The sequence below is a fragment of the Ictalurus punctatus genome, chromosome 8 (assembly GCF_001660625.3).
Source record: "Ictalurus punctatus breed USDA103 chromosome 8, Coco_2.0, whole genome shotgun sequence".
Lineage (NCBI taxonomy): Eukaryota > Metazoa > Chordata > Actinopteri > Siluriformes > Ictaluridae > Ictalurus > Ictalurus punctatus.
The window spans coordinates 21,627,260-21,771,438 of NC_030423.2; the positions used below are offsets into that span (position 1 = coordinate 21,627,260).

The 144,179-nt window shown below is 38.0% G+C and overlaps 6 protein-coding genes across 9 annotated transcripts in view; 5 read left to right on the plus strand and 1 right to left on the minus strand.

Moving 5' to 3' along the window:
- Window positions 1-14,471: 14,471 nt before the first annotated feature.
- On the plus strand, window positions 14,472-96,427 carry galnt18a (UDP-N-acetyl-alpha-D-galactosamine:polypeptide N-acetylgalactosaminyltransferase 18a). The gene is made up of 11 exons (XM_017473507.3): window positions 14,472-14,917; window positions 52,765-52,960; window positions 56,676-56,842; window positions 65,827-66,010; window positions 67,515-67,712; window positions 69,840-69,954; window positions 79,375-79,560; window positions 80,100-80,237; window positions 81,296-81,391; window positions 90,123-90,287; window positions 95,849-96,427. Exons 1-11 carry the CDS (start codon window positions 14,704-14,706, stop codon window positions 95,993-95,995), a joined length of 1,806 nt encoding a protein of 601 aa, XP_017328996.1. The 5' UTR covers window positions 14,472-14,703; the 3' UTR covers window positions 95,996-96,427.
- Window positions 96,428-103,725: 7,298 nt separating this feature from the next.
- Window positions 103,726-106,038, plus strand: zgc:162634 (Trm112 family protein). Its single transcript, XM_017473363.3, has 2 exons — window positions 103,726-104,041; window positions 105,605-106,038. The coding sequence occupies exons 1-2, from the start codon at window positions 103,848-103,850 to the stop codon at window positions 105,744-105,746; spliced, it is 336 nt and encodes a 111-aa protein (XP_017328852.1). The 5' UTR covers window positions 103,726-103,847; the 3' UTR covers window positions 105,747-106,038.
- On the plus strand, window positions 105,785-106,038 carry LOC128633495 (phosphatidylinositol N-acetylglucosaminyltransferase subunit Y-like). The gene has a single exon (XM_053682347.1). The coding sequence runs from the start codon at window positions 105,785-105,787 to the stop codon at window positions 105,998-106,000; it is 216 nt and encodes a 71-aa protein (XP_053538322.1). The 3' UTR covers window positions 106,001-106,038.
- On the minus strand, window positions 106,003-111,934 carry si:ch211-176l24.4 (serine/arginine repetitive matrix protein 1). Its single transcript, XM_017473563.3, has 2 exons — window positions 111,887-111,934; window positions 106,003-108,776 (listed from the first exon to the last, which is right to left on the minus strand). The coding sequence occupies exons 1-2, from the start codon at window positions 111,932-111,934 to the stop codon at window positions 107,226-107,228; spliced, it is 1,599 nt and encodes a 532-aa protein (XP_017329052.2). The 3' UTR covers window positions 106,003-107,225.
- An 18,659-nt stretch (window positions 111,935-130,593) lies between these two features.
- On the plus strand, window positions 130,594-133,253 carry pth1a (parathyroid hormone 1a). Its single transcript, XM_047157289.2, has 3 exons — window positions 130,594-130,731; window positions 130,900-131,010; window positions 132,570-133,253. The coding sequence occupies exons 1-3, from the start codon at window positions 130,631-130,633 to the stop codon at window positions 132,793-132,795; spliced, it is 438 nt and encodes a 145-aa protein (XP_047013245.1). The 5' UTR covers window positions 130,594-130,630; the 3' UTR covers window positions 132,796-133,253.
- Window positions 133,254-133,948: 695 nt separating this feature from the next.
- The window catches only part of btbd10a (BTB (POZ) domain containing 10a), a 28,237-nt gene continuing 18,006 nt past the window's right edge, over window positions 133,949-144,179 (plus strand). The window contains exons 1-2 of one of the 4 annotated variants that reach the window (XM_053682033.1): window positions 133,949-134,144; window positions 136,031-136,186. In XM_053682033.1, coding sequence (XP_053538008.1) covers window positions 136,086-136,186 — 101 coding nt within the window. In that variant the 5' untranslated portion in view covers window positions 133,949-134,144; window positions 136,031-136,085. Of the gene's footprint in view, window positions 134,145-134,213; window positions 134,382-136,030; window positions 136,187-141,822; window positions 142,051-144,179 lie in introns of those variants that run through there. The other 3 variants (XM_017474470.3, XM_053682034.1, XM_053682032.1) reach the window with 3 other exon arrangements.

Sequence of the window (144,179 nt, forward strand, 5' to 3'; positions counted from 1 at the left end):
GGGTCATGCTATTATAGGAAAATGGAGCTACTGCCCTGAAGTTGCATAACAAATAGAGTTAAGTCTGTTAATGGCTGTGGCTGCATGTGTTTTATATTTCATATGCTTTGATTGAATTCCGCCTTGCTAATAAGTCACTTTGGATAAAAGCATCTGCCAAATAAATGCATTTAATAATATAACGTAATAACATACATTTGTACTGTTTTCCCATGTGCTACATCAGACACTCATTTATTTAATGAAACCTGCCAGGGCAACTGAGCGCAGATGTGGAAAGTTTGGCTCAACTTACGCCTCGTCACGAAAAAAAATGGGTTCCCTCTTTCTCTCCTGGTTATCGTCAGAGCTTTTATTCATTTTTTTTTTTTTGCTGCTCAAAACATCCAATGTTCTTCTCTCAGACATTTGTCTCTTTTTTTTCCAGTCCATCACCAGCTATTACGTCTCAAACCTGAACAAGGCTCACCAATCATATGCTTCAGATGCATTTCTATACAGTAAGATACTCTCACCATCCACTTTATTAGGAACACATATACACCTGCTCATTAGTGCAATTATCCAATCAATCAATCATGTGGCAGCAGAGAAACGCAAAAAAACATGCAGATACAGCTCAAGAGCTTCAGGTAATGTTCACATCAAACATGGAACGTGGCATGGAGAAAAAATGTGATGTCGGTGACTATGACTATGGCGTTGTTGTTGGTGCCAGAGAGACTGGTGTTAGTATTTCAGAAACTGCTAGTCTCTTGGGATTTTTACATGCTAGCATGTACGAAGTATGGTGAGGGAAATAAAAACATCCAATGAGTGGCAGTTCTTCAGGTGTGGGTTGATGAGAGAATGGAGAGGGGAATATCCAGACTGGATTCAGCTGACAGGAAGGCTACGGTAAGTGAAATAACCACTCTTTTACAAACGTAGTGAGCAGAAAAGCATCGCAAAACTCACAACCTGCCTAGATTTCCTTGATTCTGATAAAACTAGCAATCCCCAACTGCACTATAAACCCTCTAATCCAGAGATAACTTGAAGATTTATTGAGATTTATTGAAGTGTTAACAACAGCCCTTCAGGAAAGAATTTCATCACTGAATACGTTGCTGAGGGTTTCATCCCACGAAACCCTTAATGCTAGCAATAGCTCCCTCAGCTCTAAGATTAAAGACATTGAGACATTGCTAACAGATGCTGTTAGTTAGATGCTGCTAGTTATAAAAAACAACAACATTTTTTCATGTTAAGCTTCCTTCTTATAAATGCATTTGACTGGTAATGCTTCTGGGGTTGGAGGTAAACCTTCCCTGGTATAAAGTCACTTTCTCAAGAAGGCAGTCTCTTTCTGTTCTCCACACCATGTCTTAGATAAGAAAAGTACTCTCTCTCTCTCTCTCACTCTCTTTCTCTGTGCCACATTTAATGTTTCTGTAATAAAACATTCAAGCGCACAACTAAAGTCAGAGTTTTACTCAGTGCATCAGAGAGCATCTCCAATAAAGCCCTCTCAAAATAGTTCAGTTCTACTATAAGGCCTCCAGCCAGCTTTGGGGTAGCATTTACATTCAGATAAACACACACACACACACGCAAACCACACACACACACCCCCACACACCCACATACTGTATGTACACCCACACAAACTCAGGGATAATGCTATAAACAAGATGATGAATGATCATGACTAAGATCAACCTGAAGCAGCATGGGGAACTGAATGCAGGAGCTTGGCAGTCATGCACAATGCCAATCGCAAATGCTGCTGAATTTTCGATCAGGCAGTCACAGGCTTTTAAAGCTCACGCTAAGCGTTTCTAAAAAGCTCTCATTTAAGACGCCGAAAGGCTAAAAGACTAGATCTGTTTAATGCATCATTTCAAATGGCTTTTCAAGCACGGTTCTGGCATTTAAGTGTGAATAATGAGAACACACATTACATCTTGCAAATCATCTTTTGTCCTTTAAGGATTATTACACTCCAGCTTTTGCACAGTCAGAACATGGCCTTTGTGTTGTTGCGTACACACACACACACACACACATTACAATGTATCTGCATAAATATGACCTAAAACATCATCAGATTTTCACACACGTCCTAAAAGTAGATAAAGAGAAACGAAACAAACGAGACAAAAATATTATACTTGGTAACTTATTAGTGAGGGAACTGATCCAATATTACACATCTGTGAGTGGCAGAAGTATGTGAACCTCTAGGATTAGCAGTTAATTTGAAGGTGAAATTAGAGTCAGCTGATTTCAATCAATAGGAAAACAATCACAAAAACACTGCATTCCAGTATAAGAACCTTATCCCATCAGTGAAACATGGTGGTGGTAGTATCATGGTTAGGGCCTGTTTTGCGGCATCTGGGCCAGGGCGGCTTTCCATCATTGATGGATCAATGAGATCTAAAGGAAAATGTAAGGACATCTATCCGTGAACTGAATATTAAGAGAAAGTCTGTCATGCAGCAAGACAACAACCCTAAGCACACAAGACGTTCTACCAAAAAATGGTAAAAGAAGAATAAAGTTAATGTTTAGGAATGCCCAAGTCAAAGTCCTGACATTAATCCAATAGAAATGTTGTGGAAGGACCTGAAGCAAGCAGTTAATTGAGGAAACACACCAACATCTCAGAGTTGAAGCTGTTCTGTGCTGAAGAATGGGCTCTAATTCCTCCAAGTCGATGTGCAGGACTGATCAACACTTACTGGAAATGTTTAGTTACAGTTATTGCTGCACAACGGGGTCACACCAGGTTTTCACAAAGTTTGATCAATTAATTAACAATAAAAACAAAAATATATGCACACAAGTTTTCAGACCAATTAAACAGTACATTGTTGTGATTACACCAAAGTTGACTTGGGTTTAATAATCTAAGCCTGGCACACAAGGCTTTAGAGATGTTCTCCCTTTCTTTTCTGTCAGGTTGGAATGGGAGCATTTCTGTAAGAAGGGTTACGTACAGTATGTAACTATGTTTCTGTGTTGGGTCACTCAGGTAGAAGAGAAAAGCCAGAGGACGAGGCTACCAACATGGGGTCACAGTCATCTTTGCTATGGAGCAAACAGAAAAACTCCACTAGCTCCAAAGGAAACTTCCCTGGTGGACGTCTATTTTGAGGTCTCTTGAGCAATGTTCAGTCACGATCAAGTCCTGACTCCTTGGCTGTGTTTAGGGACATTTAATCTGGTCCTGAGCACACTTAAGTACGTTTTACTAAAGAATGTTCTGGTACTTTGGTCCACTGATTCTCTCAGTCATTGCTGGTGAAAAACATCCCCGAAGCATGATGCTACCACCACCAGGTTTAGATCACAGAAAATGGAGATTCAGCTTTAATATACTGGGCTGAGACCGAGGCCGAGCCTAACTTTTCTGAAGTAAAATTCAAGCATTTTTAAACACTTTCAAGGTAGATAATCAAACTATTTACAAATTAACAGAGATTACAATAAAAGATACATCACCAGGCTTTGGTTAAAAAAAAAAAAGTATTTTGTTGTTTTGGGAGCAAGAAAGGTCCTGTTTGAAGAAATTACATTCACCATAAAAAGATTTGAAACAAACAAACACTTTTCATGTTAAATTGACTGTTCACAGTAAGTTCAGTAACATAATGTTCACTGAAAAAACATATGTTTGTTATATATTGCTTTCATCATTTAAAATACAAAAAAGAAAGACTGTTGGCTGAATATCTGTGTAAAGAAATTCAGTTTTCTATGCAACTCACATCTCTAAAATAATTAATGTAACATTATTATGCAAGATTTCTGATGCAAAAGGCTTTTTTTTTTTTTTTTTTTTGCAGCCTACTGATCCAGTGAGAACGATAAAGAAGAGTTTATGATGAATAAAGCAGCAGGGATTTCTTGTGTGCTCATTAAGGTGTAATCTGCTAAGAAAATGAGGCGTTATGTTAATAAGATGGTGTGGTTCATTCCATTAACGTGATAAAGTAAGATTATGTGTAGGAAACGATTAATTTCTATTCCTCAGTTACGGTTATTGGATTCTCATCTTTCTGAAATTACATTCTGGATTGTTGCTCTCTTGCTGTGTTATTCCAAATATGCTGCTTTTCTGTTTTCAATCAACATCTCTCCTAACATGAACTGAATGAAATGACTTGCATGAATCGAGAATGTAGCTGTTCACCTGGAGCTTTACAATATTAATATAAAAGGAATCAGGTTGTTGTTTTTTAGCCTAAGCACAAAATCATGAACATAAATTCTCAAACCTATTATAAAGAGAGAAAATGGTAAAACACCATATACCATAGCAATGCTGTATTATGGCATCTGATCGGTCAGAAAGTGTGAAGGTGTTGATTCATTTTCTATAACAGCAGCTCTGACAGTAATGCAGCTGCAAATTACAGGTTTATATTATTGCTCCCGTTGCTATAGTAACAATGTTATCATTTCTATAGTCAGCCCATTCACAGGTTCTTGTATGGTGGACGCTTTGCATAATCTAAAGCTAATAAAAAGCTTGCTGTTATTTAATACATAAAATGTCTCATCATTGATATGGTGAAGATTTCTATACAAAATGTTTATTGAAAATTATGGAAGGAGTCTCCAGTTTCAGTGCTTTGTAACTCACAGTACTGATGAGGTTGCGTTTTCCATTTTTTTCTGTAATATGACATCTTCAAGAGAGAGAGAAAAGAGAGGCTGATGAGGAAACAACTGTTTATATCAGTGATAAGAGGAACTTGTTTCATGGACATTCTACAACATTAAATATAAGTATAGATGGATAAAAAGTATTATTTGTGGTTCTCAAATTTGCTTTGAGAACAAACTTCTTTAATGCCTGACTCGAGTTAGGACACTAAAGAGACCTTTCTACTGACTCTGAAATACACAGGAGAAAGATGCCTGCGGTTCCTGCTCACCTGCATGAACATGCCATAGGCCTGCTGCAGGGAGGCATGAGGACTGCAGATGTGTCCAGAACAATAAACTGCAATGTCTGTAATGTAAGACGCCTGAGACAGTGCTACAGGGAGACAGGAAGGACAGCTGATCGTGCTTGCAATGGAAAATTACATGTAACCATGTGTGTCCCCCAGACATAATGGAGAACTTGCAAATGTCTTGGTGGAAGAGTGGAGTAACATCTCACAGCAAGAACTGACAAATCTGGTGCAGTCCATGAGGATGAGATGCACTGTAGTACTTAAAGCAGCTGGAATCCACCAGATACTGACTGTTACTTTTAATATTGACCCCCCCCCCCCCCCCCCCCCCCCCCCCCCCCCCTTGTTCAGGTGACTCATTGTTCCATTTCTGTTCATCAAATGTCTGTGAAACTTGTTCAGTGTATATCACAGTTGTTGAATGTTTTCATGTTAATACAAATACAATTTACACACGTTAAGAAATTTGCTGGAAATAACAGCAGTTGAATGTGAGAGGACGTTTCTTTTTTTGCTGAGTATATTTTGTAAAGGACATTTCTTCTCCAGTAAAAGGGCAGTTATAGACTGAGGCCTGTCCTAAAGCGACATGGTAAAAGAGAGCCTGTCTCCTCAAATGGCAATCTAATCAGACTGTTCAGATGAGCGTGAAAAGCAGACTCTATGCCTTTTAATAGGTTCTGGGGGAATAAGCGTCAGTTTGGGATAATCCTCCGCAGTTCAGCTGTCTGAACTCAGCAAACACACAGCATGTGCATGTGAGATTATGGTAATTTTTTTTAAAAAAATGTGAATATTTTTGTATTTTGTCACAATGGGTATTAGAGCGAGATGCTTTTGTGATCAGCTTTTTATTGGATTGCAACAGACAACGTCATCCAAAATGTGTACGATGTGTGCATTAGAAATAAGCAGATTACAGAAAAGGCACACAAAATTATTAAAGGGAAAACACAAAGCTATTAAGTCGATGTACCAGGACATGCTGGTATTGTAGCTGGTTTAGCTTTATTAACAATAGCACTAGTCAATTGCAGAAACAGTTTTAATTATAGAATAATAACCACCACTATTGTAACATTAGCAACTGATTAATGTAGAGCTGTGCAGCAGGACTGGGATCCCGCAGGACACAATGAAAAAGACAGCATAGGGAGCAATTTTTACTTTTATGTGTGCGAGTCTGGGCAATCAGTTATGAAGCTTGCAGAACGAAAAAGGAAAATTCGTTGTTTCTGTAAGCTCATGTATGCAGAAGAGGGTAGTTAGCACTTTCCTCTGAGTGTGTTCAGCATGTGCTAGCCTTCCTGATTTATAGCTGTCATGTAACAGGGCCAGCTAGCTAGGTGGGACCTGCCAAATGACCAAACTGTTAAAAAAAATAAGTTGTTCCAAAGTGGCGTAGTGTGAGAAGGTTCCCTGTGTTTCGAAAACTGTCTTGTCTTCCAGAGAAGGAAAGGGGGGGTCTAAGGAGGACTATTGACAAGCCATGTGACCTAATCTGCGATTGAGAACAATAATAATAATAATAATAATAATAATAATAATAATAATAATAATTTGGGATTTTTCTCCCCTTTACAGTGGGACAAGGGGATGCGACAAGGACCGGAGTTACTCCAGTGAGCAGATATTATATTAATATCTATATTTTATACAAATATCCATATCTGTATTCAGATTTAAGCCTGAAGTGGGTGTGGCCTAAACCAGCAGTTTTTTGTAATTAAATATGAACCCTAGCAGTCTACACCCAGAAACATTGAAAAGTAAGTAACTGGTCACGACTAGTGAGTGCAGGACTGTTTTTTAACGCTACTCATGTAATTGCTCATATTTTTTGTACCTGCCCATGACATTCTATAACAAATTAATATGTATTTCCCAAAAAATTTGAACAAACTAGTAGCCTTATTTACTACCGAGACCCTGACCAGGCAGTTCCTGAGAGTGAATGAATGAACATGTAAATGCAGCATGCAGCACTACACTTTCATGTTAATGAAAGTCTTCATATCTATTGACTGACTACTGGCCTGCATAGTAGTCAGTACAGTCTGTACATTTTTTGTACAAATATCCTGTGAGCCTTTCTGAAAAGAAAAAAAAAAAAAAACAGAATAGTGTGCCTCATATGTGCCACGTTATCTGTCTCTGTATGTGTTTAGAACATCCTATTACAGAGTAACTGGAAATATTAGCTAAAATCCTGCACAGTTTTCATCTGCATTTGGTTCAAAACATATACATTTATAAGTCATTAATTCATTCATTTTCAGTAAGTGATTTATCATGGTCAGGTTCGAGTTACATCCGCAACCTTGGGCATGAAGCGGGACTCCACTTTGGATGGGAAGCCAGTCCATCGCAAAGCACAGTGCACACACATTCGCACACTCGTTCACACCTAGGAGTGATTTACAGTAACCAATCAGCCTACCTGCATGTTTGCAGGAGGTGGGAGGATACCGGAGAACATGGAGGAAACCAACACGGACCCAGAGACCATGTGAACGTCCACAAATCCCCCATATAAATAAGGAAATTAAATGTTTTGAAAAAAGTTTGATCAATCCTTTCTGTAACTGGATGTATATTGCTTACAGTGTATTGTATGGCATCATTTTATTAATCACCATTTACTTAACACAGCATAACATTTGATTAAAGTTCAAAGTAATGGGTGGAAAATCTTATTGTAGGATCTCAGAAGTAATAAAGGTAAATTGTGATAGTTCCATAACGACATATCAAACAGACCTAGTAACTGATTGCCCTCTTGGCTTGTTTAGTTACACACCAGGTTAGGTGAATTCACTTTACATTAAACCTAATCAAATTAATGCATTGTGTTTTGTCTAAGCAATCTGACTGAGTAGATTTCCGTGAGGACGTGTGTGTGAGAGAATGCCTCTAGGTATTGATATTCCAGACGCTGCCTCTACTACAGTGTTGAGATATCCTCAAGCTTACAGTATAAATTACAGCCCAATAATATCGCTCTGTGGCGAGGAGGGGGCTGTTTAGAGCACACGCACTGCTCGCTCATTGATCTTATGAACTGCTGAGACGCAGGCACCATGCTTAAGTACTAAGCCATATTTCTCCACAAATCAGTGTATGGGAAACACAGCACTTACAGAGATCAATGGACTACATGTGGCTCTCGTTCAGTCCATGTGGCTTACACAAACCTACGTAAATGAATGAAACAATATGGATATGACTCTACAACTCTGGTGTGTCTCTTTCTTCTGCAAAGCTCCTTTCTCTTTAGACACTATATGATATAACACATTTATTTATTTTTCTGCACATACTGTACCTTGCCTTGTTTCCAAGCCATGTTCAGTCAACAACTTAAGTCCAAAAGCTACATTATTATTTACACAGGGAAAGTTACACGTATTCGGAGGCTTGTTATGTGCATGATTAGGTCAATTTCCTGGGTGGCCCATTTGGATTCTTAAAATGACCTGCATGTAGTAAATTACAATGAGGTTGCCAGATTTTCCTTGAATAGAAGCACCTGAGACAGGGGTTTTCATTAGCACCTAGATCACTGCATTTAAACACAAGCCTTTAAGCCTGAAAAAATGTGTCATTTTTTGTGGAAATGTGGACTGAAGAACGAAATAGTGTTTTTTTTTTTCACCTTCGTGCTACTGCTAAAGGAAAAAAATCACTGTAATGCACACCTTCCTGTGGCTTATTGCTTTATTAGCTACCAAGGTTTTCGACATCTTTAGACAAACTGAATGTTTTTACAAAAATGTTTCCAAAACTAGATAGCTAGGTGATATTAAAAAGTAAACATTTCCAAAAGAAAACGTAAAAAGTAAAACATTTGCATGTTGTTTTGGTAAAATATAGGGTTGTGACGGTGAGGAAATTTTCCCACCGGTTAATCGACGTGTGATAACACCGGTAATACTGGTATACCAAGGGGAGGGGGGCTGTTATTGGAGTTCCCTCTTTACCCCCTCACTTTTAAATCGCTTATGAATGCTTGTGCGGCCGTGCGCATTTTACTTACGCTTAGCGGCAATTGGGGGCAGCAATTGCTTAGATGTCATTCATTATAATTCTTAAGGAAAAACACAACAACGACAAAACAGTACAGTGACAAACTCGCTTATATTAAACATAGAACTTTTGAAACCAAATCGTCCGCCATCGTCTTGTCAGTCAGCTCGCTTCACTCATCACGTGCTAAATGAAATCTGATCTGTGCTGCGACTCGGATTCATTTGGCTCATGCTGAATTGAGCAGATGCGTTCAGTTTTTAATTGTAGCGTTCTCTAACTGAACTAAATCATTTTTATTAATACAATAAAGCAAAATGATAGTGGGGGCGGTGCCGCAGTGGGCAAGTGATGTAATCGGTGTGCGGTCCGAACACTGTGTAACACCGACTATCGCAGCAAGCCTAGTAAAATATATTTATAGTTATAGCTATACCATATTTTATACAGTTTTCAGAATTCACAGCAACTTCCGATGGGTTTTCCCAAACTGTTACACTTACATGTTCTCTTATCTTTCAAATTTGAAGAAAAGCATCTGCAAAATGACTAAACGTAAATGTACATCGCTCATGCCTTCCTCCAGAAGAATGTTCCAGCACCCCAGTTCCCTGCTCTCCTGATCACTGGCCCCGCCCATCATTACCTGCGCCAATTTTATCTGCAAACAATGACTGAATATAACGTGCTTCCATTGGACCTTTGTGTACGGTTCTGAGCCTGTGTTTCTCACTGTTTGTTTTCGTGTTTGGATTTCTCTTATTTGGATTGGCGTTGTTTCCTGTGTGTTTTGCATGCTCACTCCCTGGTTTTGACCTTGCTGCATTTGTTCTGAATTATTTATTTATTTGTTTGATTGTGGACTGTCAGACTGTTTGTTAAACTCTTTGCAGCTTCTCAGCATCCACAATCTGTCTCACAATATCAGATATTCAAACTGTGGGCTGGAAAAAAGAACTGTTGTGAGGGAATACGCTGAATGAAGCTGAACTCATAAACATATCTAGATGTATACATGTATATAAAATAGGCCTCTACACTATGTTCTTTGTGTGTCCGCCAATCTGTGAGTAGCTGCTACATGACACCTTCATGACAACTGACAAAATGTTACATAAACATTTCTAAAGGCGTATTCCAACAAGCATCAACTGTCAAAATGATAGCTTTATTCAATTTTGACATCAAGCTGACATAAGATTGTGTTATGTTACTTTCCAGTCTGACTTGCTGTATATAAATACCACAGCGCTGTTGAAATCTTGGTAAGAAAGTGCAGATTGATTTTCTATAACAGCAGCTCTGACGGTAGTGCAGCTGCAAATTGCAGGTTTATATTAATGCGCTTGTTCTGATACAGTACGTTATTGTTACTATACAGAAAACAGCTCATTCATGGGGACCTGCACGGCAGACACGCCACATAAACGGCTTCGTACAAACGCCTTTGTAGCTCACTGCTCTTCTGGTATTCATAGTACTGAGAAAGTCTCTGTTTCAAATGTAGCACAGTATTGAAAATAGTCACACTTATTCAGTCGCTTTAAATTTGACTTCAAAGGCTATTACAGCACTTTGCTATTTTTCCCCATTTAGAAGCAATCATTCATGGCCTCCTCGTAGGAACTGCTACAACTCTCAGTAGTAAATTATTGGCTCCAAATCCCCACTGAGAAAATCTTCCCCCCTTTAATATTTCAGTGCTTCACATTCATATTTCATGATTTCAGCTGTTCCCTCCCACATGTCCTTTGTCAGTGAGGATCCTGCGCTGCCCAGCAGCAAGTTTATTAGACAATTACAGCAGCAAAGACAAAGATCAAAGCTGCAGCAGAATTGAGAAAGTTCTCTCTGGAGTGTCTCTGTTAGCCTAGCGTGAACCTCTCGTCTGAATGGGTCATGAGTCAGGCTGTGGGATCTGGAGATGTCTCATAGTATTAAATCAATGCGACGGGCTCCTTCACTACTCATCTACAAGTTTATACCATAAGTCTTAGCTTAGCTGTGGAATACTGGTATGTGCAAAAGTTTTGAACTGCAGCGTAAACACACTCAGTGGAAAGCGCTCTTAGCCCTTTACCACATACACGAGCTCACACACACATGAACTGAGTACTTATGTTTTTCACTCATGCATATACCTTATGAATAAAACACATATTATTTTGCTTTGCATTCATATATATTTAAAACAATTTCTTGACACATTTCACTGCCTTTAATTGGCATTATACTTGACACACAATAATGATTTTTTGGCAAACTTTAGTTCACTAGAAAACCTTTCTGGATATCTCTTACAAATAGCACATACAACAAACTCATTTGCATATAATTACCGACCCCTACTCTGCACATAATGTAATTAATGAAATTATTCTTCATAAATCACTTACCATATGCCAATATTTCCCAATGTATGCACATCCCAAGAAGAGTGCATTATTTTGGATCTTTTTCGGGTGTATTTTCCTTTTGTAAAAGTACCAAAATTTCTCAAATTGTGTATGTTAAGATATTAATAGCACAATGTTTTGCATTTTTCTTTCTGAATGTGATTTATATATTCACTAATGACTAAAGACCCAATATTTTCTTATTTCTCCCTTTACATCTGCTTGTAACCTCTTGCGTACCTGTTATACATGTTGTAACTCCGCCTTTATAACTGCCTCTAACCTCTTGCATACTTGTTATACATGTTGTAACTCTGCCTTTATAACTGCCTGCAACCTCTTGCGTACCTGTTATACATGTTGTAACTCTGCCTCTAACTGCCTCTGACCTCTTGCGTTCCTGTTATACATGTTGTAACTCTGCCTTTATAACTGCCTCTAACCTCTTGCGTACCTGTTATACATGTTGGAACTCTGCCTCTAACTGCCTCTAACCTCTTGAGTACCTATTATACATGTTGGAACTCTGCCTCTATAACTACCTCTAACCTCTTGCGTACCTGTTATACATGTTGGAACTCTGCCTCTATAACTACCTCTAAGCTCTTGCGTACCTGTTATACATGTTGGAACTCTGCCAGATGTCATCCACCTCTTTCTTTCTTGAAGACTGAGATGATAATAAAAAAAACTCACCAAAAAATTCTAGATAACTTGTAAAGCACAGGTAATTGTCTCTTTTCCCACAGGTATCGGGGGGATGCAAACTTTTGCACACCATGTCCAAATGTACTTCTGTGTCCAAGAGTTCACTTTATTGCACAAATCATGCCGGATCTTGATACCAATCAACTATAAAGCAGTCAAAAACTGAAATAGCTTGATTTTGGAACATGCAGTACTGGAGAAAAACATGTTTCTGAGTAAATCATCACAACAAGTACAAAGCTTTTCAGGAAAAATGTCTAAAACTAAATGAATTCCTCGATCGTTTTCATAAATATTTATCAATTCGTACATGCATGTATTGTACATAACAAATTTTCATAACATAAAAAACAAAAGGACCCATAAAAGCAAATATTTGCCTATCGTTTGGCATCTGCAGATGAGCTGCATTAATTGGGAGTGGACTCACGTCACTGTGCTGGATTCTGATGACTAGCATCAGCGATAAGATCCACATTTAGATCTGACTCAGACCTCCTGCTGAGCTCAAAGAACAAGGCAAAAAAAGATGTTGCTTTGAGGGTACCACCCCAGTGACGAGTGATGGTTTGGTACCTGAGAGTGTAGGGAGTAAGGCACAATTCTGAATTCAGCGATAGCGTGTTATTTATGTTACGAGTTCTGCTATAAGATTTACTTCAACACAGATCTGCAATTTATAAAATAACACATAGTAAATAGAAAATAGTAAGTACTTTCGAGTGGAAACACATTTTGTAGGTAAACAACATACCAGTACTATCCCTACTATTATGTAATGCTTTTTGTTTTGTTTTGAGATTTAATTCACGTCAAAGGATATTGTTTATTCATAAATGCTATTTAATGAGTAGCCTACACTTCATATTCAAACGATCAATTATTGACAAATGATCAATTATTGCTTCAAGGTAGCTACTTGTCAACTGTTATCTTTTGCAAAAAAAGACGTTACACAGTAAATTACAGCTTTTCCTGCCATTACGCAGTCCCTCCAGGATTTCACAGTTTTGCGATTGCAGAAATGAACGCAAAATCAAGCAAACTCTGCAATATTCGATGGAACATTTCTTTCCGCGGATTTTCAACAGATTTTCCGCAGATTTGTGACGGACGCACAAATCACAACGCACATTCAGCCAAAGCTGGTTCGATTTTTGGTGCGTCGAACATGAGTACAGCTAAAAGGTCTCGTTTAACAACAAACATCACTTCCAATGACCGTGCAAAACAATTTCATGCAACTGCAATTTCACCAATACAAGTATCCGTCCATTCATCATTCCTATACCGCTTATATTTTTCAAGGTCACGGGGAACCTGGAGCCTATCCCAGGGAGAATCGGCCACAAGGAAGGGTACACCCTGGACAGGGTGCCAGTCCATCGCAGGGCACAATCACACACCCATTCATACTCTATGTACACTTTAGACATGCCTACCTTTGGACTGTGGGAGGAAACCGGAGTACCCGGAGGAAACCCCCGCAGCACGGGGAGAACATGCAAACTCCACATACACAGGGCCATGGGAATCGAACCCCCGACAGTGGAGGTGTGAGGCGCACGTGCTAACCACTACGCCACCGTGCACCCCAATACAAGTATATTTCGAAAAGCATTTTTGGCTGCAACAATCACCAAAAAATTCCTTTACAGACTGAATAGGACAACTGTAACGAATGTTTTTGGACACACTGTGAAAATAATGAACTATTTAAACAAGTATGTGACCTTGATGAAGTTGGGAGACGTTAATATCTACCGTAGTGGAAAAAGGCTGGCGATATCACGAGTCTCGAAAGCATTTCTAAAATACACAATGTACCACAGCAAGAAAACTCCAGCAAAACATTAGTGCTGTATTGTACAGAATTGTATGTACTACAAAAAGAAATAAATAATAATAGGGAAGTGGTAGCTCAGTGGTTAAGGCATTGGTTGTGAGTTCAAATCCCACCACTGCCAAGCTGCCACTGTTGAGCCCTTGAACAAGGCCCTTAACCCTCAACTGCTCAGATGTATAAATGAGATGAATGTAAATCGCTCTGGATAAGGGCGTCTGACAAGCGCCATAAATGTAAAATGATCATTTATCACCAAAAAGTGAGGAAAAATTAAACATTTGTAAAAATGTTAATAAGATTACGAGCACTGTGCTCACAAAAAAACAACAAACAGGTGCTTTGACAGGGTGTAATTAAAATATATATATATGATATCAACAATATCTCAGAAAAACTTATCATGACGTAATTGATCACGATGTCCATGTTATGTTGTCATATCGCCCAGCACTAATGAGAAGTTTGCTATGTAAACTTCCATCAAACGCAACCGGAAGGTCTTCGGGTGTCAGCAGCTTCTGAGTGAGTGAGTGAGAGAGAGAGAGAGAGAGAGAGAGAGAGAGTTTATAAAGCACGCGCAGGACTAAAACACATTCATGCATACCGGAGCAGCCGCGATGTCTCGAGACAGAATTCCACCGGTATCTTCTGTTGTTCACATGCTCGCGTGAAGAAGGGATTCTTCACGTGTGTTTTTTCCCCAAGACTCCCGTCCAACACACACAGACACACACACACACCTGCGCGCGCTTGTGCGGGTAGGGATGTGGCGACGATGGCATGCGCGAGGAGGATGAAAACTTTGGCGTCGACGTGCGTGATCCTGAGCGGCATGACCAACATCGCGTGCCTGCTGTACGTCGGCTGGATCACCAATTTCGTGAACGAGAAAGATCCGGAGAGAAAGTTGGAGGAGGATAAAGGAGAGACGCTGCGCATCATCGAGAGACTGGAGCGGCTGGAGAACGTGGTCAACTCACACCTCCAAGGTACAAACCTCACGCGCCGTTACATTATTTCATTTCCCATAAAAGAAACTTTGAATCTCATTGGGGGGGGAACCCTCCTAAATCTGATCTACTCTGATCTACTTACTTTACGTCTGATCCACTACTTCATACACCTGATTCATCTAAAGCACAGTGACTTCATTAAGTGTAAACACACACACACACACACACACACACACAGTACAATAGTCTTAGGCATATGCAAAAAATGCTGTACAGCAAAGATGCCTTCAAACATAATGAAATGATATGTTTGTACATTTAAAAAAAATATTATAAGGACCAGTAAACAGAAATAAATGAAAATAAATGAAACAAAGTCGATATTTGGTGTAACAACCATTTATCCATGCATCCATCCATCCATGCATCCATCCATCTTCTATACTGCTTTATCGTTTTCAGGGTCACAGGGAAACCTGGAGCCTATCCCAGGGAGCATCCGGCACAAGGCAGGGTACACCCTGGACAGGGTGCCAATCCATACGATCATTTATTTGCTTTAAAAAATGTAAATAGTAGTGTCCGGGACATTTAGTGCAGTATTATAAGGAAATGAGTTGTAAGGTTTATTGAGCATCTTGCAGAACCAGTCACCGTTCTTTTGGAGACTTTAACTGTCACACTCACGTCTTATTTTTGCAGCGAAACCCAGCAGCCTTCATTACGTTTTTTTGTCTGAAAAGTGTCTCTTACGTAATACGCTGCTTTCTTTACTGACATACAAACATTTTTCTGTAACATTTCATTTTGTGCTGGAAAACTAATGTTTGGAAATCTAAGGTTTTTTTGTACTGACTCGATAACGTAGAAGTCATAAAATAAAAAATCTGTAACAAAGTCTGTGCTAAAAAAAATAGAGTGCCTAAGACTTTTGCACAGTACTGTATATCTAGAAACTTTATGTACTACACTCAGCTTTCACTATATCTGTCACATGGTGGCTGTGGGTCAGGTGGTACAGCGGGTTGTCCACTAATCGTAGGGTTGGCGGTTCAATTCTCGGCCCACATGAGTCCACATGCTGGAGTGTCCTTGGGCAAGACGATGAACCCCAAGTTGCTTCCGATGGCAAGTTAGTGCCTTGCATGGCAGCTCTGCTCACACACCATTGGTGTATGAGTGTGTATGGGTGAATGAGACACAGTGAATGGGTGAATGAGTCATTGGACACTGGAGTGACTTTGGAGTTATCCACTTCCATAAGTGGAACCCAAGCCCCTCCGCCTCGAGGTTGTACGTCCTGAAATGCTTTTCTGCTCAGCACGATTGTAAAGAGTGTTTGTTTGAGTTAGCCTTTCTGTCAGCGCTAAACATTCTCCTCTGACCTCTCTTATGAACAAGGCATTTCCGCTCAAAGACCTGAATGTCTTTTGTTTTTCGCATCGTTCATCACTCAAAACTATCATTCCATGGTCACGGCACTGAGCTCAAATTTTCCCCTCATGCCGATGTTTGATGTGAGCACTGACACTCTTGACCTGTAGCATGATTTTATGCAATGTGCTGTCAGCACATGACTGACTGATTAGCTAACTGCATGAGTGACCAGGTGTACAGGTGTTCCTTATAAAGTGAGATTCTAATCACATCTTGTAGGAATGCATGGATCTGAATAATCTACATATAAACGCAAGTGCTGGGACACATTTTAGCCTAATATTATACAGCTATAAATACATCAGTTGAGTTACATGGTAATTAACTTTCAGACTGAAACGTACTTATCTTATCAAATAGCCGTGTTCATGTGCCCTTTCTTATTTGTCAGAGCACTCGTTTTAGCTCATTAACAAACCTGTACCGGTGTCTTTAAGTGACAGATGAAGTTAAACGGATTCATCTGTTCTTGTTTTCTTTTTCATTTCCATGTCTTTGTATCCAAAGGAAACAGCAGACACGTCCATCCTAGTGGAACAAACTCATTATCTGTTTGGCATCCGGAGCAATCCTTTGTGTTCATCTGAAGTCTGTCTTCGAGGAAATTACATTTTTTATATTAACCAAATTTCTGGAATAACAATTACAATGACAGAAACATGTTTTTGCTGCATATTTTTTCTTATCAGAGTTATTTTTTTATTTTTGACATGACATGACAAAATCTTTTATACTGAAAGTCTTTTATTTTCAGTAAAAGTGTTAACAGGTATTAACAGGAGGCAGAGCAAGCAAAAGTGGGCAGTGCAGATGTTTTATTTCTACCACAGTGCTGTTAAATTCTCAATTCTGATTGGTCAGAAGGTGTTGATTCGTTTTCTAGAACAGCGGCTCTGTCAAAGCATGGGTTTATTTTAATACGCAAGTTCTATTATGTTATCGTTTCTATAGTAACAACTTATACAGGGACTTAAATGGCGAATGCTCCACATAAACAGATTTTTTAAAATGTGTACTTGATAATTATGGTAGTATCGGCACTTTGTAAAAGTCAGTAAGTTTATAGATGCTGGAAAGTTTTCCAGAGCAGGGGAGTTTACGATTACCCGTTTCTGACGTTTTTTTTAACATAAGTGAGAAGAGGAACTGTCACGATCCACAATGTGAAATATAACTGTAAATGGATCGAAAGTATGACTCGTCGTTCTTGAATAAATAAAAAAATGGTCAACTCATTACATGTCATTACATCAGCTTATCATTGATTATTTTCCGATAACAGCATGACAGCAGAGTGTTTTATTCCTTACATAAATGAGAAGTGAAATGGTGACTATTAAACATTATCCATGATCAAATGGTTGGTTTTGGAGATGTTCTGTAAGTATCTGTGAAGTTTACGTGATACTGTCGCACTAGCCATCAGTGTTGGGTATGTTACTTCAAAGTCATTAGTAACTAATTACTAATTACATCATCAACATTGTGTTTGAATGACTGTCTAATTACTCTGTCTGAAAAGTAATCGCATTACACATTACTAATTACTTCTTAGAATCCGTATCAACCTTGACCACATGGACAATAGAAATGAAACTTTTTTTTAAGTCTTCAAATTTGAGTCAAACATGGAATAGGTTGACCTATTAAGCATAGCTTTATTAAACCATTGTTTAATACAAAAATGTAAACAAATCATATAATCTGGCTTAACAATAACAGCTACTACTTCGAAGGGAAGCCTAGTGTTTTTTTCCTCAGGACATAATTTACAGTAATGGGAATATTTCCATTTAGCAAAGCAGCCACTCGTTTCTGCTGACACATTTGAACTCGTGTGACTTCACAACCACTTGGCACGAACTCGTGTGCACATGTGCTAGCCCACTGCTAACGGATTTAGCTGAGCTGAGTTAAATTAGAAAACAAATTGTATCTTTACATGATAAATTTAGTTTTTAAATTCAATCTTGTTTTATACAGAATTGCTGAAAGTCTATACTGTATGTAATGCAAGTACATCAAAAGAAACTGTAATTAAATGACTTAAAAATGAAAATAATTCTTTACTTTACCTTGACTTAGTAAATGCGTTACACCCAACGCTGCTAGCCACATGCTACTAGTGCAAAGGTGACTCACGTCCAGTTTAGTATATTTATCATTTGAACAATATGTCAAGACATTGAAATGCTTATGTTGAAGCTCAGGTTCATTTACATGCTTACATACCGAATATCATAAGGCGCAGAATATGCAACACACACACCTCATTTAAACAAAAGTGTTTAAAATAAAATAAAATGAATACACTGTGGTGCAGCAGGTAGCACTGCCACCTCACAGTTTCTGGGTAACCACTTCGATCCAAAGCTTGGGTTACTTCCTGCATGGAGTTTCACATGTTGTCCTTGTGTTCGTGTGGGTTCCTCCAGGTTTCTTCCGGTTTCCTCCCACCTCCTAAAAACATGCCAGTGGCTGGATTGAGTGTGTGGCTCAGTATCCACCACAACCTTGAATAAAAGATAAAGCACTTATTCAACAGACAAATGAAAGAATGTGAAACAAATACGATAAAATACGACATGCAGTATAATGACAACAAAGCGAAGTGTAGATTTACTGCTGATGTGAACCCGAGTCTCCATTTCTGCCTGTAGGAACGTGCTGCGCTCAGAGAAAAGTGGGATAACGTAATGTAGTTAAAGCATGAAAATATGTAGTGATAAGTGAGTCATTTGGTAGAAGGCGTTTGCAAATATAGTGATATTGCTGGATTTACATCTTTCCTTGTATTGCATTTGTAATTTGTTCCACAAAAGGTTTAAAAACGATGCTGTTTTGGTTTTGTCTTGTAGAATGAATGATGTTCTGCCACAGGCTGTACATCCATCGTGTGGCTGAATATTCCGGCTTTTACTAAAGCTCATAGCACACACACACACACACACACACACACAAACACACATGCACTCAGGCTCATCTCTATAAAAGTGTAACTCCGAAGTGCAGTTTCCAGACAGCAGAAGAGTGACTCTTATCCCCCAGAACGTATTAAAAGTCACAGAGTCTGGTTTTCATGCTCATCTTAACCGGCTGATTAGATCGTGTTTGGAGGAGACAGGAGCTCTCAGTACACTTCTGCTGTAGGACGAAGCGGTTTAGCGAAAGAGACGGAGTGAAGCACGTTAACAGCTACATCGTTCCTGCCTTTGCTCTCTCTCTCTTTCTCTTGCAGTGAGACACAGCCTCGTTAGTATGAGTCAGTAGCAGTGGATGGAGGAACAAGGTGCTAACACCAACTTGTTTGCTGAAGCTCATCAGTGTCAGAGACTCATCAGTGTTGTTGTTTTTTTAATTAGGAAGTTTTGGAAAGGGGTAAGGAAGAAAATGATAGGACTGCTAGAGGGGAAGAGATTAGGGTGTGACTGATATGGACATTTTGTCACACATATGGAAATCAACCAAAATAATGTTATATAAATGAGAAATACTGTAAAAGAGACAACAATAGATTTAAATTCAAGATAAGAATGATTTAATCTATCTATCTATATATTTAATCATTGATTCATTTCCTATAATAGTGAAAAAGTGTTTTCTTTCTCTTACATGACATCAGCAATGTAGCAAAGATTGCAATTTTTTATTTATTAAAGAATGACACGTCATGTTTTTCATCTGTTTACAGTTACGTCTATTGTTGTGGATTGGCCACAGCTGCCGTTATCACTTACGTTATAGCAACTAAACAGTCCTTCCCTCACCAGGCTCTCTCTTTACTATCATTTGGCATTAATAAGGCAAAGGATTTCTGCTCAGGGGTCAATAAAGTACATCTGTCTATCTAGCAAGCTAGCTTGGGTGAGGATTGTGCTTAAAAATTAAAAAATTACATCACCATTAGACTCCATTTTCAGTTCAATATTTTGCATGTTTAATTTAAATTCATTACTCTAAACAGCATAAACATTTGTTTTTGTCCCCCACAATTTCCATATATCTGATTTTCAAACTTTACTGTGAAGAAAATAAAATTATACTCATAAACAATGCCCTCTTGCTTTATTGCTATGATTTCTGCCAATATCTATAATTTGGTACGATGTTTATATCAGTTGTGCTCCAGTAAAATCAGTTATAGTCAGAGTCCTGATCTCAATATTTACAGCATGCATAAAGCAAAAGTTGTAAGTAATCCGACCAATTAATACCGAAAAATACACATACGTTCGCTGTCCACTTTATTAGGAACACCTACACTTGCATACAATTATCCAATCAGTCAGTTATGTGGTATTGCAACATTGTCTAAGACTCAATATCATAATGTTTTTGTCAACAATCAATAAATTCATGATCCAAGAATGTGTAACAGAAATATCCGAGTGAAAGATGCTGGAAACTCAATCCTCCTGTGTTCATTCACAGCTGCACAAATGCCAGAGTTTTTTTTTGTTTTTTTTTTACCAGAGTCAAGCAAGATGTCTTGAGAAAATAATCGCTACAGAATCATCCACAAAAACCTCCCTGAAGACCGTTGTTTGCAATTTTTGCTCCGACAAAGATGAATAAATCTGTATTTTGGAAAACAGGACAAAACCATCCCATGCAGCCCACCTCGTGCATTCCTTCTGCAAACGCTTTAATGACTGAACAGAATCAGACACAGTATACGAGTAAATATACCTATTATAGTGACACATTATGGCTGAATCACCTAAACACATGTGCTCAGGCATCTATCCATCCATTTTCTGTACCGCTTATCCATCACAGGGTCACACAGGGAGTCTGGAGCCTTTCCATGGGAACTCCGGGCATGAGGCGGGGGACAGCCTGGACAGGGTGCCAACCCACCGCAGGGCACAATCACATACACGCATTCACACACTAAGGATTTGGAATTTGGAAATGCCAATCACCTTACAACATATGTTGTTTGGACTGGGGGAAGAAACTGGTATGCGAAGAGGAAACCCCCAAAGCTCAGGGAGAACATTCCAACTCCACACGCACAGGCCGGAGATGGGCATCGAACCCCCAACCCTGGAGGTCTGACGCAAACATGCTAACCACTAAGCTGCGCTCAGGCATAAAGTAGGATACTTTATGACAGCTATTAGCTAAAATAACTGGAATGTCTTCAGAAAAACACCACTGTATCAGCCTGCTTTGTTTGAAATTTTAAAAGAAACCGACCTGAATTCTCGATTCTGATTGGTCAGAAGGTCCTGATTGATTTTCTATAACAGCAGCTCTGACAGTAGCGCAGCTAGAACTCACAGGTTTATATTAACGCTCGTTCTAATACATTATCGTTTCTATAGTAACAACTCATTTACAGGGACTCATATAGTGGACGCTCCACATAAACGAACATGTGTAATCACTGTTTTGGTCACATTTTCTGTAATGTTTATTTAACTTTTATGGAAGAAGTCTCCAGTGTCAGCAATTTATAACCATCATACGTAAAGCTGTAAGTTTATTTTCAAAGGTTATTTATTTTGTCTTATTAACTTATTATTAACAGGAACTAATTGGTTTCTCAGACATTCCACAACATTAAATAATAATACTTATAGCACTTACAAATAAAAAGTACATTGTGTTCTTTAAAATTTTTTAAAAATGTGTTAATTGCAGTGGTATAAGAGGAATAAAACACTTCAGGAAGTGCTGTTATAGGAAAATAATCAACTTCAGGGTGGTATCAGTGACTCTGCTTCATCAACACCCCTTCGCTAATTATTTTCCTTTGACAACATGCCCCCAAGTATTTTATTTCCTTTAACAACATGCCCCCAAGTATTTTATTATGTAGTCTGTTTGAGATGCCTTCAGGCAAAAAAAATGATGCATCATTTATGCTGAGGTTTTCATGTTTTAAATACTGCTGCTGAATCAGATGGCAGTAAATAAACATGTTTTAAAAAATATGGTCATACGTCTGGTTACCCCCCAGAATGGTGCCTATGCCTCAAAGCTAACATTCCTTTGTTTTCAGTTAAAATTTGTTTGCAAATTGGGTTGCATCGTGTTGCATCATAGTGTATTGAATATTTTGCTGTTTTAAACGTAGCTTAAATGTTCATTGGATTATTGATTACATGTCAGGTTGTGGTCTCAGGCGGAAAGAGCCTTAATGAATACATTAACAACAACAGCAACTACGCAAAGTTGGGTAGTTTGTTAGGGCAGTTTGTCCTTGAGCTTTTTCTTTGGTAACTGTATCAGTTCTACAGATTGTTCAATGTGAAATCTCTTGTCTGGCTGCTCCGAGGCTTAAATTGATTTCAAGCCGAAATATCAGCTTCCGCACGTCATCGTCATCATCAATGTCGTTGTCCAGGACTACAATAACCAAATTAGGTTAATGTTAATTTAGCTCTCTGACTCTCCAGTGCAGAGAGCACACGATGGAGTGGGATTGCTGAGCAGAACCACTTGTATGTCTTTCTCAACAGCGCTCCATACTGTATGTATGGTCTCGTATGCTCACAGGTCTGCGGTTCTTCCCTCAAGGACCGAGGCTGGCGCTCATTTTTCATCTCTACGCACCTGCTCCATGTAATCAGTTGCTGCAAAAAATATGGGCTGCCTATTCATGCTGTGCCAAGCGACCATCTAGCGCTTTCATTTATTACCACAGTATCTGCACAGCTGAGCAGATTTCTCAGAACGTTGCCCTTATTAGAATTTCCTGTGAAAATTGTAATCGCGGAAGTTTTTCAGGCATGCCCATTTGCACTTCGTCTCCACCTGCACTGTATATACCATACATTACGCAATTGACTTTTGTCACATAGTCACGCCTCAAATTAAACACTAAGTACTCTTGCTCAGTACGTTAGTCTTTCATTAGTAATTAAACCTCAGCACTCCCTGGTGGCTCCGCCCCTTCTGCTACTGTATAAGTACAGCACGCTGCTTCTGTTGAGTGTGAAAAGTGTCCAGTATTCCACAATTCATTTTTCGTTCTCTGTAGCATATCATGCATGCGTTAATAACACACTACATCTTGCTGAATTTCCCAAGGTAAACATTCTACTCATACTAAAAGTCAGTGACAGAGCTAGTGCTAGAAAAGCAGCTTGAAACAAGACAGAGTTTCCACAGTGCTTTTGTTTTCACACAAGGCATCTGATCAAAGTAGCATTATATTGCAAAGTGGTAAATTCCTCACTAAAGCTTTAGCTAATATTAAGAAGCTACTTATGGAAATATGTCGACAGAAATTTTAAGCTACCTAAAGTAGAAAAAAATCCTGAACTTTGAAAACTATCCACTTGTTGTATTTGGGCAATGATTAGGCAGAAATTTGAGACTAGACATGGCATCATGGGAAGTGTGTGCAAAAGTTTAACAGGTGCTCTTATTGACAGAAAATTAACAAGATAAGCTGAATCCCATCCAAGCATACAGCTGAGTTGTTGAAGGTTAAGGATCTTGCTCGATGGATCAACAGTGGTTCTCTGGCCTGCCTCTGGTGTAGTTACCTGTTTTTGTCAGGTTCTGTTGATCTTATTTCCCCTATCACATGTGATTAGCTTTGGACCATCCGGGATGTGTCTTCCACCACATTGGAACCTGTCTTGTCCATTTAACGGAGGTCCGAACTCATTTAAAAATTCCAATTAATCAGTGTCTAATGAACCATTGAGCCGGCGAGACTCCAAGCGAAATTGGATCACATCCAGAAGACACAGTGCTGATATTCATTAAGTCTACAGCGTGCACTCGGTTGTCTCAGTTGGGGTTGTCTATCTGGCTCATGTCTGATCTCCAGAGAGGAAAGATCAGTATGTAATCAGACTGGAGCTCTAATAATCCTTTCCCTTGTGACCACTAATGAAAGGGATGGGTTTGGGTTTAAGCAGCAAAGATCATGTGATGCTTCACAGTCCAATCTGATGCAGGCTATAGAGCAGAGGAGAGCTTTATGTCTGGAATATATTACTATTTTGGGACGGCCCAAATGGAAAAATCGGTGGAGATGTGGGCCAAAGCCAGAATCCTTCTTGAATGAAAGGTAGGAGTGGGCGGTATGCCAAAAAAATATATCATACCAGTATCATATGGCGAACACAATAAATAGGTTTTCTAACAAAGTGACAGCAAAACAGTATTGCATTTAAAAATCCTGAAAAACATCCAAAAAAAAGTCCACTGATAATTTTACTTTTAATTCTAAATGATTTAATATTGAACAAGTACATTTTAACATTTCAAAACCATTTTCAGCAAGTCAAAACATGAAAAACTTTATAACGAAAAGTCACAATATCCACAAAACCATAGCAGTTGTGACATGATTTATCATGATATTGATATGACATCATCATATTGCCCAGCCCTTACTCTGTAAGTTCTATAAGAAAGGAATAAAACACTTGGAGATGTGTTGTTATAGGAAAATAATCAACGATGGGCTGGAGTGATGAAGCAGATGATTAAATGACATTTTAAAATGTATTAAAGAACAGCACATTATCCTGTAAAATCCATTTATAGTTCCATTTAACATTGACTCTGGGGACTACTACAGCACATTTTTAAATGTGTGTTGTTGTTTTTTATTCATCTTAGCTTATGTGGTGAATTAGCCGTTACTATAGAAACAGTAATGTAATAGAACAAGTGCGGCGATAGGAACCTGTGAAATTAAGGAAAAAGAACAGCATTAAGCCTCTCCAGGTGTGGAGATTTCTTTTCGAACGTGCCGTATGTGTTAATGGCACACAAGTGTGTTCAGGGAGAAAATTGCAGTGCGTTTGGGCCGAAGCTATCTCTTTACACTCATACAGCTGAATATTACCCACAATTTCACTGGAAGATAATGGTGTTTTCATTGACACACACGTTCCTCCTGAAGACTTTAATGAGGTCGCCTAAAAAGAAACTCGATGGCGTAGTTTTGTCCCGTTCCTCATTCTCCTAATCCTAACACTGACTCAAGCAGAGGTATTGATCAGTATAATTACTTCTTAGCAGCAGGAGTGTGTGTAATGGAGTGAACGTCAATACTAGGCTCGAGTGCCTGCAACTGATAACCTTGTAGTGTTCGTGTTTGACTTTGACTCATTGTTGCGTCTCTGTGTGCGGATGATTGGTCCGACTGAAAAAAATATTATTCTTATTATTAATCATAATGCTGTATGTAATATAAAAAACGAAACATTGCGCCAATTAAATTAATATTGATATTATTATTACTGATGTAGATTGGTGTAATCGGCCTTATGATAGATGTTTTGGAGCGTTCGCTGTCTGAATAATGTCCTTTAGAGAAATGTGTACTACAGAGTTGTTGAATTCTTGAATCTGATTGGTCAGAAGGTGTTGATTCAGTTTCGATAACAGAAACTCTGACAGTAGTTCCGGCTGTAAGGTTAATCACAGGCTTATATAACGCGCTCATTTCTAGGATAACGACTTGCACAGGGTCTTGTATGATGGATGCTCCACACAAATGGATTAATCGTTGATGTGGTGAAGAGGTTGAAGGTTTATATAGCATTTTTGTGTACCTGTTAGCCGACACACTGCAGTGGTCAAGCTGGATTACATGAAGATTTAGCACACATCATGCTTAGGAGGTGCTTGTTTACTGTTTAGTCATCATTTCTGTTGCTTTCAACTCTCTGTGAACTTTACCTTTTGTGGAGTTTTATGGGTGTGGATAAATAAAATCAGCTGTGTCAATCATGTGCTTGATCATTTATTTACGGCTGATTGGTGTTTATCAACATACTATCACGAAACTCCTCAGAGGACGGCGTTTTGGTCTGTACTATGGGCTTAACCCATGGCCGTACTGTGACATTCTTTGTTTTTACTTCCATATGCTTGTCATCTCTGTTATATGATAAGTTCATAATTAGTTTGTCTACTTAAGCCTTCATGTTTCTCTGTCTCATTGTCTCATTGTCAAGTCTCGTTCATGTTTATGTACATCTCTGAGCCTTTTTCCCTACCTTCCTAATTTCCGTGTATTCTTGTTTTCCTTTTCTTAATTACTTCCTGGTTTGACCCTCACCTATTTCTCTCTTATCGCATGCGAATTATCCCTTTTTGATAATTATGATAATTTAGCTGCCTAGCAGTTATTTGAACCCCACTACAGACTGTAACGTTGAACTTTTAGTTCGGTTTGGGCATGAAATCATTTACATACAACTTTACTGAGGCCCGTTGAGAGACACCAGGCAATCTCGCTAATTGTGTCATCTAAAGAAAAAAAATACCCACGGTTTAATTAACTGACTGATAAGCTGACCTAGCACTCATCTGAGTCAACTTTTAATATAAGATTCAGTCCTTGATAGAAGAATTGTCTCTGATTAAGACGCCATTTCCATGGATTTCCATGGATGACTCTCAGTATGCAGTGCACATGAAATAAAAATAAATATCACAAAAAAAATTTTCCCTGGTTCAGCAGTAGTGTGGACAGTTCCTATGATTAATGGTCCCATGGTACGGCTTATATATTTAAGATGGCATTAATGACATTCAGTTTTTGTAGCAGTGCTGCAGTATTTAATACAGCTTCTGGCTAGAGTGCATATCACAAAAGTAAACTCTTTAAGTTCAAGGTCACAACGGTTAACTATGATAACTATGCCTCTGGTTTTAGAAAAACCTGTGCATGGGTACGTCTCTCTCCAATCAGCGAATAATTCCAGAGATAATTTTGACGTCTAAGTACCGTAATTTTCTCCGCAGTACATATAATGCCTCTAGTACATATACAGTCTTTAAATAGAGGAAAAAATGGGTAAAAGAGAAACCTAAATGGTTTCTCTCAAATCATCAGAATTGTGTGACAGCAGTAACCTTTTCATCAAGCTTTAACAAAGAGCATTCATGTCATCGTGATTTCCCTGAGTGGCTTTAACTAAGTATCACCACTGACTCATACAGTATGTTTAGTTATTCATTCGCTTATTCACTTATTTATCGCTTTCAGGTTTCATAAATGACAGCAAAGCATGAAAAGTCAGATTTTATTGTTATCTCTTTCATATGCTCTTTTCAAGCAGGACAAATATGATGAATCACATCACATCCATCCAGCCATCTTCTATACCACTTCATCCTTTTCAGGGTCACAGGGAACCTATCGGCCATCAGGCACAACGCGGGGTACACCCTGGACAGGGTGCCAATCCATCACAGGACACAATCACATACACAAACTACAGACACTTTTGACCTGCCAATCAGCCTACCATGCATGTCTTTGGGGAGGAAACCGGAGTACCCAGAGGAGAACATGCAACATAGCAGGGGGAGAACATGCAAACTCTGCACACACAGGGCCACAGTGGGAATCGAACCCCCGAACCTGGAGCTGTGAGGTGAACGTGCTAACCACTAAGCCACCATGCACCCACATTATGGGACACTGAACGTTCAAAGCAACACCACAGCTCAATACAAACAATAAAAAAAACCCCAACTCATTAGACACCAGAATAATAATAGGCATAGATAAACCTACATTTTTTACTATTAACAATTCAGATTCTGTGAATTTGCAAATGAAAACACTCTTAAACCCTAGTCTCAGCAATCCGATACTGATTGCACACGTTTCTGGCCACAAGCTTCTGAATCATGAATGGTCCATATGATTGGTTGTCTGTGCATCCATGTGCACACATATTAGCTATTTGTGGTTCACGAATGAGTTGGTTCTTGATACGAGGTGAATGTTAAGAGAATTTTTGTTTGAGATGTGTTTTTTTGTCTGTTTTTTTTTACACAGTAGATGTAGACAAAACTCTTGCTGCGCGATGTCATTAAAATGCAATTAAAATGTTACTCTTGCGTGAGGTAATTAAAATGCTCGAATCCAGTGTGAATGGTGAAAGGTGTGTTTGACTTTCAGCTATGTGAATGAAACAAGTCAACTCATAATATTGTAAACCCAATATTGTCTGGGAAAAAAAAAACATTGTCTGGCTTTGCTGAGTGAAATGATAACACACTGACAGACCGTTACCTGTAAAATGGATAGCACAAAAAAAGCTAAACCCAGTTGTTCCATATTAAAGACCATTCCTTTTATTCCTCAGCACGACTCAGGAAGGAGGCGTGGCCTAATTTTTGAAGCGATTCAGATGATAACTTAGCTCCAGTGCGAAAAAGTAAAGAAACAAACTCGGACTCTAGACACCAGATATAACTTAGCTGACTTAGGTTGATTAGCTGCATAAAATGATGTACATTTTAGAGTTATATTGCTTTCAAAGTAAAAGTGTTTGTAATCAATTCACAGGACATATGGCACGGGCATAATAAGAAGTTATTCTCTCTTTGGTTTTTACACTTTTTCCCCCCTACCAGCCTGACAGAGCGCCAGCGTTGTTTTCATGACCATTAGTTTGCAGCCTGAGAACCCAAAACTTGTAAATCCTCTTGCTGGTTATGTAGTTAAGCTTCTTGTTCTGCTGGCGTGTTTGTGACGGTTTGGCATCCTCTCAGGTGGGTTGAGGGAGGGGCATTTATTAGCATAGTACATAAAGAGCTAAACGGGATCACAGATGGTGGCATTTTAACACACCGCCTCTGCAGTGTGGAGTGTCATACCATGAAGAGTTGGAAAGAGAGAGAGAGGGAGACAGAGGGTGAGATCTAAACACTGAGAGACAGGAACACAAACACAAGCAAGCAGTGAAAAAAAAGCCTGTTTGATATCACTGTGGCAGAATTGACATCTCTGCTTTAAGAAAATATTAATAGATTTCACCAAAACAACATGGAAATGTTCTTTATTTAGGTTAGTTTTTAACCTTGACTTGGCGTCTGTCTACAACGTTCATTTAAAACAAGTTTAACAAACAAAGCACAAAATGCAGTCTGTCTGCCTAAAGACATTTTAAACCTATGCGAACTAAGGGTGTTTAGACATTTGTTCCCAATATCTGAGTCCTCACCCAGGAATGATTCTGGGTACTCTTGGGGGTGAGGCTCATAGGTTTACTTTCACATCGAAGAATTCCTTTTGATCCATGGATTGATTGCGCAATTCCGTATGTCAGTTTTGTGTACGCAGGTTTGCAAAATGTTAGGAACTAGGTTCATCTGTTTTTCTGTTTTTCATTATTTTCCTTTGGTACCAACCAATGACTGTGTATATGGGCGGACGTCATAACAGGATTCAAAAGTGAAGTCTAAATGTCTCTGAGGCCCTCTTGTGACTGGCAGCAGTATAATATTTAACCCCGCCCATTCCCATTTGAGTGAAAGGGACAGATGGCAATCTTCCATTTTTCAATTCAGTTCAATTCAATTCAATGGATATTGTCTCAAAGCAGCTTTACAGAAACATATAAACACAGGATACAGATTTTAAGTGTGTGAATTAATCCCTATTGAGCAAGCCAGTGGCGACGGTGGTGAGGAAAAACCCCCTAAAATGAAATGAGGAAGAAACCTTGAGAGGAACCAGATTCAGAAGGGAACCCGTCCTCATCTGGGTAACAACGGATAGTGTGAAAATAAAGGAAGGTTCATTATGGTTTTTACATGAAGTCTTTGTTGAACTAGTCCACTGTTCACTAAAGGTAAAACTGAGTTCACCGAGTGCAAAACTACATGTGGTAATTTCAGTCCCAAGGCCATAGTAGCAACCTTAGTCCAGTAACCACAGCGAGAATGTCCATATCGAATTGAAGTCCAAAACTATTACCATGGTACTTCAAGTGGATCAGAAAGGGTCAGGATCACTGGCATCTCCATAAAATCATGTGTGGCTCGACAGAAGGAGAGAGGGAAAGGGAGGTAAAGAGAGGGAGAGATTGTTAGGTATGCTTACTATCCCGTAACGGATAAGACTGTGTACTTTGCGTAAAAGAAAATCTATTCATGGTACGCTTGAGTAAACAAATATGTTTTCAGCCTGGACTTAAACACTGAGACTGTCTGAGTCCCGAACATTAATTGGAAGGCTGTTCCATAACTGTGGGGGTTTGTAAGAGAAAGGTCTTCCAACGATTTTACATCATCCTCAGCATTAAATTAAATAGGGGTCAGTTCTAGCTCAGTGGACTACTGATCAGAAGGTCATGAGTTCAAATCCCAGCTCTGCCAAGCTGCCACTGTTGGGCCCTTGAGCAAGGATTTAACCCTCATATGCTCAGTTGTATAAATGAGATAAATGTAAGTCGCTCTGGACAAGGGGGTCTGCCAAATGCCATAAATGTAAATAAATGTTAATTATTCAGTGAGCCATCGTGCCGTACTCAGAATGGGATAAAATCATTCATCATCATAGGATCATTCAGAAGAACTTTATATAGATTTGCATTGATGCCCCTTTCTAAGAGGACAAGTGGAGCCAAACTATGGCAGAAAAAAAATTAAATTCCCCGCACAGCATAACAGAGCCAACAGATTTTCCTTTAGGTCTTCTCGTGATTGCAGTGAGCTGTTTTCCTGAAATGAGGCTTGAACCGTACTGAACTGCAATGATCAGATATTCTCTGGGATTATCCACTGGAATAATTAGAGGCACTGGAGTGTATCTCCTGATTCATTGAGCAGAGAGGTCCTTTGAGGCATGAGAAACCTAGTTATTTAGATGTCATGCTAGAAATCCATTGTGTCCACATACTTTTGGCATTATAGTGTAACTGTGATTTTATCTCCTGAAACTACTTAATGCCTCTTACTGCATCCGCACACACACACACACACAAACACACAATGACACAGAGAGTAGTGTGCCTACAAACCATATGGTCAAAACAATTAAATATCAATTATAGAGTGTAATGCTTCTGCACTATGCTGTTTCAAAGGGAAAAGCACTCTGGGACATGCTCTTAATGGAAAAGAATCCACGGAAATAATCCATGGAAAGTAACTTCCCACCAGGCCACATCATATCACTCCATCTTTGATTGATTGTTTTATTCCCTAAATACAGTATAATACCATGAATCATCATCATGCATATACAATGTCCTCAGGGATGTGATGGTCCAGAAATTAGCCTCAGCTTGTTTTTCCTCTTGTATAAATCATTAATCTGAACTTGTGTGTCTTCGTGAAGACTTCCCATCTGATCAATCAGACTTGATTAGGCAACAAATGGGAAGACCTGTGGGCAAGGAACGGCTGTGTATTTCTGCTTCCTTTCCTACTTTAGAAATGCATAAACATTTATGAAAGAGAGAAAAAAGAAAACGTATCCAAGAGGGAAACAGTTTGAGGGGTTGAGAACTGAGAGGAATGAAATCAAATCTCTTTTCAAATATCAGACCTAAAGGTGCAATTTGCCACAATTTGTTTACTCTTTGACTTCGCCATTCGTCTTTACTCACATACACTGTGGTCCATTTAAGTCACATCACATCCACATTAGTTTGCTAGCTAGCTAACCTTTTTTCATTTCAGTCTACGTGGCTCGATACAGTGTTAGCCAGGAACATGTGACATGGCACTTATCTTCAGGAAGTGCTTTATCCTGGTGGATTCAGAACCTATCCCGGGAACACTGAGAGTAAGTTTGGGAACACAAATGGGACACCAATGGGACACCATGCACACACGCATTTACACACTCATTCTGGGGGCAATTCAGAGTCTCCAGTCTATCTACTGTATTGGCATGTTTTTGGGAGGTCAGTGGAAACTGGAGAACCCAGAGGAAACAGGGAGAATTGCACATAGACAGTAGCCCAAGCTCAGGATCAAACCAGGGACCCTGGAACTGTGAGGCCACTCCACTGCATCCTGGTGGAATTCACTGTCCAGCTTCATCCCCTTACCTACATGGACAAACATATTAACTGCAAACACTTTAGCTCTGAGATTTACACTTGTTTGAATTCTTTTGGTGCCATTACTTTTTTTCCCCACACCAACAATATTTTATATTTACTTCTGACCAGTAAAAATGGTCCAGCTCAGACCTGCATTTCTTCAGGTGCTTTTTTTTTTTTTTCCAGTCACACACTATAATCTCATTGTTTTCCACATGCAACCTGGGAATTCCTTATTACTTCCATCATCATTCTGTACAAAATGTTAAAATAGTGTGACTATGTCCATGTATGATATCCATAATCCCTGATAATGTAAGAATCACTATAACATACAATCACTGCAGATGTGTAATGCGAACATAGCCGCAGAGTTTATTGCAAACGGCAAATGGAGCAGAATCCTGCATGAGCCCAATTTTAGAAACCCATTCCTGACCCGGTAACCACAAATATCTGCAAATCAATTTGGTAAGCCAAACTGACCTATTTTTTTATACACACACGCACACACACACACACACACACACATACACACATATATATAAATAAATATACACATATATATATATATATATATATATATATATATATATATATATATATATATATATATATATATATATATAAACCTGCCAATCTGCAGCTGGACTCATGAGGCTCAGCAGGTTTAAAATGGTTTATTTATTACTCATGCTGTAACAAATTAATTGGAGGAGACCTGCTTCCCCAATTACAGAGCTAAATAAGAAACTGGAAGATGATAGAAACTTCACAAGCAATGGAGAAGCTGATTTAAGGCTATATCCTTAGGTGACAAAGGTGACAATAATTCTGTAGGACATCGTAAGTATGACATGAGTACATAAGCACATGAGTACAGTCCAGAAGATAGTACTGAGTTATATAATGGAGATGTGCTCAGGGGAATGTTGAGGAGCCTGACTGCGTCAGAGAAATAAAATATAGAATTCACGGCCATTTCACATGAATCTATCAACAAAAACTTTAACAAATTATGTCCTGAATAGTATGTACATGATGTGAAAAATCATGCATTTATCATCCAAAATAAAGAGTGAGACCTTTGAGGTTCAAACCCTGGCCACATTTACAAACCCATTTCTGTTGAATTCTGAAAAAGGTTGAAAATCTCCTGGCTTCGCTCTGAGGACCGAGAGGCTGAGGGAGAGTCCGAATGAAGCCTGGAGGAGGCGGAGGAGGATTTGGACTGAAAGAAGAAATCTGGTCGTCAGGTCAAAGGAAATAGTATTGAGTGTGAAGGAAAATATACATAAGCTATTTGGAAAAGCCTAAAGGACAGATGAATGATTGTTGCCTCACACTTTATATAGTGTGAGCCGCTTCAACTGCAATTTCTCTGAAGGATCTTTAATAAGACATATCTCACAGCCTACCTGCCTGTCAGCACAATCTTCAGTTATTCCTGAAGACATGTTAGACACTTGCTTAAGGATATCAATTTTCTCCTGGTCCTGCTGTCTTTGCTTTGACGTTTCCTGCCTCACCTGACAGTTTGAGGAGAGTGTTGCCCAATCTTGCTGAGTTTTCCATCTAGAATTTACAGTTTAGAGTTTTGTAAGTTCTCCTTATGTCTGTGTGGGTTTCCTCCGGCTTCTTTGTTTCCTCGTGCCTCACAAAAACATGCTTGGGGAGTCTAAATTGCCTCTAGGTGTAAATGAGTGTGTGAATGTGTGTGTGGTGCCCTGTGGTGAACTGGCATCCCATCCAGGGTGTATTCCCACCTCACGCTCAGTGTTCCCAGGATAGATTCCGGCTCCACCAACCCTGACCAGGATAAAGCACTTACTGAAGATGAATAAATGAATGAATGAATATCTCTGTCACGCCCCTACATTTAATGAAGCAGCACAGGAGGGTTGAGAAATTCCAGGTGCTTTAATGTATGTTCAAAAGCTTTATGGCTTAATTCGGATTTTTTTATATTTTTGCCTTGGCAGGTTATACTCATGTACAATATATAACTGTGTGTATTTTGACATGATTAATTGTGACCACATATCACCCAGCCCTTTGAGAAAGAGCAGAATCAGTTTGTTTACAGTATGTATCATTTCATGTTAATGATGTATTAATAAACAGCTGTCTTACCACATATTTGACAAAAGCAGCATAAAATAAACGCAATCTTTGCCTCAGGCTGCCGTGTCTCACTTGTCTCAAAAATAACTGATGCTTGTTAAACCCTCCCACTGCTCACTCTGAGCTCTTTGCAGATTACCTGCTGATTCTGCTGAGCTTTAAAGACCCCTCGTGATCCCGGGTTAAGCCGGGTGCACACTGTGCGAGTTTTAATAGTCCTTTGCGACTGTTGCTTGTCAGACTGTATGAACATGATCCCCGCTTTAAGCCATGTCACACTGTAGGATCTCAGTTGTCATTAATGTCAGACTGTACGACAGTCAAGACGCAAAAAAACGGACGCACGAAAGAAGACTCGTACGGAGTAGGAGATGCCACGCTATAGGACTGCACCTCAAATCTTCTGACACTGCCAGAATTTAATCGGAGGAAAAATTTGATCGCAATGGCCGTTAATCGGCTGTCGGGGAACATGTCAAACTAGCGATCAAAGACTACAGATTTTGTCCTAGGATTATGGGAATCTTTTAGAATTCTCAAAATTTGGCTCAATCGTGGCCAATATTGTACAGTGTGAACCCGGCTTTAGATGACTCCAGCTCGAGTACTTCTTTAAAGAGTTGTCAGATGTGTGCGCTGGGCGACTGACAGAATGGGATCTCTTGCTTTTTTTCCTCACACTGACAGCACATTCAGATGAATCGGCAGCTTCCAATGAAGTCTGAAGGTTGAATAAAATGGCATTGGGACACAGTCAAACGTTTCCCAATAGTACTATCTCACCGACCCTTATTAAGTCATGGCGGCTTTCTTGTAATGGTCGCGACTGACCCAAACAAAACCGAGGGTGTTAATAGTTTAAATGTTAGTGAAGTTAGATTGTTGCAGACTACAAAACAATTAATAATATATAATATAACAAAAACACCAGTGTATGAATCTCATATCATATTTATATTTATATGGCTATGTCTGTAAACATATAAAGAAATATTTTTGTGTGATTTGCAAAAAAGGTCTCATCAAATTTGCAGAACTGGGCTTAAATTGACAAAATTATGTTACAAATCAAAATTATTTAAGTAATTATTTAAGAAAGCCAAAAACTGGGATCGCGATCATATTATATTTGATTGTAGCACCCAATCTCTTTTTGACCTTTTGTATCCTTGTGAAATAAGTTGCTTTATTTGAAATGTCTGAAGCATTGTAGCATCTCTGACCCCTGACACATAACATCCGCTATGTGTTCCATGGACTCGCTAATGACCCTCTGATTTCCTTCTAAAAAGGGCAGAGCCATCAGATGTCTTTTTCATTTCCGCTAGTGCGGGACTGGCACTTACATAACACCTCTCACTGAGAGCGTGACCTTCTCCACTGACTAGAAGTTCAATTCACAGCCTGGTTGTGTTCGCTGTCATGTTTTAATGTTCAGAGAGAGAGAGAAAGTTATGACAGATCATTGGAGTTATGAATTGAGTGGAGTTTTATTGCATTTTAAAGCTGACTGCAGAGTTTTGTGTGTGCAGCTCATTTGCAGATTTTTGTTAGAATTATTTCTTCATGAGGTCTGATTTCTTCTGAGTTTGGAGGACACACAGGCTGTAGTGACTGAAAATTCTTTCATATAAAGACACATTTGTAATAAATACACAGTGTTGCATAACTCAAGGCTTTTTTGCATAGTCCACTTCTCCAGAAACATGCAGCTAGGTGTGTGTGTGTGTGTGTGTGTGTGTGTGTGTGTGTGTGTGTGTGTGTGTGTGAGATACCATGCGATTGACTGACTGGTGTCCCCTTTTGGTTTATATCCATGTCTTGTTCCCAGCATTCCTAGGATATGCTCCAAATCTGTCATCAATTTTTCTTATACTCAGCAAATCTAACGCTTATTTTCCTGTTCCAACGACAATGTCCAACTCGAAACAGGGAATTTGACACATTTTGTATAATGTAATGTACTGTACTATAAATTCATTTTTATTATCTTTTATACACAAAGTTGTATAATTTGTAGAAGGTTTGTTTTATATTCATAGAATTAAACCAGCAGCATATATACATAGAAATTACTTATAACCAATATTACCACACCATTAATCTGAACAAGCCAAGATTAAACATGAAAAATTGAATAAGCCTCATTAAATTGTGAAATTGCTGGGCTAGTATTTTACATATTTTACTACTGTGAATTAGTCTTGCAGTTTAAACTTCTAGATAGTTCTGGTACATTTTTCAATAAGAAAGCCATAAATAAAAACAGAGACAATTTGACTGACGTCACAGAACCACCATGATTATCTCACTTCCTCAACGCTAACTATTTCCAACATAACAGGATTCTGCTCCAGTAACTAAACTCATTGTGAAACTTATTGTGTTACATACACATATGTGTATAAATGTGTCCATACACATACGTATGAATAAACAATCATGATTCTGATGCTTGTGGCCAGAAAAGTGTGCAAAATATGGTGCACTAATGTGAATAGGATCTGCTCTTCTTCTTACAAGTGACCACTTGTGTGACGTAGGTGTTACACAGTTCCGAGATGTCGACAGTGAGGATTTTAAAAAATAGTATTGGAAAGGGGGGATGTGTCTTATTCCTGGCTCAGCAAATGATATTTCAATAATAAAAAATCCTTAGTGATGGAATTTTATTATGTAATTTCCGGATGAATTATTCATGTCCATGTTTGAATCCTTGGATTTGTCATATTTATTTGAAGAAATGATACGTAAGTGGAAGTAAAGATAATACATCTTAATCTTATTAAGTAAAAGTGGAAATAAAAATGTACTCAAGTGAAAGTCAAAACGTTGTTACTTTTAAATGTACTCAAGTTTTAAAAGTAAAAAAGTTTTGTCACTAATGAAATTAATGAAGTTAATTGCATGTTTTCATATGAAAATCAATTACTCCATTTTGCTTGAAAACATTACTCAGTCTCTTTGTATTGTTTACCATTAGCTAGGATTTGACCATTATGGCTACGTCCACGTTAATCTGGATAAATTCAAAAACTCAATCTTTTTCTCTACATTTTGGTAGAGAATGTACATTTGAGTGTTTTGTGGACGTAGTTTATGTCAGCTACTGGAATCGATGCCAGTAAAAACCTGCCATTAGCAAAGAAGACAGGCTTACTTAGATAAATATAGCCAGTTAATGTTGGCAAATCGGCGAAACACAACAATACCTCAACATGCTTTTTTCAAATTAGCTGGCGCTCATGCCTGTGGGTGGCTGTGGCTCAGGTGGTAGAGCGGGTTATCCACTAATCGTAGGGTTGGCGGTTCAATTCCTGGTCCACGTGACTCCACATGCCGAAGTGTCCTTGGGCAAGACACTGAAACCCGAGTTGCTCCTGATGGCAAGCTGGCGCCTTGCATGGCAGCTCTGCTACCGAATGGGTGAATGAGAACCAGTGTAAAGTGTTTTGGAACCGCTAAGGTAAAAAAGCACTATATAAGTGCATTTACCATGCCTTCTATGGTCTTTGCTAACTCAAGTATATTGAAACATTTCACTGAGGTAGGGCCAGAGGCTCTCATCCTCAAGTTCAACACAGCAGTCTGGTGGGTTATTCATCTTCAGATGCATGGAGAGCTATAGCACTAAATATATTGAGCCCATTCGAGTGATATATAACGTACATTGGCTGGATGAGAGTACAATTATTCCATTTCTATAACACTCAAGAAAATAGTACTTAAGTATAATAACAAAGTACAATTACTCAAGTTATCTTCCACCCCTATTGCTCTTGTATGTCACACATCCATTATTTAAAACAACACACTCCTCTGTTACACAATCACACACTCTCTAACGGAGGATTTCAGTAAATCTCAGTAAATCTCATCCTATGCTTCACCCACACTAACTCATCTGTAGCATTGCCAGGGGAGCGATTGTCCTTGGTGGTGAACCTCTCTGCATCAGGATGTACTGACTGAAATGCTGAGAAAGCAATACCATCCACTTTCCTCTTAAAAACCTTGGTGTTATTTTAAAGTCGGAAATGTCACCACATGTTCTGCAGCGGTGTTTCAGTTTTTCGAAGTATGATCAGTCGCTAATGAAACGTTGTTCCGTTCTAAAGGCACGGTTCGGAGAGAGATGTTATTCAGGTTTTGCGTCGTTCTTTTGCCTCTAAGTTTAACAAGGCAACAATTAAATGTGATTTGGTGTTGGTGTGTAAAGAACAATCCAGCAGCTGTGAAAACAAAAGCATCCGAAACACCAATTATCACAGAAATGCAGGCTTCGGTTTACGGGTCTGTGCTTTTTAACTGTGCAGGAGAGGATCATGGGATTCTAATTGTAGAGTAAGGTACTGTAAAGTCAGCCACTGCGATGCTTTACATTATTAGCGTGTGCAGGAGATGTGATTTCAACCAGACCAAGTTGTCACAATGAACGACCATTTATAAGATAACCTGTGCAAAAAAGTATAATAATAAATGTGTAATATAAATGTGTTTATAGAACATGAAGCATGATTTTAAAATCCTGCCACTATTTTATGCTCTAAACTTGTGTCACATAAAGAATTGGTGTTGTGTTGCAGGAAAATACAAAAGAAAATATAACAGTCCGTATAGGATTCCGCTGAGTTTTTTTTGTGATTGTTGCGGTCCAAAAGCCCTTGAATTTGCTGCAGCTCTTTTCAAAATTTGGCTTTTTTGCGGCAAACTACTTGAATTGGTGAAATTGCAATTGCACTAAATAGTTTTGCACTGTCTTTTGCAGTGATGTTTGTTGGTAAAATAGACATTTAGCTCACATTCTACGCACCTGAATCAAAGAGGGCTTTGGTTGAATGTGCGTTGTGGTGACATCACATGATGCGTCTCGGCCCAAATCCGCGGAAAATCTGCAGTAATTTTGAAAAATTGCAAGCTCCTCCTAATTTTGCGGAGTTTCCTTGATTTTGCGTTCTCAAAATCGGCGAATTCCTGGAGGGACTGAAAATATCAGTAAATATAAGCACTTTCATATAAGCTATAACAATATTTTATTTCTCTTATATCACAGCAGGTTGGCAAACATTTACATTTTTACAAATTTAAGAATTTTACATTTTAAATTTAAGATTTTTTTTTTGCACTTTTTGTCTGTTTGTAGTCACATTTAATGTTTTGGAACGTCCAGGAAACAAGTTAGTTCCAGTTATCGCTTATAGCTATAACACTGGAGACTCCTGCCATGAATGTTAAATAAACGTCTCATCACAGAAAACTTCACGTTATCACCAGTTACGCACATGGATCACTGTTTACGTGGAAGTCCCTGTGTAAGTTATTACCACACAACATTAAGCACCACATGTCAGTCAGGGAAGCTGTGATTTGTAGTCACATTTGTAGTTTGTGAGGAAAAAAATGATTAGCTTACAGTATGTAGTAAGTATTGGTACACAAATGTTACATTATAAAACAAATTATAAACGTGAATAAAATTATTCATATTGTTTTATTAAAAGTGTAGAACACCAAGTGATTTTTGGGTCCTCTATTCTAAGTTCAGTTTTGAACAATTAAAATGACATATGTAAATACTACACATGATCATGATGTTAATGTTAGGGGTGCCAATAATTGTGACGCATAGTTGTGTTAAAATTTGGATTGTTTAACAAGGATTTTTTGTTAATGTCAAATAAATTTTTGATGTTAACACATTGTCAGTATAAGATTAAGCTAATTAAACACAAATAACATTTTTCCATAACATTAAGTACACATGTTGACCAAGGGTGCCAATAATTTTGAAGTAAACTGTATGAATACCTGAATAAATAAATCCAAAATTTTCTATTAAACACAACAATTACGCAAATATTTATTACCAGTTATAAACCCGATGATAAACAGCAGAGTTTTAAAATAAATTAAATAGGTATTTAATAAATTTAACACCAAAAGTGTCTCTAAACTGAAAATTGTCCACAGCTCAAAAAAAAAAAGTTAATATGAGCACAGTTTGATTTTGGAGAGCTGAAATCATGTTACATCCATCAAATCTGCTCGAGTCATGGAGAATCTCAGGCAGTCCCCAGGTGCATTGTGGGTCTGTACGTGGGCAGGAGGCCGCGTTGGACTGTGAGCATTTCTGGCAGCTATTGACTAGCCTTCAAGCTAAATCTCTGGCCATGATGGATAATGTGGGCTGTGTGCAGAGAGCTGATCCAACCTGGAATAGAGCAGAGGAACCGATTTGGACAGGAGAGTAAATACAGTGCTTAACTTCGTAGAACCTCTACAGTGAGGTCAAGAATTTCCTCTGGCGTATAACAGCCTTTATATGCAAGTACATCCACTCCACGCCCTCAGATATGCATCACACACGACCGAATGATCCCCAGAAACCTCTGCTCTAAGACACCAGACGCGACCAAGCAAGATACAGTATACACATTGAGTGAACGTGGGAAAAAAATGAAAAAAAGGAATGCGTGCAACGGAATGAGCAAATGGACTTAAAAATAAAGTTGAATATGAGCAAAGATGAGTGTGTGCAGTGTGAGTAAAATGCAAAAACCAAAATCTGCAGAAAGATAATGAATACGTATACATATGCATGAGTTGTTCGGTGAGGACAACTAAGTATTCAGACACTTCTGTTTTTGTTATTTAATATACTTCCAGTGCTTATATCCACTTCAAATTTATACACAAAACTACAGTCCCCTCCGAAAGTATTGGAACGGCAAGGGCACTTCTTTTGTTTGTGTTATACACTGAATACATTTGGGTTTGAGATTGCAAGACAAATATGTGATAGTAGAGCAGAATTTCAGCGTTTATTTCCTGATATTTACACCTAGATGTGTTAAACTACTTACATTTTGGCACCTTTGGTGACAGACCACCCATTGTTTTGGTGAGTAAAAGTAACGGCACAGATAGTCTTAAAGTAAATAACACTTAATATTTGGTTGCATATCTCTTACAGTGCCTGCCAGTAATATTGGCACCCTTGGTAAATATGAGCAAAGAAGGCTGTGAAAAATTGTCTTTATTATTTAACCATAAACAATAAAGACAATTTTTTTCTTAGCTCATATTTACCAGGGGTACCAATATTGGTACCAACAGGGGTACCAATATATAGTGGAGGGCACTGTACTTGCAATAACAGTATGAAGCTGGTAACCCACTGACATCAACAAACTGTTGCATTATTCTTTTGTGATGCTTTTCCAGGCCTGTACCGCAGCTTCTTTCAGTTGTTATTTGTTTCGGGGAGTTTCTCCCTTCAGTCTCCTCTTCAGGAGGTGAAATTCTGCTCAATTGGGGTAAGGTCTGGTATTGACTTGGCCAGTTTAAAACCTTCCACATTTTCACCCTGATGAAATCCTTTATTGAGTTGGCAGTGTGTTTTGAGTCATTGTCTTTGTGCATGATGAAGTTCCTCCTAATTAGAGTGGATGCATTTACCTGTAAATCGGAAGACAGATTGTTTCTGTAGACTTCTGAATTCATTCTGCTGCTACCGTCATGAGTTCCATTATCAATAAACATTAGTGAGCCTGTTCCAGAAGCAGCCATGTAAGTCCAAGCCATGACACTACCTCCACCATGCTTGACCGATGAAATTCTATGTTTTGGATCATGATGAGATCCATTATTTCTCTGGTCTTAATGTTGGTTTATCCTTTTTAACAGCAAATACAGTCTTCACATGTGAAACCTAGGGCTCAAACCAACAGTAGACATCCAGAGCTATAATTCTTTACACAGTCAATTTAAAAGGACACACCTGAGCAGCAGCAAGCACCTATCAGTCATACGTTCTAAAATTTTTGATTTTTGATCACTTGATAAAATGGGTGGGTTCAAACAAAAGGTGCCATTTTCTGAGTTGTTTAACATATCTCGCTGTAAATATGAGGAAATTAAAGAAAATTCTGATCTGTCACATTGTATTCATCTTTTTATCTCAAACTCAAATGTCTTAAATATATAGCGAAAACAAAAGAATTGGCCTTACTGTTCCAATACTTTTAGGGGGGTCTGTATGCATTTATAGTCCTAAACAAAGATATGTTTAAAAAATAAAACTGTTAGGGAAAAAAGTATTCGGACACCACAAATTACCAACATTAGCACTCAGTTGCAAAGCTGTTGTTGGTAATTACAGCTTTGAGATGGCAGGGGTAAGAAGTAATTAGCTTTTTACAGCACTTTTGGCCAATTACTCTTGGCAAATTGACTTCAATTCCCGAAATATATGAGGGTCCTTCAGATGGACTCGCAATTTTAAAATCCTCCATATTAAAAATTTTCATTGCAAATACCTTCAACTTCTTTTTTTTAGATACCACTCATGAGTTATTTTGGCTGTCTGTTTGGGATCATTGTCTTGCTGATGAGATTAAATTCTCATTTAATATGGATCCACATTTCCTGGATATTCACATTCCTAATTCACATTTCCTTTTGTGACGTGAAATACCCCAATATGAGTATGGTGTTTTTCGGATCATACACACAACCGTTCCTTCTCCAAACATGACAAGCTGAATTATTGCACAAGAGTTCTATTTCTGTATCGTCTGACCAGTGTCTATTATTCCAAAAGAGTTCTGATTTGTCTAAATGCTTTTAGGCATACATCCCTGTGCTTCTTTTTTAGCAGAGGAGTTTTGTAAGAGGTATAGGAACGAAGATTATTGTGGTGCTTATTGCTGTCATACCTCACATTGTTCTCATATTCACATCTAGAACTTGGTTTATGTAATCTTTACATATGTGTATATTTAATATAGTATCAGAATACTTTTCACTTATAAGTTTTGTTTTGTTTTTAAAGATGCGTTTATTTATGCATATGAATACATCAGTTTATATTAGAAGTCAAAAGACATTATGTGTGTAAATCTGAAGTGGATATGTGCACTAGAAGTATATTAAACAATAAAAAATGGATGAATATGTATTTCCCCTCATTGTTATGAATTTCTCAACCCTTAAAGTTTCATTGTCGAGGTATTGATAGATTTAGGTTTTACCTTCACATCTAATATCACAACAGCTGTCACTGACCCCCGAGTAATTGCTTGTTACAGCATCATCTGGAAAAACAATCTTGTGCTTTTCAGACAAGTTTTACATCATACAGACAATAACAGTAGTTCAAGTATGTCAATATGTTCAAGGTTGTGCTTGAAGGTGGTTTGATTTATTCAGCTGCTTTTTTACTTAATAAAATCTATAGAAAACGGCTCTATATGTATGTCAGTGTAGTGTTCAGGAGAATTTATACTGTTATATTACTCCCACTCACAGAGTGATTTAGGATGGCTTAACAGGCTTAAAGTGTTGCCAAGTGCAAGGAGTATTTATTGCACAATGGACAATAAAACTAGCTCAGTACTAGGGCTGTGGTGGGGCCCATGACATCCTGGAGTGCTACCTGCAGTGGTGTCACATCACATGTCATGTTAAGTGGGCATGTTGAGTGGGCACTATGACAAGTACAAAGTACAACTTTTTGTATACAAATGTAATAATAATAACAGTTGCAATATTAATTTGTATTTGTAGCCTATCATATAGCGGGAGATTTTATGTTAACATATAAATTACGTAACCATAATCAAACGTCTTATATGGTGTGGTCTGTAAGTTTGGCGTGGGTTTGTTTGTGCGCTGCAAAATCCATTCAGGCAAATTCTGCTGTTTCACTTCGGCTTCTGCCACGGCGATGGATCTTATCGGGAAACCAAACGTTACATCGGTGATCTGGGAACATTTTTTGATTTGTGATATTAAGTCATATGTCATCTTTGTGGGGGAAAAAATGTGTTAAATAGGCAAACATTAGCCTACAAATCTCAGGAGCCATCTCCAGGCATGTCACCCTGCAACATTTAAAAATTTTTATTTAATATGTAGATTTTTAACATATTATTTAGATTACCATCCTACTGGTATTTCTTTCAAAGTTTTAAAGGCTTGTGGTATGCTACACTTAATATAAATGTAAAAGAAATAAAGTATTCATCAGAGAAAAATGCAACTGTGTTTCACTTCTTCTGCTCTCCCTTTGCAATCACAATACCGTATCCCACAGTGCGCTCAGGCTGTTTCTCATTGCAACAACACGACACATCAAGGCTGTGTTGAGTTGTATCACTGACGGCAGTGCTAAAATAAACGTTCACGTTTTGTTACGAAACAGATGTCTGAGCCTCATTTAATTTTTTTGTTATATTTAGGTTTATATAAAAAACACAGCTCACCGCAGTGGTTTGGACATTAATTGGTCATTGCTCATGGTAAAAAGCTGCCACCGTTACAGCCCTACTCAGTACCCAAAATCCAAACTCTAAGACTCCTAAACTTTGTATTAAAGTGGAGTAAACGTTTCAAGTACAACAGTAAACACAGTCGACAGTGCCAGATTATTTTATCACGCGAGGCACGAGTAGCTCTGGAATTGTTCAAAATCGAATCCGTGTCCCAGCAATAGGATGCACACTTTTTAGCAAATTAGACCACTGGCTGTGTTTATTCAGAGCTCCTGTCCAGTGGCTGATCGAGTTATTCTGAATGATGGAGGCACAATCAATCAACAATGAGCCTGTTCAGGATTTCAGCACGTATCCTGATTTCTTCTGCGCTCTCCTCTACTAGACACACTGCATTATTATTTCTTGCACTTTCTCTCTAGGGGTGAGAAAAATCTGAGACAGAATCTCATCTTGAAACAATTCTGCATTGTGCATCAATCTCCATAATCAGATTTTTTTTTTTTCAAAGAAATAATATTTCAGATGTGTTCAAATAAAAAAAATAAAAAAACGTGACAAATAATAAAACTAAAATTATTTTGGGAAATATATTCAGTATATTTACATTTATTTTGGGCCAATATAAATGTACATGAAATATAAATTTTAAAATTATATGAATAGTATGAATAGGATTTATTTTTGGTCAACGTATAATATATTTTTTAAATAAAAACCTATTTTCAAAATAGCTTTTAATGTGTCACATATTTTTGAAAATATGTTCAGTTTTACACACGCTGGAGCTGAGGTTCACGTTGTCCTTTGTGTTTCAAAAGTAAAAATTATTATTGCAATTAAAAAAAAGTCATTATTAATTGAGTCGAGATGCATTCACAGATATGTAACATTGGATCATTTTCCTCAATAAGTAAATGAAAAGTATAATATTTTTGTCTCATTTGTTTAATTGGGTTCTCTTTATCTACTTTTAGGACTTGTGTAAAAATGTGATGATGTTTTAGGTCATATTGATGCAGAAATTTCTAAAGGGTTCACAAACTTTCAAGCACCACTATATAGTCACATTGTCACACACTATATAGAAATCCCATTGTATTGTAGAGAGGCTGCAGATTCCAACATCTATTACGTTCTCACACTCTCTCACACAGCACACACACTTTTCAATGAAAACCTCAATGACCATGAAGGCATTTATATAATGTTCTATTAAATAAGTTCTTGAACACAGTGCTCTGGGTCACAGATTGTATAAATTTGTGTGTGTATATATATATATATATATATATATATATATATATATATATATATATATATATATATATATGTGTGTGTGTGTGTGTGTGTGTGTGTGTGTGTGTGTGTTATGTAAGAGAGTTTGAAGGCAGTGTGGAACAGCAGTGTTTAGCTCGAGGTTATTGATGCCATCTGTGTGACTTTAGACTCTAGTGAATCTCTTTTCAGGAGACAGTGAGACATCTTTTATGGTCATGGCCTGAAGTGTTGTATTCCTCTAACACCACGGTAGTTTGCCGAGTATTCCAATGTTATCTATAGAAGAACAACAATTTTGCTGAACGCCCACGAAACAAGTTATTTTACAGCAGCTATAAACCTATAAGACTCTTTTCTCTCTCTCTCTTAAAGTTAATAACGCAGCTTGTCATGTTACCAAGAAATCACAAAGCCTAAACTTCTCTGTCTTGAAGATATCGGAAAAGCTTATAGTTACAGAATGTTTCAACTTTATCTTGAACCCTGGAGACTCCTTCCATAAATGTTACATAATGTTTGGAATGGGATGTCAAACAAGTTCATATAGGCATGATGGTCATGTGTCCACATATGTTTGGCCATGTAGTGTAACATGCTATTATTATTATTATTATTATTATTATTATTATTATTATTAATTTTATTATTATTATTGTTGTTGTTGTTGTTGTTATTATTATTATTATTATTATTCATAATTTCTGGAGTAATTGTTGTTGCTGCAACTAATTACATTCCATCCATCCAACTAATTCTAACCTGTGTTCATGAAAATGGATTGGCAATATTACAGCCTAATGAGACTCATAAATAAGCAAAAGGTTTTGTCTGATTTATTCAGCGATGCACTGAAATAAAAATACGTACATGAAAACTTGGCCTGGAACCAAAAACCCATTGTTTGTCTGTTTTTAAATTAACTGATTGTAATAATTTGTTATTCATTTATCATTTAACTGTCTTTACAGACTATATGCTCCATTTAAAAAAAAAAATGTTTTTATTTACAGGATGTCCCATAAGTCTAGCATCATAGGGTTAATGTATACAATGGTGTGCAAAAGTTTGGGCACCCCTGGTAAAAATGTCTGTTACTGTCTATAGTTAAGTGAGTACAAGACAAACTGCTCTCCCAAAGGCATACAGTTAAATACCAAACCTTCTTTTCAACATTTTAAGCAAGATTAGTGTATTATTTTTGTTTTGTACAATTTTAGGCTTAAAAAAAAAGAGGAAAGGTGCACCATGCAAAAGTTTGGGCACCCCAAAAGAATTGAGCCCTCAGATAACTTTTACCAAGGTCTCACACCTTAATTAGTTAATTAGAGTTCTGACTTATGATAGCCTCAATGGTTAAGACTTTGGACTACTGATTGGAAAGGTGTGAGTTCAAATTCCAGAATTCAAGAATTGAAAGACTACGAAGAAATACGAAAAGAGTTTACAAACTATGATATTGCCAAAGGGGGTGTTATTAAGTATTGACTATGCAGGGTGCCCAAACTTTTGCTTCAGGTCCTTTTGCTTTTTTGTTGTTCTGAAACTGTAAAAGATGGAAATAAAAAAGGAATCTTGCTTAAAATATTAAAGAAATGTTTCATCTTTAACTTTATGCCTTTTGAAAATCAGGTCATTTTTTTACTCGCTTATCTATTCACAGTAACGGAAACTTTGACCAGGGGTGCCCAAACTTTTGGATGCCTGTACTTTTTAAAAATATTTTACAAACCATCATGTATTTGAGCAAGGAAGAACAAATTCAAATAATTCTACTTGTAGGAACTTGAAGTCAGTGGATATTACTTCAAAATTTGTGTATTGAGAAAAGTGGTGGACATATTGAGCAAATTAAAACGTAAAATTTTAGCATCATCTAAGGAAGTGTCCGTACACTGACTACAGAGCATGATGTTTTAGGAAATAAACATTCCAGTAATTCAATATTGAGGGGGAAGAAACTAGAAAAATGACAAATACCACAAGAAGAAGGTCATTTGTAATTAAAAGAGTTGGAAGTATAAAAATAATGTTTTTATGTCAGTAGAATAAATAATAGCGTATATAGGTGTCTATTCCTATGATCGGTGTAAATTATTATTTTGTCTTCTGGGAAACATGTAAATAACTTATGTAGCTTCTGAAGGGCAGTACTAAATGAAAAAAAAAATCTTTAAACAAAAAAAACTTTTTTGTAAGAAGAGTTTATTTAACATTTACGGAAGGAGTCTCCAGTGTCAGTACTTTGTAACAGTCAGGGATAAAGCTGTGACTATGTTTTCTGACATCTTCAGGACAAAGGAGTTTATGTTTTTTTTGTGGTTTCTTGGTTCTCTTATTAGCTTCAAAAGAGAAAGAAGAGAAGCTACATGTGCTTTAACATAAGCGACAACAGAACTTGTTTTGTGGACGTTCCACAACATTAGAAGAATTAGAATTGTTTAGAAATTGACAAATTGCTGTGGTATAAAGCAATAAAATGCTTTAGGATGTGCAGTGATAGGAAAATAGGATTGAACAGTAACTCCACTTCATCATATTCCTTACTTCTGGAATCACTCAATTTGTAAAAAGCTCTTTTTTGTTTTATGGACATATATGTTGCTTATTTCCTCACAAAAAAAAGAGATACTGGTATTATTTCATGTGAGCTTCTTGCACCTGTGCATGTTTCAAGCAACATCCATCACAGTTTCATTCTGGAACCCAGAGCTATCATTTCTGCATCTCTCTCTCTCTCTCTCTCTCTCTCTCTCTCTCTCTCTCTCTCTCTCTCTCTCTCTCTCACACACACACACACACACACACACACACACACACACACACACTCTTCATCTGTAACTCACAAGCCAACAGCAAGTCTCTGATTTAATTTTTGTTGAAGATCATGATGTTAGTACTTTAAATGCACTTGGTAAACAGTATTTTTTTTTTTCCTCTGGGCATTTTGAGAGTTTCGTGTAGGTCGTGAAAACGTACAGGGTATTAATCACCCACATAGTTTGACCTTTTTCACTCTTGGCTCACCGGCATCTGTGGAGGCGTATTTTGCTTCTGCTGGAGTGAGTTTTCTGCAAAGCAAAAGGCTCATGCTGAGTTTTTCACTGCTGTTTCCGGTGCTGTCTATTTCTGTTTCAGACACACAAGTCCAGTTTGTTATTTCAGTTACAGGTGTAATAGTAGTAGTTGTTTTTTTGTTTTGTTTTTCTTGCTAGTACAAATTACCTAGAAGATGTGTAGAACATGATAAAAAATAATTATCCTTAATAAGCCATGGCCTCAGCGCACCTGATGCATAATGGATGCAGACTTACTTATGACAGGTAATCAGGTAAAATGCAATCTGTGTAAAGAGATAAACTGTGAATGGTCGGTTCTACATAATGAATCAAGTAGATATATTCTAATCAGGTAAGGTAATGCCTCGGATGAGCCGCCTTCATAGACATCTACGTAATGCTAGCAAAAACAATGTAAAAAGTTATTTGAATTTACTGCGTCCATTGGTTCCACATGATTGAATTGAGTTACATTAACACAAATTGTTTTCAAACATCCAACGTGATTTGATCATATATTTTTTAATAAACTCAAACTGGTTTCTCAGCTTGGGCCCAGGTCGCTAACATTCTGCAACAGCCATATTACCTCTGCTCAATTCTACTGCACATGTGTTCATCGTGTTGATTTGATACTACAGTTATAGTAATGTAATTGGATTAAGTTAATACTATGTAAATAGATCACAGTCACTCTACAAAATTCAATCTACTAATTATAAATTTGGTTAAATTAAGTTTAGTATAAACATTGAAGTCACATTTTGATGAGAAACTTAATTTTTTTATTTGTATTATGGTCTGTCTGAATACTACATTCTGATTGGCTGGAAGGTGTGCTCTCAAACGGTTGAATGCACAGGTAGTTCCTGTCAGTTTAATCACCGTTCTAAATGAATGCGCTGCCTATAACCAACTGTAACCATAGTAACATACAGTTAAACATAACATACAACATAACATACATGTAACATACATACATTAGTTTCATTATTAGTAGAGACGCGGCACAGATGCAGGCAATACACACACACACAATCTCTCTCTCTCTCTCTCTCTCTCTCTCTGTCTGTCTAATAACTTTATTATAATTCATTCAAACGATTGTAATCTTATCACACTACTTTTTCTCTGTGTATGATTTAGAGTGGGCAGAATTCTACATCTAACGAAAATGAATTGTTATTTTTATCGTTTCAGTCAAATTTTGCACTGCAAACGTCAGTGACAGCTTTAACCTGTCAATGCTGGCATGTGAGCGTGGTATAAGCGGGATAATCCACGGCTAGGTGTGCGTTACACGATTTTAACTCAGTCCACGTCGTGCACTTAAATAGTGTAATGCACAACTAGCTGTGGATTATCCCTTAAGTAAACTATACCTAATATTTTCTCTTAAATCTGACCTAATCTGACATATTCCCTTTTTTCATTGTTAATGATCCTAACTAGCTAACACTGGTAGTGATAGTCAGCTGAAAAACCCATGAGAGCTCATTACAAAGAAGTACAGAACAGTGAAGGCACTCGTGACCATTCTCACAGAAGGGAATCATTATGAGTGTTTATATTTACACTGAAGACACAGGTTTGATGCCCACTTTGGCAAAAATGCTGCTGTACCAACAAGAGTGCTCCGGTATCTGGATTAGTCGCACTGGATAAATGAAATGTAATGGTATGAATAAAGAAATAAATGGACAGTGGTACTGTAGCCTTCTGTTGATCATTTTCAAGTTAGGTTTCTGAAATTAAGCCCAGCCAGTCTGATCTAAACTAGTCTCTAACTGTTGTTGTTAACAACTAATGAGAGGTAGCCTATTTTGAGTATTATTAATGTTATCATAATGCCAGTAAGGTGATGTGGTACATTTAATCATTTCTAAATAACAATGTGCCTTAATAAATAAACAGCCTACCTCATTGATTTAAAGTGATGTCACGATAGTTCCTGGTATTTCTGGTAACTTGGTAACTCTAAATTCTCATTGTGTGACTTTGTGTACATGGCAACAGGTTCAAGAGGTAAAAGGTGTATCAGTATTGTCGAAGTTCAGCCACTTATCTGCTAATCTCCAAACCACGGTGAGGTATAGGATCACTAAAACTCATTTTCAGTCCAGTGGAACATAGACGTATTAACAAATCAGTTTGCATGTGTGTTTTTACACACACGCACACACACACACACACACACACACACACACACGAACCTCTATTGTTAAATCAGTGCAGTAAAAATCCATCCAAAGTTAAAATCGTTTCTCTTTCCATTCTTTTCATACTAATGTGAGTTTAAACCACTGAATGATGTAAAGGCTTCAGCATGAAAACAAATAGGAACAAAACGTCTTGTGAATAAATTATTTCTACTGTATACACACAAATGCACTAAGTAAAGCACTGTGCCAGTCAAAGACAAACATCAGCGCTCAGAGCCACTAAATTCAGATATCTGCTTTTGTTTGTTAGCACCCTTTAACTGTCACCATTCGTATGGCTCTGCCAGGGAGTTACTCTATAAATGCTGTGATATAATCACGGTGACTAGCGCTAGACCAGTGCTATCTCTTTCCCTTTAGAATTCAGCGCTGATTGCGGAGGCAGTGAAAATTACAGCCTCATTTACCCAATTATGATTCAGTGTAGTTGTGTTAAATGAAAAGGTTTTTTTTTTCTTTCCTAAAGCAGAAGAGAGAAAAAAAAACAACAAATGCACAGCTGGCTTTGTGAATAGGAGGTTTAAAAGGGAAGGTGTTGATACAGTTGACGCTAGCTGCTAAAACATTGCTGACAAGAAGATCCTAGAGAGAAAAATCAGAATTTCAATGGATGAGACGGCAGATTTGTTTTTATTCGTGAGTCAAGCAACAGTAAAGAAAACAGTGAGGTAACAGTTTGGTGTTGCGTTGCTTAATAATAAACAACCCCATCTTTAATGCTCTCAGGTCCTAGATAAAGACTTTTCAAACTGAAAGTGGACAATACCAAAAGCAAATGAGCGTCAGGTCTGGAGTCCTTACTCAGTCGTCTCCCCCCCCCCCCCCCCCCCCCCCCAAGATTTTTTTAGTATTCAGTCAATGTAAATATGACTTAATAGCATTCAATAAGTTAAGAAATCTTACTTTAATGTTCAGAATTTAGTTCATGTGTTAATGTTAATTAGACTAATGTGTTTTCTGTTTATGAGACCAGTTACTGTGAAACAACTTGTTGAAATGGAGAGAATAAAGTTTTTATTTGCATTTCCTTCAGAATTGTGGAATTAATTATTATTCATTTAAAAGAAAGCATAAAAGGCAGAACTATCGGTATCGGTTATCGGTATCGGTCGATATCACTCTGAGTAATTGGTTATCGGTATCGGCTGTAATTACTGTTAAAAAAAATCAGCATTTCACCATTTGGTTTTCAGTGGCCATATTCAGTACTTATTGTTAATTATGTGGTAGTAAACATTAATGATGGGAAAATATACAGCACTTGAACTCCATTATCAGTCAAAGAGCCATGCAGTACTTATTTATCCAGATCAATGTTAAAGTTAATAAAGTGTTTGCAATGTTTTAATACAGTTTTACTGTTGAAAACCTTTGTGTGATTTTCTGTTAAATATAGTTTCCAGTCATTGTTGTTCATTATTGTTAACATTCCTCCACAATAATCCCACAAATAAGTACATAAAACACAAAAAACATCAGGGTTTTCCTGCAAGTGTAACAGTCAACATTTCCAGAAGAACTGTGGCAGGTTCTCCAAGATGCTCAAAAAAACTTACCAGCCAATTTCCTTTTTAAAAACTGTACAAAGTGTACCTGACAATACTGAAGCATTTTTTTTAAAGCAAAGGGATTTATGACCAAAAAAGTTTTTTTTAAATACATGTACAAACAGCAATAAACCACATATGCTTTTGTTTGTCCCGTGTGTAGAGAGGCCTCAGAAGGACAGGGAAGATGCAGCTGATCTTTCTCTCTCAGACTCTCCTTTGTTCCTGCGTTGGGGTCGTGACCTGGGGCCCGAGAGCCGCCGTGTTGCTCTACACAAGTTCCAGTATTATGGATACAACGCCTACCTCAGTGACCGCCTCTCGCTGGACAGAGCCATCCCTGACCTCAGACCAGACGGGTGAGCGAGTCACAGCACAGTGACTGATCCTCTCTCTATCCCTCTATCTCACGCTCATTCACACTACTCCTCCATTACACTCTGTCTCTCTCAATCACTCTGACGTCATGTCATTTATCTGACTTATAAACGATGCGCTCACACACTGCGCCTCTGAGCAGCTTAAGCGTTCTGCTCAAGGGAACCCTGTGAAATGGTGCGTGCTATCAGCTGGAAATAAACTCATGACCATTTGAGTCGCTGGGCTCCTACAGCTTCGCTTCTTCTCTTTTCTTTGCTTCATAACTAACTCTGTTTTTTTGTACGTGGTCGTCTCTGCGATGTCGAGCAAGCTGAATTCATTTGATATCTTGCAACATGAATCTCGCAGGACCTGTCAGGTCTGAATAATTTATAGCTGTTACTGAATAGCATGTTTTCGGATGAATAACTGAATAATAAGCCACAGATTTACAGGGTTAAGGAAAACAGGGAGGAAAAAAAAGAAAGACTCTGATCTCAAGAAAGGAAAAATATATTAATATTAGTCATGGGCATTTGAGTAATTTTGTACTCAAGCGTGCAAAAAAAGCCCGAGCAATTGGTGTTCAGCAAGTCTGAACGTACATGAAATGATTTTGCTTTACTTAATAGCACTAGTTTCAGAACAGAAACACATTTCTGGTGAAATTGCAAAAATCGATTTTTACAAATTTACACCTTAAGGTAATATATTTCATATATTATTACATTCAGACATTTTGTATGATTACTACTCATCTATACTCTATAAACACCATCTCCAGCCATTTATATTGAACATAATGTATTTATAATAAATATATTAGTTTTAAAGTGGATATACTGACTAGACAGTTTTCACTGATACCACCCAGTGGTCAATAATATTCCTTAAGCAGACCTCCAGTGCTCATAAATATTTATTAGTGAGCTTACAGTATATTTCATTTTAAGCGTTGTGTTAAAACCACACAGGTTTATGTACTGTAGCTTTCATGGACTCAACAAGGAAAGAAGCATTTTTTACATCTTCATTTATTCATACTTTTATAACCTGTTGCTATTGCATTCATTTTCCTGTTGGTTAATTTTCTATTACAGCAGCTCTGACAGTAGTGCAGCTGTAATCTAATATAACTCACAGGGTTGTATTAATGTGCTCATTCTAAGGAGTAACAACTTACATAGGGGCTTGTATGACAGACCCTTAATATAATCTTAAGACTAATTAGAAACATCACACATAACTAAAAATGGATAAAAACTGTGGTATGGATAAAATTTTTCAGTTTAATATTTTGACGGACTGTTAAAGGGAAACTTTAGGGCAGTAACAGTAACTCTGCTTTGTGTTGGATTAATAGTGTTTATAAGAAAAAGAAAAAGGTATAATCATGATTTGATGAAGCATTTCGTAAGAGAAATATTTAGATAAAATTCTTGGAAGGAGTCTCCAGTGTCAGTGCTTTGTAACAGTCATAGGTGAAGCTGTAACTTTAAGGGTTTTTTTTATATCTTGATGGAAGAGTTTATAATTTGCAGATTGTTGGTAACATTACAGCTGTGTTGTTTAATTTTTTCAACTTATTAAGAAAGTGAGATGACTAACTTGTTAAATGTAACTGTAAACTGACACAAAACTCTAACCCTAACCCTAACCCATTCTTTAATAAATGAAAACTTGTACTAGTTTCCAGTTTACCTTGGAATAAAGATTTCGAGACATGCTGTTGTAGGAAATTTATAATTTGGGGGGAGGTAACAGTAATTCCACTACATCACACGACACTGTTATTGATTATTTTCCTATAACAGCACATCCTGAAGTGTTTTATTCCTTATTCCAGATGTTCCGGTCTTGTGAAACAGAATAGTTTCCAATCGTTTCATTGAAGATACTGAATAATTCTTAGTAATGATGAAAACGAAGTAATAAGCTACAGATTGATGGATTAAGGAAACATGCATAAAGCAATTCAGAGTCAATTCCAAAATTTTAATGGGTTAAATAATAAAATAAGTCTACTTTAAGCATAATTTTAAAAATGGCAACACATTGGCGAGTCTAGTGCCGCTGTCTGACGTAATTTTGGAAAAGAAAACCAGAGCCAGCATTTTCAAACAACAACCAACGATTTTGTTGAGAAAAACAAGCACTTCACCTTTCTGTTTAGAGAGATGACTTCTTGTTTTCTTGTTATCTCAAGGCTGCTGTGAAGAATATGCGCTCTGGTACAGATGTGACAGACTCCTGGCAAAGTTTGCACTCAATATTCGGTCTGTTTTCACGGAGAAAGTGAAAACAAAGAAAGCAAAGTATCGGCACCCCTGGCTTTTGTTTTAGTCCCTTGCTGCCAATATAGCAAACTTGACTTGCCATGTCTTGTGTTCAGTACGTCACCCTGTGAATAACACCATGGCAAAAGCCAAACAGAAAACAAGTTTAAAAACAAAGTCTGTTTTTAATTCAAAGAAAATCAGTAGTTACATTAAACTTTTTAGTTGTTAGTATTGGCCGATAAAAGAAAAAATTTTGTTAGTCGACTGGACCCTCTTACTTATTAGACATTACAAAAAGAAGTGCTCACTGCTGTTATTCTTTCTAAAAAAAATTGCAGTACTTTTAATGTTTGAAGAAATATTATGTTCAACTATGCAGTATCCCGATGTGGTATATATCCTGGTTTATACCACAGCACTGTTGTCACGATCTCCCCTGCAGACGGCGCTGTGGCGCGCGACGTGCACGGAAAGCCAAAGGGTGCGCGCGTGCATGAACCAGAGTGCGCGAGCGCACGCTCTTTGAGTGCGTATGGACGATGTTATCTTTGTTTACAATGGACACGTGCGTTAGTTTTGATTTCTGTTCTGTCTCCTCCCTGTTTAGTTATTGGTTGGTGTTCAAGGGCGTGCCATTATTGTTTCCAACTGTCTGAGCAAGTCGCGCAGTATTATATGTAAATACATGTATCTAGTAACAAGCTAACGAAGTCTAACGATACGTATGTGTCAACTACCTTGATGTTAAGCGGTCGTGTTGTCGTGTCCTGTTTTTGTTTCATGCCTTGAATCCAGCTTTCTGTTTTGCCCTCTAATCTCGCTTCATGTTTAAGACCGTGTTTCATGTTTATTGACTTTGTGTTTGGAATAAAAACTTTGATCTGCACTTGCTTCCGCTATAGTCTCATTACGTAACAACTGTTGAGTTCTTGATTCTGATTGGTCAGAAGGTGTTGATTAATTTTGTGTAACAGCATCTCTGACAGTAGTTCAGCTTTATATTAATACACTCTTTCTAATACAATTATTTATATAGTACAAACAAACAACAAAAGTAGGGACAATGTATACTTGTATATGTATGGCGGCGCTGCACATTTTTAAAAATTGTGTAGTTGATATGGTGAAGTTTTCGGTAAGGAGATGTTTATTTAAAAAATATTTTTCTTATTAACTTCAAGACTTCAAGAACAGGAACTACCTTCACAGGCATTCAACAACTGACAAAAAGTGCCATGTGTCGTTCTTTAATTAATAAAAATTGTAATCGTTTGTAAATTTCCATGGTATAAGAGGAGACTTTGGGACATGCTGTTATTGAAAATAGTAACTTGAATTGAACGTTACATGTTCAATTCTATAAACGGTGGCAGTAATTTTGGAGCTTCAAATTTGACTCCTATCTTTACTCTTCTTTACTTTTGTTCCTCGTCAGGTGCAAAAACATCTCCTACCACGCCAGCTTGCCTCAGGTCAGCATCGTCTTCATCTTCGTGGACGAGGCTCTGTCTGTGATCCTGCGCTCCGTCCACTCGGCAATGCGCCGGACGCCCTCGCACCTGCTGAGGGAGATCATCCTGGTGGATGACAGCAGCAACAACGGTGCATATATGTGCATATATTACACACACACACACACACACACACTCTCACTATCACTCGCTCTCTCTTTCTGTACACTCATTGCTATGCTGTAGGGATATGTGTTTGTCTGACAGGTGTTATAATAGCACACATCACAAGGACATGTGTGGATCCTTCTGCAGCGTCGTATCAGGATGACGAGCGTGGCAGGATGAAGCGTGTTTGCTGGCGCTCGCTCTGCATACAGATTCACCTTACACGTTCATATTCCTTCTTTTCAGATGCTATGGATTTGCATAGCATGTTTGATTAATTGCAAACCTTTTCATTAATTGCAAACCTCTTGCAACATAAATTTACAGCAAGGACCTTAAAATAGATTTTTAACGATGCAGCATTCACAACAACAACAAAAAAAACAAATCAACTAGATTCAGCATTAGATTTTTGTGTTGTCAGTGCAGTTCAGTGACCTCAGCTGGTCAGGACATTATGGAAGTTAGTGCCCACCACATTTGAAGGAAAATATAGTGCACAGATTTATCACACAATTGTGACTTTACATCTCACTGTTACTTATTAATTATTTAAACATTGCAACATAGTGCTTCTGTTTAAAATCAATTCAAACCACAACAAACAACAAGCAGTGTGTAAACAAGTTCTAAAAATCTGATTTATACTTGCTGTTAGCTGCATATATAATTGCGCTCATTTGGCGCGTCAATTGTGCACGTACCTTTTTACTATTCCAGCCTTTTGTTGCCCTGTCCCAACTTTTTTGAGGCATGTTGCAGAGATCAAATTAATAATTACCTTATATTTTTCTTAAAATGATACATTTACTTAGTTTAAACATTTGATATGTTTTCTATGTTCTATTGTGAATAACATATGAGTTTATGAGATTTGCAAAACATTGCATTCTGTTTTTATTAATTACCGTAATTTTTGGACTATTGAGAGCACCTGAATATAAGCCGCACCCACTAACTTTAAAAAGATTTTAAAAATTTGTACATATATAGGCCGCACCTGTCTATAAGCCGCAGGTGTCCACGTTGTAACATGAGATATTTACACAGAAAGATGTTACACAGAAAGATTTTTTTAAACTTTGAATTAAATACGTACCGTAAATGCTTTTTTTCCGAACAGTGCCTGTAACACGGCTGGTTAAAAAAATAAAAAATACAGTTGCCTACCAGGAAAAGTCATTGATCGCTATCTTCATCTTCCTCCTGCGCACTAAAACCACTAAAGTCGTCTTCTTCAGGGTCGGAAATGAACAGCCTCAGAATTACTGGTATTTCGTCACACACTTCCTCAGTCTCTCTTTTGTTGTCGCTCTCAATGTCACTTATGTCTCGAGGCAAATTCGCCCTTAAGCTTGTGCTGTCCTCTTCATCACGCAGCAGTCCAGCCTTTCGAAACCCGTTGGTGATAGTAGATTTTTTGACACTGCTCCACGCTGTTAGGATCCACTGGCAGACTTGAGCAAAAGTTGCTCTTCGCATGCTATTTCCTTCTTCGACAGCCAGATCGATCGCCTTTAACTTGAAAGTTGCATCATATGCATTTCTTCGTGTGTTTTCCACTATGAGGGTGTGTGCATGAAGCGCAAAATGACTGATCTGAAGAATTTAGTGTGAGTGCGTTTGATTTAATTCGAACAGTTTCATTGGTCCACTGTGACCTGTTTGGTAATCTCATTGGTCCGATGTGATGAGGCTAAATGTTTTGGCGGCATGAAGCTCGTTAGCCTGTAAAAATCCATAAATTAGCCGCATCATTGTTTAAGCCGCAGTGTTCAAAGCGCGTGAAAAAAGTAGCGGCTTATGGTCCAGAAATTACGGTATATTTATTTACATTTTACACCATGTCCCAACTTTTTTGGAATTGAGGTTGTACTTGTAGGTTCTACTCCAAAGTCATTTAGAAAAACCAGTGCTTGAGACCAGGTATTCCATCCCATTCGAGCTCACGTATTTCACGTGCGCCTTCTAAGCCATTGCCGATGTTACGGCTATATCTGAAAACTATCAGACCAAAGGGAGACCAAACCTTGTGGGCATGCCACTCTGTTTAATCATCTGACATGACAGTCACTGATACACTGCATGAATATTCAGTCTGCAATAATCTGCGTCTGTTTTTTTTTGTTTGTTTGTTTATTTTAAAGCCAATGTGAAGAGGTGGAAGCGGTCAACCACAGTTCCATGAAAAGGCTCAAGGACTCCAAAGTAATGAACAGATAAATGTTTGGCCTTCAAAGTCCAACTGCTTATTTATCCATGATTTTATACAACTTTTAGACCGCATTTCAGACGAAAACAGTGCTCAAGTGGTAGACTAGATAGATGGATGGATGGAGATAGATAGATAGATAGACAGACGGAGAGACAGACAGACTGTAAAACCAGATAAGTTAATTTAGCTCAAAAAATTTGAGGAGACTAATGACCTCAAAATTTTCAAGTTGATAAATCAATTTCTGTAAGCCGAATACACTTAAATGTAACAAGTCTGAGTTAAATTTTTGTCATATTTAAGTGTATTTGGCTTAAAGAAATTGATTTATCAACTTAAAAATTTTGAGGTAATTAGTTTCCTCACATTTTTTGAGTTAAATTAACTATACGGTTTTACAGTGTAGACAGACAGACAGACAGACAGACATACATACATACATACATACATATATACATACATACAATAATTATATCATGACACTGCCCCCTGTCCTGGGGTGGGATATATTAGGCAGCATGTGAACAGTCAGTTCTCGAAGTTGATGTGTTGGAAGCAGGAAAAATGGGCAAGTGTAAGGATCTGAGAGACTTTGACACGGGCCAAATTGTGACAACCAGAATTATTAGGACACGCCATTAAATGAGCAAAAATGAGTGAATTAAGTAAATATTACACACTGTCCTTTTTAAGATCAAACAATACGAGAAATTACATATATGTGATTAAAAAAACATTTCCATAATTAGTGTCTTCCTAAATAATTTTATTTTTATTTGATCATAATACACATGTAGCAAAATTACATCCATATGGAATATTTACACTAAATGCAAACAAATTGTCATCCTCTCTTTAATGAAAAAATAATAATACAGCAGCTGGAAATATATACTTTTAGATTTTGCAGGAATTAAATGATGAACTGTAATTAAATGATGAACTATAGACGTGATGTATGTATTTATAGCATTACATTTGTATCAGTGTACTGAATTTAACCCTATATAGTATATACACTGAATTCTTTCAAACTTGTCGAATTCAGGGATGTGGTCTGAATTTTAAGTCCCAATACGTGAGTATCGAGCGATGAGAAATCAGGATCTGATCCACCCTGCGTTCTCTGCAGTCTCTCGAGTTTTCTAAATGAACTCAGCACGAGTCTACAGAGTTTAATTTTCTCCCCAATCTGTCAGCGAGATGAAAAATGAGGAAAGACAGCGTGTGTGTGTGTGTGTGTGTGTGTGTGTGTGTGTGTGTGTGTGTGTGTGTGTGTGAGTGTGTGTGTGTGTATGTCTGCTACTGATGGAATAATTAGAAATCTGATTAAGTTCTAATTATTGTACAAAGCATTACAATCAGACACTCACGACCCCAGGAGGCCATTTTAAGAGTTTAGGTCTTCAGCGTGGGTGTGGGTGTGGTTTTAAGGTTTTAAGGATCTAGAGTGAGGGTTAGAGGTGTTAAAAAAAATATCACAGTTTCACTGTATCACAATACTGAGTGACCTTTTAACAACATACAAGCACAATTTTTTTCAAATATATTTACCTGGGTTTTAATTTTTCTTCTTTCTTTTTTTTTCTTTCCCAATTTGTTTAGCTCCTTTCGAACACCCAAGGTTGCTCCACAAAGTGTGTAACACAAAATAACATCACCTTTTTTATAACCATTTTTTTAAAAACAAAAAACAAAACAACAACTAGAAAACAATGCAAAAAGTAGCTTGCTAGCAACCTTGACTACTGGTTTACATAATGTAATAATTTGTGTGATAATAGCTAGCTTGCTAGCAACCTTGACTACTGGTTTACACAGTATAATACTTAGTGTAGTGTTAGCTAAATGGCTAGCAACCATGACTATTGCTTTACACAGTATAATACTTAGTGTAGTGTTAGCTAAATGGCTAGCAACCATGACTATTGCTTTACACAGTATAATACTTAGTGTAATGTTAGCTAAATGGCTAGCAACCATGACTATTGCTTTACACAGTATAATACTTAGTGTAATGTTAGCTTTGAAAAGTAAAATTAGCTAAGTTAAATACTTGGTAAGCTAGTACTGTGCTGTGTTTAGTTAGCTGGCTAGTATATCAAATGCTGGAAATAAGATCTCAAACCATGGAACCGTGTGTGTGTGTGTGAGAGCGCGTGCGTGTGTGTGCACGTTTGTATGTGTGTGTATGTATGTTTGTGTGTGTTTAAAGATTATGATGGATGTTTGACGCATCTAAGAAGTATAAAATCATGACTGAGGTTTAGAATCAAGTGTTGGAAGACTGAGCCGCTGCAGCATCCTGTAGCTTCCCAGCTGACTGGGTGCTACTGTTTGTTACCATGGCAACGGAAAACTGCCCAGCAGGTTGGACAGCAACCTGGACAGCAGGTGTTCATATACCGTATTGAGACACCACTTAAGGTAGATCTGATCAAAAGTCTCATCACAGTTATAAATCAATGCTCCTGATCCAATGTGCGCATGCTGGAGTGTAACCATGGCAACAGGTATACAGTAAATAATGTTTAGGTTAATGGTTTAGGTTATGTACTCCTGTAAGTACTCTTCGATGCATTTAACAAGAGTAATAAAAATAAATTACATTAATGTTCATTTTGATCTGTTTTAATATGGAATTTAAGTTGCATTTCCACATTAGCAGGATTACTGAATTTATTTTTCAATAGCTGTCAGTGGCTTTTTTATCATAACATTTTATGATAGACAGTCAACTTTGAATTGAGCTATTTTAGCTTATTTATAGGCTACAGTGTGTGAAAAAGACCACAGCAACTGTAATATAATGGTAGCCATTACACAACATGGCGTGAATTAAACAAGTAAAGGCATTTGGTGTTGTGCTGTTATAAGAAACTAATCAACGTCTGTGCAGCAAAGAGTTACTGTTACCATCCTGAAGTTGATTACTTTCCTATAACAGCATGTCCCAAAGTATTTTATTCCTTTTACACCACCGTAATTACAAATATAATTACAATTATAAAAAATGTAGTCACAAATGTCATCATAATTTTTTTATCTGTTTGTAGTTGCATTTAATGTTGTGGAACATCCACAAAAGAAGTTCCATTATAGCAGATATAACAGACGTTCCTTCACCAGCCTCCATCCATCCATCCATCTTCTACACCGCTTATCCTTCCTTCAAGGTCACGGGGAAACCTGGAGCCTATCCCAGTGAGCATCGGGCACAAGGCGGGGTACACCCTGGGTGCCAGGGTGTCAATCCATCGCAGGGCATACTCATACACATTCACACACAAATTCATACACTACGGACACTTTGGACACGCCAATCAGCCTACCATACATGTCTTTGGACTGAGGGAGGAAACCGGAGTACCCGGAGGAAACCGCTGCAGCACGGGGAGAACATGCACACATGCAAACTCCACACACACAGGGCCACAGGGCCAATCGAACCCCCGACCCTAGAGGTGTGAGGCGAACGTGCTAATTACTAAGCCACCATGCACCCCCTTCACCAGCCTCTCTTTTATTATCTCTCTTGAAGTTAATAAGTCCAGAAAATGCAACTTGTCATGTTAAAGAAAAAAAAAACAACAACCTCAAACTCCTGTGTCCTGAAGATAAATTTACAGCTTTACCTATGACTCTTACAAAGTACTGAGACTGGAGACTCCATCAATCAACCTGAACAATCAATCCATCCATTTTCCATACTGCTTATCCTACACAGGGTCGCGGGGAGCCTGGAGCCTATCCCAGGGGACTTGGGGCACAAGGCAGGGGACACCCTGAACGGGTGCCAACTTATCACAGGGCACAATCTCTCACACACACACACACACACACACACAGCCATTCACGCACTATGAACAATTTGGAAATGACAGTTAGCCTACAGTGCATGTCTTTGGACTGGGGGAGGAAACCTGCGTACCCAAGCAAGCTCTGTGTGCACAAGGATGAGACAGGATTCAAACCCCCAGCCCCGGGGCTAAGAGGCAAACATGCTAACCACCGTGCCCCCAATCTTTTTTTCTGCCTCATCTCATCTGGTTGGTTGTTATATCTTGTTGCTTGTTGCTAACCGAATGCTGCCGAATCTTCATGCCATTGTGCTTCAGGATAATAGGCAGCTGTCTAATAAAGAAAGATGAGTAATGCAGTGAGCAGACAGATGTGGAACCATGACCAGCCTTCACCCAGAGACCAATACAGAGTCACATACAGGGCTGTGAGTGATGTGGCCTTTATTGCAGTAAACACTGCTCTGGTGCATGGAGGAAAGCGACTTGGAATTAAATGAAAATGTAATAAAAGTGTTCAGACAGTCTCCTGTCACTGTGATAGAAAAAATGGGCAGAATTTGCACTCTAGCAGCTGCAAGATGAAGAACATAAACTTTGGAATGATTTGTGTTCTCCTTGACTCCACCTCTGAGAACGTATGCTGGCCAACAGAGTTCATTAACATCAGCTAGTCTCATTCTACTCGGTCAGTTATATCAGGGGTTCCCTAACTTTTTCAAGGCAAGGCCCTCCAAATGGCATTAACATTTGACCGAGGCCCCCTTTTGCAAGATGTCCTTAAAACACATTAAAAATACAGACTTCTGAATATATCCCCCTTTTTTAATAATAATTACCTCTTTCAGCTTTACATTACATTACATTAAGAATTGATTGTGTGTGTGTGTGTGTGTGTGTGTGTCTGAGAGTGAGAATCATGTATTTATTTATTTTTCACACCAAATTGTTGAGTTCCCCCGGGTGCCCCACTTTGAAAACCACTGAGTTATATGACAATCATACACAGCAGGCTGGTGTGACACATTACGTTTTTAATTAGCCTCAGATTATGTGGAGCGTCCGCTGCATAAATATCATACAAATGATTTTTGTTTTCATGAACGCTTTCTAGCAGTATACTGGCGTTGGACATTTTCAGTCAGTATAAACAAACTGATTATTTCATAGCTGCAAGTCTGTTATAAGTCAGGACACTGCTGGGTTTCTGTGTGTAGAGTATCATGACTCTGTGTTTAGGTGATGGTAAGCAGGGTGATGTGAAACAGGCAGGGTGTGAGCCCCCTGGTGGGCAAACAATTCACACCTCTCTATAATAAAATAGGTACAGAGATAAAATGGACAGCACAACTAAAGCTTTTTTGATAGTAAAATACCATATACAATTGCCACAATAAAATTATCAAATTTAAACCTAGTAGGGTAGGTAAAATAAAGAAATACTTATGAAAAACTCACTATTCACTATTGTGGAGTATGACATAACAAATAAATTCAATCTTGAACACTGGCTGAAATTCTATTTTTTGTCCTCTGGTAAAAACAGTTAAATAATAACCTAACATTGATTTCATTTGCTACAGTTTTTTGTCATCTAAAACAAAAACAAGTACACAGGCGAGGACAAATGATAAATTTGTTAGTCCGCTCACCAGGAAATGAAGTCTCCTGTTAATATAATAATGTATGTTATGCTATTTAGTGCATTAATACATAATTAATACAGGCTAAGGGAAACAAACAAGTACTACATGATCAATATCCTCCTCTAACAAAGTTTAGCCCATTGCTTTTATGCCTCAACAAAATGTCAGCAAGATGTTGGACGTCGTTTTGGCTCCCAGCTGTATTATAAAACACTGAATAGTGTACTCAGCAAAAAAGAAACGTCCTCTCACATTCAACTGCTTTTATTTCCAGCAAATTTCTTAACATGTGTGAATATTTGTATTAACATGAAAACGATTCAACAACTGAGACATACTCTGATCAAGTTTCACATTTGATGAACAGAAATGGAATAATGAATCCCTGAACAAAGCGGGGTCAATATTAAAAGTAACAGTCAGTATCTGGTGGATTCCAGCTGCTTTAAGTACTACAGTGCATCTCATCCTCATCGACTGCACTAGATTTGCGTTCCACCAAGGCATTTGTAAGTTCTCGATCAAGTCTGGGGGACACACGGTTACATGTAATGTTCCACTGCAGGGATGATCAACTGTCCTTCCTGTGTCCCTGTAGCACTGTCTCAGGCGTCTTACATTACAGACATTGAAGTTTATTGCTCTGGCCACATCTGCAGTCCTCATGCCTCCCTGCAGCAGGTCTATGGTATGTTCACACAGGTGAGCAGGAACCCTAGGCATCGTTCTTCTGGTGTTTTTCAGAGTCAGTAGAAAGGTCTCTTTAGTGTCCTAAGTTATTGTAACTGTGACCTTAATTGCCTAGCGCCTGTAAGTTGTCCGTGTCTTAAGTACTGATCCACATCTGCATGTTCAATAATTGCTTATGGTTCATTGAACAAGCATGAAAAACATTGTTTAAACCCTTTCCAATAAAGATCTGTAAAGCTTATTTTGATTTTTACAAAATTATATTTAAAATACAGTCTCCTGAAAACGGGACATTTCTTTTTTTTTGCTGAGTTTATATATTGTAAAATTGATCAATCTGGCTAGCGTGTTTATTTTCTCTCAAAATGTTTAAAACCACAAGATGCCACCGTATGTTGTGCCAAATGAGATTTTTGCTGGAGTGTATATTGCTCATCTGTCATGCATGCACGCTCATTAACCGGCCTGATTTGCCCAGTATTTTTTATATTGAGAGAAGACACTCGTGTGTTCTGTTGCAACTACATTCAAGCTCTTTATTTTCTTGTAGCTCTGCTTCTCTACAGTATATCTCATTTTTTTCTTTCGCTTTATGTCTCTCTCTCTCCTTCTATAGCTGACCTGAGGAAAAACCTGCAGACGTTTGTGGAGGAGACTAACCAGCGTCGTCCTGACTTCATTAAGATGGTGCGTCACACCAAGCAGGAGGGTCTGATCCGTTCCCGTGTGAGCGGCTGGAGGGCGGCCAGCGCGCCGGTCGTGGCTCTGTTTGATGCCCATGTGGAGTTTAATGTAGGATGGTGAGTACCTATTAGATATGTACTGTTTCAGAACCCAGCAATATGAACACACAGTTTGCACAGTGTTCATAATTCACAAGCACAGTGACAGATTATCATCCTTGACTGTGGGTGTTCCCGGGAACAGTCTGCGACTCAGCAGGATGTCTTAATTCTTCCAATTTGTAAATATATTATGCAATCTGAGGAATGAATTTATGTTTAGACACACACAGTGTAATTTGATTTGCTGTCAACACGTGTTAAGACAACAGTCTTCTGTCTGATATTGAAGAGAAGCATAAAGACACACAACAACTATCCATCCTGTCCATCCCGTGAGCCTCTATTATGTCTCATTGGGACTAAAACTTGGCACTGTTAAGGATTTCTGCTCGTCTCCGAGTGGGTTCGCTTGTTGCTCTCCACTCTCACAAAAACATGCAGAAGGTGTATTTGACACCTACGTGTGAAGGAGTGTGTGAAAGTGAAAGTGTGTGTGCATGCTGCCCTGTGATGAACCGATGTTCCAATGATAGAATGGTCCTCAGTCTTCTTGGGATTGGCTCTGGATTCAGCTTGATCCTGTCCAAGATAAAACACTTACTGAAGAGGAATGAGTGAATGAATGACGAGGGTGAAAACCACCTCAGGGGGTAACAAAAACTAAAGAGGGTTCTGTCATGGCTTCCCCCTAAGTGTCGCTGCTCCCATTGCAACGAGCGCCATGTGCTCATGACTGTTTCCGTTTATCCTAAGTTTGCCTATATATACCCTCTTGTGTCTTTGTTTCTTTGCAACGTTTCGTCACTGTTCAATGCGTTACTGAGCCTTGGTTCCTATGATTCCCTGTTTCTGTGTTTTAGTTACTTCTGTGTTTTTACCTTGCTTGAATTCTTGTTTTACATTTATGGACTATCCTTGTTTGATGTTGACTACTTATGGTTTGTCCTACACCAACCAGCCATAACATTAAAACCATCTGCCTAATATTGTGTAGGTAGGTCACTTTTGTGCCGCCAAAACAGCTGTGACCTATCGAGGCATGGACTCCACACTATCTCTTAAGGTGTGCTGTGGTATCTGGCACCAAGACGTTAGCAGCAGATCCTTTAAGTTCTGTAAGTTGCAAAATCGGGACTCCATGGATCGGACTTTCGCAGATCAAGTTGAGATCTGGGGTCTTTGGACCTTTGAACTCTTTGCCATGTTCCTCAAACCATTCCTGAACAATTTTGTGTTGTGGCAGGGCGCATTATCCTGCTGTTAGAGGCCACCTTCATTAGAGAATACCATTGCCATGAACCGACCATTGTCACAAAATAATCAATGTTATTCACTTCATCTGTCAGTGGTTTTAATACTATGGCTGATTGGTGTATGATCCTGATTATGACTATGATTTGTGGATTGCGCTTAATAAAGAAGCCGTACATTTTAATTGTCATTGTTAATGCATTTTGATGCATAGTTTTTTTAGATACAGTATGTGTTCATAATTTGTGTTGGTGATTTGATTTTACAGGGCTGAACCCATCCTGCACAGGATCCAGGAGGACCGGCGGCGTGTCATCTCGCCTTCTTTCGACAACATTAAATATGACACGTTTGAAGTGGAGGAGTATCCTCTCTCAGCGCACGGCTTCGACTGGGAGCTCTGGTGTCGCTACCTGAACCCTCCCAGAAGTTGGTGGAGTCAGAAGAACCACACAGCACCCATCAGGTACCACCGACTCACCTAGAGAACTAAGCAGTATGCCTTATGTACAGTTTTAGGCATCTCTGCTTAGTTAGATTGCTTGGAGATTCTCGATTCTGATTGGTGAGAAGGTGTTGATTAGTATAATTGCACTTAGTATAATATGTTATCGTTTCTATAGTAAGAACTTACACAGGGACTTGCTTGGCGGATGCCTCATAAACAGATTTTGAAAATTGTCTGTAATCTTTTGTTGTTGGGGGTATTTTGTTTTTATGCCTCCGCCACTAGGTGTCTCTTTTCAGCCTGTCTATCCATGCGTTCTTCCGAGATTCTTATTATTAATGCAATATCTCGAGAACGAGTGGTTTACTGTTTGTTAGGATTTATATGTAGTTATCATTGTAACCAGCAGATGAATGGACTAGATTTTGGAATTGATCCAAACAGGGTCAAGGTCACAGTAAGGGCAAATGTCAGAATTTTTTTTTTTTTTAATAGCTCCCATCTTGTTTGAAGCATATTATAAGGGTATTTCTGGCATACAAATTAGTACTTAGAAGAACTAGACATGTTGGCAGCAGAGGCAACCATGTTGACACCGCTTGTGTCGAGTTTGACTTTTAGATACAAAGCCCACCATAGCCCTGGCTTCTAACTAAGTAACTACAGTAAGTAACTAATTATCTTACCAAGAAAAATTACTAATCAGCCAACTAGAGACTGGTATGTTTGTCAAGAAACTACTTCTTTCACAGATTTTCCTGTTTACTCGCCACCAAGTGCTTCACATAAAACTCTGTAATACCTTTTTAGTCTGGTGACTATATCTTGCTCCGAAACACTAATATTCTTTTTTTGATCATAGAATTTTTATTGAAAATTTACATTTTACATAACACCCCACCCAACAACCCCAACAAACAACCACAGCCAAAACCAAAAGAAAAGGGGGAAACAAAAAAACAATTGTCACGTATCGTGATGTAACAGAGATAAGGTAGGACGCAATCGCAGTAGAACAGGTTTATTTAAGAGTGAGACAGGCAGACAAATCCAAAACATGATCCACAAACGTAATCCAGTAACATGCAAAGTTCAGGCGATCAGCAAAGAGGCATAAAGGGGCGAGGCAGGAATCAAGGTCGCGGTCACGGAAATACAGGGTCGAGGAACAAAACAAGAAACATGAACAATAGCGCGGGACTAGGAGCGGAGAAACCAGCGTGAACAAAACTAACGAACCCAAACATGAACCTAAACATGAACCATGAAACATGACATAAACTAAGACTATGGTTATCTATCGTGAGGACTCTAAACTAAGTGACTAACTCATTCAACATTCCGCGTTGTGTGCTGGGAGGCGCGCGGTATATGTACAAACATAATCAGCCTCGTGATGGCTGACGGCTGAGGGCGATTCAGACACACATGAAACAATAGCCAATGACAGAACGGGGAGGAGACATAACAGAAACATAAACAAATGCATGTGTAGAAATGCAACGATTGTCCACAAGGGAAAAGCAGGTGCTCGTGCACCATGGTCAACATGGTTGCATCTGCTGCCAACATGTCTAGTTCTTCTAAGTACTAATTTGTATGCCAGAAATACCCTTATAATATGCTTCAAACAAGATGGGCGCTATTAAAAAAAAAAAAATTCTGACATTTGCCCTTACTGTGACCTTGACCCTGTTTGGATCAATTCCAAAACAGCAACAACAACAAAAGGGGTAAGATTATCAGGAATTACAGTCCACCTCTCCTCAATCCACCACCAGGGCGAAACACTAATATTCTTGCAGTGTTTGTTTACCTGGACATACCGAGAGCCAGTCCGATTGCAGCCTGAAGCAATTCTGAAGGTTGTGGCCGGAAAAGTGTACAAAAGTGTGGAGCGTCTGAGACTTTATCACGAAGATCAATCAGTATGTTTTAGAAAATGGATTTTAATTGTTATTGTTGCTATGCAGAGTCGATGTAGCCTCAGTGCCAGTATAATGGATTTAATCTCCTTAGTGCTAATTAAAGTGTCTTTCTCAGGCAGACATTGAGAAGTGCTCCTGACAGGGTTGACATGATGGTGTTCATTAATAATGATGTTTTTCCTAAGCTCGTAATGTGGAGACAGCTTATCTTTAACAGGAGTCCAGCTCTGATTGGCTGCTTCGTGGTGGACCGGCGATACTTTGAGGAGATCGGACTGCTGGATGAAGGCATGGAGGTGTACGGAGGCGAGAATGTAGAGCTGGGAATCAGGGTAAGACTTTTGTTCACTGTATGTAGCAGGATAACATCACACACTCATTAATAACTGCATAATACTAATTAACTCATTATAAACAGTTATATCATGGCACTGTTGATTTCTTGAGTCTGATACTATAGTTTCTATAGTAACAGCTCATATACAGGGACGTCCATGGCAGACGCTCCACAAAATCTAAGCCTAATAATAATTTTTTAAAAACATGCTTTTGTTTAATAAGGTAAAAATGTGTATAATTGTTGATATGGTGAAGTTTTCTTTAAGGAGACGTTTATATAAGGGATAATCCACGGCTAGGTCTGCGTTACATGATTTTAATGGCTTCCACGTCGTGCATTAAAATCGTCTAACACACACCTAGCCGGGGATTATACCGCTTATACCATGGTCACGTACCAGCATTGACAAGTTAAAGCTGTCACTGACGTTCGCTGTGCAAAATTTCACTGAAAGGATAAAAATAACGGTTAATTTGAGTTAGTTATTTTATATACGGGTCGTTAGATGTAGAAATCTACCCGCTCTGTATCATAAACAGATAAAGTAGTGCGATAAGATTACATTTGTTTGAATGAATTATAATAAATAGTTATTACAGAGAGAGCGAGAGAGAGATTGTTCGTGTGTGAATTACCTCCGTCAGTGATGCGTCTCTACTAATAATGAAGCTGTGAGTTTAACTGTTGTATAGAGCTGTAACTGTATGTTACTATGGTTACAGATGTTTATAGGCAGCGCATTCATTTAGAATGGCGATTAAATGGACCGGAAGTACCCGTGCATTCAGTGGTTTGAACACACACCTTCCAGCCAAACAGAATCGAGTATTCAGACAGACCATGGTATAATTAAGATTTATGGAAGGAGTCTCCGGTGTCAGCGTATTGTAAAATCTGTAACTGCACCTTTTTTGACACAGTGATACTTTCAAGGACGTTCCACAGCATAAAAAAGTATTATGTGTCATTTTTTAATAAATAAAACGCTTTTGGACACACTGTTATAGAAAAATGATCAACCTTAGGGTTGTATCAGTAACTCAGCTTCATTACACCAGGGTTAAGGTTAGGGTCAGGGTTAGGGTTAGGGTTAGGGTCATTACACCATGCTGTCATTGATTATCTTCTTTTATGAGGCTGCAGTATGTAAGTGTGATTATAATGTTTCGGAGAATCATTCATGAAAGAATCAATATGCTTCAATGAATCAATTTCCCTTCCTCACATTAATGTAGTGCATTACATTTCTTTAAAAAGTATATATACAAACCTATACAATCTTAATATATATACAACTTGTAAAAGTGAAATTCTATAAAGTCAGGGCCTGTACTGCTTTATAGTGCTAGTTGTGATTGCATCTAACTCATTTCAACCTTTTGCCCTCACGTTGAGCATCACCGATCTGTCCTGCTGACCCTATAATTACCGAACACAGGCTGAATAGAATGTGCCAGACACACACACACACACACACACACATGGTTTTGCACAAAGAGCAGCCATCTGGTCGCTGCAGGCTGTTGCTATCAGTTTTGCAGAACCATGAAGCGCTGTGTGTTAATGAGGCATGATAAAATCGCATTTCTCCAAGCCACTAGTCTAAGGGTTAACCGAATGCACATTTGTGTTCTTCAAATTCAGCACAAATGTTCATAATAGTTTTGTATTCAAGGCAAAATCGATATCTTGTGCTAAAATTCGGCAACTTATATTCGTACATCAGTATTTACTGTACGCAGGGAAAGGTGTGCGTATTCAGCGTTGAGTTACGCAGGTAGTATTATTATTATTTGTTGGCTAATTAATGTTTCATTTCATTTATGCAACGAATTCAATTGTCATCTACTCTACTTGTATACTACGTCGTGTAACCAATAAAATTAGAATGCAGTTTGAAAGGAAATAGTCAGCAGCCTAACTCTAACTAGCTATTAGAAGTAACCTACGCTATTAAAATCCAAATTAGGTTTTTTTGTCTCTTGTAATTTTCATTCAGATGAAAAATTAAATCAGACTGGAATCAGGTTTTGCCCTGCTGTGTGAAAAAAATACTAAGAACAGTTTAATTAATGAAGCTGATTTAGTAAATTAAAAATGTTTTACTTCTGAAACTTTTGAGTGGTTCAGTATGTGGTAATTTCTGTGAGAGACAGCTAAGTCTCGGATACATATATGCGTGCACACACACACACACACACACACACACACAAATGTGTCTACATTGCTTATTATTGATGTAGCATCATTGAAGCCTTTGCGTGCATTTTGGTGCATGGAAGCAAGCAGTGTCTTTAATTCGGCATGCGTGTGTGTGTGTGTGTGTGTGTGTATGTGTGTGGAGGGATTTCACACAGTCAGAAGATAATGACCCTTGGCAGCGGAGCTTCCAGCTGCATCTGCTGTCTTCATCCTAAAGCTCTTCAGTTAAAAGCTGTTTCTTGCTGTGGCGGAACTGAACATGTCACTAAACCCCTGTTTCTCTTTCGTCTGATTAACACTAATGCACAGAGACTTTCATGCTTTCTTTTTCATTCCTCCCTCTGCAGTGAAATGCTTGAAATGCCACCAGAGTAATAAAACTCTTATTGATACTGAGGTTAGATGCACATCTGAGACTAAACTCATTAATATGGACGTAACAGTAACTGTTGTGTAACAATAATTGTCATGAACCAACAATTACTCAGTTCATAAACAAAGTTCAAGGCTTATCACAAGCTACCGATAGAGTAACAACAATGCATAGAGTTATAACAGAAGATAAACATAGATTCCGAGTATAAATATGTAACTTTATGTAACTAACATAAGATCATAAAGAAGCATTAATATCTTTCTGGAGCAGAAAAACACAAAAAGAAAAAAAACGTTAAAAAAAATAAATATATTATGGAGAAACGGACGCAAACCCGCCAGGAAGAATTTCACGTTAATTCATTGGATTTATTCAGCTCGTCCACTTTCTTGCATCCACTTGTTAATGTCGTTGAAATGGGAAAAGTTAGTTAAGTTTAGTTAAGCCACAACACAACAAACTCAAGCCACAACACAATGGAATCAAGCCACAACACAAACTCAAGCTGGTACACAATAGAATCAAGCCACAACACAACGGTAATGCTCCCAACCACTAGGGGGCAGTGTCTGCATGGAAAAAATAGATATTTCTGGTGTTATTGCTCGACTTTTTATTAGACCTCGGAACATGACAAGAGATTCTCTGTGTAGGTTAATGTATGTGTAATTTGTTTTAAGTCAGCTTAATACTTTTACTGAATGTTGTGATATCACAACTGATAATCTTGATGGGTCACTTAATGAAATGAGCAGAACGAATGCATGCGGATAATTGTCCAATTCCGTGGCGCAAACGCCCCCTAGTGTTCGGGAAAATTTCCGTTGTGTTGCGGCTTGATTCCGTTGTGTTGTTAACTTATGTTTGCTTTTTACATTTCGTTGTGTTGTGCACTACAGGGCCACCATAGTTTTTTCCTCAACCAAGTATTAATTATGTTTATTCTTGTATAAAAAGTAATATGATTGATGTGGGGGTCTGGGGCACCCCCAAAGTAATTTGCTGCTTAGGGCCCCCAAATGTTCAGAATTGACCCTGTTGTAATGGAGCTAAAACAGAGCTTCGATGGAGTGGTAATGGAGCATGTTCAGGGTTGTAACAGAACATATTTAGAGCTTTAATCAGAGTATGGAGTTAGCACAGAATTATAATAGTGCATAGATAGGTTATAATACAAATATAGCAGAGCCTAAAGTTGTAACCGAGTGTAAATAGAGATATAAAAGAGCAAATAGTTAAAATGAGGAGTTAATAACAAAGAGCACATTTGGACGCAAACTAATTTGCAGCACCTTCTATACAGTGAATATCAATGTTTTGTCACAAGCATACAATGCATATGAACAAAGTAAATGTGCAACGATTCAATACAATACATTTTAATACAGCAATAAATCAGGATTAAAAAAAAAAATCCCTGTAGTGTTTCCTGATTTGAGATAAAAGAGGGAGCTACTTTTACAGAGGATGTTTCAGCATGAGCTTAATTAAATTTAAATGTTTATTACATCTCACATAATATAAGCAGCATTTTATGACAAATAGCCGATTTTATTGAATGCTTTGTTCAATATCGAATCAAGAGTCTCATGTGGAATGAAATGATATGACTGGTGCAGAACATTGGTGGCATACAGAGGATACAAGTGAAAGTATGATATGCTTGTGACAGAACGTAGATATTCATTTGTATAGAAGATTCTGCAAATAAGTTGCACATGTGAGGATTTTTTTTCTGGGTTGAGGGATCACTGATAGACTTATTACAGACTACTAATACCATTACTGTTTTGGAAACTACGTAACGCAGTCAGGAAGAAAACAAAGCCGCCCTTTAGCTAAACATCCTAGCCTATGCATCGGTTTCGCAGAGTATTTCAGTGTTAAAGAACTCTGGCAGCGGATCTGCAGAAAAACAGGGACGCTTCTGACTGCTGGAGGAAAAACAGATATCGTTCATTCACGGATCATCAGCACTGTTGTCAATAATTATGCAAATGAACCATTCTGCTGGCAAATCAGAGCGCTGAACATCTGTCCCCTCCCTGTTTGCTTTCTGCATAATGAACTTTTTTTTGGAGCTAATGTGGATTCTTGCTGTCAGTGTTGGTTCTCCTGAGGAAACACAAAGCCATGTGCTGACTGCAGATACGACAGTGAGACACGCAGAACGACAGCTCACTCACATGGCACGTTTATTTTTTTTGGTTTTTATCCTTTTGGTCTTATTGATGCTTGTGGTTAATCTGTCATAAAATACTACTACTATTACCAATAATAATAACAATAATAATAATAATAGTAACAATATAATAATCCATTAATGTAGGATGGATGATGGATGAATGGAAAGATGGATAAATGGATGCCATGAGCAAGGTTGACCTGTAGTTTGCAATACACACTAGGTATCAGAAGTTTTGAATGGATGGATGGGCGGTTGATTGAATGGATGGATGGATGGATGGATGGATGGATGGATTATTGATGAGTGGATGGAAAGATGAATGGATAAGGTAATAAATTGATGGATGGATGGATGGATGGATGGATGGAAAGATGGATATCATGAGCAAGGTTGACCTGTAGTTTACAATACACACTAGCTATCAGAAGTTCTGGGTGGATGGATGGATGGTTAGTTGGTTGGATGGATGGATGGATGAATGGAAAGATGGATAAATGGATGCCATGAGTAAGGTTGACCCTAAGTTTGCAATACACACTAGCTATCAGAGGTTTTGGATAGATGGTTGGATGGATGGATTATTGATGGACATATGGAAAGATGGATGGATAAGGATGGATTGATTGTTGGAATGCACACACTAATTATCAGAAGGATATTATAGATGGGTGGACGGATGGATGATGGATAGATGAATTCCACTGAACCCCCAGGGGAAGATTTGCATACTACAGTAGCTGAAGAACACCATCAGTGTGTGTGTGTGTGTATGTTTGTGTGTGTGTGTGTCTGTGTGTGTGTGCCAGGTGAGGTATTCATTCATTTATTTATTTATTTATTTATTCATTCATTCATTCAGCGCTTTATCCTGGTCAGGGTCTTTTTTCCGAATTCCTGAACAATTTTCCTTTAGGTCTGCATTTTTGTAGCCGTTAGTCTGTCCAGTCTTTTCTAAAGCTCTTTGTGGTGTGACACAACGGCTGTCAACTACACACGAGTACATCACTGTGAATAAAAGCTCTAACTGAGGAAATGCAAATCTCTGCTGGCTCTTTTCTCTTCCATTTATACAACACATAATATAGAGGGGAGGAGAGAAAGAGAGAGGGAGCAAGAGTGAGAGAGAATACATAGTGAGAAGAGAGAGTGAATGAGAGACAGAATGTGTAAAATTAGGAAATAAAGAGAAATGGGAGAGGCGGGGAGAAAGTGAAAGAGTGTGCACAAGAGGGAGGATAGAAGAGAAAGAAAATGGGAGAGAATTAATATTTAATACCGTAAAAAATATATATATATTTTTACTTATTTTTGTAATTATTCTATTTTTTATAATTTTTTTCTTTTTTTAAAAAAAAAAAATTCTCCTTTATTATCTATATTGATGCTTTGGCAATATTGTGTGTAAACAATCATGCCAATAAAGTACTTTGAATCGACTTGAATTGAGGGAATAGGGAGGGAGAGTGTAAGAGACAGAGAGAGAGGGATGTAGTGTGAGAGGTGAGAAGAAGAGTGTGAGAGAATGAATGAGAGAGTGAAAAAGGGGAGGATGTGTGTGAGAGGGAGCGAGAGAGATTGAAGGGAAAATGAATGTTGGTGGTGACACTCAGCAGGAGTGCAGTGGGTGGATGAAAGGGAATCGGTGCGGAACACACACACACACACACACACACACACACACACACACACACACACACAGAAGATCTATCTGACCTATAGCACTTTTGTGCTATAGAATAGTCAGCTATATCCTAATTCAGCAAATTTCTGTGCACATATGCTATAAGCCCCGAGCCCACACTGCACTCAGCTGCACACACACCAGCACACACACCAACACACTCCAGCACACACACTGCCACTCATCAGCTCTCAGCATTAACTCCATATCAGAGCGAGCTCTTCGGTTGGCCATGAGAAATTAAATGGTGTGTACAGAATTAAATCCTAATTAAAAAAAAGAGGAAAAATGAAGAAAAAATTATCCTTAAAATGTTCCCCTTTAAACTGTATAAAGAGGACACGAGAATCATGTTCTATTCTTCATTCATTCATCAGCAGTAAAAACTTAGGACCATATTTAGAATTAGTAACTTTAGGTCTCAACTTTAAGTCATTATGTACGCAGGGCTTCTGCTCTCATTATTCAGCAGCTTATCAAATAGCACTTGATCCAGCACAGAATTACAACACAGTATCTTGTGGCACAACTTATTGATGCCATGAGGTACTAAATCGAGGTCATGAAATTGTAAAGCATGCATGACATTTAATCTATTTTATCATGTTTTTAATTGGCTATTTTGTTGAATTAGTTTCATAATGCTTTGGTTAGTTTCCTGTAAAGAAAACATGTCCACGGATTGAAGGATAAGCTGACCGAGCACTTACCTGCTACACTTACAGCTCATGTTAAGTTCATTCTTATCTTTATCTATATAATATTTGCAAAATCTCAGATTAAGATGCATCTCCTCTGATGGACATTAAATGGATTTGTGTATTTTTTTTTTTTTTTGTAAATTTCAGCACGACATGTTGTGGTTACATCAAACTGTCAGGTAGTGGAGCTGGACTCAGTACTGCTTGTCGTTAGTCGAACTTCTGTTTTCGCCAAATTTCACCTTGCATCCAGTTCTTGTGTAACTTTGTGAATAGAAATGAAGTCTGTAGCTTTGTCTGTGGTCTGAATAGCGATGAAATTCTCATCATGCACACTTACCTCGACTCTGAATACAGTGATTTTTTCCTGGTCACTGGACACAACGGGGGAATCGTGTCTGCAGGTCTGGAATGTGTCCCGGACGGAACCTTAGTCTATCGCAGACTTGATTTTGCGTTATACTGATTATTACTTGTTTTAACTTCATTTTCATAAGCAGATAGTTTAGCTTTCCTTTCATTCCTGATAGTATATCTCACTCATAGCCTGAGCTCAGAGGCTTTTCTAAAGGGTTTCATCTGCTCTGTGCAGCTTAATAAACTCTGATAAATGACCACCATGGGGCGTTTTTTTTTTGGACTTGTGACATTTAGAGCAATTGGCACCTTCAGTTCTTTAGTGAGATGGATATCTCAGCTAGGTTAATGCCAGAAACGTTGACCTTACAATGCTCTGTGTTACCATTAAGCCTGATTAATGTTTCTTCACTGGTTGACTTAAATGTGTTTTGCAGGAACACTGGATTTTCTGCATTCAGAAAGGTGAGGGTTTTAATACAATAGATGATATCGTGATATGGAGGGTCTAATTTGTCTAATTTTGTCTAATTAGTGTAATTTGTATTAGCATAAAAAAACATTCAGCAACTGAGACATAAATTGAACAAGTTTCACGGACGTTTGATGAACAGAAATGGAATAATGAGTCCCTGAACCCGGGGGGGTGGGGGTGGGGGGGTCGATATTAAAAGTAACAGTCGGTATCTGATGTCCTCCGGCTGCTTTAAGTACTACAGTGCATCTCATCCTCATGGACTGCACCAGATTTGTCAGTTTTTGCTGTGAGATGTTACTCCACTCTTCCACCAAGGCATTTGTCAGTTCTCCATCATGTCTGGGGGATACAAGGTTACATGTAATGTTCCACTGCGAGGATGATCAGCTGTCCTTCCTGTCTCCCTGTAGCACTGTCTTAGGTGTCTTACATTACAGACATTGCAGTTTATTGCTCTGGCCACATCTGCAGTCCTCATGCCTCCCTGCAGCAGGTCTATGGCATGTTCACGCAGGTGAGCAGGAACCCTAGGCATATTTCATCTGGTGTTTTTCAGAGTCAGTAGAAAGGTCTCTTTACTGTCATAAGTTATTGTAACTGTGACCTTAATCACCTACCGCCTGTAAGCTGTCCGTGTCTTAAGGAATGTCCCACAGGTGCATGTGCAATAATTGTTTATGGTTCATTGAACAAGCATGAAAAACATTGTTCAAACCCTTTCCAATAAAGATCTGTAAAGCTTATGTTGATTTTACAAAATTATCTTTGAAATACAGTCTCCTGAAAAAGGGACATTTCTTTTTTTGCTGCGTATACAATCACCAGCACGTGATGCATAAAATTGTGCAGGGCAAGAGGTTCGGTTTATGTTCACATCAAACATCAGAATGGGGGAAATATGTGATCACAGTGACTGTAGCATGGTTGTTGCTCCGAAATGGGCAGGTCTGAGAATTTAAGAAGTCTTTAGAGTTTACACATCCAGTTCTGTGGGCAGAAATGCCTTGTTGATGAAAGAGGTCAGAGGAGAATAGCCAGACTGGTTCAAGCTCACAGGAAGACTCTAATAACTCAAATAACCACTCTTTACAACCATGGTGAGTAGAAAAGCATCTCAAACACATCAAACCTTGAGATGATTGTGCTACAATAGCCGAAGACCACATCAGGTTCCACTCCTGTCAGCCAAGTACAGGTGTCTGAGGCAACAGTGAGCATGGGCTCATTCAAATCGGACAGGTGAAGATTGGAAAAACATCGCCTGCTGTTTATCTAATCTTCAACTGTCCACTTTCAGACAGAATTCAGACACATTCTGCAATAAGTGTAACGTCATGATTCTCATGTATTGCCTTCCATGGATGTGACCACAGCGAAACCTGCACCATTCTCATTTCAGAAAAGAACGTGTGTGTGCGTATATTCCCAGGTATGGCTGTGTGGGGGAAGTGTGGAGGTTCTCCCCTGTTCCAGAATAGCTCACATCGAGCGCGCCCACAAGCCGTACACCGACGACCTGGCAGCTCACGTGCGCAGGAACGCATTCCGAGTGGCTGAAGTGTGGATGGACGAGTTCAAGAACCACGTGTACATGGCCTGGAACGTTCCACTGCAGGTAAAACAACCCAGCAAATAGAACTGATGGCATTAGTAGTTTCAGTACCTGTATTGAAAACTGTGGTCATGTTATTAAAGTTAACAGAAACTGCAGTTTCATAGTGGTACGGCTTCACGTTTCGGTGTTGGTTCCTGCCCTTGGGTTTCTTCTGGGTTCTCCGGTTTCTTCCCACCTCCCAAAAACCACTTGGCTGATTGGTAACTCTAAGTTGTGTGTGATGCCTTACTTCCTGTCAGCGAGATATAACAGCTTCCCTATCTGGAACCAGTGCATTGTGTCTTAGGAGTATGAGGAATCAGCTCCACACAATGATGACATCAGCTTTCAGTGATTGGTTAAAGGAATGAGATCGCAAATGTGAAGGCGAAGAAGTAACCGCTTGAGTAAATCTGCTTGTTTCTGATCGAGAAGAAGAATTGCAGAAGCTCTTGTTGGTCTCTGAGCTGTGCTTCTCTCGTGGGCGTTCTCTCATCTCAGTTCTGGTGGCAAATGATTTTCCAAGCATCATCACTGTGTGTGTGTGTGTGTGTGTGTAGAACTCAGGGATCGATATTGGAGACATCAGCAAGAGGAAGCTCCTGAGGGAGAGGCTGCAGTGTCGACCCTTCCGCTGGTTCATGAAGAACATTTACACTGAAATGCGAACATACACTGACACCATCGCATACGGAGAGGTAAGCACACACTTTCATGTGTCTGAACACCAAATCGATCGGAAGATCTGTCCCATTTTTAGTGGGAATGTTATTGGAATGTTGGAGTTTAATACGAGAAAAAGTTGTCAACGATCTCAAGCATAAAGGAAGGTGATAACGGTCAGGTTTAGTTATTAGCTCCTAAAAACAGAGCAAGAGCTTCTTTTCTCCATCACCATTTTCCAGTGAAAATCCAGCATAGAAGCGGGCATGGACGTAAAAGCAAACGCTGGATTCAAAATCCCAGAATGCAACGCAGCTGAGTTGTGGTAGAAAAAGTTTTTTTCTCTCTCTCTCTCTACCCATACTGATGAGATCTATGAGAAAGTTGACACTTTAGAAGCTGAACAGTTTGAGCAGAGTGTACAGATGAGGAAGTGAGAGAGCTGGACAGACCAAAGGAATAAAGCGCCGCTGCACTGCTCTCTTCAGCTAGAGATGAAGCAAGGGCTAAATCCCACTGCACCATTATCATCTGGTAGTCAAACGGCATTGTGGGTAATATAGGAAAGTGAAAACAGACCAACGTGTTGATGAAAGAAAAGAAGTGCAAGCAATAAAAATAATAAACACAGAATTTCACGGCAAAATAAAGCTTGGACGCATTTGAATATCGTGTTAATTATAAAGATTAATATACAAGTGGTTCAGGGTGGATTTATCCTTTAATACCTGTTTTAGCTGTAAGCAAAAGTCTCCTGTGCATCTCTCAACGATGCTGCAATATTATATTACATTCCCCACTCCAGGAAGCCTATATTAACATTAACATTAACATTTCTCGTTTCATTTTTTTTTATTTCTTACAACCACAGGCTGGTAGGGAAATGTGCTAATTGCTGTTCCTTTATGGATTAGCGTGATTAAGAGCTCTGCATTATGGACAAAGATGAGCTGAGCTCCAGGGTGTTGAGGAAAGCATAGTGACCATTAGCAAGCAGTGCGAATGAAACAGATTCTGAATTCATAATATGATTCATTCTCGTTTTATCTTTCTTTCTTTTTTTTAAACTGTTCTGCATGCCCTGATTGTGCAGCTGAAGAATAGCTTGAGGCCGGATCTGTGCGTGGATCAGGGGCCAGACTCGGACAACATCCCCATCCTGTACCTCTGTCACGGCATGACGCCTCAGGTTAGCGCCCCCTCTCCTACTCCTCATGACTTGCCACTAATTGGTGTAGAGCTGTACACATTTTTTTTTTTTTAAAGTTTCACTTTATGCTCGTTCGTAGTATTGTGTAATGACCTCAGCCGATCTGCTAAATATTTACAAATGCACAAGTCTTTCTTTAAACAGTTTTCAAGGTTTTTTGTTTTCGTTTGAAGAACACGAAGCTGATTTCAGTCCAATTCATTATTCAAGATGTGTTTTTTCCCCCATGAAAATGTTTCGTAAGCTGTCCAAGTGTAAAATCACGGTTCCATCCATCCTGCATTTTGTGGGGGGGGGGGTTTACACGATGTCTCGGTTCTTCAAGCCAGGAGCAGTCAGGCTGAGTGCAAGTAATAATCGCCTGGTGAAAAATCCAAGTCAAATCAATGAGAACAGGAAACAGAACATTTCTTCTACAAGCTCATATTTAAGGAACAAACACTCCATGTTGTGCTGTTATACAAAAATAATCAATTATCTTCGGATAACAACAAGCGTTTTATTCCTTTTATACTACAGCAGTTTTCCATGATTAGGATTTTTAAAAATAATTGTATTCAATTTATAAATATTATTTAAATACACCGATCAAACATTAAAACCACCTGCCTAATATTATGTAGGTCCCCCTTGTACCGCTAAAACAGCTGTGACCCGTCAAGGCATGGACGCCACAAGACCTCTGAAGGTGTGCTGTGGTATCTACCAGTAGACAGGGGTCAGCATGGGCACTCTGACCGGTCTGTGACTACGCAACTCCCATACACAGCAAGCTGCAATGCCCTGTGTGTTCTGACACCTTTCTATCATAGCCAGCATTAACTTTTTCAGCTATTTATACTACAGGAGCTCTTCTGTGCGATCGGACCAGATGGGCTAGCTTTCGCTCCCCACGAGCATCAGTGAACCTTGGGCGTCCATGACCCTGTCACTCATAAACCGGCTGTCCTTCCTTGGACCACTTTTGGTAGGTACTAACCACTGCATACCAGTAACACCCCACAAGACCTGACGCTTTGGAGAAGCTCTAACCCGGTCATCTAGTGTTCACAATTTGGCCCGTGTCAAAGTCACTCAGATCCTTACACTTGCCCATTTTTCCTGCTTCCAACACATCAACTTTAAGAACTGATTGTTCATTTGCTGCCTAATATATCCCACCCCTTGACAGGTGCCATTGTAACGAGGTAGTCAATGTTATTCACTTCACCTGTTAGTGGTTTTACTGTTATGGCTGATCGGTGTATACATTTTTGTTATATTTAAATCAGATATTTACTTTATCTTTTTAGTTATACTGTATGTATTGTTGTGGAATGCCCATTCAACAAGTTAGTTCCTGTTTGCACTTATGTTATAGCAGCTATAAACAGTCGTTCCCTCACCAACGTTGTCTTTTATTCTCTCTCGAAGTCAAAAAGTCAAAGAAAAACACAACTTGTCACGTTACCAATAAAAATATAAATGGTAATCTCTGTACTGAAGATTTTTGGTTAAAGTTACAGCTTTATCTCTGACAACGCTCTGACCGTGGAGACTCCTTCCATAAATTCTAAATAAACATCTTCCAGAAAAATTCACCATATGAACCATTTAACATGGTTATGTGAAGGATCAGCCATACAAGTCAATATGAATGAGCTGTTACTATAGAAATGATAACATATTAATTAAATTATACTATATAAATTATGGTATAAATTATATTAATTAATGTAATTACTATATTTTGAGCTACATTGCTCTGTAAATAAATTATTATTGTTATTATTATTATTACTCTTGGCCTTTAAACAAAGCCTTTAGCATTTGATATATTGTGACTCTGTGAGTTTAATTCTCTCTCACTCATAAGTCATTTTAAAGAAAAGCGCCTTCAAAAATGGCTAAACGTAAACCTCTTTCTTGGCCTTTAAATAATCTACAGGCTGTCATCGAGAACGTACTCGGGCCAACAATAAAAGAAATGAGTCAGCATAATCCTCTTGTTACTTTTATGGAAAAATCTTTAATTGCATGTCATCTGGAACTTTTCCCCTCCATTGTGTTGGGTGTGAAGACTGAGCGGTTTTATCGCTCTGCATTATGCTGTGCTTGCTTTTCTGCACGTCGCCGCCGTATCACAAATGATTGCCGTGCTTTACAGAGACGTGCAGGAAAAAGTGAAACCCTCCCTAATATTAAATCCATAAACCCTGACCCATTATTTTCCTGTAGAACCGCTCTGGCTGAATGTGTAATGCTGTTTGGTTATGCATCAGCAAAAAAAAAAATAGGCAGGGAAATATTGGCATATATGGGGTGCTCGGGTTTGTCAGTTGTACATAATAAGCTAAAAATGAATTTTAAAATGAATGAATAACGTGGATTTGATCATTAGTTGTGATTAGTTTGGAGTTGATCCTGACATGACGCTTTTCCCACACCACATCAGCATCAATCTGACAATGAAAAAGACTTCTCTCTCGCTCACTCTCTCTTTCTCACTCTCTCGCTCACTCTCTCTCTCGCTCTTTCTCTCTCTCTCTCGCTCACTCTCTCTCTCTTTCTCTCGCTCACTCTCTCTTTCTCACTCTCTCGCTCTTTCTCTCTCTCTCACTCTCTCTTTCTCTTTCTCTCTCTCCCTCTCTCTCGCTCACTCTCTCTGTCTCTCTCGCTCTTTCTGTCTCTCTCTCACGTGCTCATTCTCTCTCTCACTCTCTCTCTGTCTCTCTCTTTCTCTCTCTCTCTGTCTCACTCGCTCATTTTCTCTCTCACTCACTCTCTCTCTTTCTCTCTCTCGCTCTCTTTTTCTCTCTCTATCTCTATCTCTCTCTCTCTCTCTCACTCTGTCTCTCTCTTTCTGTACTGATACTGATGCGATGATCCGAAATGCTCACATCTGCTAACATCATGCTTAAGTATGCTTGAAGGTGGGGGGGGGGGGGGGGGGGGGACACTGGACCCAGCTGTTATACTGCAGCGTTTCTGCTGACGCTTTTCAGCCAATCAGCAACATTTGCACAATCTCGGAGTACCATAATAGAGCGGTTTTGCTTATAAACTAAATTAACATATTTCTTCATGTATAATTTTAGTTAAAAGTGAAACAAAAACAAACCCCAAAACAACCCCCAAAACAACCCAAGCAGAGTATTGAGGGTTGAAGGCCTTGTTCGTCATTGTCTCCAGGGATGTGAAATCTCTACCTTCTGGTCACAAGCACAGAACCTTAAGATTAAACTGCTCTTACTATAGTTCATCATCATCATCATCAGTAGCCAGCTGGAAGATCCTGTGGGTTTCATTTCCTCTGCCACGTGTTATTCTTATTTTGCTTTGTTGTTGTTTTTTTTAATTCCACAGTGCCAGTGAACTCTTCAGTCTGATTGGTTTGAGCTCTGAGAGAAGTGCAGCTGCAAATCACAGGTTTATATTAATGTGCTCGTTCTAATACGTTATCATTTCATCCCGAGAGACTTGTATGGCAACTATTAAACATATTTTTAACAAACATACTTCTGTTTAACAAACAAAAGTGTATAACTGTCGATATGGTGATGTTGTTTATTTAACATTTATGGAAGGAGTCTCCAGTGTCAGCGCTTTGTAAGAGTCAGAGGTAACTTTAACTTTTCCGACATTTTCGCGAGCTTTGCGGTTTCTCAGTAACATGACAAGTTTCTTTTTTTTGTCTTCAAGAGACAGAAAAAGAAACTAAATTTAACTATAAACAGACCAAATGTCTGAGTAGTCATTCTGTAATAAAATTTTTAAAAACCTTCAGGGTGATCATAGTAACTCCACTTGTGGTGTTGTTGATTATTTTCCTATAACAGCACAACCGCAAGTTTTTTATTCCTTACTTTGATGGACCGAGTTATGAGTTTTAACGTAGCACCCTTTTATCTTTCACATAGCACCCTTTTAGCATTCTTTTATCATCGGAGATTTTATAGACTTTTCCATAAAACAGCAGAAAAGCTGTTTTATTAGTTACCAATTAGTTAACATTGATAATTCTGTTCCGTAGACAAACCAGGAAATTCGTTCAAGGTCAGAATTGTCTTTGTTTGCGGCAAACTCCACCCCATTCACACAAATCCCGCCCAGCCGTCTGTAGTCTGCATGTCTGAGGTCTGAATTTCGCTATTAAATTGTCACTACACTTTTAATAGGTTCATTTTTACTGAAGGATACCAATAATTGAGGAGGGCACTGTATAATGTGCTTAACCTCCATTTCTTCTGTCACTGAATAGGAAGCTAGCTTTCACCCACTCAGTGTCACTTATTTTTCCTGCAGAAAAGCTGCGAAGCTCTAAGCACCAAGCCATTTCCTGAAGCACGTCGTAACACATCGCTGCACAGGCTTCTGTTTTAACTCATTTAATTCTGTTTTGCTTCTTTGCCCAACATTTTCCTCTGGACCTGCCAGAAGGATGGTGAAAGCACTGTTACTGTAAATGTTTTTCTCTCAGTTTATCCTTTGTGCCCACTGGATGTTTTGGTTTCTGTCTCAAGAATAAGAAAGAACAGGCTAAAACTAATCTTTTAAAAGAACATTACACTGAATAATGTACATTTTCAAACTCAAACCGTTAGAGAAAATCCTTCCCCTTATAAAATTCCTTCTCTTCTCTTCTCTTCATCCTCCTGGAGAGGATTTACCAAATGTTAACTGTGTGGTACCGATCATTTTGAAACCAGTGTCTTGCCCTATGTGTTTGAAAAAATCAATACATAGTTTTATAATTAATCTCAAAAGAGCATTTATAGGAATAAAACACTTGGTGGTGTGCTGTTATAGGAAAATAATCAACAACAGGGTGGTGTGAGGAAGCGGAGTTACTGTTACCAGCCTGAAGTTGATTATTTATTAATAACAGCATATCCTGAAGTGTTTTATATCCCCCAATACTACAGCAATTCCAGCAGTGCAGTTTTTTTTTTTTTTATATAGGAATGACACATCATATTTTCATCCATTTGTAGTTACACTTATGATTGTGGAACATCTGTGAAATGAGTTAGTTCCTGTTCTGATTTACATTATAGCAGCTATAAATGGGCAATACCTTACTAAACTCTCTTCTTTTTCTCTGTTGAAGTTGATAAGACAAAAAAAATGCAGCTTGTTACTGAGAAACAATTTTTAAAAAAATCATTTTAAAAAGACTTTTGCGTTTCCTGTCTCTTACTGACTGTTACAAAGCTCTCACACTGGAGACTCCTTCCATCAGTTAAAAAAAAAAAATCTGTATATTAATCTGTACACTTTGATTGAGTCCACCATACAAGTCCCTACACTATAGAACTGATGACGTAGTTGAATGTATTATAGATTAGAATGCATTAATATAAACCTGTGATAATATAAACCAGCTGCTGTCACAGCTGCTGTTATTGAAAGTTAATACACCTTCTGATATTTCAGATTTAAATGTTCAGCAGAGTAATTAGTGCACACAAAAAAAAAATCATCTTAAACGAGTCTTCATATTATTCGGATTATGTACGGCAGCACCACGTCAGTGGATGTTCGTGTTCATCCACTGTTTGGTTGGTCCTATCATGTCATGGCAAACCAGCGTCTCCATTTTCCAGAATGCACCACGAACTACAAACATGGCTGACGACTACAACTACCCAAAGCTACACACTGTAACGTCACCTTCTCTTGAGAACTAATCTTGACACCTTGTTTGTTTATTCGGTTTGTTTTGTTTTTTGACTTTGTTATTCTCTAGACTCTGATTCTCTGCCTTGCCTAGTTTGTATTGTTTGCATGATCGTTTGACCCTTGTCTGTCTATGGTTATTGATTTCTGCCTAATCCTGTGGATTTGTCTTCTCATTAAACTGTCTTACCTGCACTTGCATCCATTCTCACCTCCAATAAGTGACAGGTCCGCAACACTTCCAGTCGTTTTGAATTTGTTAATAAGTTTGGCAACAATGTGGGGTGTGATGTGTTCGACTATCTGAAAACAAGAAATATATACTAGAAACTAAATATAAATGACATTTTGCTAAAAAAGAAAAAAAACAAAAAAGTTTTAATTTCCCATATGTATGATGTCTTTTGGGACACCCTTTAGTTTCCTCCCTGGGCTTTGTAAGTGACGATGATCACATGGTTATTCCTTGTAAGTCACCCATAGTACTTCCACTAACTGTGTGCTCTTTCTCAGGAGTTCTTATATTGTGACCTTAGAAGAGTTTCTATTGTTGCTCTGCCTCTGAGTGATACTCTCAGCCTTTGTGTCTGCAAAGTGAAGTTTAAAATTGGAACGTGAGCTGAACTTTAAGTGTCTGTTTACAGCCTGGTTATTGACTGCTTTTGAACATGTCATAGTTGGAAAGCTTCTTTCATAAACAGCATATTACTGCGAGAGTGACAGAAAGTGCCTTTACCAGACACCGAGATCAATATCGACTCAGATCTGTCAACAAGAGAGCTCTCACCAAGAACCTGTACTGCATCTGAATATAGAAAGCAGGTCCTTAACATAACTTTTTGTATTTTCAGTAAGTACAGCTGACTTTGGTGTCTTTGATACCTGGATCCCAAAACCATCCTCATAAATATTGCAGCAGTGATAGTATCTGTTTCAGCATTTCTCTCTTTTCCAGTTAAATTTATTTTAAGAGTTTATTTCAGTACAGTCTGTAGACTGATGATGGTGAAACATCATGGCCAGCTTTGTTTGTTCTACAGATTTCTGACAAACAGGCTCCCAGAACAGTTTGGCAAGTGTTATGGAAATTAAAAGATTTGAACAGAAAAGAGCAGAACAACCAAACTGATTTACTCAAGCTCAAACTCATTCTTCGGTTATAATACCATTATGACAAAATGGCTAAATCAACATAAACGTAGCATAACATTAAAAAAAAAATTCTATTTAGCAAAGCATGACTAGAAAACTTCATTTTTGGGATCTATTCACATTCTTTGAGTCAGAAAGCCAGTATATGTTTAAAAAGAAAAAAAAAAAAAACCTTTTAAAAATAATGTTAACAGTATATATCACTACAGTCCGTGACTGATGATGGTGAAACACTAACGATGGTGGCCTGCTTTCTTTGCTCTGCTCTGCAGATTCCCTCACACAGGGCACCGGAACTGGCAAATGGTGACAAATTAAAATAAAAAAGAAAACAGAAATGTGTTACTAATGTGTCAAGTCACATCTTTTTAATTACTGCTACCACCAGCAAGTACAATTTACGCACAAACCCGGAAACCAGCTTAAAAATAATCTACAGTGCATCAAGACTATGAGAAATTAGTTTTGTTTCTCATAAACAAATTTTGGTGAACAAATTAATGAATAGTTCAGTTAGCCATGATTATTTGAAAAGGAAAAGTTCTGTCATGAAGCGCTTCTCTCTCTCTCTCTCTCTCTCTCTCTCAGACATGCTTAAAGAAATGAGGGACTTTTTAATTCTTTGTTTTTAAAGCTAGTTTGTGTCGTAAGTACTCCTAATAATTTTACTCAAAAATTCTACAGTCTAGTCCAATTAGAAAACAAAAACTTCAGGCAGGGAAACCCTATCAAATACTCATACGTCATGTCAACGCCGAATTCAGCGTCATTTCCCAGAGTACACCTCCGACACAAACATGGCTCCCATGGACTCCAACTCCTAGTTCACAAGCTCAAGTACACCCGGTTACTGATTGCACCCGCCTGGACTCGATCACCACTCTGACTCCTATAAAGACGCTCACTGCACACAGACGTTCCTGCGAAGTATTCACTCAGCTCTCTTCACACATCCGACGTACCAAACCTTTGGTCAGTGTTTGCCAATCCTGGTTTTGACCCTTGTTTGTTTTCTTGCTCTCTGATCTCAGTCTCGTCCTCTGATGACCTGTTTGTACATCACCTGACCCTTTGCATGATCCTGAATTTTGCCATTGATACTGTGATTGGGATTTGTTTGTGTTTCCCAGTTTTTATTTGTAATAAAAGCGTTCACCGCAACTGTTGCCATCTCTGCTGCCTGATTCAAAAGTCAAGAGTGCTTAAACTTTTAATGTAAACTGACCTAGACAACCTGAGAACACCTGAGGAATTCCAGCCAGAACAAGCTTCTGTAAAACGTTCCCAGAGATTGTTCCAAAAAGGCTTCGTTTTCCATCAAAGCCGTGGATTAAAGCTTTGGCGTGGATTCTGGGCTTAGCAGGAGGAAGAGACATGCATTACTGATCCTGATCAAACACATAGCAAGTGCTGGAGGATTTGAGTTGTTTTTTGTTTTTTTTCCTCACGGGATGCTTCCAATCAGCACGCAGCTCTCTGTGGACATATCTATTAAAGTGCACCAGAAAGGAAATAATTGTCTACTAATTCTTGAGCTGTTTTATTTTATTGTGTAAGATTTTCTCCGAGAACAAGTCTGCACTGTGTATAATTAATGTATAAAAGCACAGACTAGAAATCTCTGAAGTCACTGTATATGTATTAAGTGCTGTAAGACAAGAAGGCATAAAAAATACTTTAGAATGGTTGTCATTTTGTATATAACATGTAAGCTGCCTTTCTCGTAAGCTTCTTTCAGTAATGCACAGTCTTTATTAAAGCTTTTCTAGAAAATGTTTAAACATGGGTGGGTTAAGTGAAAAAAAATATAATATCTCTATGTAATAATTTCTTTTCGGTATGTACCGTATGTATGCCTCTAAGCTGGAGACTTAATAAATGCTACGTAATGTCATTTCAGAACGTGTACTACACCAGCTCGGGGCAGTTGCGTGTCGGTGTCTTGAGCCCAACCATCGACGACAACGATAACAAGTGCCTGGTGGATGTGAACGGGCGTCCGCGCCTGCTGGAATGCAGCTACGCTGGGAACAAGCACATGAAGCACTCCTGGCTCTTCACTCAGGTCTGCTCACCACCACCACCCACAATCCCTTATTAGTGCAGAATTGTGTTGAACATGACTGTGTAGAACATCTTATAGGATATGACGCAAAGGAGTCTATGGGTTAGCATAGTACAGCATTTCTGATTTTGACTCCTTGCTATGACGAACCACCTGGTTTTCGGCTGTAACAGTGGTCAGACCAAACAGGAAGAAAATTCACCCGTTGTTGGGAGATTGCAAGTTCGAATCCCGACAATTCCACACCCTCAAATTTGTGTGGGAGGGGTGTGCACTCTCTCCCCTGTCAATCACAGTGACATTAGCCAGTTGTAAGCGTCTGTGAGCTCATGTATGTGGAAGAGGGTGAACAGCGCTTTCCTCTGATTGTTACACAGCATGAGCAACAGTTTGACAATATGTAGTTGGTTGGCTTTGTGTCTCGGAGAAAGCATGCGTTAGCCTTCAGCCTCCCTCGCTGGTAGCTACGGAAGTCCTAAGCGGCCATTTTTTTTCTTCTTTCTTGTTTCTTCTTCGACCTAACAAAAAAAAAAAACATTTTCTCGTGATAGACATAGCAATAGTTGTTTTCTTGTGATCTTGGCATAACAAAGTTGTTTTTTTTTTTCTCATGATAGACATAACAATAGTTGTTTTCTGGTGATCTCGACAACAAAAAGACGTTTTCTCACGACATAATATTATGATGAGAAAATCTCACGTCTTGTGAATGGGACTGGTGTCACATGCACGTTGGAGTCATCACTATCAAAATCATAAATTTTATAATTGCCTGCTGTAGAGATGGACTTTATCTCCTCATTAAGAGAGAGGGGTGTCCCCTTCTCAAGTGTCAATCACTAACAGACACAGAGCTGTTTCAGCTTGAGGGAGTCCCTGATCAAAGTAAAAGCCAATTTGTTCATCCACGCTGCTGCAGGATTGCACTGCGTTTTCCCCCCTCAACTTGCCTTGCATTTATTTGGTCACAGAATAGCTTAAAAAGCTGAAAAAAGTTTGAAAGAAAGGCCTTTTTTTGTTGTTTTTACATTCGGACCAATTTAATAGCTAGTTCATGAGGAAGTGAGAAAAAAGCAAGATGGAGGACAGAGTGCAAGTGAAAAATGAGTTGTTACTGAGTGAATATGAGAAGATTTATGACCTGAAGTAAAAAAAAAAAAATCATTGTCAATTGCATTGTAGCTAAAATAAGACCGTGTATATTTTTAGGACATTCATCTGAATGCAATATCACGTCCCACTTTAGCTGCATGTAGTTAAGTCACACAAGCAGCTCAAATTCTTGTGATCTGGTTTTGCTAGCCACTTAGCAGCATTAATGCTAAATTGCTAACCAAACAACTGAAACCAGATGTGGAGCTCTAATGGGAAGTTGCACTTGCACCAGTCCGCACCAGAGTGTTGAAGGGTAGTGGTGAGCACTGTTGCCTCGTACCTCCAGGGTTGGGGGTTTGAATTCTGCCTAGGTCCTGTGTGCATGGAGTTTGCATGCTCTCCCTATGATTCGGGGGTTTCCTCCGGGTACTCTGGTTTCCTCACCCCAAATACATGAGTTGCAGGCTGATTGGAATTTCCAAATTGTCCTCAGTGTGTGATTGTGCCCTGCGATGGGTTGGCATCCCGTCTTGGGTGTCCCCCGCCTTGTGCCCCAAGTTCCCGATATAGGCTCCAGGCTCAGACCCTGTGTAGGATAAGCGGCATGGAAAATGAATGGATGATACATCTGACAGGATGAACCAAGAATATTGAACACACAAAATTTTACCGAACACCGAAAATATTTCACATATGTACAGTGGTGTTTGAAAGTTTGTGAACCCTTTATAATTAAAACATCATTAGATTTTCACACAAGTCCTAAAAGTAGATAAAGAGAACCCAGTTAAACAAATGAGGCAAAAATATTGTACTTGGTCATTTATTTATTGAGGAAAATGATCCAATATTACATATCTGTGAATGGCAAAAGTATGTGAACCTTTGCTTTCAGTATCTGGTGTGACCTGCTTTTGCAGCAATAACTGCAACTAAACGTTTCCGGTAAGTGTTAATCAGTCCTGCACATCGACTTTTAGCCCATTTTAGCCCATTCATCAGTACAGAACAGCTTCAACTCTGGGATGTTGGTGGGTTTCCTTACATGAACTGCTTGCTTCATGTCCTTCCACAACATTTCTATTGGATTAAGGTCAGGACTTTGACTTGGCCATTCCTAAACATTAACTTTATTCAACTTTATTCTTCTTTAACCATTCTTTGGTAGAACGACTTTTGTGTTTCTCTTGAGATTCAGTTCTCAGACAGATGTCCTGATATTTTCCTTTACAGTTCACTGGTATTATTCAGAATTCATTGTTCCATCAGTGATGGCAAGTCGTCCCGGCCCAGATGCAGCAAACAGGCCATGATACTACCACCACCATGCTTCACAGATAGGATAAGGTTCTTATGCTGGAATGCAGTGTTTTGCTTTCTCCAAACATAACGCTTCTCATTTAAACCAAAAACTCTATATTGGTCTCATCCATCCACAAAACATTTTTCCAATAGCCTTCTGACTTGTCCACATGATCTTTAGCAAACAGCAGACAGGCAGCAATGTTCTTTTCTGAGAGCAGTGTCTTTCTGACTCCTAGAATCCTAGAGGTTCACATACTTTTGCCACTCACAGATATGTAATATTGGATCATTTTCCTCAATAAATAAATGACCAAGTATAATATGTTTATCTCACTTGTTTAATTGGGTTCTCTTTGTCTACTTTAAAGACTTGTGTGAAAATCTGATGATGTTTTAGGTCTTATTTATGCAGAAATATAGAATGTTCTAAAGGGTTCACGAACTTTCAAGCACCACTGTATATACAGAACTCAATGCATTCAGGTAATTCTAATAATTTATTTTGTGTACTGCTGGATCACTGAATCACTTGTTTCACTGTAAGAAATTGGCCGCACATTAAAAGTGCATTTTTACTTTAGTAAGAATGAAACATACCACTTACTGAACCAACCTTTATAAATAAAGTGCAATTTATGTAAAAAAATAAATAAACATAAAAATAAAAATAAATAAAATAACAGTAAGAGAGTGAATACAGCACCTATGAACAGCGAGTCTTTGCAGTCCTCTGCAGTCATTATTTTTATTCGAGAGGGTCATCAGCACACTGCGCGTTAAAGGCCATTATTTTTCTCTAGTCCAGTGCCTCATTAAACGCTGCTTTTCCCCGAGCTGGCTCATTATTATACCGCTGCCTTCATAAATCTTAGAGAATGTCCAAACCTGGCCAAAGGTTTGTGAATTTTCCTTTTCAAACATGAATCCAGTATGTTTGTTAGAACTTTCATGTGCAGAAAATAACATTTATTTTTTTTAAATAAAGTAAGATTTTGGATTTTGGATTTTACCATGCTTCCTGTAGTACACATCTGCTCTAATTAAAATTCCCTTCTTGTTTCTGAGCAGTTATTAGAAAGGAAGTCTGTTTTTCATATTTATATCTGTCTAATGCGGGACGACCACGGACAGGAATTTTACCTCATTTTCCTGTACCAAAAATGTAAAACGTGCTTGTAATAGAGGTCTTACAGTACGTGTCCTCAGCACGTGGCGTGAATATTTCTCACCGCTCCCTTCATCATTTGAGGGATGCGTCTGTCTACAAGGCAGGACATGAATGAACCTGTCAGACATGAAATTCAAATACATTACCCGCTCATTCATGTAGGCTACTCTCGTAAACTTCATTTTGCATATATTTTGAAGAATGGTAGACTTGTGAAGTTAAAATATTCCTTATACATTGATTGTTTGTCTGTTTATAGCAGCTTCCAGTGACCTGCGTTCCATGCATAAATGTGCTCTTTTATTTTTGTCTTCTCTTGGTGTTTGTTACCTTCTGGTCATAGACGATGAGGAACCAGACACTGCAGTTATTATTTGTCCAGACAGAACTATATTTTGGATGAGCTTGTATGTTTTATATCATGAGCAGGTCCTTTCTTTCTCCACACTTTGGCCTTTCTATCACTTTGGTAGAGATTAATTTTGGCTCCAGAACTTTTGTGGCTCATCTCTGTATTTCTTTGCGAATTCAAATCTAGTTTTCTGATCCTAACTGCTGATGAGTGGTTGCATCATGTGGTATGGCCTCTATATTTCTGCTCATGAATTCTTTTTCGAAGAGTGGATTGTGATACCTTCACCCCTGCCTTGTGGAGGTTGGAGCTCTCTGATCTTCACGTTGGTTTATCCTTTTTAACAACAAATGCATCTCTGCAGGTGAAACTGAAGACTAAAACCAAGAAAATATGTTCAGAGCTATTTATTGTTTTAAACAATCAATCTAACAGGACACACCTGGGTAACAAGGAACACCTGTCAGTCACATGTTCCAATACTTTTGCTCACCTACAAATCGGGTGGTCTGATACAAAATGTGCTGTGTTCTATGTCGTTTAACAAATCACCAGGAAATAAAAGATGAAATTCTAAACTCTCTTCTCATATTCACCTTTTGAAGCCCAAATGTCTTCAGTCTACAACAAAAACAAATGCTCTTGCTGTTCCAATAGTTTCGTAGGGGACTGTAGGTATCTTGCAATACAGACAAACGAATAGTTTGACAATGTGCGCGTAGGTTCTGTAGAGATTGTTATATAAGGCGCACGAACATGTTACTAGAGGAAAAAGTGATCATCTTCGTAGCCTGCTGAATCATACGACTCAAAACGAATCAAAGCAACACATTGTGTTTCAGGGCCACAAATGCACAAAGATTTACATGTTAAAAGGATTTAGGTTTGAATGTAGCATGTTTGTCCTTGGAACGGGAGGACAGAATAAGGCCTTAGTGTGAGATTTTGGATTTCAGATCAGGGAGGTGTTTCATCTCAAGCTTCTGCTTTCATCTTTTTTCAGCCTCTTCCTTTAAACACTGGATGATGGAGAATACCTGAAGCTATTAAAAAAAAAAAAATCAGAAATTTTGACCTTGTTCTATAGATGTAGAGCTCAGAGGTGTGTGAAAAGAGGAGAGGGGGCTTCTTCTGCAGTTCATAAAGTATTTATTATCTGTGAGCTGAACGTTTCGAGAAAGAGTCTGAGTCACTGTTTGAGTCACCTTGTTACCTCCAGCTTGGTTTTTTTGACTCCGATGGAACTCGAAGCTATGTAGATTAATTATATCAGCTTTTTTTTCTGATCTCACTCTTGTCAGTGCTGCACAAGTTTTAAGTAACACTAGTGACATCAACACCCTGTCCAGGGTGTACCCCGCCTTGTGCCATGTTCCCTGGGATAGGCTCCAGGCTTTCCCGTGACCCTGAAAAGGATAAGCGGTATAGAAGATGAATGGATGGATGGACTAGTGACATCAAGACAGTGGTGTATTTTAAATGCGTCATGGTGATCTGTCTGATTTTTGTCCTTTTTTCTTTCTTTGTATTCTGTTAGTGTAATAAGGAGGTAATGTTCCTGCATTACAGCATCTCTCTCTCTCTCTCTCTCTCTCTCTCTCTCTCTCTCTCTCACACACACACACACACACACATTCATAGGGAGGATCCATCCAGAACACCGAGTCACGGTACTGTCTCGAGCTCGTCCAGAGCAGCGGCGTGGAGGTCGGCTATCAGCTCACCCTACAGACGTGCACAACTCAAACGTGGACAATTACGAATATACTGACTGCCAAAGTTCTCTGAAGGCACCAACACCTGCGGGGCTGCACATGGAGCTGAATTTTTGACTAAGAAACTCTGCTTTTATACCCAAAGGCTCAATTTAGACACACGAATCTTATATGCAGTGCATATCTGATGATTTAGACGTTAAACAATAAAAGTCACCGGTTGTGAGGAGGCTAATCATTTGTTCAAAAACACAAATCCAGTCGGGAAAGAAGATCAACAGAACTAACTAGACCAATGTTGCTTACTGTCCATCACCGACCACCCACCCACCCATTTTATCCTACAGGGTTCTTCACACACCTTGGTATCCATGTCCTTCACTTAAACACATCATCAAATAATAATCTGTTAACTGAACGTGGAGTAACTGGTAGTTGGTGCATTCCAGGTATTCGGATTGCTTGAGTATATTTTAAAGTCATCTATAACTCTTTTTCTATTGGTCTACAGTATATTCCACAATATATTTCTTCATGTCATCGTTCCACAAAATATATATATATATATATATATATATATATATATATATATATATATATATATATATATATATATATATTATTAGACGACAAAAAAAGTCTTCTATCCACATCACAAAAGTCAGAGTCAGATACACGAGCTGTATTTGCATACTGGAACATGATTGGCTCTTGTATTTTATGATGTAATAACACTTTCCTGTCAACTGTTGAAGACTAAAACTGGATTTACGCTATACGATTTATGGCCCAATTTTTCTGATGCAAACAAAAATTGCACATCGTACGAGAATTCTTTGGTTGCAAGTTGAGATCGGAGGCATGATGTAAAACGCTCACTGACGGCCGATTTAGCACCACTATGACGTAAAACGAAGTTCTGACACTGTCCGACTTTCTTTCAAACTTAAATCTCAGAAGAACGACAAGATAGGATGATGCAAAACTTGTGTGATAGCTACAAATACGGTCAAGGCAAAAACCTAAACAAGCATGCTAATTGCTAGAAATTCTTATTACCTCAAGCCCACTTTGAAGAAGGCTTGTGTTTGTGCAAGCCAGTTGTCTGCACAAGACCGGATCATGTAGAATGTAATCATTTTCTTTTATCTTTAGAGGATCTTCCTCATATAATCCGACATGGAGAACACACTTTATCATACAGTGGATTATAGGATCCAATCCAATCAAGATTTGATTGAGATTTCATACAGCGTGACGAGTAACAACCTTAAAAGAGTGCTGAAATTGCGCGGCCTAGTTCTTTTTAGCTCGGCTTGTTTTTTTAAAGTCGTAATTGCACAATTTTACCGCAATACGCAGTCGGCCTGTACGAGTCATTGGAAAGAGTTGGAGTGTGTATGATATCGTTTAACATTTTAAGTCGTACTCTAGTAGTGCATACAGGTCAGTATCTCAAAGCTGAAGAGATGTCGATATAGCTATCAATACTTAATATGGATATGAAAAGCTACAGTAAATACAGGAAGTAAATAAAGAAAATGAAAGAATGTGAGTGCAGCGTAACTCCAGAAATGAGGAAAACATTGTGTCAGGAGTACGATTCCATTCAACAAACTACCACAGCTGAGTGAACAAGGAAAATATCATTTTTCTATTTCTTTAGCACTTTGTGTTGCAACAGTGACAAGACCATGTCTGATTAACGAAAGCGCTTTTCAGAGCTCACTTTGGGTTTAAGCAAAGTTGGTTAATGTATGATCTCTACTCACTTACTGGCTCGAATTTTTTGACATGAAAACTTATTAAATGTGTGATCTGTTAGGATTTTAAAGGAAATGTAGTGTATCCGAAGCTTAAAAGGACCAGGAAATTGACAGTATTCTCACACTGACTGCTAAAACTAAACCTAACAGAAGTATTTACTCACAAAATACACATTTTATAAAAGTTGAGGGTGACTTTAAGCTTGTATCATGATTGTATTTATAGATTGAGCTTTTTGCTACTGTGTAGCATGCATTTACAGTGTACATTTTCAGTTCTCCTTGCTTTTCCCTCTTGTGTGTCTCAGGTCTGTGTTGGATACAGTATATATTAAGTTGCATTTAAGTTGAATTGTTCTTATGAGCTTATGACACCTAATGATATTTTGTCAATGCAAAAAAAAAGGATTTATAAGAACTTGTAATAAAAATATTGAAAGAAATGAGAAAATTATATTTATTGCTGGAGTGTAAGAGTGATTCCATGATTGTGTAACCATTTAGCCCTATCAATGCTTAAAAATATTACCTTTTTAAGGCAATTAGATTTAATCATTCAAATCAAATTGCACTGAATCATTCAAAAGTGTGCAGACCCAGTAACAGGGCTAGGTTTTTAGCATGGAATTAGCAAATATCAAAAAATGAGGTTAACAAGCATCCATGCTAATGCCATGAGGTCATTACGGACATTTAAAGATTCACTTAAAAAAAATTAATTATTTATTTACTTTCTATAATTTGTGCAACAGAGTTGTACTTTCAAAGTGAATTCATCAGTTAATGTCACTGAAAATAAGAAAAAAAGAATGAGAAAACTTACTTTTCTTCTTCCCATGATCATCAGGAAATTCAGATGATGCAACTTCCTGTTGATCTTGTGGAATAATCCAAATATTTCAGAGGGGTGAACGTGTTCAGTTAACAGGGTTGACTGAATGAACTAAAATGTAAATTTGTCATAACCGATCATGGAGAAGGCGTGGAAAAGGATGTTTTAAGCATGACATGTTCAATTGATTCACACGTTAATACACATAAAAGTATTTTAATGATTGTATTTGAAGATAAAGTAGTTATAGTAGGCTGGGACAGACAAACAGGCTTATGCAAACTTCTTTTTTTTTCCAGCTCAGCCTACCTGGAACACTTTTCTGTGTTGGTGGCTGTAAAAAGGAAGTTTATTCTCTGTGAAGATTAAAGATCCTCCTTAACCATGCCAACAAAGTCATTTCGTGCTCAGTGAAAATGGCAGCCTCCTCCCAGAGCCCAGAGTTCTCTCTCAGGGACACAAAAACGCCTCCGCATTAATCAAAAGCTACGCATGGCACATATACTTAACACGACCTGCTTTCCCCAAGCGCAGTCTAGCATAAAGATCATTTTAGAAGCGAGGAACGTGGAAATGACTTTAAGCACTCCCTCTAAAAAGCTAAGATGAGCTTTGGGCAACTCAGGCCCAGAACATTTAACCCTTCAACACTGTTTTAAATCACTTTATCTAAAATTGCAACCAATGATTTCGGTCTGCAGAGGACGCGTATTATGGAGGTCATTTTGAGGCAAACAGGATGAAAATTTACAAGGCTGCCAGTCATAAAAAGGTGTTCCATCAAATCCATAAATCTTCGTATTTAAGGAAGGTGAATGAGTGCTTTACTACAGTGAGTGCATTAGTTTGATGAAGCTGATACTGCAGAACCATTAATTACCATGAGATCATAAAGTTACCACATGACCGAAAGTTACCGTAAGACCGTTAGTTACCGTGAGATTGTACGCTACCGTGAAACTTAAGTTACCATGAGACCATAAGTTACACTGAGACTGTAAGTTACTGCGTGACCATAAGTTACTGCATGACCATAACTTATACTGTGAGACCACTTCTGAGAGATTATATGCTAATGCAAGACTGTAAGTTACTGTGAGACTGTAAGTTTCTGCAAGAAATTTTATTATTACATTACTGTGAGATCATAAGTTACTACTAGATCATAACTTACTGTGAGAATGTAAGTTACTGTGAGATCATAAGCTACTGTGAGATCATAAGTTACGGAGACTGTGCATTACTGTGAGATCATAAGGTACTGCCAGATCGTAAGTTACTGCGAGCCCATAAGCTACTGTGAGATCATAAGTTACTACTAGATCATAACTTACTGTGAGAATGTAAGTTACTGTTAGATCACAAGTTACGGCGAGATCGTAAGTTACTGTGAGATGGTATGTTGCCATACATGATGCATGACACATGACCCAGGTCAGACTTCTCCAGTTACAGCTACATTTTTCCCAACAAAATAATACTTCAGAATTCTCTGTTCACTTATATTCATTTCTTACTTAGACTTTCTAGTTCTATAGTATTTAACTTCACCCACTTTCTTAAAAATTTAACCAAAAACTTTTGACGGTATTGTGTATAGAAGTGTACAATTCTTTCCTTCTACAACTTTGAGGGATGGAACATTAAGTTTAACTTCAAAAAATATATTTGTGCATCATGCAGTGTCCGATGTTTATGCACCCCCTTACAATTGCAGCAAAGAAAGTGCTTCATCTCATGCACTAATTGCTACATAAACCTACATCATTTGCAAAAATGTATTTACACCTCCAACTTATATCTCAACTGACATGTTACAACTAACCCCACACCGTTTTATAACCAACTCCATCCATGGGGTGGTCCTTTGATTTCATTTGAGCTATCCTCTGATATTAACAGGAGTATGGTATTTGCTTTGCACCAATAGTTAACAGACAAGTGTACCTACCTTGTCTAAAAAAAAAAACAGGAGCTTTAGAAAGTTTTTTTCATAAGACTGACACAAAAAAAAAGATATATATTACAACTGACCCCTTTCTCTAATATTTGCTTCTCATTAAAACATTGTCCTTTTTTCTACCTCACTTGTCCTCAAAGTGAGATCTTGGGATCTCCAGGGGTCTGTGATTTATTATTATTATTTTATTTATTTACTTATTTTGTTAGCGATTCTGAGTTAGTTGCTAATCCTGCTTTCTGTAAACACCGCCTATAGACAAGGTTATTTTTTACTGTGCCTCATTAGTGATGAATGGGCTCTAAAGCACACCTGGACTTGATGGCGGCCCTCGTCATGATGGCGGTTTCCATGCCAGACTGCGTTTTACTGATGACTAACCAGGAGATTTCATTTACGCGCCAGCCTCGTTAATCCTGAGCCTAGTCATAAATCACATTAATTGAGAATAAAAGCACCTCCGTTTTATTTTTTGTGTCTGTAAGAAGGCTTTTAAAATGTTCAGGTTGGCTGTGAAGACTTCTAGACGGAAACATGTCTTGTTTTTGACTTTATAAAACTGCAGAATCTGCCAAGGGGACACATTTTGTGAATTTATTGTCATTTGTTTGCAATCTGGCACCATTTCATGTGTAAAACAAAGTTACACAGTCCCATCTTAATCCTGTTCGAATAACAGGAAACATATGTATCTTGATATTTATGTATTTCAGCCAGAAGAGATTGTAATTCCTGTATTTCATCTTAAAGTTTTATTGCAGCTGCACATAGAATCAAGAAAACATTATTTATATTTTTTTTGTTTTTGTTTTTAAGCTCCTGAAAAATTTATACCGCTGTTGAAGTCTTGATTCTGAATGGTCAAAATGTGATGATTAATTTTCTATAACAAAAGCTCTGACAGTTATGCAGCTGGTTTATATCACCGCAGCTATATATTGATACACTTGTTCTAATATGTTATCGTTTCTATAGCAACAGCTCATTCACAGTGCCTTGTATGGTGGTGAGGGAACAGCTGTTTATAGCTGCTATAATGTAAAATGTCTTTTGTGGACATTCCACAACATTAATGTAGCTATAAATGGATAAAAAAAAATTGAAGTGTCATTCTTTAATAAATGAATATGTAATTGTCGCAAATGTACGTAGTATATGAGGAATAAAACACTTCAGGAATCGCCACTATGGGAAAAATTCATGTTGGTCACTGCTAACATTATATGTTGAGCTGAGTGCGAAAGTTTGTATCCCTCCAAGCCAGAATTAACACACATATAAATGACATTAACAAGACATGTAGTATGTTAGGTTTTGCAGATGTCCCTTTATTATTAAGAAATAAAAATAGTCACAGCATGTTAAGATATTATCTGCAAAAAAAATAATATTCGGAATGGTATCAGTTGAAAAGTCTCTTTCTGAATGTGATATATTTACATGTACAGGTGTAATGAGCTGTAAGCCGTAATCATCAAGATTAAAACAAAACAAAAAGGCTTGAAATATTTCACCTCCTGTAATGAATCTAGAATATATGAAAGTTTCCCTTTTTGAATTAAATTACAGAAAAAAGTAACTTTTCCACAATATTAAAATTTTTTTTAGATGCACCTGCATACAAATTTTGTTTTCGATGATTATGTCATGTTTTCTGCATTATTGCATTATTTATTTTATATATATATATATATATATATATATATATATATATATATATATATAAATTCCAAAAAAATATTTGTATATCAGTAAAGAAAGTATTATCTGCAAAAACAGTCAACAGTGTGACAATCAACATCTATTCAAGATGTTTATCGAGAACTGTGACTGAATCTCCAAGATGCTCAGAAACATTTACCAGCTAGTGTTAAATGTAAAATTGTGTGAAGTTTATCTGAGACTACTGACACATTTTCAAGATAAAAGGTTGTCATTCCCAATATTGACCTATAGTAGGTTTTTTAATATAGAAAATGTTTACTTGCATTAATTTAAAGCTTCGTAGTTTTACAGCTTTTCTTTACATGTCCCTGTTGCACAGTACTGTACATTTATCTCAAAAATGACTCTTTCATCATGGCAAATGGCGCACTTATATAGCGCTTTACGCTGGTTCTCATTCACCCTCTCACACACCAGTGGTAGCAGAGATGCCATGCAAGGCGCTAACTTGCCATCGGGAGCAACTTGGGTTCAGTGTCTTGCCCAAGGACACTTCGGCATGTGGACCGGGAATCGAACCTCCAACCCTACGATTAGTGGACAACCCACTCTACCACCTGAGTCACAGCCGCCATGTGCCTCAATCATCATGCCTCTGTGGGTACAAAAAACAAACCAAGATCCAGAACACCAAGTTTGGAAAAAGAATTCTGAAAACTTCTATATTAACTCAATTCCTCTAGCGTTCTTGTCACGTCCATGGCCCACCGAGTGCAATCTAATAATGGTCCAGACCCATTTACTTATACCTCCAAGCTGTATGTGAAAGCTGCTAGCCCTCAGGTCTGTCTGCAGCAGTTAGATGGACCCAGGTTGGGAAATATTTGTAAATTGTACTTCTCACTGTGTCCTGAGGCATTAAAGTGAATTATTGAAGGGAACATCTTCATTATTATGGTGTCCTTTCTCGGCTCAAAGGAAAACACCTTCGAGGATGGAAAATGATATTCTCTCTCACAGAGCAAAGTTTCATAAAAAACACAAAACAGAATACACATTACAAAATTCTGATTTTGCCACCCACTTTTCTTATATATGTGGTGAATTTATACTTGAATAATTAAAAAGAATTTCAAAAGTCTAAATTAATGAGTGTGTTATTTAAATGAAAGCACAATCCTGGAAGACTTTGCTTTGGGGGAAAAATATTTTAACAAATCCAACTATCTTAATATATTATATACTACATTAAAACAACAGCTTAGTATTTCGGATCAGATCAAAAAATATATCTTAAAAAAAAAATTATCCCAGGTTTTCATTAGCGTTGAACCAAAAAAAAGTAAATAAATAAATGCGGCAACACTGCCACCTTGTGGTGGCATGAAAAATCGCCGCCTTTGCGCTTAACATTAAATGAATTAACATCAAGTGTATTTACTTGTATGTGCTTAATATTTTAGTTAGTTTGTATATATATATATCAAGTGTATAAAACATTTTGTAATAACTACTGTTAATTATTATTATTATTCTTATACAGCGATCGCCAAAGGAACATTCATACGCGCGGTTGTTGCTCCTTCCGGAATGATTCTTCAGACGGACCGGAAGCATTAGGCGTACAAACACAACTGATAACAGGTTAAACTAGTTTGAGGTCTTTAAAAAAAAAAAAAAACCCAACACATTTTCCTCGGATATGTCTCAGTATGGACTGAGGAGATTAGCTACAGAATATTGTAGTTTGAACACATTTGTGAATATCAGGACATTTTTGCGACTGCAGGAGAGAAACCTGTCAGGTTCCAGTGAAGTGAAGGACGCCGGGAAAAACGCGTTCGACGTTTCTTTACTCGAGTTTCTTGTGTGTCCTCTGTCTAAGAAACCTCTCAGGTATGATCATTAAACATGATTTCAGTCCCAAAATAACATCTAAGGTAAATTGCATTTATATTTTCTCTTAGACTGTAGTAACAGGAAATCAGAATTTTAAACCGTAAAATGTTTATTTAATTGTTTTTGTCCATTTTCGATTACCGGATTATCTTAAATTGTGCTTTAATGAAGGCGTAAACCACGCCCACTTCGCAACTACGTCATACCATATATCCCAGAAAAGCATTTTCCCCCTAATAAACACACTGTACAGCCAAAAGCCATATAATGTGTTCACCTGACCATCACACCCATATGTGGTTCTTCACCAAACTGTTCTCACAAAGTTGGAAGAACACAGTTGTATAGAATGTCTTTGTGTGCTGTAGCATTACAATTTACCTTCACTGGAACTAAGAGGCCCAAACCTGTTCCAGCATGATGACGCCCCTGTGCACAAAGTGAGCTCCATGAAGACATGGTGTGTTAAGCTTGGAAGAAGGTGGAAGAACTCGAGTGTCCTGCACAGAGCCTTGACCTCAACCCCAGTGAACATCTTTGGGATGAACTGGAACTGGAGACTCCTCTCCATCCCAACATCAGTGCCTGAACTGAACCTCACAAATGCTGTTGTAGCTGAATGAACACAAATCCCCACAGCCACGCTGCAAAATCTAGTGGAAAGCCTTCCCAGAAGAGTGGAACACATTGTAACAGCAAATTGGGGAGCAACTCCATATTAATGCCCATGGTTATGGAACGGGATAGTCAATGGTCAAGTGTGCACATACTTTGGGCTATATAGTGTATATACAACAAATTCATTTATAAGCTACACTTACTACAGAAACCACATTATGTTTAAATCCAGTTTTTCTTTTTCTGTATTGAGAATTGAAAACCTGTTTCTAGCTGAACTGAATTTTTAAAAGAAATATTTAACAATGAAAAGATAAAACTTTCATTATTAAATATGAGTGTTTCTTAGAGATGCCTTTTAGAATCGTGATATTGTCACCCCTAATTGTACACATTTAATTAATATTCATTAAATAAATCTGCAGGTAGGGATGGGGAAATAGCCCAAAAATTGTTGTTCAGTCCGTACAGGATTTTGCAGGGGTTTTTTTGGTGATTGTTGCAGCCAAAAAAAGCTCAATTTTGCTGTGGCGCTTTTTTGTTTGTTTGTTTTTGTTTGTTTTTTTAAATTTCCTATGAAATTTGTGGAGGTTTTGTGCCTTTTTTTTTGTAGAAAACTACTTGAATTGGCAAAATAATAATAAAAAAATTTTTTTTTAATTGTTTTGGACTTTCACAGTGATGTTTGTTGGTAAATGAGACCTTTTAGCTGTACTCATGTTTGGCGGCATACGTGTTGTGATGCGGTAATTTTGAAAAACTGCAAGCTCCTCCGAATATTGCAGAGTTTGCTTGATTTCATGTACAATCCTGCGATTGTAAAAACCTAGAAACTAGGGATTGGTAATTACTTCATTTATCATGATATCAATATTATATCGTCATATCACCCAGCTCTGTATGATCTGTGACTATTGAATGTCTTTGTTTTGTTTTTTTTAGATACGAGGAAACAACAAACGAACTAATCAACGAAGAGCTCGGTATTGCGTATCCCGTAGTAGATGGCATCCCGAATATGATTCCTCAGGATGCACGCCTGATCAAGCAGACTGAAGGAGCTGAAAAACCGACTCAGACTTGAACAGTGTTTTCTGTCTGCTCTCTCTCAAATAAAGCACGATGCCATTTCCTCTATCTACAGTCACCGTTTTAGTCCCAGTCCTGTCCTTATTAGGCCTCCTGTACTCCTCGAGTGTGGATGAAAACTTCCCACAGGGCTGCACTGACACTACCAGCGTGTGTTTTTATAGTCTGTTGTTGCCCGTCACTATTCCCGTGTATGTCTTTTTCCATCTGTGGAAGTGGATGGGAATCAAGCTGTTCCGGCACAATTGAGAGATGTAAATAAAGCTTTATTCAGACAACACGAAAAATGCTCAAACGTGCATTCTTTCTAACATACTTACTGATGTGTTTAAAACCTGAGTGTAAAATGTTTTCATTTGTGGTTTCTAACAATGACGCTTCAAATCAGCTCTAACGTTTAAACAGTTTCATTAGTTACATCAACTCTCAGTATCAGGCCTTTTAGAGTAGTGTATGTGTAATCATCAGGAAGGAATTGACACATTTCCTTGGACTGAGAAAAGAACAATAAAATGGAGGTTTAGTAATAAACATGTGACTGTAGTATATGTGACTGTATATCGCCAGTTTTAAGCTATAGCAATCAAATGTGTTACGATGACAGGAAGTCTTACAGAATCCTTTCTTATGGAGGGTTTTAGCCAATTTTCCAACACTGGAGCAATCTTTACAAAATACTTCTGATTATGTATACATTCCTCAAGATTTTGAGGTTCATGTCATTCCATCAGACCCAAACAGCGACAAATTATTCCCTCTGAAAATTTTGTTCCATCTCTAAAAGGACCAAATGCACAAAACGCAGATCTTAGCTGAAATTTATAAAAGCCTTTGGCTGAAGAATTGCTGAATTTTTTTTTTCTTTTTGCAAAAGAATTCACATAAAGGTTTACAAGAGGCAAAAGTTTTGTTCTTTTCTAAGTGCAGAGAAATGTCTAAATTCTTGTGCTTATCTCATAGAGGTCGAAAAAACTCTCATGTACTCTTCCAGCCAAAATGTGCGTCATGCACACATTATAATATAATGCATAGTAAATATATTCCACAACAACACACACGATATACACTACCAGTCAAACGTTTCTGATGATTATATTACAGTTGAATTACTATTATTAATTAAACAGAATAGCAGTAAAATAAAGAAAGCGTACTGGTGTTAAATCTATAGAAAAAAGTCTATAGGCTATTGTTAAGTGGAAATTATAAATATGTTGTGCCTAATTACAGTGATATGGATGTTAGACAAGACTAAATTCAATAAACATTTCTCTTTATTATACCATTTTGATTTTCTAATTTGATATTATTTAACCAGAAAGACTTTTGACTTGCAGTGTATATATTGAATATAATACTCTCTGGAATACAATAAACACCAAAAGAGAACAAACTGAACTTCTTATTAATTGCCTATAACATTCAACAACAAATCCACAGACCTGAATTTTTTGTTTGAACAAATTTGATTTTGTCACAGCTTCTTCTTCTCGACACTTCCTGAGAACTTCATGAGTGGTGAGCTGGGCTTAGGTGAATCCCCTTCTCCCTTCAGCCTGAAGAAGAACGACTCGTTGAGGCGTGTCTGAACCACTTTTAGCTGGGACAGGTCAGCTTTGCCCTTTAAGTGCGAGTCGCTTTCTTCGCTCTGCGTCAGGTCTGTTACATACAGCTCAGGATGATGCCGATCTTCGAAGGGTTTACTGACGACTTCCGACTGATGAAGCCTGGATTTTTTCGTCAGGCTCAGGTCTATCGGTTCTTCGGTGCATGTGCTGCAGTGACTGAACCTGAGAGAAGTAGCGAGGAGAGGAGAGGTGAAGAAGTTTTCAGTCTGAGTTGAAGCATTGAGTTTGAGAAGGTGCGATGGTTTCCTTGGTGATGATTGGTGTTCTGGAGATGACCATTTCCTTGGTGATGACACTGTATAAGACTGAGGTTCTGGACATGACCTTTTCCTTGGTGATGACACTGTATAAGACTGAGGTTCTGGACATGACCTTTTTCTTGGTGATAACACTGTATAAGACTGAGGTTCTGGACATGACCGTTTCCTTGGTGATGACACCGTATAAGACTGAGGTTCTGGACATGACCGTTTCCTTAGTGATGACACCGTATAAGACTGAGGTTCTGGACATGACCGTTTCCTTGGTGATGTCACTGTATAACAATGAGTTTCTGGACCTGACAGTTTCCTTGGTGATGACGCTGTATGAGGTTCTGGACATGAACATTTCTTTGCTGATGATGCTGTATAAGACTGAGGTTCTGGATATATCTCTGTGTAACCCTGTGGTTCTAGAGCTTCCTCAGCACTCGTGCTGCTACAAAGGTCTATATAAGGATCTGAGAAGGACTTCTGGGTGATGAAGAGATCTTGGCTGTTGATGTCATCCAATGTACTTTGAGATTCCATGCCATTTTCTTCCATGGCTGGCTTGCTGTGACGTCCTTCTGCAGGAAATACGATGTTAAACGATGGCTTTTTGTCAGTGCCGGAGTATTGTGTTTGAAGGATATTTCTCACTGGGAAAGGATTTTGAAGTGGTTTAGGTTCGTGCAACACCGGTGACAGATTAAAGGCAACTCTCTTTTTGTGTTTCTTCTCTTTTTGGATTGATCTTAAAATTGGCTGCACCGCTTCCTGTTCGCCAGGACCTGATCGGACACCGTGCTCAGCCGTGCGTGCGTCCACAGCACAGTTACTGTCTCTGTTCTTGTGTCGCTTTGACAGTTTGTTTTTATTCTGCGTCAGGGAAAACTCCTCATTTAAACTGACATCGGGTTTCTTTTTCCGTTTCTTCTTCTTCTTCTTGATCTCTGGCCACTGTGCAGAGAGGTTTGAGTCACAAATGTCATCGTAATCCTTCAAACTCCCTTGACCTTTTGGCTGCGATTTCTGTTTATCCAACTTTTCCCTTTTCAATTTCTTAGCCTTTTTCTTCTTGCGTTTTTTCGGGTCATCCAAAAAAGTGTTGTCTAATGGTATGCACCCTAGCACCTTCATGGAAGCCATCTCTTTCTGTAAGATAAAATCACACTGACTTAATTAAACATCCTACTTTGTATTTCCAATGTTTACAAACTGTGAAGTGCACTATGTGTGTCCTAAATTCCTCTGCTTTAATGGTTGGACACTAACCTAATGAAGTGCATTTTGGGATATCAGATGCACACTAAAAGTTCTAAACTAAGCTTTTCCAGATTATGGTGGCAAAACTGCCTTTAGAAAAGTCCCATTAAGTAAACCACATCTGTGTTCAGACATACCGTTAGTCTATAGCCCATAGAGAATAAGATAGATTGATCTATGACCTGGGAAATGATCGACTCAATCATAACAAGTTCCAAGCCAGCACCTGAGGTGTCGGTTTAACTGGAAATGGAGCTCCAAGGTCAGCTAAAATGTCTCTTTCTCAGGCACCGCAGATCACAGCGGCACGGCGCCGGTGTCGTTTGAAAGCTATCGAAGAGCTATTTTTAAGTTGGTGCAAATTTGTGGTTGCAATCACACTGCAGGGCACTTATCAGGTCGGGACATATTGAGTGGCTCCTCAGGAACTGATTCTGAGCAGCTGAAATGAGTCGTCTGTAATTCCAGACATACTTCCTGTACTAACCTACGTAGGTTTGTAACAAAAACCCCACCTCTGGTCTCCATTGGCTGCTCACGATCAACGTGTACTTTGGCCCGCCCTCAAACACTACAGTCGAGTTTGCATCCTGAAAGGGTTACGGTTCCTGTCTAGAAGATGTTGTTTTCTGCGCTGCAAAAGCAATACCACTTTATACGGACTTCCAAAGGATGATGATGTAAAGCGTCAGTGGTTAGAATTCATTTTAAAATGATACCACAGCAGTTTTACAACAACTCCGACCTTCGTTTGTGTTCCCGTCATTTCACTAACGGCTGCTTCTCAAATCTAGCTGAAGTCAGCGGTGGATTTGTGAAACAGTTATTCATTAAAGATAATTATTTATGTATATATTTTCTACCAAGTGTTCCAAATGCATAGTTTTGGGTTGTATACATGTACAACCAGTGCACAGCTGTTAGCCTGTTAGCTGTAAGCCTCTGCTAACCGGCTAACTCACGTTATTTTCAAGCTACATATAAACTTACCACTGAGAAACGTCCTGTTCTCGTCGTGCTTGCGATGGTGGTTTGGGTTGATCTTCTGATGTATCACTATCAGACTCAAATTGACTACGTTTACATGGACAGCAGTCATCTGATTATTTACCTTATTCTGAGGAAGACAATATTGTGATAAAGGTGTTTACATGCGTCGCTTTTAGGCTGTTCCTTTCATGTACCCGTTTTACATGTTATAGAACAAAGATCGATTAACAGCACACGTCATTACGTCACCACGCCACACTGTCCGACATCCCTCCAGAATTTCACGTATAAACATACAGTTCGTCTTCGTTATAGTACCGTATTCAGTTTTGGGTGTTTTTATTTAAAATTTTTTACGAACGCTTCAAGTGCGGTTTATTATTTGTCATGCTGTATGTGCAAATAGACAACTGCTTGAAGCCGTGGGCTCCGTCCCAAACCGTGTACTTACCTTCAATATACTAGCCGAGATGCATGTATTTCACCTGCTACAGGCCTATAGTAGGTAAGTACGTGGTTTGGGACGCAGCTGTGCTCTCTTTTTTGCTGTAAAACGGTTGAGCATTGCCGTGTGTGATCGTGTCCTGTCGCAAAATGCGGTGAAAACTCTCACATGACGTTAATAATGTGATTAAGGTGTTTACATGTCTGTAATACATGTCGATAATGCGACTAAAACAGGAATATTCCACATGTCTTAATTCGATTAGTGTTTACTTTGAGTATGACCTTAATTGGATTAAGGTAGTTAAAAATTGCTGTTTACATCAGAGTATTGTCTTAATCGGGTTAATATTGGATTACTGTTGTCCATGTAAACGTGCTGACTGATAAGGTAAAACTGATGACACTATTACTGAGCTGAAACTAGGATATGGAAGTGGGCGTTTCCTTTCCGACACTTACTGTAAGAGGTAGACCAATCACAACAAACTGGGGCATCTGGCCAATCAGAGCAGAGTAGGCTCTCAGAAAGGCGATGTTTAGAGTCAATGGATCCTTGAGCGAGTTGTTCGTGACCGTGGTGAAAAAGAGGTAATGCTTCAATGTAAATTATGTGAAAATTAACATGTATTTTGACCGTGGATGCATGTAAACCTATTATATGAGACCTTTAAAACTAAATTAAGCACGTTTATATAGCATAATAGGGGCACTTTAAGGCGAACATATTCATACTAAAAGCCAACGAGAACTACGATTTTGATTTTAACTCTGTGTAGTTCCTCCATGTGACATCAGCATGGGACTCAACTGCTAACTTCTCCCAGGTCTACAGACCAATTATTTAGTTATTATCTCGTTCCAAATGAGTAAATATCAAATATTACAATATAAACATATTTGATGTGTCTCAGGGTGGAGTTTTCCTTTAAGGTACATCATTATCTTTTATAATGAAGTTTTAATTGTACATTGTATGCAATTTTATAGTAAAAGAAACGGTCTAAAGGTGACACTGAGAAGGAAAGATACAGTTTAGTCTACCTATTTTTATATTTTTAGTGTAAGGTAAGAAATAACCTCATTAGGATTCTTTGTAACGTCGTTATTTCATATCAATAAGCTCAGCTACATAACTGAAATATAGGCTACTGTGTGTAGAAGTGCTTCAAGTTTATTTCAGGGAAATTCTCACATTTTGTAACATACTCACACTGTATAGGTTACTTTAAAACTTACATACACAGACCAAAAAAAAAACAAAACAAAAAAACCAGAAAATTAATTAATTAATTAATTAATTAATCAATCTTCTGACAGGAAAAGGTTGTGCTACCAAAGTAGTCGCGAGCTCACCAACCTCACCTGTTCCGGTTATCATGAGATGCTAGCAATTTATTTTAATAAGCTTAATAACCGCTTATTTTAATAAGTAAGTTTAAAGCAATTTTTTTTTTTTTTTTTTTTAAACGCGCTTAAGTAATTAAACACCTTGTGAGACCATTTGAATGAAAACGCTAGCACGTATAGCGAGTTTAACGAAGTGAAAACACCAAGAAACTTACCTGGTGAACAGCAGGACTGAGGATAAGTTTGGCGCGCGCCTTAGTCATTGCGCATGCGCATTCGAGTCAACGAGCCGAGTTCAAAAGCTTACATTACGATATAGGGGTCATATCGAGTGCAAACGTTTTTATGGCTTCTTACTTGAAAATATTTGAACGTGCCTATGTTTTACAAAACATTTATCTACAAAACAGAATACAGTACTATGCCAATATGCCAATTATGTTGGGTTTTTTTTGTTGTTGTTGCAAGTTGTTAAAGTATTGCAGAAATTGATTCTAGTCAGGTTTTTTTTTTGCATCCATATTGACATGCTTTGTTAAATGTATATAAATGTGAATCAAAATCAAATTTATTGTCCCTTTTGGGAATTTTGTCTTATTTTATTTTGTCTTCTTGTAATCTGTTTACTGCAAAATTGTTTGTTCTAAATGGTTTTATAGAAGCCATGCAGCAAGACATATTTCCCATTTGGGAATATGGGACAATACATTTTATTCTGATTTTAAGTCTCTCTAATTATCAACACAGCAGTAACCCACCTGGACAAAAAAAGCACACTTTTGTCAGAATGCTGTTTCGGGACTTGAAATAGTTAAAACACAATTATCCCCTCAAAGCTATCAGAGGTCAAGGCTCTAATTCCAGTTCAATCTTAGTGCAATTGGTAGGATATAATGTATATGATGTTATGCACATTATGTACATTATATTGCAGAGTGTGAGGATGAGGTAGTGAAATTATAATAAATACAGCACTGATTTCTATAGTAGTGTATTTATTCTGTATGGTAAATACAGTTCTGTACAAGATGATGGATTGGTGCAACTAACCATTGGTGCAGAATGCTAATTCAGTGTTCAAAATGGGCTGGGCCTCTTCGATTAGTAGCTTTCCTGCTTTCCGCAGCGCTACAGTAGAAATTGTCCAGATGGTGGTGTGGTAGGCTGGTCCATTTCAATTTCCTCAGGAAGAAAAGCCATTGTACGGGCTTCTTCATGCTATGAGCTGTGATTAGTGACCAAGAGAGGACCTCAGTCACATAGACTCCAAGAAATGGACACTTTGTCCATCTCTACATTTGTTTATATAGTGGGCAGAGTGTTCTGTCCTTTTTTATTTCCTGAAGTTTATGATGAGGATATTCAAGATTTCTTAAAACACTGAAGAGACATCCAACAGGAAACCGTGATTTCCATCCATGAACTGAATAAGTTTCTGGTGTTTTATTTTGCAACAAATACTCAGCAGAAAGAAGTACAGCAGTGTATGGAAATCAACAGCAAACATAAGACATTATCTTTTTAAGAGCATAGGATTACTCTTTACTAGGATTTAAGAACAAGATCCGCTGCATACTCCACTATAGGGGGCACATAGCCAAGTAAAAGTTATAGCCCTGAACTGCCCTGAAGAGGGCACAAAAACAACGAAAAAGTATATAAAACACCCAAAATTAGCTTTAAAAAGAAAAAGAAGATGAAGAGTTCAGGAAGCCATCAATATCATGTGACGCATCAAAGACATGGAGAAAAGAAAGTTTACCAATTATTTAAATAAAAATATAATCATTACATTATTAGAAAATTTCTGTTATCTAGGAACAGTTTTGTGTCTAGGATGTGCTCTAAATAGAAAACTTTATACCCCAGTGTGAAGGTGCATAAGATGTGGATTGCTTCTCACAGAATAGAATAAGAGAAGTTCATTTTATGATTCATGAATAAGACTTTTTTTAAATAGTAGAAGGGAAGAATTTACTACTACTATATTATTTTCAGTTTGAGATTAAGCTGATTAACCGTAAAGACATTTTTTTTTATAACCGTTACCATTTTTACCAAGGGTGACAATAGTTTTTGAGCTAACAATGTCCCTATATACTGTATCTCACAAAAGTGAGTACACCCCTCACATTTTTGTAAATATTTGATTATATCTTTTCATGTGACAACACTGAAGAAATGACACTTTGCTACAATGTAAAGTAGTGAGTGTACAGCTTGTGCAACAGTGTAAATTTGCTGTCCCCTCAAAATAACTCAACACACAGCCATTAATGTCTTAATTTGAGGGGACAGCAAATTTACACTGTTATACAAGCTGTAAACTCATTACTTTATATTGTCCAAAAATGTAAAAATAAATAAATAAATAAATAAATAAATAAAAATCACATGTTGAACGGATGTGATTTTTCTGTAAGCGTTTTTTTTTTAATTTTTTTTTTTTTTTTTTTACAGAAAACAAGAACTCACATTCTTGTTTCCATCATTTTAAAGGAAGGGTGTATAAACTTTTGTGCTCAATTGCATGTCTATGAGTTTGGTTCATGTCTGTTGAACCCTCATAGTTGGCATGGAAATGGTGAGTGACAACAAGAGCTCCATATCGCCCTGTGAGTCAGTCTCAGTGCTCTCTCCTCTCTTCTCCTCTCTGCGTCACTGGGTTCAGGCTATGCACTGTTTCCTGTCTCAGACGTGACTTTCTCACAAAAGGGAGCACTCTCCTCTTTGTTGTGGGAAAATGTCTTAAAGCAGCTTAAAGCCGTATCAGGTCAGCCAACAATAGCTGACATGATTTCCATCGTTGTTCCTGTCAGGCTTCGGGGAGAATGTGGTTTATGGAAACAGCTCTCACGGCAAGACTCCTTCAGAATTACCGAAACACACTCTCCGTCTGATTCATGTGGAAAAATAAAATGCTAGCTAATCTGTATTTCTAAAACTGTAATGCCAGAGAAAACATGAGAGAAGACATCTCTTGAGATGTCTTGAGATGTCTGTGTAAATTTAAGTTCTGATTTTACAGAAATTTCATAAAATTAAGCCCTGCTTTCTTTGTTTAAATTTCTACCGATAGATCAATTCACATTTCACGTCATAATGTGAGTGGAAAAGCATGCGTAAGTGCCTTTTAGCATGCTATGCCCTGAAATTGCATGTGAGAACTCAAGTAAACACGTTTGACATCATATGAACAATATACGATCACGTGAAAATGAATGAGTTGTCTGGAAAAAAGACACATGTCCTACATATGAAAATAAATTGATCATAAATAAATAAATAAATAAATAGCGTGGATGTAGCCTAAAGACATTGTGTGTAAAAAGCAGGTGTTCACATAAAATCATGTGTCCTACATGTGTAAAATTAACATGTGAAAATAAACAAATGATGTGTAAAAAAAATTTTTAAATCACATGAAAAAATAACTCCGTTAGATCCATTCATTTTCTGCTCCACTGCACAGTGTCGCATGGAGCCTGGAGCCTATTCCAGGGGACTCGGGGCACGAGGTGGGGGACACCCTGGACAGGGCGCACTAACACTCACACACCCATTCACACAATACAGACAATCTGGAAATGCCAATCAGCCTACAACTTATGTCTTTGGACTGGGGGAGGAAACCAGAACACCCGGAAGAAACTCCCAAAGCACTCGGAGAACATGCAAACTCCAGGAACATAGGGCGAACCACCCTCAGATCCTCTCGTTTCTGCTCAGATCTCAGCATGTCTGGCAGACATCTCATCAAGGATGGCAGCTCATCAGCTGAAACTTAATCCCAGCAAAACTGAACTGTTGTTCATCCCAGGTGATTCATCACCATGTCAGGATCTTGTGATCTCCCTGGAAACTCTTTGAACCCACCTTCGTTTACTGCATGCAACCTTGGGGTAACCATAGACAATCAACTGTCCTTTTCCTCTCACATTGCTAATCTGACAGCACTCATGTCGATTTCTCCTTTACAGTATCAAATGGATTCGACCATTTCTATCCATACAGGCCACGCAGGTGCTGGTTCAGTCTCTTGTCATTTCGAGACTGGACTACTGCAACTCACTCCTGGCATGTTTGCCTCTGAGAACCATTCAACCTCTGCAACTAATCCAGAATGCAGCTGCTCGACTTGTTTTAAACCTTCCTAAGTTCTCCCACTCCACTCCACTGCTACCCTCTCTCCACTGGCTTCCTGTAGCTGCGCACATCAGATTTAAAACACTGATGCTAGCCTACAAAGCCCAAAATGGACCAGCACCCACTTACCTCAAATCACTTACCACTCCCCGGACTGCACCACACTCTCTCCGAACCTCTAGCACCACTAGATTGGTTCCACCATCTCTCAGGGTACAATGAAGGCATTCATCAAGACTCTTCTCTGTTCTGGCACCTAGGTGGTGGAATGAACTTCCCCTAGATGTCTTCAAATGACGTCTAAAGACCTACCTCTTCCTTAAATGCTTTGATTAGCACTTTTCATTAAAAAAAAGTTGTGTTTTTCTTACTATATTACCTCCCAACAAAAGTGTTTAAACTGATGGTATCTTAGTCCGTGACCTAGTGAACCAGTATCGTGATGTATTTATTGATAGAGACGTCAAAACACTTCGGTAAGTTGCTCTGGATAAGGGCGTCTGCCAAATTCCATAAATGTAAATGTAAGTAAACTAATTGTGATAAAAATCACACCTGAAAATTAACTAATTGTGAAAAAAATCATGTGAAAATAAATGAATTGTGCGTAAAAATCATGTGGAAAAAATTAATTGTGGAAAAATCACATTTGAAAAATTAATCGTAAAATTCACAGGTGAAAATAAAAAAACATATGCCCTACATGTCAAAAGTCCACAATGTGAAAAATGTGTGAGATTTAATGTGAAATGTCTAAAATAAATAAATAAAATTTAAAAAAGCATAAATTTCACGTGAATAATTTTTACTTAAGGGTGGCACCATTGGTCATGTCATGTTCTCTTATCTCTTATCAGGACTGAACTGAATTCGGGTCTGTGTAATAAATAAAGGCACTTGTAAGGGACATGTTAATCCTTCAATTGTTAGATATCGCTATTTGTTGTTGTTGTTGTTGTTGTTGTTGTTATTATTATTATTATTATTATTATTATTATTATTATTATATCAAGTCTAACTCCTTAAAGTCTTGTTTATTATTCAGTTATATGTCTTAAAGCATATTTCTCAGTAATCACTATGAATTATTCAGTAACAACAGAAAAACTATGGAAATTTTTGGAATTAGGAATGTAACTGGACATGTTGACAGGTTCTGGGAAATTAAAGGGTTAAATAAAGTTGTGAATGTACATAAATGTGGTTTCTGTGTCCAATAAACTATGTTTTTATTTTATTCCCATCATCATACCCCATCATCTGATTTGATTAACTTCCTGATTTCAGTGTGAAAGTGAGGCGAGTGTGAAAACCTCTCTCTGTGACTATGATGAGTTTGACACAATTAAAACACACTTGTTACAGGTTTATTACAGGTTTCTGAAGCTGGGTGCTGAAATTCTGCTGTCTTTTAACACTTGATGCTGTGTTGGCTTTTGGAAATATGGGTGGGGACACATTCTGGCAGCTGCACAGCTAAAGACATTAAACATTTGCTGGAAAAAAAATGAATGTAGCATTTAAGGGAATGGAGCATCAAAAGTGGAAAAAATGAAAATAATCAACTGTATGCTAGACTAACAGTGAGGAAGCTGTGTCTAAATGTTTCCTCTATGTCCAATTCAAGTCTGTAGAAACTTTCAAACTGAGGAGGAAAATCTAAAAAAAAGTCCATGACTTGGGGTTCACTGTGAGAGCAATAGTGCTGCTTGTTGGAAGGGGGTCGTAATTTAGCTGTTTCTGGAGATAGGAAGTGGCCCATAGGACCTTGAATTTGTGAAACATAGCTGCTAAAACCTGGTTTATACTTGATGCATGAGTGTGTAGAAGTAGCAGCACACAAGCGGTACTGTTCACACACTCGCCTGCATACTTAATGTACATCCGGAGGTATACTGTAATGATTTACATATAATTCCACTATCCAGTGGCACCCGGATCAGCATGAGCTCCCTTTTGAGCCTCACAAGATTTCTTCCTCATGTCTTGTCATGGAGTTTTTCCTCTAAACTTCCCATTCATTAGGGATCTACATCTACATCCAGATTTCTTTAAAGCTGCTTCGAGATGATGTCTATTGTTAAAAGCTCCATACAAATGAAAATAAGTTACCGCATATTGCAAGACGTCACAACTTCACCTTATAAGCTAACATTTTAACAGTCACAGCGAGGTACATTACAAAATGGCATTACTGACGAAACCCCTTGTGTTCTGGGATGTCCTTTCAATAACAGTTTAACACCCATCTGGAGGTGCGTATGTTGATGACACACAGGCTGTAACCTTAAATCTTCTCGACATTGCACACACACACACAAAGCGCCATGGTGACGTCTACCAACCACATGGCATGAAGCCAGTGTGTCCCTAATAACCTGTGTACGATTCACACTTCCATACAATACAGATATAAATATCTGTCTTCCATTTTGTGTCTTCAACAGTGACAGAATGACATTGAAAGTGTTTCTCCTGGTCAGACATGGGCAACAAAAAAACCTACAAAATTATGATGCATTCATAATTACATCAACATCTAACTGCAGCGGCTATTTAATTTAAAATATGATGAGATTTGAGTGTCTCAACTGAATTTATCCACACTGAGCTCCCTGACCTGCAGTCCGTCCAAGATGGTCCATCCAACAAGCTTGTAGATGGTCCAAGATGGTCCATCTCGGTCCAGGCGGTGTTGGACCCAGGCCGGGAAGATAATGAAGGACCTCAGCTATCCCAACAATGGAATGATCTCTCTGTTACAGTCAAGGAAATGTTTCCGTTCTCTCAAGGCCAACACAAATGAGGAGCAGCTTCTGTGATTCGGGCCCTCAACCAGGGTAACACTAAGAACTAGAACTGGACTCACACATATAACATCCACTATCTCATCCTGCCTGTTATTTCATTTTTACATCTTTACATTCGCTCATATTTTGCACTCCCTACAATTTGCACACCTCAATTTGCACATGTACAGTTTTTCTATTCCATTTAGTATGTTATAATTGTAATTTTTCTTTTTCAGTTTTGTAATTTTACCATTTTACTATATTATAATTGTACATTTTGTATTATATTCTAAATTGTAAAAAAATTCTATTCATATATTCAAGTTTTATCCTATATTATATTATATTCTTTTCTTTTATTATATTTTTATCTTTATTATATTTAATTTTATTCATTATTCTCTTTTATATATTGATGTGGTCATAAAAAGCATTTCACTGTGTGTCATACTATGTATGGTTATATATGTGACAAATAACATTTTTTATTTAATTTGAAGTTTGAGGAGGCCACTTTTTACTTGCAACTGGTGAGCCAGCCAGGAGGAAGCCTCAGGAAAAGCAAGACAGGTGTTTCTTTCCCTTTTCACGGCTGATTTTCATGAAACCCTATCATTTATAATAAAAATGGAAAGGAGTTTTAAGCACAAGGTTTCTTTATTTTGTAACTAGCAGGAGGATTTATAAGCTATAGGCATAATTATAGGCTAGTTTCAAATGCAGTGGAAGCAAACTACCCACACTGTAACGAGTTTCTAAAGTAACCAAAACCTGTGTTGTCACAAACCTGATGTATTGTGCTTCTATTTAAGTTTAAAATTCTGAAACTTATGCTTGTGTGGTTTGGCCTGACAGACTGAAGTTGCATTTTTAACTAGTTAGTTGTGGTTGTACTGAGCCCTACGTACAAGGTCTATATTTGTTTGTTTGCTTGTATGTTTTCTCTCATTTACATTTAAAACTAGTCAAACCAAAGTATGGTTTAGGCTGATTTACTGTGGCAATGTTTTGTCTTTTGGTTTCCCCATTGAAATTTTCAGCAGTTTAAGGCTCTGGGCTACTGATTAGAAGGTTGAGGGCTCAAGCTGCAGCACTGCCAAGCTGCCACTGTTGGGCCCTTGAGCAAGGCCCTTAACCCACTCTGCTCCAGGGATGCTGTATCATGGCTGACCCTGCACTCTGACCCCAACTTCCTAACAAGTTGGGATATGAGAAGGAAAGAATTTCACTGTGCTGTAAAGTATATGTGACAAATAAAGGCTTTCTTCTTCTTCTTAAATTTTTAACATAGACCCAAAGCAGTGTGGTTTATGCAAGACAGATCATGACCAAAGCAGTTTGACATACATTTGAATTGAATAGGACATTGAATAAGTAATCTGAGTTAACAGTATCTGCTTTGTCATGTGAAGTTATAGGCAAGACTTTAATAGAGTAATGGATCACCAAGCATGTTCACAAGGTATGGTTTTTATAGGATTGAAAAAGTTGTGGGTAAGCCAGTGGGCTGGGTCTCAAATTGAGAATGATCCTAAAATACCAACAAAAAAAAGTGAGAAAAGGAAAGTTACGAATGGCCTCCTGGGAATTTTTGCCATAAATAACATTCTTAAGAAGAGGTTAGAAAACATGGAGGCAGAGAGTCAAGCTCTCCCAACCAAAAATAAGCTATTCTATACTGTTGTTTCAATTAAAAATGGGTGATGACTTTATTTTTAAGGAAGAAACAGAAGAGTTGAAACAAGAAAATTGCAGTGCTAGAATGAGTCACTTAGACTTTCTCTTGAAAACACAACAGCACAACTTCCCCATGCTCAACATGCCTTCAAATGTGTAGTTAATAAACTTAAAACATTTGTAATGATTGAACAGACAGGATTGGTTGCAAGGAAGAATATGTTCTGAGTCATACTTCTCCGAACAACTCTGCACAGTCCCCAATGGCACCAGAAGGGCTGATCCTGTAAATGAGAGGAACATCCCAGATTTGCAAATGCCCCAGCTGTTTGAACAGCTGTCTCTTATAAAACTGTCTGTTGAAATCCTTGTGAGAATATGAGGTGCATTTCAACCTGATCAGAGAGATCCTACAGGGCTCTTGTCAAATCTGTACAATTTGTCTGACTCAGATGTGTGTTTACTCTCCTGCCTTCCTCACATGTTTGCTGGGGCATTCTGACAAAATGTTTCTTAGCAGAACAGCAGACAGAGGCTCTAATCAGAATTTTTTGGACTGATTTGGTTAACTGGAAAAATATAACACGTCCAGAGGAACCCTCTGTATCATATGCATCAAGGCTGTAGACGGTCTTTAGTTATTGAATATAAATCTGAGATTAGAGCCACATCGAACCATGTGCAGTAGAATTATGTAACACTTCCTGTTTCACGGTGTGACCTGTCTATTGAGTGGGTTGCCATGGCAACACAGTTTAGGATATCAAAATTCCTTGCTAAATTAACATAATTTATATTTTGAGAGCAGACTGACGAAATTTTTAATCTGATTAATCCACCAGGATGAGTATTTATTTGGAGGAGTATTTGGTACAAAATCTAAAATGGCTACCTTCCTGTTCCTGTAGTTAATGAACAAGGTTTTAAAGGTTGTCTGTCTTAAACAGACCCATATCCCTACCAAATTTGGTATGCATGAAACTGGATTCCCATAAATAAGAGAAATGGTTTCCCCAGTACTTGATGACAAGCATTTTTAATGCTTGTGCCAAGTTTTGTTTGTTTTCTCGCAAAAAATGGCCAAAGTGTCGAAAAACATTAAACATACCAAGAACAATACTGTCCTATACACCCTTGGTGCTTGGACTTTAGAGCTGTTGGAGCTGTAGAATTGAGAAATCCAGCTGTTGTCTCAGAAAGCTGATGAGGTGAGAGGAGAGGAAATCTTCTGCATCATCCATCACAGACACAAACGCTGCATAGCAGTCATTTCAGGGGAATGTGTGCATGTTGAAAGAGGGGGAAACAAAGTTGGTGTATAAAGACCTTCTTAAGTAAGTGAGCAGTTTAGTGAGTGAGTTGCATAAGACTGTAGATCAGTGACAAGCAGTTAGTTGTTAGTCGGATTGGATAGCCTGTTTGATGTAACCACATAATGCATAATGGCTGTTAAAGTGCAAGAAGGTTTGCATTGTGTTACATAGAATTTTAACAGTAAAAAAAATCAAAGAAATTATGTAAGGTGACGATGCCTTCAGTAATAATATTATGAAATGTTTTATCAAGTAAACAGTAAATGGCACACTTATATACTTTTATCCAAAACACGTTACACTGTGTCTCATTCACCAATTCACACACACACACAAATGGTAGCAGAGCTGCCATGCAAGGCGCTAACTTGTCGCGAGCAACTTAGGGTTCAGTATCTTGCCCAAGGACACTTCAGCATGTGGAGTCATGTGGGCTGGGAATCGAACCACCAACCCTACGATTAAAGGATAACTCGCTCTACCACCTGAACCACAGCCACCCGCTCAGTAACATTTACTACATTGTACCAAGGAATAAAAAATGCAACCAGATTGGCCTTTGCATTTATTCAAAACTACATAAATAATCTTAGGTACACTTTTAACAAAGTTTTTTGACATATTTGGACAAGCAAACATTTGATCATCTTTGAAACAGTGCCTATTAATAAAGTTGATATATGTGAACAAAACCACAGGGAAAATTAGACTTTCAATCATTTATATCACTCTAATCAATATCAACAAAAATATCAATAGATGTGATATTCTTCTATGGAAAAAATTAAGTACACCCTTAGCCTCAGAAGCTAATATTGCCCCCTTTAGCAGAAATAACTTCATGTAGGCGTTTTGCATAACTGTCCACCAGACTTGCTGGAATTTTTGACCACTCTTCTATGAAAATTCTTTCAGTTGCAAGATGTCTGAGGGTCTTCTTGCATGTACTGCCTGTTTCAAATACCCCCACAACATCTCAATGGGATTCAAATCCAGGCTTTTACTAGGCCATTCCATAACCCTCCATTTCTTCTTTTTAAGCCATTCCTTGGTGGATTTGCTAGTGTGCTTAGAATCATTATCCTGTTGAAAGGTCCACTTTTGGTTCAACTTCAACTTTCAGACCGATGGCCTCACATTATCTTCAAGCACTCTTTGATATGATGCAGAATTCATAGTTGATTCAATGAATGCAAGCTGTCCAGTCCCTGAGGCTGTGAAGCAACCCCAAACCATAACATTTCCACCACCATGCTTCACAGTTGATTTCTGATTGTAGACGCATGCACACCAACAGTTGCAAGACAGATCCTCTGATGAAATTTTTGGGTTCTTGGAGACCTCTTTTCAGATGGACTTCTCTTGGGCTGAATTTGCTGGGAAGGCCAGTCCTGGACAAATGGCCAGTCAAGTATGTGTACATGGAAGGCAAAGGGGTGGAAGTTCTCCCTGTTTTTACTAAATATACAAAAAAGACAAAAAAGACAGCATGGTCTTCAGAGGTCCATGAGGAGTTAGAGGAGCTAGTATTTTCCTGTTTAAAGGAAAACTAATTATGTAGGTTTTGTTTTTTTTAGATTCATGGATTCTAGGGACAGATAACTAACCAGGAACTGAGCAAGAAATAACTGGCTAAAGGCCCTTACAAGCAAGACGAACAAGACATGTACAATTACAGAAGAGATTGCACAGGATTGTGTAAGATTGTACAGGACATTCACACTGTCCACACAGTCAATCATTTCATACACACACACACACACACACACACACACACAGGATGTCACTTGTTCTGTTTTGGGGTAAATCATAGTTGCAGTTTCACTATTACACAGCATGTTTTGGATGTGATAGTACTGAATACTCTCTCTCTCTCTTTCTCTCTCTCTCCCTCTCTCTCTCTTGCTCCTTAATGCAATGTTTATTTGCTTGTCCCAAATTTTATTATTCGGCCTGTTTTTAAATGATTTTACTCAGCTTTAAATTTCCATATTCTATAAGCAGATAGTTTTTCTTCTTTCTGGAAATAAATGCTTAAATTTTGAAAAATTATTTGTCAGTAGAACAAGATGATTACTTTCAAGTTTACAATGAATAAAAATGACTAGAAATAGGTTTTATAATCCTATTGGAATAATTAATAATAATAATAATAATAATAATAATAATAATAATAATAATAATAATAATAATAATGGTTTTTTATAATATTTCAATAGAAAATTCAGTTCAGTTTTATTTGTATAGCGCTTTTAACAATGACATTGTCACGAAGAAGCTGTATAGAAATATATTCATTCAGGAGATACATTTTAAATCTATAAGTGTATCTCTAATGAGCAAGCGAGAGGCAACGGTGGTGAGGAAAATCTCCCTGAGACGATATGAGGAAGAAACCCTGAGAGGAACCAGACCCAAAAGGGAGCTCATCCTCATCTGGGTGACACCGGATAGTACAATTATAAATAATTCACTTCTGTTACAATGTACTGCATGGTCAGAAAGTGCAATTGTATAATCAGGAAATTCGTTATAGTTTTAACATGAAGTCTATTTTGTTGAAGTTATCAACTATTTACTGATGGAGACTTGAGTGAAAAACTGTTCGTGGCATTTGCGGTCCTTAAGCTCTCGTAGCAAAACTGTTCATATCAATCCACAGTAATCTCATTGATCTTTAGGCTGTCTGTGTTGGATGCCATCCGCAGCAGCAGCGAGTGATTTCCAAGTGATGAGAACTCTAATCAGAAGTAGGGCATCAGGATGGATCAGGCAGGTCTGGAGAGCAGAAGGGGTCAGGATTACTGCTATCTCAGGAGTAGCATGTAAAGCTTGAGAGAGAGAGAGAGAGAGAGAGAGAGAGAGAGAGAGAGAGAGAGAGAGAGAGAGAGAGATTGAGAGATTGAGAGAGGTGATTTTAGATATATTATATTTGACTGTATTCAGAATATTTTCACTTGCTGAGATGTAATTATTTTTGCAAAAACAACACATATATAGTCACATTTAGCTAGTATTTCCTATTATAAGATTACAACGAGCCAAATATAAGATTATTTAAAATGTTTCGCTGTCATTTCTGATAATTTCAAGCTTAAAATAGTCTTGTTTTCTAAAAAGAAGCATAATGCCAGTAGAATGAGACCATTTAAAGCTTAAAATTAGTAAAAGTGTTTAGAAATATGTTAAATAATCTTATATTTATTTTTTGATAAACTTGTAATAGGAACTGCTAGATCAATGAGACTATATTTGAGATATATTCACTTGCTAAGATGTCATATTTTGCAGTGATATGGCCAAAAGTGCAGTGATGAGGCAGGACAACTCCATCATTGGGCATACATTTTAGAAATGCTTCAATATTAAAAGCTTTTTAGCAATCCGAGATGGTTTAGGAACATACTGAGGAAGCTTTTTTTTCTGAAGGAGTATATACACAGGCCCGATGGAGTTAACTTTGAGGTTGTAACTGGTCTCCAGGCTTTCTACTGTGTGTTGAACAGTAAGGCCACCTCAGAATACCAGTCTTTCCACATTAGTGCTGACGTTGTCCAAGGAAAAAAATTCCGAGCTGACTCAGAGGAAGTGGAGCTGCACTGAAAGTTTCCGGACACGACAATGTTATTTCTGCTTGCTCAGGCACGAATCCTGCCGAATTCCTGCTTGCCAAGTTTCGTAATTTTATATCCGCGCAGCAAGACGGTTATTTTGATGTTGGCGAGCGAGCTTAGAGTTCAGGGAATTCACGTGTGTGTTGACAGTGAAAATATTGGCCTTGAGTTACCTGTCATTATAAACAGCTCTAATGAACATTCTGGTAAAGACACAATACGTCTGATAGCACTTTGTGGTGGAATTTCCCATGTTTATTTATTAAGTGTTAAATATTTAGGTCTGTTCGAGAGTACATAGCCCCAAAATCTCAGAACCACAGAAGAGTTAAGAACAACTTTCGCAAAATGAGGAAAAGCAAGAATATGGGAGACTTATGTTATTATTTTGTTTAAAGATCTTGTTTTTTTTTTGTTGTTGGTGTTTTTTTTCCATTTATTACTGCCCTTCAGAAGCTACATGAGATACTTACATGTTTCCCAGAAGGCACAATAGCAACAGATTACACCAATCATACTGTTCAAAACTTTACACCCCCCTGGCCTTTAATGTAGTGTGTTATGAGCATTAGTGAATGTTTGCACCTTTTGCAGTAGTTGTGTATGTGAAAAGATGGATCTCAACATCATATAGTCACTGTTGCAAAGGGGTCAAATATGCAGAAGATGCTGGAAAACAAAAGATGCAGGACCTGGAGGATTTTTCAGAATTACAGTGGGCAGTTTAACTGCTCAGGACAAACAAGGGACTCATGAAACTAACAACTATCACAAAACATAAAAACAGTCATTGATCATGCAGGTAACAACACACAGTATTAAGAATCAAGTGTATGTACATTTTTTAACTGGTTCATTGTGTAAATTCAGTTATTACTGTGTCATGTGGTCTGTATGTAAAGATCTGTTATGTGAAATAGCTTATTCAGGGCAGGACTAAATAAAAAAACAAAATGCAATTTTAATGATTTCTCTTATTTAAAAAATATATATATATTATTAACATCTTGGAGATTCTGCAAGGGTTATGTAAATTTATGAGCACAACTGTAACTAATAATCCCTATTATCAGATTACAAGAAAGCGAATATAAGATCGTTTCTAATTTCAAGCTTGAACTAGTCTTGTTTTATTGGCAGATCATTTTACTTGTTTTAAGCATTTATTTCTATAAAGAAGGAAATTATCTGCCAATAGAATAAGACAATTTCAAGCTTGAAACTAGTAACAATGTCTAGAAATAGGTTTCAAAATCTATATATTTGGTTTTTTGTAATCTTTTAATAGCAAATACTAAATAAATTTCACTACAGTTACATTTACACTTGCTTAGATTTTTTTGCTGTCTAAATACATCTCGGATTTATACTGTACATACTGCTTATTGATTCCATCGTTAATTGACCAGGATGTAAAGGTAAAAATGATTTAACTACTATAAGTAATTGAACATTTTAAATATCATTTAGGAGGTTTAACTGAGTATAATTGGAAATATTCAAACAACACTCTTACGCAAATACATTTAGGAATATGATCATGTGATTTTTCACAATGTGTTTATTATCACATGTTATTAATTAATTAATGTAATTAATGTAATTAATTATATATTAACTATATATTTTCCCACGTGATTAATTAATTTTCATATGTGGTCATATTTAATGTATAGGATTTTTCTCTAAGGGCTGTATTTCCACCTGACTGGGATAAAGCTCTTACTGCAGTTAAATGAATGAATGAACATGAACTTTTAATCGACCAAATGTTAAATTTTAACTCTAAAACATTCTGTACTTTGCCTACAGTGTTATGTAAGACGTTTATGGCTTATTTATACCTGTTCGGCACCACATTAGAGATGATTTCTCTTGTTTGTTTTTTTTATTGATCCATTATTATTTTAAAATCCAATTCCTTTTCAGTGTCTTAAATATTAAATATTCAGTGGGGTTCAAAGGTCTGTGCCCGCACTGAAAATCTGGAAAAAAGTTTTACATTTATTTTAAGCTGGAAAGGATCATGTTGCACAATTTGTAGGTCACTATTTAAATTTAAGCAATTTGTGATATTGTACAACTCAAGGTCAGACTTCCAATGAGTCTTGTCCCTTCTAATGAAGCACATGTTCAGACGGCACTCTGATTTGATCTCACATGGATCAACGAGTCTGTGTCATTGTCATGAACGAGTCAAATGCATATTGTCATTAAAGCAAAAAAAGGGGGGGGGGTACCAAATGCTTAGGAACTCTGAAATTCTGCGTAAATATTTCCTAGGTTCTACTTTTCAACTCAAGCTTTTGCTGATAATTGCTTAATCATTTGTAATGAAAACCTTTGAGTTAAATTTTAAAAAGGATGCCAAACAGAAGCATTTTCACCAGTGCTCTCAGACTTTTGGACCCCACTGTATATCCAGGTGTCATCATTTCAGTATTTCATATTAATATTGTGTTAAAATCAGCTGAAAGAAAAGCGTACACGGATTATAGACCCAGGGCTGACTATAGTGTTCGGTTTGTGCTGGGATATTTCTTGTGAAATAAGATTACACAATTAGGATAATCAACTTGAAATGAAGAGTTGAGAGAAAAAAGAGTAAACACAAGTCAACAAACCAAACCTAAAGAGGACAAAGACCGAATCCACAACTGAAATGTAACATTTGGTAGTTAAGAACAGAATTTACTTTTACACCATTATGAAAATTGATCAGGATAGTGGACAAGTCAGAGATGCCTTCCTTTATTTTCTTTAATGTCCATGGCTTTATTCTACCAAAAGCGTCAGCTAGATTATATAAGCGGAGCACAGCAACTAGATCTCTGAAGCACAGCACAAACATGGCTCTAGCTTCAGATTTTCACAATTGTAGAATGAATATTTTAGTTCACCAGGAATAACGGCATGTTTATGATGATTTGTTTGTCTCATGTTCAAAGTATTTTGATCTGAATATAGCTTACTAACAGTTATAAATAAATAAATAAATAATCCCCCCAAATTTTTAGCATGTCCAAAATTGAGAGTGTGCATCTCCTCTTTTAATCCCACTCGCATAGAAATGGCACATACCTGAAATGATGGGACTCGCATTGGTCAAGCATGAGGTAATGAGAACTACGGTTTTGCCTGTAGATCAGGGGTGTCCAATCTTATCCGGAAAGGGCCGGTGTGGGTGCAGGTGTTCATTCCAACCAAGCAGAAGCCACACCTGAGTCTACTGAAAGCCAAGATCAACTGATTAAACAGGTGGAATCATGTGTGGCTCCTGCTTGATTGGAATGAAAACCTGCACCCACACCGTTCCTTTGCGGATAAGATTGGACACCCCTGCTGTAGATCCTCCCTATGGCCATGCAGACAAGGTTTAGGATCTCATGTCAAGGTCAAAGGTCAGTATGTTTGTGGGTGTGGGTGTCTTCTAAACAAGCCATGCCCACAGGCCATTAAAAAAAAAAAGCACCAGCGAGTCTGCAAAAGGGTCGTCAACACAGGGTGACCTGCTAGCTCATAAATCTTCTTAACGAGGTACGTAAAATCAACTTAAATTGCTTATGATCTGTGAAGTTTGTTTCACTGAATGCTTGTAAATTACTGAGTAAGTGCATCAACAGGTGTAATGCTCAATATCCAGGAAGCTGCAGGAGTTTCCAGAAAGCACAATTAGATACAGTGTTTTTGTAAACCATCAGATATCTATGGTACTGAAAAAAAGTCACCGATGCGCCCACATGACATGACATGACATGACATGACATCACTGGACTGACAGATCTCTGCCATCACCTTCTGCTTTTTCCCACGTGCTTGGAGAGAAACCCTAGAAAGCCTAACCAGACCACGAGAGATGATATATGAGTTGGACACCTCCGTGTGTCATGACAGTCATTCCTGCGCCACATTTAGAAAACTTTGCTCATGGTTAGCTAATGAGTCATTTTAACACCGTAAAAAGTAGGACACGTTTTGTTTTTTGTTTTTTCTTAATAATCCCATGATCGCCTGGAGCTGTAACAGCAGGTCTCAACTCTCATTAGCTGAACGTGAATGAATGAATCAATTAGTGAGCTGTACTGTGAGTTAAGAAGGCTAAAGATGGAAAGAAGATGAAAAATCTTCAATTTCTTTGGAATATTGTATGTTGTATAGCTGTGTCTGCTTTTCCTACTAAGGATGTGATGCCATTATGTATTTTTTTTTTTTTTTTAATCATATTTTAAGGCTTTAATGACTTTGATTAAACATATTCATGGGCAATTCAAGGACATTTTTTGAGGGATTTTGAAGTTTTTCTTGTTTAGTTTTAATTTCACACTTTTACTCAGTTCTCTATTTGGTTTGAGTAATTTGTGGAATTTCTTGAAAAATTGAGTCAGAGAAACGTCAGGCAAAGAAGTCCTAACAGACTATTTCTATAACATTCAGACATTTTTGTTTCTTTTTTTAAATAGTAAAATATTAATATGCACTATTGTATGTGAGGGGTTTTGTTACTTGTGATAATGAAGGAACATCTCTAAACACACTGTCACTACATCCACATGAATTCTTCCTCAGTTTTTCCCAACGGTTTGCAGAGACACAGCTATTGTTCTGTACATAAATAAAACAATTTTTAGAGAATTATCATGACATCAAGCTGGGGTCCAAGCAACCTTCAGAAAATACTACTACTACTACTACTACTACTACTACTACTAATCATCATCACCATCATCATCATCATCTCTGTCTTTCTCCCTCTGTCTATCACATTCCCTCTGGATGTCTGTTTCTCTCTCTTTCTGTCTCTCACTCTGTCTGTCTCTCTCTTTCTGTCTCTCTCTCTTTGTCTCTCACTCTTTCTGTCTGTCTGTCTCTTTCTGTCTCTATCTCTCTTTCTGTCTCTCACTCTGTCTGTCTCTCTCTTTCTGTCTCTTTCTTTCTATCTCTCACTCTGTCTCTTTGTCTCTCACTCTTTCTGTCTGTCTCTATCTCTCTTTCTGTCTCTCACTCTGTCCGTCTGTCTGTCTCTCTCTTTCTATCTCTCACTCTGTTTGTCTCTTTCTCTCTCTCTCGCTTTCTCTCTCTCTCTCACTCTGTCTTTATGTCTGTCTGTCTCTTTCTGTCTCTCACTCTGTCTGCCTGTCTCTCTCTCTCTCTCTCTCTCTCTCTCTCTCTCTCTCTCTCTCTCTCTCTCTCCCTCTCTTTATTCTGGCCTTCATTTAGAACAGAGCTGAAGTTCAGATTTAAAGCCTAATAATCGAGTGACGAAAGCGAGACTAATGTGTGTGCGTGCGCGCGTGCAGTGACCGGGTGGACTTGCCTTGCGCATGCGCACTCCTATCACGGAAAAGCGGCGCTCAATAATGAAAACGCGCATCAATGAGCAGCGGCTATAAAAGGAGCGACTCCCTGCTCCAGTGCTGATGCCTGCTTCACTAACTGGACTTTTACAGTCCCTACAGGATCCCACAGCACACACACACACACACACACACACACACACTGCAGGACTGTACCACAACACGTGAGTAACATTAAAGTTAATTAATCATTATGCATATATAATAAATAAATCATGATGCATTATGCATAAACTTGTTGATTATCTTACTACTAGGTTTCTTTCTCCTTACAGGAAGTCTAAATTCAGTGTAATGTCAGTCTTTTTTTCTTTTCTTTTTTCTTTTTACAGGTTTAAAGAACGAAAAATTATGGTTTCCATCAGAAGTTTGGATAAAACCATGGTGTTTCTGTGTGTGTGTGTTTTGTACAACAGCATAACGACAGACAGCAGACCACTGAGGTTAGTGATCAGTCTTAAACCTCACATTAATGTATTTCATTCATTACTTTCATTTTCCCCCTCTATTGATCTATATGCACCTTTTAACAGGAACCTTAATCTCATTTGTTATTAATTTATTGTCTGAAGAGCATCAGCAAAGTATTAGTAAGAAGCTGATGAAGAGTTTAAGAAGCTTCAGTATTTATTTGTAGATAAGTTTTGTACTCTAAAGAAATTTTAATTACATAATTGCTATATGTGAAGATTATATTGGACACCGCCATCTTGTTATGATTTGTTTTCTTTTTCATATGTATTATGTATTCATATGTATATGTATTATTATAATTTTATATGAAACCTGTAGTTAATCAGTGCTCTAGAAGTTCTGTTAACAGAATTGAAATCAGTAATCACTTTCATAAAGAAAGTGAATAGTGCAGGAACACTTTTGTTCCATGAGGTACGGGTAATGTAAATACAGCCTAAAAAGTGCAACAAGGGCTCAGTTAAGATATTATTGAAGGTATAAAAGGCATTAACATTTATCTGGGGAAATATTATACATGTATTTCCCCCTATTTACGAAACTATAGTTTCATATAAGAAGGGGTAGAAAGGAAACAATACAGAAGCCAATCATGTTGCTCTATTATTAATCTGAGAGTACTGGTTGAGTTTTCCCCCCCAAGAATTTCTATAATTTATCTCCATCCTGATTTTCCAAAAAAGAGCTTCTTTGCATAGTTAAATGTTCTAGCTTCCTATGATGAGCCTTCTCTGGAAAGGAATCTGGAGTCTACATTTAAACTCCAATAAATGAAGAAAGGGTGTTCTATTTAACTTACAAAAAAAAGAGATATAATATAGGGGATTATAAAGGTGCTGTCAGGGGTTTGTGTCCTGCTCATCAAATATACACACCAAAATGTTTTAGAAATGCACATGTACTGTATATTTAAATAACCCTTTAATTCTTAATAAAGTACAATTGTATAAACAATAGAACATTTACATTTAGGCTAGTCAACCTTTTTTTTTGTAAAAAAGGAATTACGTGATCACTCTTGGGCAGATCCTGTTGCTAGCGATCATCAGACACAATATCATTGCACTTGTAGGTTGTATAGGGATTTCTTGCTAACAGATAAAGATAGGAATGAAGTGTGTTGGGTTCTGAGACTACCCTGTGTCTCGTTTAGATTGGTTTTTTGTTTGTAGATATAGTAAATTTACTTTAAAGTTTTTCAAATATTTAAAGTTGGTGGATGATATGGTGGTACATCAATAGCTTCATGTTACACAACAACCTTAGTATTAAGATATTTAAAAAGATATTTAAAACCGTCTATTCTGTTCTACTTCATTCTGATGTCTGGTTTTTGTGTCCTCAGATCACGTTAATTTGGAAACTCGTGATCTTAATAAAACATGCTCAGTGCCACAAAAAGCATATTATTGTGTAATATTTCCTGATAACGTGACTGTATATTGTGTTCTCTGATATTACAAACCATGGACGATCTGTAATCACACTTTCGACACGTTATCGTGTTCTCTTATTTTTTCTAAAACAGCCGGAGGTCCGTCAGTGAGGTTCAGCTGATGCACAGCGTCGGTGTGCGCAAACACATACAGCAGAGGCAGGACTGGCTGCAGGAGCACATGCAGGACATACACACTGCCCCAATGCATGGTGGGAAAATCAGCAGCGCACGCATCATGATGGAGCACTCGCTGTCCAAAGGCGTTATGTCCGAGACACCAAAAAGAGACGTGGTGGAAACACTGGAGATGCAATGAAACCTGGACACGTCACTGTGTCTTAGAAGAGCCATCTGTATAAACGTTCCATGTCTCATCTCAATCTCATTCGTGTTAAATATATTGCTATTTATTTTTTTCTATTTATATATATTTAAGTATTTATATAGGTTTGTGGATTTTAAAAAATTCTGAAGTACTCCTGCTTGTTATAAATATGTTACATACACATGTATTTATAGAACTTTTATTTTAGAACAAAAATCTATATCTATAAGAATGCACTTTTGTTTCTTTTATTTTAATAAGCTGAAATAATGCTTACTGAAGCTAAGCATATACTAGAGTAGGACCAAAATACTTTTTCTTAAAGAAATTTAGAATAAAAAAAATATAAAATATATTTTTAAAACAGAAATGAGCATGAAAAAAAAAGAAAATGTAATGTACTGATATATGTTTCTAGTTTTGGAATAAAATCACAAAACATTTTATTACTCTATTGTTGAAGTTGAAGTTGAATTTTCATTTTATTTGATTTTAACATTAATATGAGATGTATTTTGTAAATGATGCACTATACACTATGCACTCATGCACCGTGTACTTATGCACTATGTACTCAACCGTGTAGTGTATGAATTTATAAGGTTATTTTTTCATTCAATAACTGATCGGATTCTGGAGTCTGATCGCCCCGCCCCTTACGCTGAGTGCATGAAGTGTCCGACATTCCCCACTTCGTTTTTTCGGTTTATTACGTGCACCATCCGGGTATTTAAAGCGTACTTTTTCTACTTGGAATTTTCAGTGTGAACACACTACTCGTACGCGAATTGGGACGCACCTATAGTGTAGTGTTTTTGACTCATATGCACTTTGTAACACCGAAACAGTACTTAATATTATAATATACATTTTCGTGCTTTCTATATTCTTCTAATAAAAGACTGATCAAGTTTTTTAAAAAAAAACTCCACCAACTAAAGTTTATAAAAAAGTTTTTTTTTTTTTAATTATGTTTTAAATGTGAAAAAAACGTAATATTTTTTTACTTGGCTGAATTTGGATGTAGTTTCTATAGTAGCACGCACTGTACGCATGCGCTCTGAGACAGGCTTCCTGCTTTCCTATTCGACGTTGAGTGAACTAGATAGGGTGCCTAAGTCACTATGTCACGCCCTTAAATAGTGCGCATGTAAAAGGGATGAACGTGCTGTTTGAGATTCAGCCTGGGCCTTCTTGTTTATTGAGGATTAAACGTTAGCGTTAGCAAGCTATTAGCCTTATAAATCCGATTTTAAAGGAAGTCCGATCAGAAGTTTGTGTTTAGAGATTGAAACAAAACTCACGAAGGCGGTGAAAGATTTTATTTAAAGTGCCAATTGGTGAGAAATCTATGAAATTGTTTTGTTTTGTTTGTTTCCGTATTTCGTTGAAGCTATGCTAACTGCTAAGCTTAGCTAGTCATGTAGGTTTTCTGTATTATGTTTACTTGACTGGATATTAAAACACTTCGGGACGTGCTGGTGGAGGAAAAAGAATCAACTAGTGTGTGTGTGTGTGTGTGTGTGTGTGTGTGTGTGTGTGTGTGTGAGAGAGAGAGAAATTATTTATACAGTAAAGTAAGTAAATAATAGAACATTCAGTGTAGCTATAGGAAAATAGTCAGGTGTTGTTATTATTATTTTAGATTTTGCAATAACAGCACGTTATTGTTTTACTCTTCTTGTATCACAACAGTCTTTCAATGCTAGCGATTTCCTGTTTATTAACGAATGACGTGTGTTACCTTTTATCCATTTAGAGTTGCATTTGCATAGCATTGTATAATGTACATTTAATCCAACATTAGATCTCTAAAATCCAGTAAAGCTGCCCATCATGAGAATCTAAAAAGAAGTAAAAATCAACAATAGATATTAATTCCAGGAATTATTTGCTACAGTTCACTATAGTGGTTGGAAAATAGCTGTGGTGTAAGATGAATAAAGCACTCTGCTTCATCACGTCACAGCATTGTTGATTAATTACCTGTAACAGCACACCCTGGTATGATTATGATACAAATAGTCTTTCTCTCACCAGAATCTCTCTCTCTCTCTTTTTCTCTTATTTTCTCTCTTTTTTTCCTCATTTCTTTTCTCTCTTTCTCGTCTCTCTCTTTTTCTCTCTCTCTCTTTCTCTTATTTTTCTCTCTTTCTCATTTTTTCCTCTTTTTTTAGATCTCTCTCTCTCTCTCTCTCTCTCTCTCTCTCTCTCTCTCTCTATCTCGCTCTCTCTCAAAACACAACTTGTCATTTTACAGACTTTCCTGCGCTGATAAACTTGGCAAAGCGCAGACACTCGAGACTCCTTCCATAAATGTTAAATAAACGTCTCCTGGAAAAACTTCACCACATCAATGATGATAGGTTTTAATTTAAAAATCCATTTATTAGCCATCAAAGTCCCTGTGTGTGAGCTGTTACTATAGAAACGATAGCATATTAGAACTTTAACATAAACCTGTTGTTCAGGTGACAGCCGGAACGATCTGCACTGCTGTACAAAAATACTGTTTCTGAATAACCTTCTGACCAATCAGAATCCAGAATTCAACCATGCTGGGGTATAAAGTGATATAACGCACATAGGCTCCATTGCCATCATAGATGTAATAATCTCCCGCTGTAGAAATGGACTTTATCTTGGTGTAGACCTGACAGCCTTCTTCTCAAGTGTGGGACACTACTGTGGAAGTCGTCAGTCACTGACAGACACAGAGCTGTTTCAGCTTGAGGGAGTCCCTGATCGAAGTAAAAACCAATTTGTTCATCCACGATGTTGCGGGAAATGCACTAATCTTTTGCTGCCTCCAGAACAATAAAAACATGTTATTATGTCGAGTACACAGAAAAATAATGTTCATGAGAAGATCTAAGATTAAAAAAAAAATAACGCATGGCCTCTTAGGGCTTCTGTGCTTTTCTCCTGTGTTTATCTTTACTATTTTAACTTCACTAATTACTTAGTAACTAAGTAACTACTCTACTGTTGTCACATGACAAAGCATAGTTAGAAAGATTCCCCAAGTCCAAAACTTTGGCTGAAAATAATCATTACAATATGATAGTGCAGTGATGTACAGTGTATTGTAGCCAATATAGAAGCCATTTTACACATCGGGAAACTTTTGTGTACGGTTAATCAATTATACAGTTATCAAATTGTTGCATCGTTTGGAGTTAAAAAAAAAGAAATTGTAAACAGTTTTTTTTTTATCCTGGGACAGGGCATGAGAGTTTCAGACCTGTCCGTATCGATAAAGGCGTGGGATTTGGGAGGACATGGCTGCACGGCCGCTTTCTTATGACAGTAACTCGAGCGATACAGAAAACTGCGAGCAGAGATCCAGTACCCGACCTCGCCGCGTTTACAGACACTCGAGGTAAGAAGATTCATTTCTTTAATCAGGCATCATGTACAGATTGTGTATTCTCAGATAATGAAGCTTCTAGCACCCAACACGGTTGATCGTCACTCAGTTTATCTCACAACACAGCCGCTTGTTGTTGGCTTTTAGGACAGTCACGGCTGTTGGATGATGTGTGTTTGTTTTATTTAGATTTCTAATGAAAAATAAATAGAAATTTATATTTGTGCCTGTACACCATTTCCCAAAATATAGATTATGTTTAAAAGAGGAAAATAAATGTGTACGATGTCATGTGTAATTGTTTCCACCATTCAGTCTTCAACCTATTTCAAAAGTCACAAAACGAAAAACAGACGCTTTAGAAGAGTCACTCGACCGTATACTCGGTCTGGGCGGTAAAACCTCGACTACACGCGCTACCTGGGAAATAGTGATGGGAAGTCGGATCATTTTACCGACTCGGATCTTTGAATCTCGTTCAGCAACATGAACAAATCTTTTTTTGATTCATTTCGTTCATTTCAGCAGAATAATTTAAAAATGTTTCGTTAAATTCCCCAAACATCTAGTACTTACGCAAACGTTGATCACATTTGGAATAAAAAATAAACTATAGGCTAATGCAGCCAAGGCCGAATTATGAGAAACTGAAATTATTTAATTAATAGCTTAGCTGGGTCTTCAGGCTATGCAGTCTGTTAGTTCACCTCCCCTCCCGATCCGAGTCGTTCTTTTTGAACAAATCTTTAATATGACTCGGGAAAATAAAACTGATCGGAAAAGCGAGATCCCTCAGGCTGATTGAAGGAGCCGTTATAACAGCTCCAACTATAAAACATTACTTTGTACTCACATTTGCACAATATCATCTTCTAGTTTTCTATAAATAATGACTAATCACTGCCAGTTCATTTAATATGTAATGATGCACGTGATGTAAACATCCACCTTCATTGACAATACAAGCCACTGGAAATTCTCTCTACTCCTGTTATGAGAGTTTTATAGGTGAGGAGATGTGGAAATAAATGAATTACAGACTTCCGTCGGAAAAACCGATCCAGTCTGAATCGGATCCACTTTAATCCGTGTTGGCTAACATTTTTTGACTATGAACTGTGGCTTTTTCTTGTTGAAGGGCAGGGGATGCTCTGTGGTTCAAATGTTGGACTACTGATCAGAAGGTCATGAGTTCAAATCAAAGCACTGTATCGCCAAGCTGTCACTGCTGGGCCCTTGAGTAAGGCCCTTAACCCTCATCTGTTCAGCTGTGTAAAATGAGATGCAGTAAATGCAAGTCGCTCTGGATAAGTGCATCTGGATAAATGCCGTAAATGTAAATATCAGATCACACATGAGGTCTTGACGTGTTTAAATGCGACATGACGGCATTTGATTATTGTGTTTATAGAGTTAAATGTGGCCCTGTATTTAGTGTTATATAGGGGTTATTATGGACTAATGACAAGATGAATGAAGGAATGAAAGAATAGATTTTAATTAAATATTCCAATCTCTTTATCTCCCTCTTTTATAAACATTTTTCTTCTGTCTTGATGGATGGGATCATAAATTTGTGAAATTTTATCATTAGCAGCTTGTTTATTATTATTATTATTATTATTATTATTATTATTATTATTATTATTAAGAAGCTTGTTCTATACACATACACACACACAAACACTGTGCCCTCCACTAATACTGGCACTCTTGGTAAATATGTGCAAAGAAGGCTGTGAAAATTTGTCTTTATTTTTTAACCCCTTGATCTTTTGTTAAAACAATTCATAAAAATACTATGCTCTCATGGATAAGCAATTGCAAACTAAAAATACTATGCTGTCATGGATAAACAATTGCAAACACAACACAGGTTTATCAAACAAAAAAGATCTTTGTTAAATATAGGTATGCAACAATTATTGGCACTTTTTAGTCAATACTTTCTGTTACCTCCATTTGCCAAGACAACAGCGTGGAGTTTTCTCCTATAATGCCTGATGAGGTTGAGGAATACATGGCAAGGGATCCGAGACCGTTCCTCCATACAGAATCTCTCCAGATCCTTCACATTTCGAGGTCCACGCTGGTGGACTCTCCTATTCAGTTCACCCCACAGGGTTTCTAGGGGTTTCAAGTCAGGGGACTGGGATGGCCATGGCAGGACCTTGATTTTGTCGTCAGTAAACTATTTTTGTGTTGATTTTGATGTACGTTTTGGATCATTGTCCTGCTGGAAGATCCGACCACGGCCCATTTTATGCTTTCTGGCAGAGGCAGTCAGGTTTTCATTTAATATCTGTTGATATTTGATAGAGTCCATGATGCCATGTATCCTAACAAAATGTCCAGGTCCTCTGGCAGAAAAACAGCCCAAAACAATAAAGAGCCACCACCATATTTAACTCTGGGCATGAGGTACTTTTCCATATGGCTACCTCTCAGTGTGTGCAAAACCACCTCTGTGTTTATTACCAAAAAGACCATAGAACCCGATCCCATTTGAAGTTCCAATAGTGTCTGGCAAACTGAAGATGCTTGAGTTTGTTTTTGGATGAGAGTAGAGGCTTATTTCTTCAAACCCTTCCAACAACTTGTGGTGATGTAGGTGACTTCAGATTGTAGTTTTGGAGACTTTCTGACCCCAAGACGCAACTAACTTCTGCAGTGCTCCAGCTGTGATCCTTGGAGATTTTTTGGCCACTCGAACCAACCTTTTCACAGTGTGTTGAGACAATATAGACATGCGTCCAATTCCAGGTTGATTCATAACATTTCCAGTTGACTGGAACTTCTTAGTTATTGCCCTGATGGTGGAAATGGGCATTTTCAATGCTTGTGCTATTTTCTTATATCCACTTCCCATTTTGTGAAGTTTGACAACCTTTCGCCGCACATCACAGCCATATTCCTTGGTCTAACCCGTTGTTATGAATGACTAAGGGAATTTGGCCTATGTGTTACCTCATATTCACACCCCTGTGAAACAGGAATTCACGGTTGAAAATTTCCTGTTCCTAGTCACCCCGGTGTACTAAAAAATGTAAAATATTAATGGGAATATTCTTCAGATATATTTTTCGCATACGAATTCGTAGGGGTGCCAATAATTGTTGCACATCTATATTTAACAAAGATATTTTTTGATAAACCTGTTGTGTTTGCAATTGTTTGATATCCATGAGAGCAGAGCATTTTTGTGAATTTCTTTTAACAAAATATCAAAAGGTTAAATAATAAATAAATAATAAACAATTTTGCACAGCCTTCTTTGCTCATATTTTATATATATATATATATATACATATATATATATATATATATATATATATATATATATATATATATATATATATATATCACACATGCATACATACATATATATAGTGTGTGTGTACGTGTATATATGTGTGTGTGTGTGTATATTTATATATGTGTGTGTGTGTATAAATGAGACAGCAATTCTGTCTTGTTTAGAGTTCATAACTCAAGATATAATGTTAAAGTTGAATGAAGAAGCAGACGAAGGGCACAGTGAACCCGTTTTCATTTCTGACTCTGGAAATTAAGAATGGAGTTATTTTTAGCCAGACTATTTTTACTCACTGTTGCCTACCAGTCGCGTGTGTGCGCTGTCTCGTCTCGTCTCGTCTCACTTACTACAATAGAAGACATAATGCCTCTTCATTTGTCTGTCACATTGCCCGGCTGTGATTCTTTCTTTTCTCCACCCACGCACACACCATGGTCATCCAGAAATTAAGCCTCTTTTAGATTTATCCATCAGTGACCTCATCAGGTGCACGACATGTGTCTGTTCCCATGCATACTGTCGTTCATTTCACGGAGTCAATTCATTTGAACACTCGCACAGTCTTGGTAACACAAGAAACATCTATAGTGTTATACTTCTATTTTTTTCCCATTGTATCTGTTTGCAAGGTCAAAGATGATCATTTCTTCCACAATAAAGAAAAGATGTATATTATTTATAATTGTCGTCATGTTGGAGATCATTTTACATTCGACACAATTTCAGTAGGTGGATAACTTTTTTTTAAGTTTCATTCATCTTCATATTTAGGATTTGTAGAGAAATTAAAATGTTTTCTCTATTTCCATTCGTTCAATTTAATCAGCCAAGAGAGTTCACTGTGTGAATTCACTCGTCACGATGATGCTGTTTAAGTTCACGGTCATGTTGTTGTTAACATCCTTTATTCAGAGAAGACTGTATCAAGTTGTTGAACATAATATTACAGATTTATTCCCCCTTTCCTGTTATAATGCGTTCCACTCTTCTGGGAAGGCTTTCCACTAGATTTTGGGGTGTGGCTGTGGGGATTTGTGTTCATTCAGCTACAGGGACATTAGTGAGGTTGAGGCCTGATGCTGATGTAGGGTGAGGAGGCTCCAGTTCATCCCAAAGGTGTTCAGTGGGGTTGAGGTCAAGGCTCTGTGCAGGACACTCAAGTTCTTCCACCTTCTTCCAACCTCAACACACAATGTCTTCATGGAGCTCGCTGGAACAGGTTTGAGTTCCTGTGAAGGGAAATTGTAATGCTACAGCATAAAGAGACCTTCTATACGATTGAGTTCTCCAGACTTTGTGGCAACAGCTTGAGGAAGAACCACATACAGTATGGTGTGATGGTCAGGGGTGCACATACTTTTGACCGCATAGTGTGTAGATGCAGGTAGGACGTAAAGTTCTAACGTGAGAGGGGAAATGAAAAAATGCTGTATTTTATGTTCTATACGATTGGTCTGTGGAATCATTTGAACCAGTGGTTTGGATTTGACACTTTGCTGCTTCATTCCTAATTTGCATAAATTTGATTTTGTCACTTGCCGCTGTCTCTAAAATCACAGTTACGTGTCGCGCACGCACACCGACTCACAGCGACAACGCGACCAGAGACCACCAAGTGGAATGCTAGTTGTGCCACACACTGAGAAATTTTATTATGGCAACCAGTAGTAGGAACACCTATTAGCGACTTTATAATACAGCAGTAAATTCGCTGTATGTGTGAAAGTGTCGCGTGACACTTTGTCACTCCCTAGTTAGAAAAAAAATTGTCTGTGCTGTCAGTGTGTGCGGGGCTTACTCTATCGCCCCTGTCAATCACAGCGACACTAGCCAATCCTGAGTGTTTTATCAGTAGACAAAATTGGGGAGGGGGGGACTTTTTTGTTAGTATTGTTACACCTTTTACATCTGGTTACATCCGGTCTTCTGTGTGCAGGCTGTAAAGGTAATTACATCGGTGACGGTGATGTGATGAAGACCTGCCACACCCCGTTCTCCTCGCGCCTCTGAAACATTTCGGGTTTTTATTTAAAAGAAAAAAAAAAAAACCTTTTAAAATCCATTCACGTGGACAAAAGGGAGTCGATTCAGTAAGAAAAGCTCCGACTGATTCCAATTTTGATTCACCTGCGAAGTGAATCACCAGTCACTGTACTCTCTGGTGGCGCGTGCTTTGTTTCTTTTCCTTTCCTTTTTTTTTTTTTTTTAAACAGCGCTCGTGCTACGTCAGCAAGGCACCGAGCAGCGATTCATGCCTCGCGCTCGCTCATTCTCTTTCTCCTTCTGCTCCTCCTCCTCCGGTGAATGACTCGCGCTCCCGCGGACGACGCAGCCGCACGAATAAAAGAAAACAAACAAACAAAATAGAAACCCGCTGGGAATGATGCTGAAGTTGGAGTCGGAGAGGAATGCCCGAGGATGCGGAGTCGTGCCGAAAGCCTGCGTGTGGTGAAGGGGCTCACGTGCTGCTCTGCGCGTGCATCCCGCACATCGTCCCGCACGTCGCGCGCCTCCTGCCGCGCTGCTTTGTCTTCACGGAGCCGTGCGTGATACAACCCCGGTAAGGTGCCGTTTCAGAGCGCTCAGAGTTGAACAAAGGAGCTGTTTCTATTGTACACCTCTCTCTCTCTCTCTCTCTCTCTCTCTCTCTCTCTCTCTCTCTCTCTCGCAAAATCTCTCACAAAGAAAGAAGAAGGGATTGTGAAATAAATAATGGCACCCCGGTTACCTGGTTTAAAAGGTTGAGCACATGGGGCACCTTTCATTGGAGGAAACCTGATGCTGTTAGTGTTTTAGGTGCAAACAGATAACCAGGATAGTGTGTGTGTGTGTGTGAGAGAGAGAGTTTTGACACCTTGTGGAAGGAGGAACAATGGAGGCAGAGTGAAGCGTCTGATCTACAGCAGCTTCAAATGTTCATCAGACAGCTAGCTTGGGTCAGTTAGTTGTCCTGAAAGTGTAGGTTAACCCTTTCGTAGGGCGAAGAGTCCGTCAATTTAAGGCTGTTTTTTAAGGAAGATATGATGCAAGTCATCTTCAAATCATTTAACATAAACAATTATAGATTTTTGCTGTTTTGTAGATTGTCATTCTAAATGTAGCATGTCTTACAGTGTCCTTACTAACGTACTACACAAGATCACAAAGTAAAAAAAAAAAAAAATCACTTCTTGCCAAAATTCCACTTCTTTTAAAAAAAAAAAGAGGTTTATTTTTATTATTGAAGAGATTTTGTACGATGTCAGGAAGATTTCCATCTATTCTGTTTTCTATATGGTCTTTTGTAGAAAAAAAATTCCTCATCAATATGTAAACATTATTTTGGTATCATGGTATTCATACACTCCATTTACTTTTAATACAAATGATATTTAGAAAAAGTAAAAAAAAATCATCTGACATATAATTTTACCTAATATGGAAATGTTAAAAAAAAACCAAAAAACCTACTACTTTTATAGATGTGCCAACCGTACCGTTCAGTTTTGTCTCTTATTGGGTCGAGTTCACATGGAAATGCGGTTAAGTGTAATGGGTCAATATGTTTAGAGATGTTTAGTGGTTAGCATGTTTGCCTCACACCTCCAGGGTCGGGGGTTCGATTGCCACCATGGCCCTGTGTGTGCGGAGTTTGCATGTTCTCCCTGTGCTGCGGGGGTTTCCTCCGGGTACCGGTTTCCTCCCCCAGTCCAAAGACATGCATGGTAGGCTGATTGGCATGTCCAAAGTGTCCGTTGTGTGTGAATGTGCCCTGTGATGAATTGGCACCCTGTCCAGTGTGTACTCTACCTTGTGCCCGATGCTCCCTGGGATAGGCTCCAGGTTTCCCCACGACCCTGAAAAGGTTAAAGCGGTATAGAAGATGGATGGATGGATGGATGTTTAGAGCAGGGATTAAAAATGTTATGGGGACAAAAATAAACCATCGAAAAAATGCTACCAAAATCACTGTTCCAGATGGTTCCAAGTGCATAACTAGTTAATAACATTAATTTTCTATTTCGGTGCAATTAAAAGAAAAGTGTAGCCTAAAAACATAAAATTTTCCCAACTGGTCTAAATTCCTGTCCAGAATTCGTCACATGATATGAGGTTAGATAGATAGCTGCTATAGGCAGGTTTTTCGAGGATGCTGCGACAGCAAGAAAAGCCGTCTAGAAAGTTTTTTTTCTTCTTCTTACAATTCTTTGTAATAAAGGATGTTTTGAAAATGTTAAAAACAAATACACACATTTCTGGTTAAATGCAGCGTTTGGGTTTCTGTAGACCCAATGTCTCCTATAAGCAGAGTAGGCATTTATACGTAAAGAACGTTATTAACCATTCTTATATTTCGGATTCTAACTAAAGAGCGGGACGTGGAACGCTGGAGCAGGGGCATAAAAAATATGATTTTTGTTCAGAACGAACTGAATATGAATTGTTTCTAATTCCTGGGTTTTAGTATTTTGATGTTTGCAGGATTTGGCATCTAATTCTGTTCTAGCTAACAAACATGATGCTGTAAATCAGGAGTCGTCAGCTGGCGTCACATATCGAATAGACCAGGACCGGGGCTTTGACGCTGTGTTTTTCCCTGGAGAACCCGAGTGGATATTTGACGATACAGTCGAATCTGATGCGGTTTTGATTCCTAGGGCAACAATTCGTTATTACCATTGAATCTGATGTGATATGATTTCACCTCTT

What these genes read in the sequence shown, in the direction of transcription:
- pth1a (XM_047157289.2), top strand. Translation starts at nt 130,631, where the DNA reads ATGCCTGCTTCACTAACTGGACTTTTACAGTCCCTACAGGATCCCACA. An exon ending in GCAGGACTGTACCACAACAC is followed by an intron (nt 130,732 to 130,899) that starts GTGAGTAACATT and finishes TTCTTTTTACAG; the next exon opens with GTTTAAAGAACGAAAAATTA. An exon ending in ACAGACAGCAGACCACTGAG is followed by an intron (nt 131,011 to 132,569) that starts GTTAGTGATCAG and finishes TTTCTAAAACAG; the next exon opens with CCGGAGGTCCGTCAGTGAGG.
- LOC128633495 (XM_053682347.1), top strand. Translation starts at nt 105,785, where the DNA reads ATGCCATTTCCTCTATCTACAGTCACCGTTTTAGTCCCAGTCCTGTCC.
- si:ch211-176l24.4 (XM_017473563.3), bottom strand. Translation starts at nt 111,934, where the DNA reads ATGACTAAGGCGCGCGCCAAACTTATCCTCAGTCCTGCTGTTCACCAG. An exon ending in TCAGTCCTGCTGTTCACCAG is followed by an intron (nt 108,777 to 111,886) that starts GTAAGTTTCTTG and finishes TTTATCTTACAG; the next exon opens with AAAGAGATGGCTTCCATGAA.
- zgc:162634 (XM_017473363.3), top strand. Translation starts at nt 103,848, where the DNA reads ATGTCTCAGTATGGACTGAGGAGATTAGCTACAGAATATTGTAGTTTG. An exon ending in CTGTCTAAGAAACCTCTCAG is followed by an intron (nt 104,042 to 105,604) that starts GTATGATCATTA and finishes TGTTTTTTTTAG; the next exon opens with ATACGAGGAAACAACAAACG.
- galnt18a (XM_017473507.3), top strand. Translation starts at nt 14,704, where the DNA reads ATGGCATGCGCGAGGAGGATGAAAACTTTGGCGTCGACGTGCGTGATC. An exon ending in GGATGACAGCAGCAACAACG is followed by an intron (nt 56,843 to 65,826) that starts GTGCATATATGT and finishes CTCCTTCTATAG; the next exon opens with CTGACCTGAGGAAAAACCTG. An exon ending in AACCACACAGCACCCATCAG is followed by an intron (nt 67,713 to 69,839) that starts GTACCACCGACT and finishes TATCTTTAACAG; the next exon opens with GAGTCCAGCTCTGATTGGCT.